The 122,930-nt window shown below is 39.8% G+C and overlaps 8 protein-coding genes across 19 annotated transcripts in view; 4 read left to right on the forward strand and 4 right to left on the reverse strand.

Moving 5' to 3' along the window:
* The window catches only part of LOC143421400 (uncharacterized), a 5,890-nt gene extending 4,695 nt beyond the window's left edge, over window positions 1–1,195 (reverse strand). Inside the window, exons 1-2 of the mRNA XM_076890508.1 lie at window positions 1,134–1,195; window positions 302–589 (exon numbers count right to left, since the gene is read on the reverse strand). Of these exons, the coding sequence (XP_076746623.1) occupies window positions 302–589; window positions 1,134–1,170 (325 nt within the window). The 5' untranslated portion in view covers window positions 1,171–1,195. The remainder of the gene's footprint in view (window positions 1–301; window positions 590–1,133) is intronic.
* A 585-nt stretch (window positions 1,196–1,780) lies between these two features.
* Window positions 1,781–10,753, forward strand: imp4 (IMP U3 small nucleolar ribonucleoprotein 4). The gene is made up of 9 exons (XM_004574213.2): window positions 1,781–1,896; window positions 3,486–3,594; window positions 3,707–3,790; window positions 3,885–3,994; window positions 8,341–8,473; window positions 8,957–9,111; window positions 9,198–9,292; window positions 9,375–9,448; window positions 10,378–10,753. Exons 1-9 carry the CDS (start codon window positions 1,894–1,896, stop codon window positions 10,488–10,490), a joined length of 876 nt encoding a protein of 291 aa, XP_004574270.1. The 5' UTR covers window positions 1,781–1,893; the 3' UTR covers window positions 10,491–10,753.
* Window positions 10,754–11,587: 834 nt separating this feature from the next.
* Window positions 11,588–37,112, forward strand: araf (A-Raf proto-oncogene, serine/threonine kinase). The gene is made up of 16 exons (XM_004574211.2): window positions 11,588–11,681; window positions 13,177–13,414; window positions 24,190–24,293; window positions 25,063–25,165; window positions 25,334–25,488; window positions 27,786–27,884; window positions 27,985–28,135; window positions 28,228–28,255; window positions 28,350–28,480; window positions 28,604–28,806; window positions 29,058–29,234; window positions 29,402–29,448; window positions 29,994–30,112; window positions 31,667–31,798; window positions 32,139–32,273; window positions 32,838–37,112. Exons 2-16 carry the CDS (start codon window positions 13,304–13,306, stop codon window positions 32,976–32,978), a joined length of 1,836 nt encoding a protein of 611 aa, XP_004574268.1. The 5' UTR covers window positions 11,588–11,681; window positions 13,177–13,303; the 3' UTR covers window positions 32,979–37,112.
* A 596-nt stretch (window positions 37,113–37,708) lies between these two features.
* zgc:64051 (leukocyte surface antigen CD53) lies at window positions 37,709–46,604 on the reverse strand. The gene is made up of 9 exons (XM_004574210.4): window positions 46,530–46,604; window positions 43,057–43,214; window positions 42,234–42,318; window positions 41,296–41,484; window positions 40,718–40,792; window positions 40,524–40,625; window positions 40,324–40,431; window positions 40,126–40,209; window positions 37,709–38,133 (listed from the first exon to the last, which is right to left on the reverse strand). Exons 3-9 carry the CDS (start codon window positions 42,294–42,296, stop codon window positions 38,062–38,064), a joined length of 693 nt encoding a protein of 230 aa, XP_004574267.1. The 5' UTR covers window positions 42,297–42,318; window positions 43,057–43,214; window positions 46,530–46,604; the 3' UTR covers window positions 37,709–38,061.
* A 1,502-nt stretch (window positions 46,605–48,106) lies between these two features.
* On the reverse strand, window positions 48,107–72,386 carry pnpla7b (patatin-like phospholipase domain containing 7b). Of its 9 annotated transcripts, none has more exons than XM_004574204.4 (35): window positions 72,275–72,378; window positions 71,623–71,672; window positions 68,446–68,514; window positions 67,011–67,098; window positions 66,355–66,434; window positions 64,864–64,958; window positions 64,636–64,776; window positions 64,139–64,298; window positions 63,636–63,716; window positions 63,355–63,483; window positions 63,089–63,169; window positions 62,123–62,243; window positions 61,947–62,027; window positions 61,376–61,452; window positions 61,050–61,199; window positions 60,803–60,880; window positions 60,095–60,300; window positions 59,871–60,002; window positions 59,316–59,439; window positions 59,012–59,201; window positions 58,373–58,522; window positions 58,111–58,174; window positions 57,832–58,000; window positions 57,319–57,501; window positions 57,114–57,232; window positions 55,186–55,342; window positions 54,890–55,006; window positions 54,691–54,760; window positions 54,358–54,474; window positions 53,088–53,236; window positions 52,824–52,976; window positions 52,619–52,735; window positions 51,566–51,650; window positions 51,268–51,407; window positions 48,107–51,153 (listed from the first exon to the last, which is right to left on the reverse strand). In XM_004574204.4, the coding sequence occupies exons 2-35, from the start codon at window positions 71,668–71,670 to the stop codon at window positions 51,088–51,090; spliced, it is 3,987 nt and encodes a 1,328-aa protein (XP_004574261.1). In that variant the 5' UTR covers window positions 71,671–71,672; window positions 72,275–72,378; the 3' UTR covers window positions 48,107–51,087. The 9 variants fall into 9 exon arrangements, 8 of the variants coding, with proteins under 8 accessions (XP_004574261.1, XP_004574262.1, XP_076746804.1 ...); XM_004574205.3 differs by having other exon boundaries at window positions 72,315–72,377; XM_076890689.1 differs by lacking the exon at window positions 72,275–72,378 and adding an exon at window positions 71,974–72,221.
* Window positions 72,387–72,698: 312 nt separating this feature from the next.
* mrpl41 (mitochondrial ribosomal protein L41) lies at window positions 72,699–73,878 on the forward strand. The gene is made up of 2 exons (XM_004574201.5): window positions 72,699–72,816; window positions 73,275–73,878. The coding sequence occupies exon 2, from the start codon at window positions 73,290–73,292 to the stop codon at window positions 73,695–73,697; it is 408 nt and encodes a 135-aa protein (XP_004574258.1). The 5' UTR covers window positions 72,699–72,816; window positions 73,275–73,289; the 3' UTR covers window positions 73,698–73,878.
* An 887-nt stretch (window positions 73,879–74,765) lies between these two features.
* On the reverse strand, window positions 74,766–82,338 carry dph7 (diphthamide biosynthesis 7). The gene is made up of 10 exons (XM_004574200.4): window positions 82,267–82,338; window positions 81,786–81,953; window positions 79,752–79,885; window positions 79,594–79,681; window positions 78,906–79,000; window positions 78,649–78,806; window positions 76,630–76,702; window positions 76,479–76,544; window positions 76,227–76,399; window positions 74,766–75,439 (listed from the first exon to the last, which is right to left on the reverse strand). The coding sequence occupies exons 2-10, from the start codon at window positions 81,915–81,917 to the stop codon at window positions 75,039–75,041; spliced, it is 1,320 nt and encodes a 439-aa protein (XP_004574257.3). The 5' UTR covers window positions 81,918–81,953; window positions 82,267–82,338; the 3' UTR covers window positions 74,766–75,038.
* A 560-nt stretch (window positions 82,339–82,898) lies between these two features.
* Window positions 82,899–110,713, forward strand: LOC101468191 (endophilin-B2). 4 transcript variants are annotated; one of them, XM_004574195.2, is made up of 13 exons: window positions 82,899–83,049; window positions 83,625–83,766; window positions 84,945–84,956; window positions 89,587–89,715; window positions 94,757–94,890; window positions 96,208–96,300; window positions 96,419–96,430; window positions 98,438–98,500; window positions 99,703–99,726; window positions 101,247–101,336; window positions 104,724–104,824; window positions 105,795–105,996; window positions 109,050–110,713. In XM_004574195.2, the coding sequence occupies exons 1-13, from the start codon at window positions 82,987–82,989 to the stop codon at window positions 109,155–109,157; spliced, it is 1,173 nt and encodes a 390-aa protein (XP_004574252.1). In that variant the 5' UTR covers window positions 82,899–82,986; the 3' UTR covers window positions 109,158–110,713. The 4 variants fall into 4 exon arrangements, with proteins under 4 accessions (XP_004574252.1, XP_004574253.1, XP_004574254.1 ...); XM_004574196.2 differs by lacking the exon at window positions 96,419–96,430; XM_004574197.2 differs by lacking the exon at window positions 84,945–84,956.
* The last annotated feature ends 12,217 nt before the right edge of the window (window positions 110,714–122,930 follow it).

Here is a 122,930-nt window from a genome sequence, read left to right on the forward strand (position 1 = left end):
CCACTTTGGTCTCCACCATCTCCAGAGATTAATATATGGCTAGTTATGTTTACCACCTGGCCTATTATTAATTTATGCTAATCTAACCAAACAAAATTTGTGGTGTGCAAAATTAGGAACTAATCCCAGAAATCCTAGTTAACACAAAGTGCTGAGCAACAGTCCCAAATCTTAACTGGGCTTACAATCATAGAAAACTATGACTCCCATAAATACTCATATTAGAACATCACCTTTTGTAATTTTTTAAATTATGAAAGCTTAACATGCACATAACATTGAAATATCATCTTATGCTTACAGTTGTGGATGTAGCCTTCAGCCAGCTTGATGATGGTGCCATTCCTGCTCAGCAAACCACACCAGTACACTCCTTGTTTGTGGTTTGGCTCCAACACTTCCACAGTGAAGGAGCTCACATCCTGGGTCACCTTCAGTTTCCCTCCATCCACCAAGCGTTCACTGTGACTGAAGGTGAGGCCGGTGCAGCACTCGGCAGAGTTCTGCTGACACCAAACCCTCAGAAGGCTCTTGTACTTCACTTCATAAGGACATGTCAGCTTCTGCCAAAACAATGCCTCACAGGTACCTGCACAGTGACATTGTTTAGGTGTGGAAATAATTTTTAAATTTTTTCTGGGGCTCCACTAAAGTTTTCCTCTTGATGTTGGTTGTTTTTCACTCAGTTTCATTCCAGTACTTGTAGATATTCATTTGAATAGGAATGGGTTTTTTTTTTTTGTTTTGTTAAGCCATACTGTTTCATACTGACCTGTTAATACTCATGTACTAAGATATATTAGTAATAGCCAGTACTAAGTAATACAATAACAATACTCTAAAAGCCCACATAAACAGATTACAAGATAAAGTACAAGTTGATAGTTTATGTTTATTCTTTCTCACAGTTTTAAATAATAATAATATCACTAAATGTAATTATGCAAAAGAAATTGTGTACCTCTAAATGATAGAAGATAATTTTCCTTCATCATATACCGAATGGCACTGATGCATAGTTTAATCTACTTCCGTTAGTGGCTCAGACAGGCACTATAATAATCTACAAAAACAAATATTTAAGCTCTAAGATATGATTTCAAGTTCTCTGTAATGATGATGTGTACGCTTACCTGTTGCCAAAAGAAATACTGAAATCAGAATATGCATGATCCAAACACCGAATCTGATTATACTCAAGTCTAATTTATTAAACAGGAAGAGGTGCTTTTAATGGCAACTGACAGGAAATATTTGGCCACAGAGATGTTGCCTGCCTTTCATGGTGAGGGGATGATTTACTTGATACTTGAAATGTGCAATTCACTTGTATTTTTATTTTTATTCCTATTTATTCTATTTATCCCCTTCGTATATTTTATTTATATATATGTGTGTGTGTGTGTGTGTATATATATATATATATATATATATATATATATATATATATATATATATATATATATATATATATATATATATATAAATATTATATTCTGTAACTCTGTAACTTCTGTCGGTGCTGTGCTTTTGGAAACCGAATTTCCCAGAGGAACCCACCCGAGGGATTAATAAAGTTTTATCTTATCTTATCTTTAATCCTCAAGAGAAAAACTTCGTTCTAACTACAACCTGGTGGATTTATGTGTCTGTTTATTCACAAGTTTGTCGGTAAAAAAAAGAAAAAAAAAGAAAGAAAGACAAAAAAGAGAAAGAAGAAAAATAATTATTTGGCTTTTAATTTGAAAAATGAGTCAGTACAGTACAGTACAAGTCAGTATCGACGTTTGCCATTGGTCCTTCTTTCAGCCAATGGCGCAAACTTTTGTAGGCTCGTCTCTCTCTCCGTGTCCACGTGAGTAGCGTGGGTTAGCTACTAGCAATAAACACATCATGGTAAGTTAAAAAATTGTAAGGTTTGTGCGAGCGTTAATTTGTGTTTTAGTTTGATACCAAAAGGAGATTGTAGAGGTCGAAGCTGACACAGAAGCCAGGCTCAAGGCGGATGTACCGAGCGCATTTCCCCATCCGAGTGTTAGCACGCATTCACATAGAGCCATAGAGCACAGCAGTAAAGTTCTGTAACTGGTAATGTTGAAATACTAGAGTACTGTTTAAACGCTTTATTTCGTTCCAACTGCGTTTTCTGTATCGTCACAGGCTGGTGTATAACTGGGAAAAAATAAACCCACGAAGCCTATGTAATGAGTGAAAAAAAAAATTGCTCGTTGGTCAAGAAGCGTGAGTTTTCTAATCAAAACAAAGATAGCAGCTCTCAGAAATATGACATTTTGTGCTCACTTTAGGAGTGTCAGAAAGAAATAATTGAGAATTACGTGTAACCTTTAGTGAATTCTCACAAATGTGTCATTAAAATGTGACTGATGAAGATACAATCTTGATTGCCAGACACAGAACAGTGAAGGGAGAACCCCTGTAGGTTATTAAATGTGAATTAACGGGACACTGTATGTGCTTTTTTTTTTTTTTGTAACTGAACTTTTATGTCTGTGTACCTTGAAAATAGAACATAGATAAAGTGGGGTTTATGTTCAAATGCCAGGGTTTTTGAGAATTGTTTAATCATTTATGTCACAGAGTTTAATGAAATAAATCCACAGACTCTTCTGTTCTTCTCAGTTTAAGGAGTCTGTTCATCAGTGTCATTTGAAGTCATTTGTATAAATAAATTACTGGGTAAGTCTACGGAGAAAGGGACTGGATTGAATGTTAAAATTAGAACAGTAACAATCACAATGCACTTTTAGTCGTTGTAAAATCAGCATCTGTTTTTGTTTTGTTTTTTAATTCCAAAAAGAGTGTCTTGGGTTTAACTCCCAACTCCAGGGGGTTATATGAAGTTGCTGCTATTATTGCGCTACTTTTCATTCCTTTTAATCCAGGTTAATGAGCTGAGTGAATTGTTAGTGGCTTCCTCATTTTAAAATTTCTCCAAGTTAGAGTAACTGCTTTTAGATCCTTAATTATATGGGGTGGCTGTGGCTCAGGAAGTAGAGCAGGTCTTCTACAAATCAGAAGGTTGCCGGTTTGATCCCTGGCTCCAGTCCAGACAACGTATCCTTGGGCAAGATGCTGAAGCTCGAGTTATGAAACACTTTAAGTGCTCAAGTTAACTAGTGTTATATAAGAACCAGTCCAAAGTGACCTTAATTCAATTTAAATTATCTTTTTTTTACTTAAGTAAAATTTTTACTGTAGGAAGATTTAAGCATAGACCTGTTCAGATATGTTCAGTCTTTCTACTTATGTGTCTGCCATTATGTATTAAGTTTTTACGATTATAAGTTATTTCTAATTTCGTCTTGTTTTCTCACTAACTTTCGACAAAGTCCCTTACCCATTTTTCCTAAGTTGTGTGAGATGTGTAGACATGTTCAGATATTGTGGCAAATGTCATTTTGCAAGGTAATGTCATTATGTTAAGAGGCCTGTCTTTGGAGTAATTTGGTGTAATGTTTGCGTAGCTGCGTCGAGAGGTGAGACTGAGGCGGGAGTACCTGTACAGGAAGGCACAGGAGGACAGGCTCCGAACAATAGAGGAGAAAAAGCAGAAGCTGAAGGGTGCCCTCGACGGTAGGTTGGCGTGATCATTAAGATCCTTTTTCCAACTACATTTTGCTTGACCAGAGTTGGCACCAAAATGCTCTGACCACACAGAAGTAAAACATCTTTTACTTCTCTGCAGAAAATCATCTCCTTCCCACTGAGATACGCAAAGAAGCTCTTGAGCTACAGAAACTAGTGGAGTATGACGACGAAGGGGCAGAAGGCAAGTGTCGTGAATTCTTACTATCAGCAGCATTTTGTCAGTTTTCCTCACATTTTGTTCACTCATAAATTTTGGTGTTTTCTTGTGCGCGCAGGTGTCAGCTCTCATGTGGATGATGAGTATAAATGGGCTGGAGTAGAAGATCCTAAAGTCATGGTCACTACATCCAGAGACCCAAGCTCCAGGCTCAAAATGTTTGCCAAGGTTAGATCACTTTCTGAGCACAAGCACGTAGAGGCATCTAAAACCTCAATGACAGAATTAACACAAAACATTTACTACAGCACATATTTAATGGCATGTGCAGTTATTTCAACCCTGGTTCTTCATAGTTTTCAGAGATGTTTCTGTATATTACAGATGAAAAATGGAAACGCATGAAAAATTGAAAGAGATGTTTTATAATTTCCAAATATAGAACAACGTCTACAGGGCTCGCAAAATCGCTAGCCCGACGTCCCGGGGCTAGCGATCTTGCCAGTCGGGCTACCAAAATCTATCTCTGCCCTGCCCGTCGGGCTATCATAGAAAGGAAAAATATATGTCAATGCCTTTGCATTCTTTCGGAAATGTAGCTGGGTAATTATGTCATTGGCATCGGTGAGCCACTGTCAATATGTGACATATTGAAATCGCGTTTGAATTTGCGCTTGTTTTTTGCTTTCACTTTGCAATCGCGCGAACTGTGTATAGAGAGCGACAGCACTGATCTGTGAGTGATGATAATTTGTGCACCAATTCCTCTGACATCGTCTTATCAATCGTTAGCTTACTATGCAAACATGACAAGTGAACTCTCCCGCAGCAAGCTCAAACATGTGAGAGGTTGATCGCGCAGAGAATCGCTGAGCGTTATGTGAGTGCCTGTGTAAAAGCAGCAGGATATATATTTTAGTTCTGCTGAGCCAAATAAGACAGGTCAGGGTGAAGAAGTGACAGCCAAAGAAAAGCTTACTGCAAAACGGAGAAGTTATGACAAATCAGACTATAAGGCAAAAATAAAGTGCAGCTTTATGGTTTCATGGACAAAGAATTTCTGTGGCTGCAATATGACGAGCTAAATAACCAGGGGTGCACATAAGTGGTCCGCAGGTGCGCATTCGCTGTCAAAATAAAAAACGCGCACAAGATAAGAAGTTGCAACGCGTGTTTGCGTACATAAGATTTTCTGGAGGAGGACAGACATTTGTTTAGAACTCTTAAAGATGTCGAAGAAGCAAGCTCCTTTAAGCAATTACTTTGGTGTTCCTCCACCTCCAAACAAATGTCAGAAGGAGTCCGAACCACAAAAGAAGCACGTATTCTCGGAAAAGTAGTTGCAGGAGGTGAGCTGGCTTCAAACAAATGATGAACGCACAGAGATGTGGAGCAGAATGTGCCGTGAAAATCCCACTCTAGCGGACAAAAACAGTGCTTTTATATGGACGCAAACACGCGTTGCAACTTCTAATCTGGTGCGCGTCTTTTATTTTGACAGCGAATGCGCACATGCGGACCACATATGTGCACCCGTGTAAATAACATAATGTTCTGCCGGGTGTGTCGTTGGTTTTCCCTCGATTTCTGAGTCGACAAGTGCCTTTGTCACTGGGACCAGTTTTTCAGTGGAAATTTCAAATTCAGGATCTGACACAGACTGATTCATGTCCTACACAGTTCTTACAAGTTCATAGAAAGTTCTGTTCAATTAGAACCAAGTATTTAAGCTGATGTTTGTAATTTTTATACAATGTTGTAATTTGTGTTTCAACAATTTTTTGATTAATGTTTTGTTTCCGTTACAATATTATACTTTAATGTATAATTGTAATATTGTAACAGAACAAAACAGGAAACAAAACATCAATCAAAAAATTGCTCTCTTTTTTATTCGGGCTACTTAAATTTATTTTGGGCTACCAAAAACTGAAGCGTCCCTGCCCGAAGGGCTACCGGGGATTTGAAATTTTGCGAGCCCTGGTCTAAAACCAAGGGAGGTCCAGTATTAAAGAATTTAAATGGAGTTCTGTGAATGAAAAGATAAATAGCACAGATAGTGCTAACTTAGAAATATGGTGTTACATGGTGCTTTTGTTGACATTTGCATTAAAATGTAAAAAATACTGATATGCAGGCTTATTGACAGGCTTCAAAACTCTTTGAAGGATACAACTAATTTTTAATCCAACAATTCTCTAGCCCCTCCTTGAGCCTGGTCCTGCCACAGGTTTCTTCTTGTATAAAGGAAGTTTTTCCTTCCCACTTTCGCCAAGTTTTTGCTCATAAGGGATTATTTGATTGTTTTGGATTTCTCTGTATTATTGTAGGAGCTATATTTACCTTACAGTAATATATATAAAAATTGATTGAAATTAAATTGAATATCTGCCCCCTTCTGAAATGATTGTCTGTGTAGGGAGCAGCTACACTCAAAAAGAGAAAAAAGGATGAAGGGTGCTTCTGTCTGTCGGCTTGATTTGAACGTGTGTGTGTGTTTCCATTAGTCTGTTGTTTGTTTGAGTGAAAAGGAGAGACAAGTGAGCCATTTAACATGTGAAAACGCGTAGTAAAGCTAGGCCTTAACCTCCTAGGACCTGGCGTCCACATATGTGGACATCACATTTTGGGTTAGACCACAATACAAAATTTTGCTCTTTCAAATTAGCCATACAGTGGCACAGTTGTTGTTTCTCATTTTGTTTTTGTACTCAAGAAAAATGCTGCTGTGTTCAGACACCAAATAAAGAGTTTTGCACATCATTACTTAATTGTGACTCACAATAGCAAAGAGAAAAAATGCATGCCATGAAAGAGTTCGGGTCTTAGGAGGTTAAGGAAAAAAGGTGGATTGTTCAGATTAATAGGTTCTTGTTGACCACAGTATCATATGCAGATATTGTAGAAATAGCAAAAACATATTGTAATAAAAAGTAATAGATGGCATGAAACAGCAAGTGTGATATATTAATAAAATTGAAATGACAGCTGCCTCCTGTAAGTGGCTACATGGTGCTAGTTGGACTCATAAGCCCCGTTCCCATTAGCACCTACTCGGATCGACTCGCCACGACTCGACTCGGATTGACTGGTTTTCCATTACATTCGGATAGTACCTGTTATGCATGGCTGTCGTCATAGCAAAGCATCCAAGCGTCCCACAAAGTAATTACTATGTGACACGGACGCTACAGCAAAGGTGTACACCGAGGCAAGAACATACCCACTGCTCGGTCTGTGACTTTTCGCCAGTCTCAGGGGACCACAGTGTTGTTTTTTGTAGTTATTTCCCTTGTTACTGGGATTCCAAAGTGGCGGTTCTGATGTTCGTGAATGAGATACTGTCATGACTCATCAAGTGACACTACTGACCAGCCAATCGGTGGCATGCAGCCTGACGACATCACATTTTAGTACCTGCTCAGATCGTTTGGAACCCAGGGCAAGCAGATACTAAAAAAGTACCTGCTGCCAGGTACTGTGACCTAAATGGAAAACCTTGAAAACTGTGGCGAGCCATGCTAAGTAGATACTAATGGAAAAGGGGCTTTAGTTCTGACAGATTTGGGTAGTTTGTCAGACCCCATAGTGATTTGTATTATGTGCTTTAGGCCATGTCCGCACTAATACGTTTTCGTTTGAAAACGCATCTTTTTCTCTCCATTTTGGCCGTCCGTCCACAGATGGCATTTTTGGTCAAGGAAAACTGAGCTTTTTGAAAATGCTCTCCAAAGCGACACACTTTAGTCATATGATGACCAATTAAACTAAAATAGTGGTGGCCTATCTTAATTATACAGCAGTTGTTTTGTTTGCTCTCAATTTTGACAGCCCTATTAAAGATTAATATCAGTTTGTACATGCTTCAGATAGCTTTTCTTCAAATTCTTTAATTCTCACTCGCTTTTGCAACTTTGTACTCTCGTGTTACTCACAGCAACAACTCCACCTCATTGTCAGTCCATTTAAAAAAACTTGGTGCTTTTCCTCGACATTTTGCCACAATGTTTCAAAGGGCTGGAAAGTAAATAAATGGCAGACAGAAATGACACAGGTCGAATCATCTTACTTTACACACATGCGCAGTACTGGAATGTAAGCATTTTAGGTTGTTTCAGTGTGGATAAACAACTCTGTGAAAACCATAGTGTGGATGCGGAGCGTTTTTAGACGAAAACACAGTTTTCAAATTCATCCGGTGTAGATGTAGCCTTAGTGAGTTTGTGATCTGTGCAGATGTGTGACTTTTTACACTTTGTCACTGCTCCCTGACATGCACACACCTCTTCTGCGCTGCTTTTCCTAATTTGGCCACATATTGCATGCCTTGCTGTAGTTCTGAGTTTTTCTTGAGGCTTGTGGTCGGTGGTAAACTCTTCTGTCTTCTGAAGTTTTTGCTCTCTTTTAGCTGCACAAATACAGACAGTGATGCTGTATAAGGCGCTGCCCCAGCTATTGATAACAACCTGGGGTTCGGGTTTTATATATTTAAAAAAAAAAAAGCAGTGTAGACCATGACCATTAAAAATTGAGTTGACAATAATACACGAATCCCATCTTGTATGTGATTCCAGGAGGTAAAGTTGATGTTCCCTGGGGCCCAGCGAATGAACAGAGGAAATCATGAGATCCCTGCATTGGTACAAGCCTGCAAAGCTAACAGTGTTACCGACCTCGTCATCGTGCATGAGACAAGAGGACAGCCAGGTATACTTGCTTTATTCACTTATTCATTTTGCTGCAAAGTCCACCCTCATTAACCCCACACTCAGTCATTTTGCTCTACAGGCAGGCTCAAATATGACAGAAACATTCAGTTCAGAAGAGCTTTAATGGTTACTCCCACTCAGCTTTCATGGGGTATAAAGGACTATGTAGTTTTGTGTTCTGTATGCACAACATCCACCAACAGTGCTAAAACTGGTTGGTGGTTTCAGACCACATTGTACAGCTTGTTCATACATCCATTGCACATGTGCATTGCTGTTTTTTTTTTTTTCTTCATTCTAGCTGCCCTATAGTCTTCACGTTAGGTCAACACTAGAGAAACAAACACAGTTTCTTTACCAATATGAAAACTCTGCACTTTTAAAATTTATAATGGAGTGTTTTGGGTTTTTGTTTAACTCTCAGTATTGACCATAATATTTGTTATTTTGCTTAGTTTTGTTTGTTCTTATATATTTACAGATGGCCTGGTGGTGTGCCATTTGCCATTTGGCCCAACAGCTTATTTCACTCTTTACAACGTGGTAATGAGGCACGATGTTCCCGACATAGGCACCATGTCTGAGGCCTACCCCCACCTCATTTTTCACAACTTCACCTCACGGCTCGGCAAGAGGGTGAGTGAGTGCTGGACAGCACATGCCTTGGATATTCTTTCTCACCGCTTGTTTGTGTGTACAACTAATTAATTCTACTCACGCAGGTATCCAATATCCTCAAGTATCTTTTTCCAGTGCCAAAGGAGGACAGCAGGCGTGTGATCACATTCGCCAACCAAGAAGACTTCATCTCTTTCAGGTGAGCATCAAAAGTGAAAATTCATATAAACAAAATGCTATTTGGGTTAAAGAGTAAGATATGATGCATTTATTTTTAACAGACATCACACCTATAAGAAAACAGACCACAAGAACATACAGCTGACGGAAGTAGGGCCCAGGTTTGAAATGAAATGTAAGTATGGAAAGTTACCACTCTTCAGAGACTGAATTAACCATTGTTGACGTGGTTATATCTTCTCTGGAAATTCTTTGTTTTTCCATCTGTCACTACTTGATCTATAGCAGAAATCTGATTTGTTTTATACATAGGAGAAAGACTTTTTTTCCTGTCTTTACCTTTCACAATAAAAACCCTAGACAATGCATGGCTGCTGTCCTTACAGTAGTAGAGGGATTTCTTGTGATCAATGAAAGGTTTACAAAATTACATCAAAGCAATTTACACCTGATTTAAGGATTAAAACAACATGGTGTGTTTTAGTCCAATTTAGTCTGGTGGAAATTGTTTCAAATTGTGATTAGTTTGACTATGATTTCTGAAAGCATTGCCGAGCATGTGCAGTCATATTCATGAGAATCATGCTGCATAATGCAGTGCAGCCTCCGGGCCCGAACATCACAGCCATCCATGGCAGACACAGAGTTGTTCTGATTGGTTAACCTCTGCCCATTTGTACTTTTGAGAAACTCTTTTTATACCCATTCATATTACTGAGCTGTTGCCAATTCATACGGTTACCACTTTCTTTCCACCTCCCAAGTTTTTGAGGTATGTTGGTGCCATTGCTGCTTTAGTATTTTTCATGAAATTTACATTCTACAGTTTTTATGTACATGTAGTCTAAACTTTTTTGGAAGTTTAAAAATGTATAGTAAAAATATGTAGCTTCAATTTTTAATATAAATCAGTGTATTGTGTGTTGTGTAATGTATTGGATACTAATGTGCAACACCAGGAAGAAAAAAGATATTTTGATCTGATTGGAAGTAAGAGCATCAGGGGAAACTCCAGTTGTAGAAAAAATGGATTACTATCCTCTGCTCTGTACAAATTTTCTTTGGGCTCGTTAAATATTAACACCACGTCCTCTTTCTATTTAGTGTATATGATCAAACTGGGAACCCTGGAGAACGAGGTCACCGCAGATGTGGAGTGGCGTCACCACGCATATACACACACAGCGAAGAAAAGAAGATTCCTTAGCATTGAATAGGAACTGAGTCATCATCTGGAATTATAAAATAATATGTGATTTTTGTTAAAGGAGCATAACGAGGGATGACAAGTCCAAGTGTAGTCAACAGCTATGGATGTCTACAGTGATGAATAGGACAGCTGAGCTCAAGTAGATTGAGCCCTGTTTTTTATGACAACCCTATTTGTAGGGTTATATATACAGTATAAAGCATTGCATTCTATATGGTTATTCTAACTTTTTTATGCTGTTTTATAATAAAGAGTTTACTTGATCTGCAATGAGTCTCTTTTTAAAAAAAAAAAAAAAATATATATATATATATATATATATACACCAATCTGCCTTCGGGTCTTTGCCTTCTGCTCCTGGCTGACATTTGTCCAACATATCTGCCGTCACTCTGTAAATGTCCAAACCATCTCAGCCTTGCTTCTCTAACTTGGTCTTCCAACCGCTCAGCCTGAGCTGCCCCTCTGATGTACTCCTTTCTAATCCTATCCACTCTGATCATTCCAGTGAAAACCTTCGCATCCTCGACTTCGCATCTGCCACCTCCAGCTGGACCTGCTGTGTCTTGCCTCTGCCTTTGCTCACTTCCTCTTTTTGATGTCTGAAGTCGTTCTGCAGACTGCTACCTTAACTACATTCTCCCCTGCCACTACAGTCTCCTGTCTCTTTCAGATTAAACCATAACATGTATTCCGCCTGTGTGTGCTTTTTTCCTCTCTTTTCTCACCCTTTGTCTCTCTCTCCTTAAAGTTATATTTCACCACAGAGATTTTCATCCTTTTTTCAGTACCAATTTGCCAAAATGACACATCCGCAAATATGTGTCAAGTGTCTGAACAGTGCACTAGTATGCATTTATACTTGTGTCAGTAACCCTAGTACAATCTTGTAACAGTTTTTTAAATTAATTAATTTACTCGTGATCAAAATATAATTAAAAAACAGATTAACATTTGTCATTTCCACCGGTTTTAACGCTGAACAATAATCACAGGTGTCTATACTCTTGCTGTAGTATACATGTGTGTCGTTACACAGCAGCTCCCACCGTTTGGATTGCAGCTTCTGTCCAATGAAAGAACGCGCCTACAGAAGTTGACCAATGAGCACAGAGCATTTATGGAGTTTTTCCGCTTTCCCCTGAAGTTCTTGACAGATTCGCCTCCAGATTGCGAGAATTCAAGATGGCCGTTACAGGTACGAGTTTAACTTTTTATTTATCCCAACTGTTTCAGAGCACTGAGACGAAAGGAGATTTTGCTGTCACCGTAAGCACTGCATAGCACAATCTGGACCGTCCTGTGTTGAGCATGTCAAGGAAATTATTCGCTGCATATCTGAAAAGAGACTCTTAAGTAGGCACCAGCCTGACGCCGTGGTAAAACCCCTAAGTTTGCTAACCTTAGCAGGCTGGGACTCGCGTTAAAGCTTTTAACTGTAAACTGCGCTAGTGACTGAAGCAGCCACATAATCTCTCCCGTTCCAACTAATGCTAATGCTTAGCTATGCTAGTTTGCTAGCTGGTTGAGCGAAGAGGAATTTCCGAAAACTCTGATTACTTTGCTTTGTAGGAATTATGTTTTTATTATATCGCTTCGCACCTCCTTACTACAAATTACCTTGAAAGGCAGTCAGCTAGTTAGCCGGAGACAATTAACTCGCGCTCCAAGAGGAACATGGCTTCCCCAAACTCGAAATGTCATTTTACAAGGCAGTCGAATCCCATGCTAGGCTACCGGGCTAATATGAGCTAGCGTTAGCATCTTTCGGCTGTTAACCAAATGTGCAACTTTGTTTGTCAGCGGTTTGTTTCAATGTTAATTCCAAGCTCGCCCGGTCTCAAATATGAGCTACAACGTTTAGAAAAAGTTAGTTCTTGCTCCTGTAGGCCACTTTGCGAACACCTTAGTTGTTGGTGCCACTGGATTACAAGCTAACCGGTATATGGGACAATTCAAAACTCAGGAAAAAGCTTTCGCGAGGTTTCAGTGTTTGGGTTAATCAAACAACTGTTATTTTCAACAACACTTTAAAGTATGTGATTTTTAAACTTTAAAGTTTTTACTAGCGTGTTGTACAGTAGTTGAGACAGAAAATAGCACTCCCTCTTACTAATTTAATTGATTTTTATCCAAAAGAAATGGTAAAAGAGGGGGAAGACGAGTGCCAGGGGAGATTCGTGACAGAAGGACAGGAGCAAGATTGAAAGGTGTTTACAAGATGGTAGTGAGAGCTGCTATGATGTATAGTTTGGAGACGTTAACATTTTCATTAGGAGTGACTATGATGGACAAAATTAGAAATGAGTGCATCCAAGAGACACCTCAGGTTGAGCGGTTTGAAGACAAAGTTGGCCAAGGCTGAGTTGATTTGGATATGTGCAGAGGAGTGATGGTGAACACAGGATGTTGAAGACTGATCTTCTAGACAAGGAGGAAAAGAGGAAGGTTTGGGGATGTTGTGAAGGAGAGGGGTACAGAGGGTTCGTGTGATAGATGAGGATGCTAGGGAAGGGTTATCGGAGGTAGATTTTCTGCTGTACAACCCCTAAAGAGAGCGACCAAAAACGTATTTGTAGTATTCTTCTAACATTAATTACCTATTAATGTTTATAAAAGTAGTTAAAGTCTGTGTGTTATCAATTTTATCATACCTATGTGCACTTTTTCATATTCTTTTTGTGTTTGTGTAGGTTCTAGGTAAAGGGCAAAACTCCTCTGGACCCCACTGTGCATGAAGCTCTCCTGAGGCTTTGGTGTCCAAGTACTGTGTCTTCCCTTCCCCCCCTGCCCTCCCCCAATTCCCTCCTGCCTCTCACCATGTCCTCCACCTCCTCCTCCTACTCCTCCTCAGGGGAGACCAGTCCAGAGGATCCACCCCGAGGTGGAGGAACCATCCGAGTCTACCTCCCCAACAAACAGAGGACAGTGGTGAGATACTTTTCTCCATGTTTGTCTTGACCAGTGACATTTTTTATATTAAACATTGTAACTATAAAAAGTGCCTTGTTTGATAGAAAACAATTGACATTTAACACTTCTGTAGGAGGGAGAAAAAATCTTCCATCACTGTTGGTTGTAACTGTAATTGCAGTTTGACATCTTTCAGAATGTGCTAATGAGTAAGCTAGTTGGACAGTTGGTATCAGGTTTCTCAGATGGTGCCTGCCACCATCGTCCTTTAATTTGACTTGTAATTCCTGTTAGATGTCAAGTTTTCATACACTGAAGCGTAGCTGTTGCATAGTCCTGTCACTATGTCAGTGTTAAATTTAGTGATATGAGTGGCAGTGTAGAGGACACTGTGTTCATGGCATTATCCAACATGAATCTCTGGGATTCATGTAGGAGCATTCTCCTTTTAAATCCTCAGTGTTTACAGGTGAGTTTTACTAGCTGTACAGATCCTTCCAAAGCACATCAAACTGAGCTTTTCCCTTCTCTGCTGGACCTTTTTTGTACAAATAATGAGCACATGTGCTAAATCTGTGTAGTATTAGCAGTAGGTAGGTAGGGCTGCCACAAACGATTATTTTGATAGTCGACTAGTCACCGATTATTTTTGCGATTAGTCGACTAATCAGATCATGCATCCATTGGATGTAAAATGTACAGCTCATTGCACCAGCATGCATCTGCTCTTATCTAACTATCATTAGATTACAGCTTTAAGTGTTTAAGTTATGTGCTAACTAAAAATAAAGACAAGATGTTAGTTTATAAAATTTTAATTAAATTTGCAGATTGTTTCGGTGGAGTTTAATAAACTCAGCCGTCTGCTCCTTGCTATCTAAAATATAACAGGACACCGGAGTATATTCTCGAGCATCTCACACTTCTGATAAGCAGTTGTCTGCTTGATGTTTATTCTGCTGTGTAAAAACTAACTTTAATCTCAGCCAAACCAATTTACTCAGGAACAAATAAAATACTGAAAAAAGCCAAACACAGTGGGTTTGAAAACGATTTTCTGGGAGTTTGGTGTTCTCACCGGCTCTAGTGAGCCTTGAACCCCGGCTAGCTATCGAGCTGGTGGGTAACAGACATATCCGAAAACTAAGGGTGCAACGATACACAAAATTCGCCCAAAATAAATTTAAGTAGCCAGAATAAAAAAAAGAGCAATTTTTTTGATTGATGTTTTGTTTCCTTTACAATATTATACATTAAAGTATAATATTGTAAAGGAAACAAAACATTAATCAAAAAATTGTTGAAACACAAATTACAACATTGTATAAAAATTACAAACATCAACTCAAATACTTGGTTCTAATTGAACAGAAATTTCTATGAACTTGTAAGAACTGTGTAGGACATGAATCAGTCTGTCAGATCCTGAATTTGAAATTTCCACTGAAGTCACGGGTAAGAGGCAAGTGGAACCAAGATCTAGGCCATTTGCTTTTTGAAGTTTGCAAAGACTGCTAAATTTTGCCAGTGGTAGTTCACTCTTTGCAACATAGTACGCTGTTCTAAACAGATTTTTCAGGTTTATTTTTAGTTTGCAATTGGTGTTTTGTTCTGGGAAAGATATTGCAGACTAAGCAGTAATTCATTTCTTTCATTTCTCATGGGTTCTAATGGGGGCCTTTCTTAAAATGACTGGTGCCAGTAACAAAGGCGCTTGTCGACTCAGAAATCGAGGGAAAACCAACGACACACCCGGCAGAACATTGTTATTTACACGGGTGCACATAAGTGGTCCGCATGTGCGCATTCGCTGTCAAAATAAAAGATGCGCACCAGATTAGAAGTTGCAACGCGCGTTTGCGTCCATATAAAAGGCACTGTTTTTGTCCGCTAGAGTGGGATTTTCACGGCACATTCTGCTCCACATCTCTGTGCGTTCATCATTTGTTTGAAGCCAGCTCACCTCCTGCAACCACTTTTCCGAGAATACGCGCACTCCTTCTGACATTTGTTTGGAGGTGGAGGAACACCAAAGTAATTGCTTAAAGGATTTTGTTTCTTCGACATCTTTAAGAGTTCTAAACAAATGTCTGTCCTCCTCCAGAAAATCTTATGTACGCAAACACGCGTTGCAACTTCTTATCTTGTGCGCGTTTTTTATTTTGACAGCGAATGCGCACCTGCGGACCACTTATGTGCACCCCTGGTTATTTAGCTCGTCATATTGCAGCCACAGAAATTCTTTGTCCATGAAACCATAAAGCTGCACTTTATTTTTGCCTTATAGTCTGATTTGTCATAACTTTTCAGTTTTGCGGTAAGCTTTTCTTTGGCTGTCACTTCTTCACCCTGACCTGTCTTATTTGGCTCAGCAGAACTAAAATATATATCCTGCTGCTTTTACACACGCACTCACATAACGCTCAGCGATTCTCTGCGCGATCAACCTCTCACATGTTTAAGCTTGCTGCGGGAGATTTCACTTGTCATGTTTGCATAGTAAGCTAACAAATGATAAGACGATGTCAGAGGACATACAGTGGGGCAAAAAAGTATTTAGTCAGCCACCGATTGTGCAAGTTCCCCCACCTAAAATGATGACAGAGGCCAGTAATTTGCACCAGAGGTACACTTCAACTGTGAGAGACAGAATGTGAAAAAAAATCCATGAATCCACATGGTAGGATTTGTAAAGAATTTATTCGTAAATCAGGGTGGAAAATAAGTATTTGGTCAATAACAAAAATACAACTCAATACTTTGTAACATAACCTTTGTTGGCAATAACAGAGGTCAAACGTTTACTATAGGTCTTTACCAGGTTTGCACACACAGTAGCTGGTATTTTGGCCCATTCCTCCATGCAGATCTTCTCGAGAGTAGTGATGTTTTGGGGCTGTCGCCGAGCAACACGGACTTTCAACTCCCGCCACAGATTTTCTATGGGGTTGAGGTCTGGAGACTGGCTAGGCCACTCCAGGACTTTCAAATGCTTCTTACGGAGCCACTCCTTTGTTGCCCGGGCAGTGTGTTTTGGATCATTGTCATGTTGGAAGACCCAGCCTCGTTTCATCTTCAAAGTTCTCACTGATGGAAGGAGGTTTTGGCTCAAAATCTCACGATACATGGCCCCATTCATTCTGTCCTTAACACGGATCAGTCGTCCTGTCCCCTTGGCAGAAAAACAGCCCTATAGCATGATGTTTCCACCCCCATGCTTCACAGTAGGTATGGTGTTCTTGGGATGCAACTCAGTATTCTTCTTCCTCCAAACACGACGAGTTGAGTTTATACCAAAAAGTTCTACTTTGGTTTCATCTGACCACATGACATTCTCCCAATCCTCTGCTGTATCATCCATGTGCTCTCTGACAAACTTCAGACGGGCCTGGACATGCACTGGCTTCAGCAGCGGAACACGTCTGGCACTGCGGGATTTGATTCCCTGCCGTTGTAGTGTGTTACTGATGGTGACCTTTGTTACTTTGGTCCCAGCTCTCTGCAGGTCATTCACCAGGTCCCCCCGTGTGGTTCTGGGATTTTTGCTCACCGTTCTCATGATCATTTTGACCCCACGGGATGAGATCTTGCGTGGAGCCCCAGATCGAGGGAGATTATCAGTGGTCTTGTATGTCTTCCATTTTCTGATGATTGCTCCCACAGTTGATTTTTTTCACACCAAGCTGCTTGCCTATTGTAGATTCACTCTTCCCAGTCTGGTGCAGGTCTACAATACTTTTCCTGGTGTCCTTCGAAAGCTCTTTGGTCTTGGCCATGGCGGAGTTTGGAGTCTGACTGTTTGAGGCTGTGGACAGGTGTTTTATATACAGATGATGAGTTCAAACAGGTGCCATTCATACAGGTAACGAGTGGGGGACAGAAAAGCTTCTTACAGAAGACGTTACAGGTCTGTGAGAGCCAGAGATTTTCCTTGTTTGAGGTGACCAAATACTTATTTTCCACCCTAATTTACGAATAAATTCTTTACAAATCCTACCATGTGGATTCATGGATTTTTTTTTTTTCACATTCTGTCTCTCACAGTTGAAGTGTACCTCTGGTGCAAATTACTGACCTCTGTCATCATTTTAAGTGGGGGAACTTGCACAATCAGTGGCTGACTAAATACTTTTTTGCCCCACTGTAGTTGGTGCGCAAATTATTATCACTCACCAATCAGTGCTGTCGCTCTCTATACACAGTTCGCGCGATTGCAAAGTGAAAGCAAAAAAACAAGCGCAAATTCAAACGCGATTTCAATAGGTCACATATTGACAGTGGCTCACCGATGCCAATGACATAATTACCCAGCTACATTTCCGAAAGAATGCAAAAGCATTGACATATATTTTTCCTTCCTATGATAGGCCGACGGGCAGGGCAGAGATAGATTTTGGTAGCCCGACTGGAAAAATCGCTAGCCCCAGGACGTCGGGCTAGTGATTTTGCGAGCCCTGTATCTGATTGAGGAATCACTCATCTTTGGAAAAGAGAGTTTATTACAGAGAAATGGCTCTTTCCAAAATAAAAGCTATACTATACGCTTCTTCTGGACTATATTCTCTGCAGCATATTAAACATATCAGGTCCCCATAAGGAGAATCATGTGCATTGTATTAAAGTATATTCTTGAATGCTAAATGTACAACCCAAATTGCGTCCCCAAAAAGCTGTGTAAAATGTAATAGAGTGCAATGTTTACTCTGGTAAAGTTTGTAGCATGCGTGCTTGTTGTTTTTTGTCTGCTTCCACTTGATTTTGCACTAGGATTATGTCGGCGTAAATGTGCAGTCATATTCGTTGTGTTCCCACTAGTGCTGTCAGCGTTAATCTCGTTGAAATGACGTTAACACCACAACACGGCAAATCTCCGTTAACGAGCTACCGCCGATCGCCCCGTGCGTGGGGCTGGACTGCCAACACGTTAACGAGCTAACTGCGCTAACACACTAGTTCCCACCCATGTAATTGAGCATTGTGTGGCACATCCAACATACTGTTTTACTTTAGTCCATGACGCTCTTACCTTCAGGGTCATACTTCACATGAAAACCAAAATATTTCCAAACGCCAGATCTGAATGAGGGTGGGGGAGGTTCAGTTTGCCATGTTGCAAGGAGAGCTTAACTTCTGTCTGGCTAGCTTGCCCTGCGCTCAGTGAATCTGCGTTCGACTACTCCGCCTAGGCTGCACTGTCGAGCGCAGATCCACTGAGCGCTCAACACAGACAGCATCGTCAGAAGGAAAGTTGATAAAATAAATTAAAAAATGTTTATTGTTCGATACATATGCGTACCGAACCGAAAGCACTGTATCGAACAGTTCAATATCGATACGAGTATCGTTGCACCCCTACCGAAAACGTCAGAGCGCTTTTGAAAATATGTGGTGTCTTGATAAACTGAGCAGATATTTGAAGTTTACACAGCTACATTCTTGCCTGGAAAATATGTTAAACGTTTATTTTGTGCCCCAGAAAGAATAATAAGAGTAATATTAAAACTAACTAGCTGCCGCTATTGTTGGAAACTGAGCAGGGCCGTGCTATGAATTCTGGGATGGGTTGGGCCACAAAGTATACACCCGACCCATCCTTCAAATTTGGGGAAATGAAGGGCGTATTTGTCAGCTGCATTTGTCGGAGTCTTCGAATTTGGACAGTCTTCGTCGTGTCACTGTAACGTAATCGGCCTACAAATGCGGGCACAGGAGGATGCGGTTTCTGAATTTGGACGCAGCTGCTATAACGGACACTGCTTCTTCTTTGAGGTTTAACGGCAGCTGGCATCCTTGTACATGCAGTGCTGCCATCTTCCTTTTCGGTCCATTATTACACTCTTAAATCCTACTACTTATTCCTGCGTCTTTTGGGATCTTACAAAGCTTCAAATGACACGTCGACTATTAAATTAGTCGTCGGCGTAATCGTGACTAGTCAACATTATAAGGGAGAGACATGACACTCAGTCCCGAATAGAAATGTAGGGAAGAACTGAGTAACTGTGAAGAGGTTGGTTATTGAGTCCCTGCCTCCAAACCAGCCACAAAATGAGAGAACCTATTGGCCAATTGTGATGTGCTAACATAAGCACACAGCTGACGTTTGACAGTTCCACATGTGTGGTGGCAAGGGTATGTCACTACATATTATTGTAGCAGACAAGTAGGAAGGTGCTTTCTTACTTTTTGAGATAATATGAAGTGCTGTGTTGTTGTTATTTTTTTAAAAATGTAATTGGTTTTTCTTCATTGGGATAACCAAAGGTGTTGATTGTGTTGGCTCTGTCAACCAAGCAATTAATGCCATAATTAGGGCTGCTCGATTATGGCAAAAATGATAATCACGATTATTTTCACTGAAATTGAGATCTCGATTATTTGACGATATTTATTTAACCCTTACGACCTACTATAGAACCAAGTCCGCCAGAGCTTATATTATTTTTTTACATGTTGTAGTGCCATTTGTGGGAGCATTTCAAGTTTCTATACAACTGTTATAGCCCATATTTTAATAATATGTATGCATTAAGTCCATAGTAACTACATTAATTGCAAAAAAGTGCAATAAACTACAAAAAAATTGAAAATAGTTTTTGTTTTGTTTTTTACATATATTTCTACTTGGAGAAATTTAAGAGGTTTATCCCTCAAAACTTTAAATACAAAAAAGTTGCAAAAAATAGTTTACAACAACAGGAAATCTATTTTGAGTGTCTTCATAGTTTTATTTTGGAGATACACTGCAGGAAAAACGAAAAAAACAATCCTATGATGCAAATTTGCAAAGAAAACAGCATGTGCATCAAAATAAACTATTTCCAGCAGTGCAATTCGAGTTCTAAGCATCCCAGAAACTATTCAGAAAAGTCAAACATGACTTATAAAAACACCAGTATAGGCTTTTAAAGCCTACAAGTAAAAAACTACATTTTCCGCGAAAATTATGTCACTTCCGGTTTCGGGCAGGAAATGGCGGACATGCGATAGTTCGCGCTGACGTCTGTTTCAATGTGGGAAGTGTTACGAACAGCTGATCGGATCGGCAAAGCGTGTTTCTGGAATATTATGTTTTTGTTCCTGCAAGCCCTTTTTATGCAACTTTTGCAAAGCTATATGTGGAAGGAAACCGTGACCGAGGACAAGCTGATGGCATAAGATGCAAGTACAACTCCTCTGGTTTCATATGCAAAAAAAAAAAAAATATTGCGCTAGCTTACACGGTTCAGGTTCTACAGGGATTTAAAAATAGTTACACAAAACGGAGCATGCTGCTCTGACCGGCTTTAAAGGGTTAACAATAACAATGTATTGAATAATGACTTTAAATAATAATATAAAATAGTGTACAACACCACTGAAGTTTTTTTTTTTTTTTTTTTTTTTTTTTTTTTTTTTTTAACCTCTCTTTTCAACCAACGGCAGTCACTCTCCTCTCCAAATAACTTCTGCTTAGCTTTTCGAGCTTCCCTCGGGTCCTCTTAATCAGCGGTCTCCAACCTTTTTTGCGCCAAGGGCCGGTTTATGCCTGACAATATTTTCACGGACCGGCCTTTAAGGTGTCGCGGATAAATGAGGGAGGGGCTAATAATCGGCTCAGTCATTTTTAATGATCGTTGAAAGCCCAGATCGTAATCGTGATTAAAATTCGATTACCGTATTTCCCGGACTACAGAGCGCACCTGAATATTAGCCGCACAAGCTAAAATCAGGGGAAAATCCTGTTTTGTACATACATTAGCCACACCTGACTAAAAGCTGCAGGTGTTTCAATGTTGACTCATCATATGTAAGAGAATATGCACAAAGCGAATTGTCAGGAAAGAGACGGCTGTTTGGAGACATCACTTTTATTAATATTTTGAAAAACAAGTTATGGGTGCATATTTGCATAACTTTTTAGGTATATTTACAAGTAGCGGTAATTACAAGTACGAAACATGTACTGTGCTTCATAAATGAGTAACAAATGTAGTACATAATAACCTACAGCACACCAGAAAAATAGATTCGGACTACCTTTTAGGCTCAGGTGCAGTGACACTGTTTTAACAAGAAGAAAAGTCAGTCATTCACCACCATCTTTCTCTTCTTCCTGCGCACTAAAACCACCAAAGTCCTCTTCTCCAGTGTCGGATACAAACAGGCTCAGGATGGCTTCGTCATCCACTCTCCGCTTCTCTCCTTCGTTGTCACTTTCAAAACCAACCAAACAAATCCTCTTTGTCAGTTTCAGAGTCGAACACCCTCAGAAGGGCCGTGGCGGTGTCCTCCTCTCCATCATGTAACAGTCCAGCCCTTCGAAATCCGTTGGTGATCGTGGATGTTTTCACACTTTTCCACGCTGTCAGAATCCAATGGTGGAGTTGAGCATAACTTGCTTTTCGCAAGTTTATCGCCGCTCGTCATCCACACCTCCCGCTGAACGCGTAGCGCTACTTTGAAGTTTGCTTTTCGCGCTACTTCGTACGGCACTACGTTGCCTGGCGGATGGACATGTGACCAACATACCACTCTTGAACCCCGATCCTTCCGCCAGGCAACGTAGTGCCGTACAACAGCGGAACAAACAAAACAAATCCGCTCACGGACAATCCATAGAAAAGCCGCACCTGACTAAAAGCCGCAGGGTTCAAAGCTTGTGCAAAAAGTAGCGGCTTATAGCCCGACAATTACGGTAATTGAGCAGCCCTAGCCATAATGATGTGCAAATTGAAGTTATATTTATTTTTTAAAATGACATTTGGCTGGTGATTCAGTAGATATTTTTTTTTTATTTTCAGGTGACTATTGAAATAAAAGGTTTTATGGAGAGGTTCATTTAGATGGGGTCTCAGCCTAAGTTAGCGCCCAGATGTGTAAGCGGTAGTCGGGATGTAGTTCAGTTCGTTTCATTTTGAAAAAGGTTAGTTCAGAATCGTGTTTATTGGCCAAGTATATGTGCAGACACATACAGGGAATTTGGTTCTGGTAGATGGTGGCTCTCAAGCACAGCAATGTAAATCTCACACACACACACATCTATATACACACATTACACATACATACACAAAGCTGTGTAAACAACTATAAATAACGAATCTAAACTTGTATACATAAAATACAAAAATGAAATGAGGTGGAATGAATACTACAGAATAGGGCTGCCACAAACGATTATTTTGATAGTCGACTAATCAGATCATCATCCATTGGACGTAAAACGTACAGCATATTGCACCAGCAGCATCTGCTCATATATAACTATCATTAGCTTACAGCTTTAAGTGTTTAAGGTATGTGCTAACTAAAAATAAAGACAGGATGATAGTTTATTACATTTTAATGAATTTTACAGATTGTTTCGGTGAAGTTTAATAAACTCCTTGCTATCTAAAATATAACAGGACACCGGAGTAAATTCTCGAGCATCTCACACTTCTGATAATCAGCTGTCTGCTTGACGTTTATTCAGCTGTGTAAAAACTATAACTTTAATCTCAGCCAAACCGATTTACTCAGGAACAAATAAAATACAAAAAAAAGCCAAACAATAACATGTTTAAGTTATCTAAGTGACTTGTGTATGTTTAACCTGAGTAGCGAAAGAAGGCGGTGGGTTTGAAAACGATTTGCCGGGAATCCGGTGTTCTCACGGGCTCTAGTGAGCCTAGCTAGCTATCGAGCTAGTGGGTAACAGACGTCTCCGAAAACGTCGGCGCGCTTTTGAAAATATGTGGCGTCTTGATAAACTGAGCAAATATTTGAGGTTTACACAGCTACGTTTATTTTGTGACCCAGAAAAGAATAATAAGAGTAATTTTAAAACTAACTAACTAGCTGCCGCCGTTGTTGGAAATTGAGCTGGGCTGCGCTATGAATTCTGGGACACAGCTTCTTCTTCTTCAGGGTTTAACGGCAGCTGGCATCCATGCAGTGCTGCCCTCTTCTGTTTCAGTCCGTTATTACACTCTTAAATCCTACTACTCATTCCTGCGTCTTTTGTGATCTTACAAAGCTTCAAACGACGCGTCGACTATTACATCAGTCGTCGACGATTTTGATAGTCGACGTAATCGTGACTAGTCGACTAATCGTGGCAGCCCTACTACAGAATGTACATAAGGTGCAGTTGCAGTCTGGCAGTGGGAGCAGTGTGACAGGTCAACTGTTAAGAAGGGAGATGACGAGGGGAAAGAAACTGTTCCTATGTTGGGTGGTCCTGGTCTGCAGGCTTCTGTACCGTCTGCCAGAGGGCAGCAGATCAAAAAGTCTGTGTCCAGGGTGTGAGGGGTCTGTGATGATTTTCCCTGCCCGTTTCCTGATTCTTGAGAGGTACAGATCCTTCTAGTTCTGCTCAATCCACCCACTATTACTCTAAACCTTTAGGTGTGTGGTACAGAAAGAACGGTTGATTTGCTCATGGTATTTCCTCCCATCTGCAGCTCTTCAGACAAGAGACATGATGCCCCTTTTTGTCTTTCTTGTTTGTTCTCCTGTGTGCACCTCTAACTAGGGAAGGGGAGATGAGAGAGATGGCGACAGAGACTGAGGAATTTATTTCCCACTTACAGCATGAAGAAAAAGCTGGAAAGCAAAGAATCATATTCAGCCACATTTACATGTAGCTTTACATTCCACATTCCTAAACACATAATGGGAACAGTAACCTGCATCATCTAATGTAATGTTTGTTTCTTGTATGGTCAAAATTGATGCTCTTTGTTACTGCCATTTTACCCAAGTGTTACCTGTGTGATCAGAGAATGTCATGTCAAAGTCGCACTTATTCAAATATGGCATTCTGTTTTCAGGTGAATGTCCGCCAAGGACAGACTGTGCATGAGATTCTAGATAAAGCGCTCAAAGTGAGAGGCCTGAGCCAAGAGTGCTGTGCTGTATTTCGCCTTCTAGGAGGGTAAGATTGCACTGCTGTTTGTGCCACGTCCTCTCACATCATATTGGAAAATGACTTTGCATTCCTTTTAGCCCACATGAAACTCTGAGAGGCAACAGTGAACAGCTGTCACAAGACTACATGTTAGACAAACACATGTATATAACAGAGGCTGAAGATGTAATGTGAAGTTGATTCAAAGGCTGAAACGGTAGAAAAGTCAATATGCATTGATAAACAACTAATATACAATTAATTATTCATTGTGTATTTTTTTTTTTTTTTTGTTACCATAATGCATTTGAAGGGTTTCCTGTGTAACGATGGGTAACATTCCTATGCTTCATTAAATATTAAAACAGTCTTAACAAAGGGAAAGAATCACTGACCTTCTGTTCAAACTTTAGCTACGCTACTAGAATCTCAGGATAAAAGTTGGAAATGACCATGAAAGATCCACTTTAAAGAGAAAAATGAATGAAAGTAAAAATTTTACTCTAGCTGTCTGTGAACATTCAACAGCTTAAAGGTAGAATTTGTAATTTAGCAGTTTTGATGCTTCAACATAGTTGTAAACTGTTTTCTCGCACCATAAACAGTTGTTGACATTTCTGAGAAACTCATTGATATACAAATTAAGTGCATTGGTCAATTAGGATAATGAAGACCTCTCCGTTGTTGTTTTTTTGTTATCTTAGCCATTTTAAACCTTGAAAGGGGTTTCAATATTGGTGATATGTACAAAGAGTGTTTAAATTGCTTCTAAATGTTCCTTTTTTTGCCCCTCTAGTCGAAAAAGACTGACGGACTGGGACACAGACATAACTCCTCTAGTTGGAGAGGAGCTTTTAGTTGAGGTCCTGGATGATATTCCCCTGACCATGCACAACTTTGTAAGTATCTCACATACCTGTGTATAAAATGTTCATAGCTTATGTGAAATACCTTTTGTTCATATGTTTTTGGCCTGTGATACTCTAATTGAATTGCTGCTGTTTTTAGCCTTGATGGTCTTAAATGTTATTACTGCAAAGTAAATTTCATGAACTCTATCTGTATAGGTACGCAAAACTTTCTTCAAGCTGGCTTACTGTGATTTTTGCCACAAGTTCCTTTTCAATGGCTTCAGATGTCAGACATGTGGCTACAAGTTTCACCAACACTGCAGTAGCAAGGTCCCCACCGTGTGTGTGGACATGGATACTATAAGAGAGCGGTGAGTTGGAGTAGTGTTTATCGTTGGCTGTACCAGATGCTTTGCTGGTAATATTTCACCAAGAGAAGGTGGCTAGTTGGAAAATAAGTCCTATTTTTAAGGAGGGCCACAATTCTATGGATTCAGACGATATTTTCCAGACTTTGCAACATGATGTCGACATACAGGCCATACAGTTTTTTGTTGTTTTTTTAATTTGTTAGTTGTTGTGTTTTTTATAGCTGCCATGTTGCCCTGTAATTTTGATTACAGTGGCTGAGATGAACATTGTATTCTGGTTAATCATGTTTTATGTAGAGACATACATAGTAAGCCTTTTGTGATCTTTAAAGGCTTACTATGTAAGCCTTTAAAGATCACAAAAGGCTTTTAAATGCTCTTTCCTCATTTCCACCTCATCCTCTTCACCTCAAGCCTCATCTCCTGAACTGCAGTCAAGGCTCTAGCACACAAAAACATGCAAAAACATGCTTCTTTATTCCCAATATTATTGCAATTACTTATTGTAATTAGACTCCAGACAGCTGACTGCCAACTAAACGGCTGGTTATAAGAGTTGGCCAGCTAACGTTAGACTGCAGTGTCCTAAAAATCACACTTTCCTTCTGATAAACAGTTTGAGTGTATTCTCCTTGTGTATAGGAGTTTGTCCGCTAAATGTTTAAGTTCAACAATGTTGGATCCACTTCAAAGAGAGTTTCTCTAAATGCTAACAGCAGCGTTTACAAAAGAAAAGGTCAGGATATGTGTGTGAAGGTTCTTGGTCATCCTGGTCATTGTCGTCTAAGGAGCTGTGAATTGAAGAAGCTTCTCGGATCAGAGGTGAAACGTCTTCCAAGAAACTCAAAGTTCGGACGTTTTTCTTTCCGAGCTCCTTAGTTCAGGATATCCTCAACAACTCACTCAACTCATATTGGCCTCTTTCACTGTCTTAGCTGACTAACACGTTTCTCCTAGAACAGCCAACGTAGCTAGGATTATGAACTTGAATTGGGAGGGTTAAAAAAACCAAAAAAAACCCCAACAACAACATTTAGTTGACTGCAATCTGCCATCTACTAAAATCTAATGATTTTTACACACTGTAATTTTCCTTCTGCACTCTTAAAATAGTCTTTTACTTTAGTCTTTGTAAATAACTTTATTGGGACTGATTGATTAGAGCAGGGCGATATGACCAAAAATATTTATCACAATATACATTTGATAACGATATAATTGACACTAGACAAAATACTTTACAACTCCACAACTTTGATGGGGTTTTTTTTTTTGCTCTAATAATTTATTTTCACTTAAAAAAAAAAAAAAAAAAACAGCTGCCTGTTTATGTGCGTTCTCTAGTTAAAGTTAAAGGCAGTGGAAATTGGCTGACATATAACCATGTATAATATCCACAAAACTTAGAAAGAGGTTATACACACACAATACGGTAATATTATGTTGACGCACAGTACGTATCACTCCGAGGCTCCTACCTACGATAGCCATAATGCTCCAACAATCCATCAAGCGGTGCGGGTTCGTAGCTTAGCAAAGTCGTACTAAAACATTTGACAGATTTTTCCAGCGCCGTGTACCACATAAAATCGTTTCGAGGTCAGTAAACACAACCAGAATTCATAAAGCACAAGGGATTATAAGGGGCACTGTTGATTTTCAGAAAAATCAAAGGATTGATTTTAAGTGCCGTATTTTCCAAAAAACACGGTAATAACGACGGTCCGCTAGCATGCGCTACCAAAAATAGTGCTTTGTCGTGTATCTGACAGACAAAAGCTAAACCAGTGCCACACCACTGAAGTTGCAGCATTTTTACAAACCAATTCTGGTTCATCCGTTTTATTCAACGATCCGCTTTCGCCCTTCTCATTCTCCGTCGCCGCCCTGCTTTTTCCACCATGTGCGTATGAAAACAAAGGCACAAACAAACAAAAAACAAAGTTTTACCCATATTCTATCGCGGTATTTCATTTTCTTATCGTTGCCGAACGTTATACCAGTGTTAACGTGAACGGTATGATATGGCCCAGCCCTAATGATGTTGAAAAACAATTAAAACACCTGAAGTTCTTAAAATTCAGAACAGTTTCAGGGAAAAATGGAGATATACGGACCATCTTTTTGTGATGTGCCTAGATGATCAGATTCAGACTTGACATTAAAAAAACGGTGCAAATATGCACTTACTAAATTATTTAGTACTAAATAACAGAAATTTTGCACATAATTGGAGCCTGAATAGTATGAAACTTCTGTGATATTGTTTAATTGTTTTCTTTCAATCCTATGTCCAGTTCTGATCCCAGTCCTTGCCCAGATGGATACCCACAGATAATACTGCCAGAAAATTCCCCCACGCAGAGCAACCCAGCCTTAACCCCAGAGCCTTCTGGGTAAGCTGGGCAGATGGCGTTCTATCAAAATTGCAGCATTGCTTTATTTTGTGAAATGTATATTTTAATCAAAATTTTGGCCTTCTTTCTTTTTGCTCAGAATGGGCCACCTGTCCCCATCCCCGTCCTCAACCTTTCACTTCCCCATGTCAGGCGGAGATGGTCAGTCTCTACAGAGGCATCGCTCCACATCTACTCCCAATGTTCATATGGTCAGCACATTGGACCCTGCTTCTGCCATGATTATAGAGGTCGGTGTTGGCTGCTTGTTTGCTTTTGCTTGAAGGATTGTCACCTCCACTGTGTATTCATCAAAATAACTTTGTTGCATATCTCCTCTTAGGAAGCACTAAAGTTCAACAACACAATAGGTATGCTTTCCATTTTTCCCCCTCTCTTCTGTTTTAGAATACATTTGTTATTCTATGTATGACACTTATGTTGTGCTGTCTCTTGTTGCTGCAGGTCCTGAACCCTCACCTAAGCCCTCCACCAGCCCGCCCTCTTCTTTTGGCTCTCCAGGGAAGAAGCCACCAAAGTCCCCTTCGGAACCCAGGGAGCGCAAGCCCTCGTCCTCTGATGACAAAAAGAAAGTGGTAGGGTGTCTTTAACATTGTTCACAGGCCACTGGTCACTTTACATATTCACAAGGGCAACCTTTGAATGCATTGAACTGCTATCTCTTTTTAACAAATTTAACAGTCAATCTGTTGTTTCAGCACCGAGGAGGCAACAGAGATTCAAGTTACTACTGGGAGGTCCACTCTCGAGAAGTCAACATCCAGAAGAGAATAGGTTCTGGCTCCTTTGGAACTGTCTTCAAGGGAAAGTGGCATGGAGATGTGGCAATCAAGATCCTCAAAGTCAAAGAGCCAACGCCTGAGCAGTTACAAGCCTTTAAAAATGAAATGCAGGTGTTGCGGTGAGCAGTGGTTTACATGACTTTAACTTGGTTTTATTTGCACAAATCTTTCCACAACTGCTGCTGGTGGTGGAGTTATTAATAATGATAATGATATTAGTATTATTAACGCTGCATAAACTGGTTTTATTAACACCAGTTCACATTGTTATAGCACTTTAATTTAACTCTTAACAATGTGGTGACTATAACTTTCTGACTGCGGATGAGGTAATGGAATTTCTAAGTTTCACTATTTCTGTTCTCTACAGGAAGACCCGCCACGTCAACATCCTGCTGTTCATGGGCTTCATGACTAAGCCCAACTTTGCCATCATCACACAATGGTGTGAAGGCAGCAGCCTGTACCGCCATCTGCATGTCTTAGAGAGCAAGTTTGATACTGTGCGTCGCATTGATGTGGCCAGACAGACAGCACAGGGCATGGAGTAAGACTTGCTGCAATATTCCATTTCACCATCATCACTTAGTCAGGCCAAGTAGCAGACATAAAGTCTTTTTGTAGTGCAAGAAGCTCATTCTGTATACAAATGTTTGGCACCCATGAATTTAATTTACTAGTTTTCAAATTGGGTTTTTTTGCTTTTTCTTTCAGTTATCTTCATGCAAAGAACATAATTCATCGAGATCTAAAATCAAACAGTATCCTTCTCTTGTGCATGGTGTACATAAGTGCAGTCATTGTGTGTTTCTGAGTTTAGATAGCTGTACCTTTTTAACCCGTAATCACACGTGCTAATTTGAGCCTCATGCTCTGCAGTTATTAAAGGTTTAACAACACACAAAAAGCATTTCCTTTTAATAGACAGTGATATACAGAGCAGCCAAACCATTAAAACTGTGATGTGTCAGTACTCTTAACACAAGAAACAAACTCTATGCTGACTCTTACCTTGAAGACACCTCTCCCTTGTTTTCATGAAGAGGCCAATTTTAAGATGATACGGTGCATCGCTGCTGTCAGGGACAAACATTTGAATTTGAAACTGAGGTATTAAATTTGAGTTTGTCGAGTCATTCCACACTGTCAGGTGGACATTTCTTTGTTTCCCATTGTTTACTTTGGGTAGTTTCCTCTGTCAGTCTCACTTTTTATAACTTCTTTCTTGTGAAATGTTTATGCAGTAACTGATACCATGAAAACGTCCAGCAGCTGTCTGTTGTATTTTTCTGAGATTTGCTGCCAGATATTTTTCTCCATGAGGGCTGGACTGTTAAAATCGGTGACTTTGGCTTGGCTACAGTGAAGGCTCGATGGACTGGCTCTCAGCAGGTAGAACAACCCAGCGGATCCATTCTCTGGATGGTAAGGATACTTAACATGTTTATTGTAGAGCTCAGAGTCTATATGACATTTTAAGGCCAGTAGGGGGAGCAGTTTTTGAAAAGATTTTGGGTTTTATAGAACACTAGAGCAAAATGAGCCTCTGCTCCTTTGTATGAGTACTCAATTCTGTTTCAGATGAGTTCTTGGGCTAAATTGCTAGTTTCAAGTCCTATTAAATTTGAAAATTTCAGTTTAAGTTCAGCATACAGAATCTCTTGTTTTGCCAGTCGGATCCACCTGTCCTCGTGACATTGATTTTAAAAATCCAACATGGCAGCAGCTAGAACATTTAACTTGACTCTTGATTACATGGTAAATGGACTGATTCTTATATAGCGCTTTTCTACTCTCCGGAGTACTCAAAGCGCTGTATACAACATGCCTCATTCACCCGTTCACATAAGCACTTCTAAACAAGTGCAAACTAATCTACATTCACACTCCGATGAACGCATCCGAGGGCAACTTGGGTTTAGTATCTTGGCCCAAGGATATTTGACATATAGATTGGGGAAGCCAAGGATCGAAGCACCAACCTTCCAATCAGTTGCTGATCTGCTCTACCACCTGAGCCACAGCCACCCGTACATGAACTGTGGCTGTGTCTTCTTTCACCTTCAGTCTGACATTGCCCTTACTTAAATTGTTTTCTACGAGGGAGCTTTTTTTCCCTCCTAACTAGTTACTAAAGACCAATGGCTCTGTCTGAAATCTAATGTGTTTAAGTCCCCACTGATACGTCGCTATGCCGACAGACATAACAAACTGCAGTGTCGGTCATTAGTGTTATTACTCCTCGGTTCTAGCTTGGCAACAGTGTTGATCCTGCCCGTGGCCACAATTGGCTGATTATCCAGCTTCCCACAGCACTCATTGGGCAGGTTCCTTTTTCTATTGGGACTGTTGTGTCATGTCACAGTGCCACATGTCAGTCAAGTTGGTGGAGTTGACTGAAATCATGCACCAAAGAGATGTCAGGTTCTGACTGTGCTGGGTGCCACACACCACAAAAAAACAGTTTTGGTAAAGAAATTGTTGATCTTTAGTAATACTTTTACATCATGTCATTCTTCAGCTGCTGATACTTGCAAAATGAGCGGTTGATGCATACTATTACCGATGCATGTTAATGTTGTCCTTTATAACCTGTGTACATCTTGAGTCTTGACAGGTTAAGTTATATTGTTCGTTTGACGACTTTTCTTGAAAAGTGATTACTGTAAATAACATCAAGTCACATCTGTATCATTAACTGTAAAGCAGAATAATAGAAATATGATGGTTTTTCATTGTATATTGGAACCCTGGAAGTTTTCCATCCACTTGTTTAAACACTGTAAAGGTCACACGCACATTATTTGATAGACCCTATATCCATACATGCAGTTTTTATGTACAAGGGTTTGTAGTGTATTTGCTTCTAATCTGGTTAAGTCACAACATCTTTACAAAAAGCTAAATTAGTGTAATCGGTAGTGTTAAAGTACCTCTTTGTCAGTTTTTAATTCATTTTTTCCTCTCTCCTCTCATTAGGCTCCTGAGGTGATCCGCATGCAGGACACAAACCCATACACGTTCCAGTCAGACGTATATGGCTACGGAGTAGTTCTGTTTGAGCTGATGTCAGGAACCCTGCCTTACTCCAATATCAACAACAGAGACCAGGTTCCATTACCCAGTTTATTCTAGTTTATGTTAACACACAACACTGAGTCAGTCTAAAATATCTGACTGACTCTTTCTGAAGATTTTGTTAATTACTATTAACATTAAAAATATAGCCATAGAGTAAGTCACAGTTCCAAAAAACTAACAAATATTAGTAGAGTTCAGTAGATAAACTGTTAAATGTAACTCTGAATTAAATAATTCATCTGGAACACATGAAGCAAATTTTGTGTGACTTGACTTGTGGCCCAGTTTCTTAAGCTGTCTTCAGACCTTTGATGTAATACTTACGTTTGTTCTGTAGCTCACCTTGTTCGGTCCTCTTTTTCTTTGTCAGATAATCTTCATGGTTGGACGTGGTTACCTGTCTCCAGACCTCAGTAAGCTGTATAGTACCTCACCCAAAGCAATGAAGAGGCTGATCGTCGACTGCCTGAAGTTTAAACGTGATGAAAGGCCCCTTTTTCCACAGGTCAGTCTTGTATGGTTTATCGTTTATCACTTTAATAAAAAATATCCTGCAATGTTAAAATGTCCTGTGACTCGACATTCTAAGGGCTTTCTTTAAATTTAACTTGAAACTTTTACTTTATCCAAAACTTTTGGCGACAACTGGGTTCTGTCAGAAAGATGATCATTTATTGTAGGGATCGAACCACCAACCTTCCGATTAGTAGTTGACCTACTGTACTGCCTGAGCCACAGCCACTCCTCTGTATCAATCTAAAGAGGATTTGTTTTTGGAAGAATTTAGGTGAACATAAAGACCTGGAGAAATTTTTGATGTAAAGCAAGATACAGCAGGACTGTAGGCCACCAGTGAGGAATCTTGCACAGGATGCTTTAATGAAAGTTCTGGAAAAGCAAATCGGAGTGCTCAATACAAATAATTTGCAAGACATGGACGTGTCATTGTAGTTGCCTGTAAATTCATACTATCCTTTAAATCAGGTGACTGCCAAACCATATGCAATGTAGTTGCGTAATGTTGACAAAACTAGTCTGTAATTTTCCTAATATTTCTGTCCTTCCTCAGATTCTGGTGTCCATTGAGCAGGTGCAAGATTTGCTGCCGAAAATCGAGCGGAGTCGCTCCGAGCCGTCGCTCCATCGAGCTGTCCATGCTGAGGACCTGAACCCCCTCCTGTTCCACACCACCAGGCTCATGCCCCTCTAAGCTCTCCACAGCACACAGCAAAGAGGCCGCCAACCTGTCAAGGACCACAGCATTCCAGTGCCTCAAAGAGGCCACAGCTGGCTGCTCTCCACCATTGTGGAGCTGCAGCTCTCAGCAGCAAAACTCAGTAACAGACTGTAGAAGTAACCTTAGTCTGACAGTGAATTTTTTTTTTTTTTTTTTTTTTTTTTTTTTTTTTTTTTTTTTCCTTCAACAAATGACACGCACATGCCCATCAGGTGAAAGAAAGACCTTCTGTTTGTAGACATGTGTAAAATGTCTGCTCTTGCCAGCTGAGAAAGTCAATCGACATCTCGACTTGTATTTGGCTCTTAGACCTGCTTTGGAGTTTCAGTTGTTCTAAAGAAACTCACATGGTTGCACATACAGTGCAAAAGAGTCTAATTCAGATCTTTGAGGACTTAAATCAGTCATGGAGCTGGAGCCACTGGTTCAAGTCACATGATCCACTTACATACTCCATGCTCAGCGGGCATGTGCCCCTTTCACTGTAACACAGCATAAATGGAATGGGGACCTGAGATGTAACGCCACTCATTTGAAAGCAACTCTTTTTGAATACGTGCCTGACGTGATATGTTTTGTAAAAGGTTAGATGTTTGCCCCCAGTGTGGACTTTCAGCATTTACTGGTCTTGCAAATATCTATACAAGACCTGGCAACTTAGAACACTGAACTATGCAAAGAAGTTTATGGGAAAAAAATGTATACCAGTTGCTCATTTAACCTGTTATAGTCTTTTGCTGTACATGAAGCAAAGCAGTGAAAGGCCTGGAGGTAGATATTTTCTTTCACTAACATAAAACATAAATGTATCTTGTCAGGTAGATATTCTTCAAATAGGAACTTTGAAATTCACTAAATTCATCTGAGGATCAAGTTTCCATTGATGCTGTTTGTGGGGGGATGGAAAGTCAGTGAGAAGGGCCTGGCAGAACTGGCTGCATGTCCAAATTTAAACATTACAAATTACAGTTTGAGGGTTTGAAAGTTATCCCATTCCTTAAATCCTGTATTTAGTCTTAAGAATGTGCTGTTTCAAACAAACTTTTAGTAAAAGCAGTTGCCCACCCCTCTACCCTTTTCAAGTCCTGAAACATCACCTAACTTGTGTCACTTACCAGGCAACACTGTGATACTTTTAATGTTCCAAGTCCACTGAACACGGGGACTAAATGGTTAGGATCAATACTTCAGCAGTGGATGTTATTCATTTCTAAACCAAAATGTTTTCCAAAGTGAGATGTTAGTCAGGTCATCAGAGGACATTGTTGTTAGAAATGTACAGATGTAGTTTCAAGGGCTCAACAGATGGCTCATTTCAATTCCAGGTGTAAACTGAGGTTTCCATGTTGAGGCACGCACCTTACAGCTCTCACACTGCAGGAACAGCAGAGTGCCAGCCTCTGCACCACATGGGCTTAAGTGGTTTGTTGTATTGCTGCTACATATTGTGAGTGTTTTGTACACCTTAAAGATTGAATTGCTTGGTACACAGCTTCAGCAGTGTTGGCTAGTTTTTCCACACTCCAGGGGTCCATTCTCCAATGCTGCAGTCCCTCGTCCATAGTTCACTCACACATGTCCGCATATTCTCAAAATATTTCTATAGGTGTGGGGCATGCCTTAAAACTGTGAGAACCTTGGTTGATTAGTTGTTCTAATTTAGGCTTGAAGAGGTGTGTACATTTTTCACAAAAGTGAGATCACATCTAAAGGCAAATGTGCAAACTCTGTTGTGATGGCCACAAATCTACTCTGAAGAAATAGCTGAATTATTAAAATCTGTAGTATTCAGAGAACAGAACAAATGTCAGGGTTGTCTAGTTTGCTCGTCCAGCCGTTTGTATGTTACCCACCAGGAGATTGCTTTAAGCTTGTATCCAGTTGATTTTTCTTTGGTGGGATGCTCACTTGTTATGAATGAAAGCCCTGCATTTTATTTTCCTGAGATTGAATTAGTTGCCGCACAGCAAGAAGGTCCTGAGTTCAATTCCACCATCAGGCCGTGTGGAGTTTGCATGTTCTCCCCATGTTTGCGTGGGTTCACTCCGGGTACTCCGGCTTCCTCCCACCGTCCAAAGACATGCAGCTTGTGGGGATGGGTTAATTGGATAATCTAAATTGCCACTAGGTTTGAATGTGAGTGCGAATGGTTGTCTGTCCCTGTGTGTTGGCCCTGTGACAGACTGGTAACCTGTCCAGGGTGTACCCCGCCTCTCGCCCTATGACAGCTGGGATAGGCTCCAGTGCCCCCCGTGACCCTGAAAATGATAAGCGGAAGTGAATGGATGGATGAATTAGTTGAATATTTACTCGCCTCTGTGCTTGTAACACACCGAGGCGGCTCGGTCCTGCTTCATGATGTCTTTCAAAGAAATACGCATGTGCTCAGGGTTCAGCTGGGCTGGTTTAAAAGCTAGTAGCCTTAGCTGGTGATCAGTGATAGTGTGTGGCCTTGTTTTGGGGGTTTGTGGAGAGAGAGAGAGAGAGAGAGATATATCTAGATAGATATCTAATTTGTTTTTTTTATTTTTGCCCCTCTTTCAGCCCCTCATTTTTGCTCATTGTAATACTGGTGGGAAATATTGTCTTAAAAAGCCTTTACTCATCTTTACTTAAAGCTTATCAGCCACAACAATTTCATTGCCATCAACAAAAAGCAGGATACTGAAGATCAGCCACTGCTCTTCTTCAGTGTAATCCTTTGTAGATTTGTAGTACTGACTAATGAAAGAAATGGAAGCGATAGTCATATCTACAGAACCTTTAGTTTCTCCTTCAGCTGGACTGTTAGCATCTTCGGGCTAGTGCTCACAGGTTGACCTGACAATGCAGTCACTCAAAGCAGATTTAATCCATAGTAAATTAAGGGCACAGACGCAACCCTCTCTGTGGTGATTTTGGTGACTTAACAGTAGGGGATCAGGAGCCATGCCTCCTGGTCTGTCCTAACAGTGCTGTATTCTGAGGCATTGACTCTTGCTGGTCGGGTCTCGCCCAAGTGAAGGCAGTAGGTGTGAGGTGATGTTTCAGGCTTCTGTGAATCCTGCAGGTGATGTGACAGACATGAAGCAAAACTCCTGTTGATGCAGATGTCTGTCACTAATGAACTGCTAATTTAATATTCTCATGTTAATCTAGGGGCTGGGTACCCTGACTGATGCTCATTCCAGTTATGTGGTGGGTGTGGGAGAGGTTTTGTGGTGGGCTTTTTTTGTTTTGCTTTCTTATTTATTGATGTTATCGCAGATGTTAATCTGCAAGTACAGCACTCTGAAATGGATCAGATGTTTACTGGGAATGTTTATCTTTGAAATGTTCATCAGCACCAGGCGCTCTCTCGCTTTCTTGTTTTTCTCTCAAACATTCTCAACATGAATGTATGTTTCGGCGCGGTACTGTTGGCTCCTCTGTTCACTCGGACTCTGTCAAATGCAGGGGCATTTCTAGCAACTTTGCTTTCACACATCCTGAGCACAAATGGGTGTCAACATTTTTTTTTTTTCTTTTTTTTCTTCTTCTCTAAGCAAGATGTTGTCCATGGGGTTTCACTACAATAGCAACACTTAGGGAACTGTAACTAACGGGTATTTGAATGGCCTGAAGCTGCTGAATGAAATCTTTGTTTTTCTTTTTTTCTAAATGAGCTGCTTTTTATAAACATTCAGAAAAAGCAAAACTTTTTTTTAAACCACAATATAAGATCAGGAGTGCTTTGGTATAACGTCAGCAGACCAGGTTTTCTGTGCATCTGTAAAAAGTAGAGTGGGTTTGGAGAGCTTATTGAACCATTTTGTGCTCAGTTTCACATTGAGGGGATGCCTCCCGAACGTCTTCATCTGGAGGATGAGGGAACAGGTGCCACATCTCTGTTCAAGTGGACCTGAACAGCTTCAGGAAACACGAGATTCTCATCTGGAGACTCAAAGGGGCACCATAATATGGGGGAAGAGAGGCACTGCGACTGTTTCAGAGGATGAGAGCTGTGTCAGAGTAGTTTCTTATTTTATTTTATTGTCTTTTCATATCTGTAGGTGAGTTGGAGTACTTGTCTATAGTTTCTGAGGTGTCAGGGGTGTTAATTTGCAATAAATAGTGTTTTCTGCTGTGTACAGTCTGTTTCTTTTTTGTTTTCTTGTTACTGTTTTTGTGATTTCAAAGAGAACAATTATTTTAACATGTAAATCATTTTTTTTCTTAAGGGTTGTGTGTGTGTGTGTTGTGATCAGTAATGATGCAGGATTTATTCTTGAAATAAATGAATTCATCTGTAACTTGTTGTTTTTAGCTTTCAGTACAATCAGTGGAATCTTGTTTGTCTGTTTTGGGACACAGTTCGTTTCATCAGCTTACCAAGTGAAACATTTAACTGGTTTTTAAACGACGACCTCTCGACCCGCTTAAGCTTAAAACGAAATCTTGTTCAGGGAAACTCGCTGAACAGGGTCAAAAGAGGAAGTGGTTATTTTTAAGGCTCCACCACAGATCAGTAAACGGCAAGCTATAAACAGGAAGTCATCTGACAGCAAGATTGTTCAGAAGTCTACAGAACACTGTTTATGCTCTTTATTTTTATAAAGTTAATTGATCTCCAAACGTTGAATGTGTTCATCTGGACGTAGCGTTTTGTGGGAGAAACGTTTTGTCACTCATCCAAGTGACTTCTTCAGTCTCAGCTGACTGCAGGTTAATTGGATGTTTCCAAATTTGTTGTCAGTAAGTAGTTTATTAAAGACTAGTACAAAGGTAATATTTTACAGAAACTGTTTTAAAAAGTTGACAGACCTTAAGATAAACTTGGCACCAAGCAAGTTCTGTACAAAACTGAACTCAGCACACAGCTTCACCTGAAATGGAGTAGTGCACTAAAGGTCAAAGGTGCCAGAATTTACAGTTATACTTTATATTCAGGTACATAAACAGGTTTAAGCTTTAAGCAAGAGTTTAGAAAAATAGTTTTGTCATTTTAAGGAAGTTTTTCCAGAAACTTTCCCTCTAGTTCCTAAAGAACTTTACAGTGATATTTACTGTAAAATGGGAAGATCATGTTTGAAGGTATTCAGAACTTGTAGCCCAGTCCAGATCTGCTAATGTGGCAGAACAGTGTCATGGCAAAGCACATTCCCAAAACCTGTAAACAGAAATATAGAAATTAAACTGGAAAAGGACATAAAATGCAATGTTGTACTGTTTTAAAAAAAAAAAAAGTTATTCTGAGCTTCTCAAGCTGACTGAAATTTCATTGGGTTTATGCTTGTTTATATGAAGTATTTTTATTCCTTTTGCAATCTAAAGAGTGGTCTTTTCTTCCCCGATCCATTCTAGAGCTGTGTTTTTGGGTGTGGCAGTGGACATTGTCCAGCTGGAGGCCCACTTTGGTAAGTGGGAGGGGAGCAGATCTTGGTCTGTATCCCAATTCAGGGTCTGCAGCCTTAAAGTACGCAGCCTCAACGATCCTCAAGGGCCGCGCACTTAAAGACTGCTAAGGCCGGAAGTGCGAGGCTTGTGAAATGGGACGGTCTAGCCTCCGTTGCGCTGCCCAGGTTGCCTAGCAACCATGATACTAACAGCTAGAAACGTTTCATACAGCTTTGTTTGACAGAAATGAAGGAGAAAATCGTTTGTTCATTTGTTTGTTTGTTTCTACATGAGCTTTGATCATTCTCTGTAAGATTAAGGTCAGCTATTGAATGGCGTAAATTTTAAAGTAAAGGGTTTAAAACCAAGTTAGTACAAACGTCACTAATGTCACATAACTTTGCCGACATGTGGCCAACAGTAATGTTTTAATGTTCTTCGTTATTAAACATTTGCACATAAATAAGTGACATAATATTCAGCACTTAGTTTACTAAGATACTCTTCGGGCGCCCCTCATCCGCCGTTTTTTTTTTTCCGCCAAAATTATCCACACCCACCACCGCGCTATGCATTCTGGGATATGTTGGGCCACGAAGTCTACACCGCCACGTCCTTAAAATTCAGGGAAATGAAGGACTCATTTGAGGGCCGCATTTCGAGCAGCCTTTGAATTGGGACAGTCTTCGTCGCGTCGCTGTGACGTAATCGGCCTTAAAATGCGGCCTTTAAGGCTGCAGACCCTGAATTGGGATACAGCCTTGGTCTGCGGCAATCATAGACTGTATATGAAGGATGGCTGTAGCGGCTTTAACGTCACACATTATTTTGCCATTGCCAGATAGCGAATGTGACTGATATACAGGGATGCTGGACAGTCATTGGTTAAAGACATGTAAACCACTTTTATAACTTTAGTGGGGACTAGTCTTAACAGTAAGATGTGAAACTGGCAAAGTATAAAGTCATCAGGAAAATGTTTAGCATGAAGTGAACTGAAAGTTAATTTTTCTTACATTTCTGTACATCCTAACTTCTATTCCAAAGCAGGAGTTGGCCATTAGGACAGAAGAATGTAGGTTAAAAGTACTTGACCATTAGCTTTTTATTATTTTATTTTCAAGAGCTGCAAGCTACATTCATCTTTTATTTCCTTTTTTCTCTTCACTCCCAACCAGTTTTACCAGATGGCTCTCTGCCACTGTCACTGGCTCTTCTGGCTCTAGTAGATGTAACATGGGCTGCAAGATGGTTTCCACCAATGTGGAATTACCAAAAATAGAGAGGGCATAGCCTAACATATGAAACAGGAAAAGACCGCTGTGTAATCCATTTATTTCAACAAAGTAACTGTATTCGGAATACCATGTATTCAGTTACTCCCGCACACTGTCTGGAGATCTCTTCCTGTCAAAAAGTTCTTTCTCCCCACCATTGCCTGGTACTTGCTCATAATGGGTTATCTGATCATCAGAGTTCTCTCCATCTAATATTGAAGGATCTTTATAGTATAAAACACACTGAGGCCATGGTTGTTAACTGCTATAAATGAAACCATACAGTCAAAGGCAACAAAGTTTAGGTATATTTTAACAGGAAGATGCCACGTTTCTGAGCAGAACATTGTATTAACCAATTCATTCACTTTATAATCCAGTTGTCTTTTATACAGAAGTGAAGATGGTAATTTCTGAGACATGGTACATCTGCAGGTTCATAGATTAACTTTGCAACACCTGCGTAAAATAGTATGTTAACAGCTTACCTCAATCATACAGAGGACAATGACAGAGACCCCAATGGTTAGGAAATTCTTCTCAAAAAAATTTGTCACCTTTGACAAACAACCCTGCACACAAAACATTTTGAAATTACCTGCAGCAGTAACAATGTGACCTTTGACCTCTATGGTACATTAAAGCAAGTATGAATCTGAAAGGATCAGTGATTAGTATGAGCCTACCGTTTGCCTGTATTTATGACTTTTACAAGAGGGGTCCTCAGGAATACAGCAGGATTCTGGCACGTTGTTTCCCCAATCTGTTACATTATGGATTCCACAGCAGTCAAGCTAAAACAAATGAATTTGACAGACAAAAAAAATAAACACATTTCTAAAGTCATTTGTGTCACAACATGACATCTCCACTCTGACACACTTACGTTTTTTTGAATATTATCCCAGTCACTTTGTTTTGAATGTGTTGAATTTCCTTTTGCATCATTCAAGCCCTTTGTCAGATCGGTCTTCACTCTTTCAGTAATCTGAACAGTAACGGAGGATTTGGTGATTACATACAATGTATACATTTGCTTTAAAAACAGAACATATTGTGTATAGCATATGTGTCACACACTTCTCCCTCGTATACAAGTAGCAGACATGCTGCTGTCAGTTCCAAGAGCATCATGAGGAAGAGCATCAGGAAAAACTGTAAAAAATAAATATAAAGGTTTATGTGAATGTTACTCTGAAACACTTTACATAAACATATGAAACGGTACTGTATAGTGAAGTTATTTTCGGCTGCTAGTTCACAGCATGTAGCTCAACATGTCTGATTTCGAGAACGTTTTAAACTTGAATGCGCATAAATGCCCATCTTTGTGTTTCCTCCTAGAAAACTAGAAAAACTAGTCCCGATTAACATCTAAATTACCTTTTTTCCCAGAGAACTGACTCTTTAGATATTTCCGTTTGTTACATAAATGCTATTTTTGTAGCATTCAAAAATTGGAGTACACAACAGTGAAGAGGCAGTGTTAGAGAGCCCACCCCCCTTATCAAAATTATACAGGCTTAAAAAAACAAACAAATTATACCCTTTGGGGGTACCAAAACTAGAGTGTTAATTACCTAAAAATATGAAGTAATCAGAGGGAGCAGAAAACCACATAATCTGTGCTCTGCTTTGAGTATTTGTGTGTGTGTTACCGATAGGAGGAGACAGCGGTTCTCCTTGAGTGCGCCGAGAAATCCCAGGAAGGACACGCAGGTGATGATGATGCCGGTGATCAGGAGGATGTTGGCTATGTTGAAGCTGGGCAGTGAGGGGGTGAGAGCAGCATAATTTGAACTCACCATCACGATGACGCCGAAGGCCAAAACGGCCACACCGCAGATCTGACAGAAGAGAAGACAGACTGAAGCCAAGTCCACAATACACACTACACAGAGTACAGTGAGCTGCACCGGGCCCTGGTCTGCTTCAGAGCTTGCCTACAGGCAGCAGTGTCAGGCAGTACATTTTCTCAAGTGCTTCTGCTTTTTATTTATTTGTTATGCAACAGACTTCTGGCAAATGTTGACTTTTCCTTTTCTTTTGTATCCACCAAGTCTGTGGAACAAAATTAATGAAATGAAATTGAATTAAAAAATATATAATATAAATATATTAACACTTTCTCTTCATGGCCCCTGTGAGTCAGGCATATCTATCTATCTATCTATCTATCTATCTATCTATCTATCTATCTATCTATCTATCTATCTATCTATCTATCTACTCACATATTAGCAGACATTGGCTTTCTAAAATTAACTGCCTCCACTCTAATTGGCTCACGTAATCGTCATAGTAATAATACAATTACACAGAGTAAACAAAACTGTCAGAGCCTTTTTTGTGTTTTTTGTTTGTGTGAACTTTTGGTAAATCCTTTTAACTGATTAATTTTTAAGAATCTGACCATCTGGTAGAATATTTGAAACCCAAAGTAGACACCTGAAGCATTTATAAATACTAACTAATTTTCACACACTCATACGTCTGTCACACCTGACAGTTTAGGTTTGAAAAGTGAGTGGATGAATGTGACAGGATGTTTCACAGTGATGTGTGATGTATTGCTGGATGACTGAGACATACGTACAAAGCAAAGCAAGTTGGCAACACACATGGTGTACTTTAAACACTTGAGGCAGCTGTGAGCCATCTTGCAACTCCTCTGATCAGACCTGCAACAAGAAAAGGCCGTTATTTTTTTATTGAATATAAATATCGGAAGCAGGGCTGGATGTGGTCAAGGTTTAATGCAGCATCTCTTATTTATGTCTTGCGTTTGCGTGTGGGTGTGTAAGTGCTAAAACAGACAAAACGTCACGGTCACAAAGCGGGGAAGTGATGCTCACACATCTCACTTCCTGTGTTTCCTCTCAGTTTACAAGCAAAACCAAAATTCTTCTTCTGTACAACACGATATGAGTGCATTATACTTTGGGAGGGTTTAAAATTACATCATGAGAGGGCAGGCAGTTTAATTGTGGAAATACCAAAACTTCCTCAAAATACAAGGTGACCCGTTCTAAGTAAAAATCTCCTGTATTTGTGTTATAAATATGTGTAAAACATCAAAATTTTGCCCTCTTTCTAACTGATCTTTGTTCTGAGAATAGAAAAGAGACTTCTTCTTCTTCTTCTTCGGCCATTTAAAACTACTAAAGTACAGCCCTTATATTTTGTTTTCCACTTAAGTCAGTATGTACACATGACAGAGACTTTCAGTTAGATGACTGCCTATTTTGGTCTAAATTTGAAAGATTTTTGTTCACTTTTTCATCTTCGTGGGGTTTTCCTTTCTCACAAGTATTTTTTAGAGATTTGACATCAACACGTTTCTGACCGATAAAGAAACATCTTCACAATATTCTGAAGATTTAACGAGATCTCAAGACAAAATAAAGTTTAACTCTTACCTATTTGGAGAAAATGATATCTGCTATCGTCTCTGTTTTCAGGCGTGTGCTTGTCGAGCTCGTCTGCTGTTCGTACTTCCCCTTCTCATAGCTCTGTGAAGCTTGCAGAGTACATCATGGGGCTTTCAGCAGCCCTTCTCACTTCCTCTTCCTAAAGTCTAGCAACATGGAAAGAAACTGATGACTGAGAAAGTGCAGTAGGGACAGCCAATAGCGCTGCAGAGACGTCAGGTGCATGTCTGTGACACACTGCTTATATTTAGATACAAGCTGAAACTGTGGTCAGCAGCTGCAGAGGTCAAAACCCCTCACTGATGTGAAATCAATTGTTAATATTCTTATTGCACAACTAGAGATAATAAAGCCCGTATGTTCGTCACAGAGGAACACAAACTGGTTAAAACATCTAACTGGTGTCATTTCTCACCTTCTCAATGTGTCACGTGCCAAGGTAGTTGTCGGCATATGCAGTCCTGGTTTCATTTAGTCGTGTTGCAGAGTGTTACTTTCTTTATCAAAGGCCGCTACTCTGCATTTAATCATTAGCTACTATTTCTCAGATGGCTGCCCTTCCCTGAGCCTGTTTCTGATGGCCATTTCTTCCTGTTTAAAAGGAGTTTTTCTTTGCCACAGTTGCCAAAGTGCTTGCCTACATGGAGTTGTCTGATTATTGAGGTTTTCTCTTTCTTCCCCACCTTCCAAACATTTACCATTTATAATAAATGCCTGCCCTCTCCTGAGCCTGATTTTGTTGGAAAATCCCTCCATGTTTAAAGGAACCCCTGCCTCCCTACCAAAGTTTTGCTCGTAGGGAATATTTACATTCATGGGTATTTCCAAGTAAAAACAATCAAATGTGAAACAGTTCTCACCTGATCCCTCAGAATCAGTTCATTCTGTTGTTATTTTATATACTCAAAATTTCATTTAAACAGTCTCCTGATACCAGGCTCCTCTTCTAGCCTTTGTTTCATTCCTAATGTTATATATAACCTGACAACTAGCCTCCCCTGACATTACGCCCTGAACCCGCTGTTCCACCCCTCCCCTGCAGCTGCGCCACAGACCACACCCTGCCACACAGTCACTTTTAACACCTGAGATTGTTGCTTGTTATGGCAACAACAGGAATGGAGAAAGAACAAAGAACATTTTCTGTATAATAGACACAAAAACACTGAAAATGTTTTTAAAATTCTTAAAATCTGAGCCCACGGCAGGATGTCCAGATGTTCTCAGGACTGCTGTCAGCCAATGAAAAACCTCGACACATCAGAGGCAAGCATTCAGTTTCTTCAACACTTGTTTTAGTAGTATCGTCATTTCCTGACTCACAATCAGATCATCCATTTTTATTTCATCTTATTACCAGTGTGCCAGGGTTGAAATAAAGACAGTTTTAATCTCTATTTCTGCTGCACATACAGCCAGTGTGCCACAGATCAATACGCACGAGCAAACTGAAGCATAGTACAAACAGAGTAAGGCTGACTGAGCACTGGTTCACTTTCAGGGTGAAACTAAACCACACCTTCCCGGTGGCCTACTGGACAAATCCCTCAACCAGGGCAGCTGTAGACTAAAATACAGCGATGCATTAATGATATAGGCCAAAGTATATGACCGCTTAGTCATTCAAAGTTTACCTTATCATTACTTGGAAGCCTGTGATGAACTTCACAGCATTGTTGTGTGGGAGCAGGAACAGTGACATTCAGGAGGGGGAGCTTAGCCATCACCATTAAGAGGAACTGTGCAACCACAAATGGGGATTTAAGAGTAAAACAACTAATGTACTTTAAAAAAGGGCCTCTTAATGCACCTGGTTTGCAGTTTTTAGCTATAGTAAAACCAAGACACCGTTTTTGTTTAGGCTGAAATGCCTTTGATCCTTTTGCTTCTCTTCAGGCACCAGCGAGGGTCTCTTCAGTAGTGCTTAGTTTTTCATTTTGAACTCTGTTGGATGAATTGTCATTCAGGTTCAGACCCCCTTTGTTCACTTCAAAATGAATTTTTCTCCACTTCTAGCAGCAGTTACTTTTGGAATAAGACTACTAATTCAATTCAGTTCAGTTTTTATATCACCAAATCACAACAGCATTCAGCTCAAAGCATTTAATATTGTAAAGTAAAGACCAACACCCTACCAAACAAGTATTTGGCGACCTTCAGTGGAAAGGGACAGTTTTAGACCACCAGATTTCATGTTCCAGTTACCTTCTTACTCAGATAAATAACATTTTCACCTTTGTTAAAATTTGTTTAGAGTGGGCTGGAGTGGGAATTAACGCCCTCATAAAAATCCAATTATAGCTATAACAATAGTGAGCATTCCTTTAGCATTAGTAAACAAAAACCAAATACTGTATTTAACTCGATCAACTGTTTAGGAATTATTTACATTGAGTCATCCCTCAGACAAAATAACAGAATTTTAAATATAAAAACTCTTTTTAATTCTTGAAAATTGCACCCAGTGTCTGCCTGAAGTCTAGGACTGCACATCACCAAATGCTTCATTTCCTCCGACGAGGAAATGAAGCATTTACTGCAGCTGCTTTCAGTTGTTTCTTGTTTGTGGGTTTGTGGGTCTATTTTCACTTACTGAAAAGCGGCTCTGCCGAGTTGAGATGACAACTGACTTGGCCAATAAAGAATAAACTGAGAAATTAAGAATTGTTTTTGCAGCATGCTTCGGGACGTTGTCGACTTGCACTCTGTTATAATGTGGTTTGTTTTGGATTATAAGCTGCTTCTTTCTGTCGCCACACTTTTCCCTGGGCAAGTTCAAGTTGCACTTTGTTTAAACTCTCTGTACCTCCATTCATCAATGCATCTCTTGATTGTATACATGAAAGTCTGAAAGTATTTTTGATTTGGTTAAATATTGTGAAGCTATTTTTCTGAACCATGGACATAATCCTGTTTTCATGCATGTATCAGATTGTTGCTGATAGATGTATTTTAGTTGTTCAACTTAACAACAGCCTCCTTCACTTCCACTGCATCTCTTTTATTCTTATATTTAAGATTACAGTGAAAAGCTATAACATACAAATCCAACACTTTGAATCAGCTGCAGATATTAGATAGCAGATATGTGACAGACGCTTCATTGGTAATGAAGTAACAAGGGAACAGGCCTCACCTGGCCATGAAACATCTCGTCACTCAATTGTCTAATTACTTTGGAGCCTCTGAGGTTCTAAATCATTTCCAGCTAAAATCGCTTTGTAAAATCACTTGAATTAAAGCTGAAGTCTGCAGTTCTATCATATCTTGATGGTTTGTTGGTGGTACGTTCAACAAATTATGGATTCAGCTGTAGCTAGCTGCTTTCAGCACTTTAATCTAAACCACATTAACCTTTGATTCCTGTTCACTCTTTTCCAAGTTTCTAATGAGGTATATTAGTATTCTTTCACAAAACAGTTTCACTTCTGAGTTTGCAAGCTGCTTGTTTTATTACTTACATCACTGCTTCCACAGGAATTTTCATGTTTACCGTTCTCAGTTCCGCTGACTTATCATCTTAGATCCAAACACAGCATGCAGCCTACTCATCATTCTGTGCAGGATGAAATGTTCTGGCTGGTGTCCTGTGTGTCCATTTATACTGTATTGTGTTGGAGAAGTCTAACTTCTCAAACTCATAAAATCAAGATAAAATGAGCTTAAAACAACATTTTTGCTCATGGATGATATCTTCATAACACCTTTGGATACACTCAAGAGAAACATATTAAAATCAAATAACAGAAAACAAGCGAGGCACTCAGTCTCTGATAAAAGTTGAAGTTAGCATTAAAAAAAGACAACTGTGTATCAACTCTGTCTTCATCAGGGTTAGGCAGAATGAAATATCAGCCGTGGGCCTTCTACCAGCACCCGAGTCAAGGTATACAACCCATAAGGAGACCTAAAATAAAACATAATCCTCAAATATGTCAAAAAGTCATAATGCACTACATAACACGAAGCTAAATTTTACATTTTCTACCTGCCTCAGTGAAGAGCATCAGAGCCATGCAGTGCTTCCATCTGTTTTTGTGACATTATTCAGATTATTAGGAAGAAATTGCCTGACATTTGTATGTTTCTCTGTGGTTGTGTTTTGCTTAGATTCCAACACAACAAACAAGTTTTGTTTTCTGATGATTTTTCTTCCTTTTGTTTTGTAGTTGAGTTCATGACTGAAAACAATGGTCAGTGCAAGCACCAGGAAGTGAGCCACTTTGTCACATCTACAAACAAGTTTAGAGCTGTTGGTGAGGCATCTTCTGCTGAAGATGCAAATCATTCACACTCCCACTTCCCTTCCCCTCTAAAGCTGAATAATCACATGGTAACTTTAGGATTTCTATATACCCCCGTCAGCAGATTTATAGATGAGAATCTTTTCTTGCTCTTGCCAATCTTGTTGCAACTCCCATTTCTCAGTCACACTCCCCAGGCATGGAAACTTTGGCATCTATTTATAGCTTCCCCTTATCTGCAGACATTAGTTAGATCCTCAGTTTGGTGCATAAAGTGTGCTCAAAGCCTACTACAAAGTTTGAAGAGTTTGTGACTTTACATGATAATATCCACTTACATTCATCTATTAAGCTATATGATGACTTTAGGATATAGGTGGATGATCTTTTTCTTCTTCTTCAATGGCTAAATTTGGGCTAAACTGAGTTTTTGTAGTTGGCCCAAAAAGTCTAATTAAATTGGCGTGTAAGAGGATACTTACTCTAATCCAAAACGCCACTGTGAGAATAGCAACAGAGACTAGAGATAAAAATGTCTCTCTCATATTGGCTTCTCTTCATAGGTTCCCTGTTGAATCCAGAAATGCTTTTAAAAGCCTGTTCCTCACAAAAAAGGTTTTGAATAATCAGGCCCCATCATATCCTATACAATATCTGAGATAAATAAAAAACTGAACTGAGTTGAAACAAATTTTTCAGCTCTCTGATATGATGAAACTCTGCAAGTTGAAGGCCTACACAATTCTATAGTTTATAAGTTTGTCGTGTGAACCAATAACCATCTGAAAAAAGCATATATTTCCAGTTTTATTTTGGAGATAGTAACAACATTTTATCTGCAGACTTATGCAGCATCGCATCATTTTGGCGTTCAGACAGGCCACGGATTAAAGAAATAAACACACACAGTGTATTGATGATTTAACATTCAAAATCACTCTCCATAATTCTGTTTAAGGATGAAACATCACAACAAATGGAAAACAAAGATTTCAGTTATTCACATGCAATGTCATGGTAACTATTCCCTCTATGGAACTTTAACTTTTGTTTTCTTGTAAAACTTGGACAGTCAGTTGATATGAAATATTAATACACCACATAATAAACCACAGTGATTAAAAAACTTGGCTTTAAACGGCATAATGATCCATTATAGTGCAGAGCTAATGTTAGGTACTCATTTCCCAGACAGGGCAGGTAGTGCTGCTTGCAACTGCATGACAAATTACATAGTAAAACTCATTTACTCCAGACCTTAAAATTGAAGTTTGGTTAGTGTAAAGACAGGAGGCATAAAAAAGGTAAGGCCCTTTAATGGCACAGTTGCATTGACCTGCACAGTCATACTGAAGAACACCTGTTCTGAATAGCATCAATGTTCTCTTCATCCCATTTAACTCGGCTGTCTCATGGCCACTGTTAGTGATATTAGCTACATCTGTGTTTTCTCTGCCACAACAAGGTAAATGGTGTGCTGTATACTTGGTTAGAAAAATTAGATTCTTGTTTTTAAAATTTAGATCATTTTACCATTAGTATTTTAGTAATATTTATGTATTATGAAGCATGCAGCAGTTAGCTTGTCAGTGATGGTCAAGCTGAAATGGTCATTTCTGATAGGTGCACAATGCGCTACTTTCAATTTGAGACAATGTTAATTCTTAAAAAAAAAGAAAAAAAAAATCACACACTATGCAAATAAAAACACAGTATGTATCAGCACGCATAATAAAATGTTCTCCAATGAATTGTACTAACAGAATATGAGACATAGTGCTTCTTTAAGACACCATTCTGAAATGGAAAGCACAGGAGGAATAATAATGATCCATTAGGCATGGTTGGTGCTAGACTGGATCAGCCATGGGCATGTTCTCTTCTGCTGTGATTCAGGAACTGATGACACTCTGCAGTTACAAATGTTGCACCATAATTACCCAACATAAACGTGGGTGAGTTTCATACTGTCAAAATGGCTGATGTTCATATTAGGCATGTCCAAAGTTCAAATGGTTTACTGTATGTACAAGTAATTCCTAAGCCAAAAGCTCAGGATTCAGACTGCTCCAAATGCAAGCGAGAGGGGCAGCCAATCAGAAGAAAGGTGCCTAAAAGCAGGAGGAAGTAAACCAAGTTGTTTCACAGAACCAGTGCTTTCACAGCACTGATTGAACAAACAAATCTCAGTGTCTGTGCCCATTAAAAAAGAGATGGATTAATAAAACTCTGAATATAGTCTCAGAGCTCACAGTCACCACCCTCAATATATTTGCTTTTTCTAACAGATACCCGAAAGCTTTCAAAACTGCAACAGTTTTTATAAAAATAAGAAAGAATGAAAGTAATGACCTTATGCTGTCAGATAAATATCAAAAATATAGTTTTGTTACAAAAAAGTTTTTTTAAGTAATTAAAAAGTGCAGTGTTTCTCTGAAATGTGGTGGGATGGCTTTAAAAAAAAAACTGGAATAGTCAAACACGTTTGGTTGGCACACTAAGGGGGTTCTTTTTGAAAACTGGAACTGATAATAAACTTGATGAGAGACACACTATGTGAGAGAGAGTATAAAAAAATTCCATGTGCATATACAGTGGGAAGTTGTGATGTGAGGATTTTTCTCAATAGGATTTTACAAGCAGTGACAGTGTTACTTTGTAATCTGTCGTACACCCGTGTCACACCAGGGCTTTCTCAAGACAGCCACTCCTCCAATTTGTGCCCTCCATGTTAACTCGCATGGAGCGTGACACAAGTACATTTGTCTATCAGTCCTTGGGCATGTCTATGGGCGACACGTGTGTAGTGTAAATGTAATCAACAACGTACTTTATCAGTGATGGCAGAGCAGAGCAGCCCACAGCCTTATCCCACCTAGCACCAACCAGGGGATTCCTGTGACAGTGAATCTGTGAAAGCACCTCCCTTAAGTAGAATACAGTCATCACTAATACTTCCAACTTTAATGCCATGACATGTGAGGATATTGTTGATCAGAACCATCTATAGCTACATTAATGATATATTCAATCATCAGCTACTTTGAATTATGCATTCAAGTTAGACAGAAACTGGAACACAAGCTGAAAGGAGACATACACGTTTGTAATCCTTCATGTAAAAAAACATACATTCAACATGTGAATGATGCACACACTGTCTGAAAGAGCTTATTACAGCCACTGTTAAGAGTGCATTTGGCACATGTGTGTGTGTGCGGACTGTTCTTAAAGAGGAGAAATCCCTTTATTATTGGATGGAAACGAGGGTAACACTGTACTTGAAGTGTTCTGTAACGACATAACAGTTTTTAACTTGAATGTGTATAAAACAGAATACTGTATAGGACTGTATGGATCAGAACATCACGGCCGGAAGCAGCAAGGCGAAAGAGAACTGTCCCAGAAAGGGCTCGGTGTTTATCAAGTATTAGGTTTTGAAGACTGGTGGTGCAATTACACTGTCAGAGGCTGTGACGATAAAACAAGCTAAAACAAAACACACTGTTTCTTGTTTTTTTAAGATGTATTCATTTCATTATTAAAACTTCTATTCTGCCAAACTGCCTAACTTTACAGGTGCTCCGACAGTAGGAGAGCATCGCATCAGCCCGAAGGAGACCACGACAGCAACTTGTGACTGTCTGAAGGCAGCATCGACTGTACCTTACTGAAGTGTTCAGTAAGCGTGTTATGTCGCTGCTCACTGGACCACAGCCAACACTGCACTGGAGAGTGAGCACTGTGCTCCAGTCATAGCACACCTGACAAGAAATCACAGAGGAGCACTTTGCAGGGGGTTCTTCAATCGGCGCCGAACTCTGACTGGAACGTCTTCATCCTGTTAAAAGATTTTTTACATGTAACTTTTTATTTTTCTAATTTTTGAGTGTTTTGGAGGTCCAAACAAGCCAAATATTGACAAAGTTCATGTAAAGCTTGATTTAATACACACAGTTTCAGCAGTATCTGCCGTCTCTTCCTCCTCCTCCTCCTCTGTGTGCTCACTACCGGGGGTGAACGCCTCATAGTCAGACAGTGCACTTTCCACCGCCTCTTCATCGTAGTCTGTCTGGTACTCATCGGAGAGTTCCTCTAGGCGGACAAAATCAGAGACGGCAGGAGAACCTTTCATTGATCAGGCTTTTAAATGAAGAGCAGATAAAAAGAAGCTAAAATAATAAAATATAGTATGGATTGTAATATGCGTTGTTCATGTAAGAAATCAGATTTCTAGTTTAGATTTTACTAACCCTCGATTAAAGCATTCTTGACGGGTTCAATTCTCGACACAATCTCTGCCAGGTCAGTGAAGGAGGCATTTGGACATGTGACCACCTGAAAGACAGAGCTCATCATTCCAGCGAAGACTTTAAGACCACCTTCACTGGATTCATACTGTCTGTGACTGAAGACTGTAGTACTCGACAGCCAAACACCAAAACAAATAATATAAGCAAATAAACATTCACTTTAGTCTATAGATACACTAAAATGTAATTATGAGCAATTTAAAAATAAATGCACATGTAAATAAATATTCACAAATAGAAAATTAAATAATAATGCTGAATAAAACACTACATAATTAATGAGCTATGAACAGTGAATAAAATAATGCAGTAGAACAATATAACAACTCAGATCCAGAGTTTTAATGATGACACGCAGCTCAGGGCTTAAAGGATTAAAGACCTTTAAAGTTTTTTTATTTTGTCCCTCTGCTGGAGCCAAACAACAAAGTGCTTCAAAAAGTGCTCAAACTGAGTTTCTAAAAGTTTCTGAAAGAGAGAAACTGTTTTACTTTAGCCGCATGAGTTGGTGATTAACAAGTAGCTTGAGTGACTGAAGGTTTGAATGTCAACATGAATGGTTGCCTCTCTCCAACGATGGACTATTGACCTGTTAGTCCAACGCAGGCTTTTTACCCTGTGACAGCTGTGACAGGCTCCAGCCCCACTCGTGACTATGAATTGGATAAAGAGTTAAAAAAAAAATGGATGGATGAAGGGAAAAGGATCACCATTAAACCTCTGATATCATAGGTAGGGTTTAACCGTGTCTGAAAACATACTATTAAAATTGCTTTACAGGAGAAAACATTTAACGTCTGTAAATCTGTTTGCAGTTAGTTATGATGGACTATTAAACGTTACAGTCATAAATGTGGCGAGCTGCTGTTTTATAGTAGAGGGCCCTGGTTAGGTTACCTGTGTATCTGACACAAACTTATATAACAAGAGTAAGAACAAGAGTCGAACTTGATCGCAGCTGAACAATCTATTTGTATTGTTATTTACACTCACGTGACCAGTTTTGGTCTTATGAAACTCCTCCTGATGTCGGTCCTTAAGCATACTGTCCACCACACCGCTGCGCTGCCACACATCAAACAGTGTCTTCCCATGCTGGTACCCCACCTCCTGCAGATAGTGAACCTCTCAGTGAGTTTGTGGGCCAGCAGATTAAATAGAATTAAATAAAACATGGAGGAAGAGAGGAGAAGCTCACAGCAATCTCATCGAACTTGCCAAACTCCAGTGTGCCGTAGCGGTCGATAGGCGGTCGGATGTACTCGCAGTAGTCGCTGTCTTTGACCAGCTCCAGCTGCCGCACGCAGCAGACGTAAGCAAGCCGTGTTTGGATCTCTGCCATGTTCAGGACCTGGAGGGAAAGTTTGTTCAGTCTGACAGGGCTATGATGGCAGAACAAAGAGTGTTTAGTGGCCGTCATTCTGCCCACAGTTGACGTCAGGCTGTGGTAAAATCAAAGCACCTTGACTTTCTCAGCCAGTGGATTGAACCGCTTCCACAGCAACCACCAGCCATTCAGATAATCACCGTAGTTGGTCAGATTGGTCTCATCTCGACTTCCAACATCGATTGCGATCACAACCTTGGCACCCATGGAGCGAGCCACGTCAGCTAGATATCATGAGAGACACATTCTGATAACCAGTTTCCTCTTTCAGCTAATAAATATAGTCAAAAATGTTTGTTTCTATTCTTCTTTGTGTATCTGCCAATCATATACGCCCACTGATAAGCTAATATTACTTTCTTTGGCTTTGCACATCTCTGCAGTTTGCAGATAAGCATGCTGTCTCACGACACCCCACTTTCGTCTTCTTAATATCTGTTGTTAAACGGTGGTCTGCATCTGCTTGCATCATAGCCATATTTGAATGACTGCTTATATATTCTGAATGACCATCCTCACTATGAAATAAGCACTTTTAGCTCTTCTCTCTCGAAGTCAGCTTTCTTCCAATCAGCTGTTGTTCATAAAAGGAAGACAGAAACATCAAGTGGGAGGGGCTTCTGTGCTCACAAACAGGGCTGTGTGTTTCAGATGTTAAGGCTGTCTGTGCTCAGAGGCATCATACAGAGCTAACAATATGATAAACATGTTTACAGAAATCATATGCGGATCTCATTATTAGAAAGTTTGGTCATGTTTACTATGAATGTAAATTAAGTCATTCAAGATGTTGTTTTTTGGGGAGGGGGGTTTGATAAAGCTCATAGTTAAGGGTAGATCAGGTGACCTTTAATCCTTCCTTATGGATTCAAGGTTATGCTGCAACAGGTTTAGGCTGCTAGGGGCTTCCCATGATGCACAGAGGGCTTCTTCTTCTCTCACTGTTTTTCCCCTCACTATGTGTTTACACACCACTTTTCATTTAATTGTTAGTTATTAATAATCTCTGGCTCTCCCCCACAGAGTGTCTTTTGTCCTGTCTCCCTCCTCTCACCCCCAACTGGTCTGACTGATGCCCGCCCCTCCTTGAGCCTAATGTTCTGATGTGAGGTTTCTTCCTGTTAAAAAGGGAGTTTTTCCTTCCCACTGTCACCAAGTGCTTGCTCATAGAGACTGTCTGACTTTAAGGGTTTTCTCTGTTATTATTAGTGTGGATCCTTTACCTTACAAATACAGAGGACCTTGACATAACTATTCTTGTGAGTCAAACAGCGATCACCTCAGTTTACTTCAACTCGTACACAGCGCGAGTAGAAAAGCTTACTACCCTCTCAGTGTTTCTCACCAGGTAGGTTGTTGATGTAACCTCCATCCATGAGCAGATGTCCATCTTTGGGATCACAAAGCGGTGGCAGGTAACCTGACAGAGACATGCTGGCCCGGACATAACGCCACAACGAACCTAATCATGTAGGACAATCGTACAGTCACAAGTATGAAGTGTGTGAAAACACTGTCCACAAATTAATGATTAGGTTAAATACAAAACATCTCACAATTAAATTAATATTTTCCCTTCTTTTTCCTCAGCTCCTTCTTAAAGAGCTGAGGAAAGAGTGGAGCTCCTTAAATGGTCAGAGTGCTTCTAGTACTAGAGGAAAAACGAGGTTTCCCACACCGTCAGTATGAACTCTCATAGCGGAAGCTGTGATATCTGTTGTAATGTTGAAATACGGTAACCACAGGTCCTGGCAGTGGAGAGGTTGGAAACAGAAAAAAAACATAACACAGAAAGGCACGTGAGCTGTGACTTTGCAAGAAATGTGTTACATGCACATGATGCAAGCTGCTGGTGTTTGAAACGCTACTCTCCTTACCTCTATCTGTTTGTTCTTGAAGACTGAGCTAATGCTGGAGTTGAAGGAGGCTCCAGAAAACATGGAGGTAACTGGGTATGTCAGATCCAAGATCTTCTTAAAGTATGAAGTCATACCCTGAAGAAGAAAGTTTTAAAAAAGGGAAGTGAAGAAAAACACACCATGGTTGATAAAGAACAATTCAGCTTTTCACTTGGGTCTAAAGAAATCTGGAAGTGAAACTAGTGAAATTTCAGGGAGGTGAAACTCTTTAAAAATATCAGTGCAGGTGTCAGCAGAGTGTGTCATGCACACACCATGGCCCACTCGTGTGCCCGGACCCTCATTCGACTGATGCTCTTCTCCTCAGCATACAGTGCTCCCATGAACGAGCCAATGGAGGTGCCACCCACCATGTCCACAGGGATCCCCGCCTCGTTGAGTGCCCGCAGGATGCCCACCTGAGAGCAGCCTCTGAAACACATTCATTTAGACGATTTCTTTTCCTTTTCAGACATATACCAATATGTGCACAAGGAGTTCTACCCAAGTCCTGCACGCAGTGACTGAATGTAAAGTCCAAGGAGACAGTGCAGCCTTAAACAATCACGTTGCATTTAATAAAATTTATATTTAATTGGTGATGATGGGAGACTTGAGGCAGGATGTATTATGTGTCACTGCACAATTACATTATCATGTGGATGTTTTTTTACTTACTGGTTTAAATGTATCTGCAAATACAGCTTTATTATAAAAAATATTAATGAAACATTAATTGTTAGCTTCTTCTTGGCTAAAGCTAGAATAAAGAAAGTGCTAGGAAACACAATCTACTAATAAAATGTACCATAAATATTCATAATATCTTGCTCAAATAGATATTTTATTTAGTTTCATATTTAGACTTTATATAAAAATATTTACACTAATAGGCACAAAATATCGAGTTTTAGCTAATAAAGCAGAAACTGCCTATTCATGTTGGTGAAGCTACCAAAATAGGACACAGCTGGCAATTTACTGGGCATGTTTAAGTGCTGATATAAAAATATTTCAGATGATTTTAAATAGAGCCAGAAAGATAGCAGTGCTCATCAGTTTTGGCAGGAAGCAACTTGGATAGCTCATTTTTAAGTAAGCAAATGGGTTACTTTCATGCCTTTTACTTTCATCTCGCATCAGCATCAAGACCGTGTGATTATATATCACAAATGCTTGTTGGTTGTGTCCTACAAATGCTGTTCTCACAACAACTGCTATGCTTATGTTGAATTAATTTCAATATACAACATATTTGTCAGGGTGTTAGCAATACACCGGTGCAAGAATTTGCAAATCATTTCGGAAGAAAAAATAGTTCCCAGGGTTCAGTTGAACTGCCAGTACTGATGCAGTAAAAGTACTAAATGTAACCACAAGTGCTTACATAGATGACACACAGCAAATACCTATGGCTAAGACTGAATCTACAGATTCAATAATAGGTCACATGTAAAAGCATTACTGCTGTAGTCATGTGATCATCGGGTGTCTTAGGTCCCTACCTTGCCAGAGCTCCAGGATAAGCCAGAGCGGTGAAAAAAGAAACAGTCATTACACAACAAGAAAAACACACAAAAAAAGAACTGTTCTGCTGATCTAATATTTCAGTAAGAATAACTCAGGCGTCAGATGTATTCAAATCCTAATGTAGCAGTAACAGTAAGGTGTACCCAAAACTCTGGCGCAGATATTCCCAACCTGAGGAAGGCTCATATGGTAATCAACAAAATATCAATATGGTCTTATGTCCACCTGTAAAAACGTATCAGCACCTTGCTAACCAAATGTCTATATTTTCATTTACTTATCAGATGAGTTAGGGCAAAAACAATCAAACTAAGAAAGAAAAACTGAGCAAACTAAATAAATAAATCCACACGTTCGGTATACTGTGATTTTTTTTCCTCACTATCTTTCTGTATTCGCCTCTTCTGCTACATCAAACAAACATTTTGGCAGTGTGGACATACGCCATGTGTCCTTCCATGTAGCAGGTGAATTTGTGAGTGAGTGGGGTTTTCTTGTTGAAGTAAGGAGAGTGGGTAGGGGTTGTAAGCAAGAGGTTGAGACCAGCGGCTGGCACTAATTTAGACATTTATATTTTCACGGATCTAAGCGCAAAAGTGCAAAACTTCAGTTAGCTGAACAAAGCCTTTTTAAGTGGTTAATCAATAAATATGTTCCCAAGCAGCAGAACTACCTTGCGCCCCCTCCACCTAGCACCAGGGCGATACTGTTTCCGGTCAAGATCCTGGCCAGGCGGGAGAAGTCAGAATGACGATCTGGACATTTTTCAAACACACGCTGGTATAACTCCCTCTGAAAAAAGCAGTCACAGACACAGAAAAGAGATGTAGGCATTTGCTAACCAGGTCAGTGGTTAGTGAAGACTCTGTAGTCTGTACCAGCTTGGGTAGACTCCTCCTGGAGAACACCCTGCGGGGGCAACACAGATGATGGTGTCTGGAGATCCAGCTTCGCATGTTGAGCCACTCTGCCGTCCCTCTGGGCGGTGGGCCGTCCTCTCTGTGAAGCAGCACGAGTTGCTTCTGGGCTCGGACTGCACTACTCTCCAACATTCGCTCCAACTACACATGCAGAACATGAGCAGAGAGCTTTCACTCAGGTCGTTATGAATGCAATAAACACCTTTAACGCAGACTTGTATTTAAGTGTCACAAACAGATGTGGTTTCTACAACTTCTATATGGTATCTATGTACCCAGGAGATGTTTCCCAAATAAAGAATTTCCCTCTGATTTCTCTTGAAATTCAACACAAGCATTATCTAAGGAGCTTGGAAAGAAAAGCGAATGAAAAGCTGTTGTAATTGGCTGGCTGTGGAATAGTAACATCTCCTGCAGCTTTAACTCACATTCTTCTCAAACTCTACAAAATAAGGTAATATTTACACTGACCTCGCCCACTGTGGGCTCCTGCTCACCCAGTCCCACAATGATGATGCAGTCAGCCTGGCGGATGCAGCGCTGGGTCCATGGTGTGAGGCTGGGATCAGACTGGTAGAGGACGATGCGATGGATGTCTTCCTGCTGGCCAAGCCAACTGGACAGGCGGTACTCGTGGACACTTGAGGTAGAGATGAGGTAGAAGCATGTCACTGCATTAGAGTTAGATCAACCTATGAAAAACTGCAGAAGTCAATTTCAACTACAGCTGTATTTATTTCCGTGATCTACCTGTCCAGAGCAGCAGAACCCAGGCGCTGTTTTATGTTGTCACTGGTCAGGAGTAAAGTGGGACCTGTAGAAAGACTTGCATTAGGTTGTTTAAACTTAACAGTATGCCCCCCTTTTTAATAGCTAATAGCTAATAGTATCCCATATCAGTAATACTGGAATAATCAGTATTACTCCCTTCATCTGTTTTAATGGTGTGTGTGTGTGTGTGTGTGTGTGTGTGTGTGTGTGTGTGTGTGTGTGTGTGTGTGTGTGTGTGTACCAATGCCACAGAGCGCATGCTGTAGCTCCAGAGTGAATGCAGTGAGTGGAACCTCCTCGGACACAGGCAGGATGGCCACAGTGGACAGGTTGGAGACTGGGTTGCCAGCATCCCACTTGCTGGTAGGCGTGTGGAGACCTAAACTACGAGCTGAAGAGTTTCTGCCATTAGATATTTCACATATGCAATATAATCTTCTGTACATTGTTCATAGTGTTTCCAATATGAATTCCAGGGTTTCAAACGCTCATGCTTCTAGCATGTGACACAGGCTAGCACAATTCTCAGACACACTCACACACTATGCAAACTGATGCCACAGCAAAGAAATTTAATGGTCAAAGCCAATATTCTCCAAAAATTTATCTAAAAATTTATAATCAAGACTTAAAACTCCACCCACGACCACCTACACCACAAATTTCTGATGTTTGATAGTTGAAAGTCAAAGAGGAGAAACTACAGAAACAGTAAAAAGATCGATCAGTTCACCTCAGCACTGATTCCTTTGTAACTCTACTGTTTCACCTCTGTAGAATAAAGGGATCAGTCAGGACAACTTTGTACTGTTTTACAGTGAACCTTGTCTAAGTGGACCTAAACCACAAAACACACAAAGTAAAAACAGTAAAAGATTACCAGCCAGGGGTCCAGTGACCTGTTGCATGTTGCCCAGAATCTTCTGCCCCAGCAGATGAATCAGCCTAGTGACAACCTGGGGATATCTCCTCTTGATCGAGTTCAGAGCTCCTTCAGGGAGCTTGGCCAGCTCTGAGTCCCTAACAGCATGGACTGTGGTGGCTCGGTTCATGTGGGTCAGGGCCTCAACCTGTTCAATCATGAAAGAGATGTTATGGTACAAAATATTGTTTTTCCACGTCTTGCGTTTTTTCTAAAACTTTCTCTCAAACTTAAACAGGAGGTCACAATTCTAACAACTCACCACACCAATTAGATCTCCGCGGCCATACTCCCCGGCAAGCTCTTTTTTCCCATCATCCTTTGCAATGACAGAGCGCAGTCGGCCACTGAGGACGATGAAGGTGCTGTCTGACTTGTCTCCCTGTCTAAAAGCAAACAGGCAATCATGTAAGAAAAAAAGTCCATCAATTTAAATCACACATTTATAAGCTGTGATCATAAAGTTCCCACTTAAAGTTCCCACTTCATAGTCATCTGCTTTTAGTTCTGCTGCTATTTTCGGAGCTGTTATGACACCTTGCATGTGAGAACATCATGGAAATTCATGCTCTATTTCTCAAAATGAAATTCAACTTCATTGGCTGCTTTGTTTACACTGGATGACATTTAGCGCACACTGCAGATGGACAAGTGCAAGTGGACTGAATGGGAATGTGAAGGCAAATTTTTAGGTGTTTTGACTCCATCACAATTAATAATTAAACTTAAAAGTGTTTCCATAGATTAAGGAAGTTTTTTGAATCGAAAGTAATTGCAGTTTATGTTGCCTGCACATTAACAGTTTTAGTAAAAGTACCTGTAGACGGCACGTCCAGCCTCCACAGCCATCCAGTCCAGGGCAAAGTCGATCTGTCTAACAAATGGCGACATCCTCTTCACCACAGTGTGAGCCACATTCAGCACCACCCTGGGCTCCTCGCGCATAATCCTGCAAAGTTTAAAATTAAGATGTATTTGAAGCCTGGCTGTGACACTGAGGCAAGCAAACAGCTGACTGCTTGTGCATGTGCTCGGCCATACTCATAGAAATGGGCCTTGGAAATGGAGAGGTAGGTGCAGTCTCGGTGCGCTCGCACTGTGAAGATGAGGGGTTCCCCTGTGAGGACAGCCAGGTGACCCACCAACTCCCCGGGGTGAGTAACAAAAAGCAGGGTCTCCTCTTCGCGGTCTATCATACGCTGATAGACATGGAGCAGCCCTGAGATGACAAAGGCCACACTCACGTCCTGAAAAACATGTAGAGAAGAAAATGAGGTCTTGTGACTTTTCACCAGTCAGTGGCATGAAACCAAAAAGGTGATAGTGCTGGATTTTCCTGCAGTTTCAGCAGCCTGATGCTCATTTGTTTCTGCTGACTCTCCCATGGTTTAAAACATATCCTCTTTAAAACTGAGCAACACATTCTTAAATCAGTATCAGCTGATGTGTTTGATCAGCCCAGTTTTTAATATCCACAAGTACCCTGATTAAACGAGGAACAGTAAATGTCAAGAAAAGAAAGAAAACAGATGTGACAGAGAACCTTTAAGACCTGCATTTGTTTTATTAAACTGAGCTACTGAGACTAATAGCCAGTTAAATGTAAGAATATTACTTTGCTCCAATTACAATAATCATTGGTAATCCAAAGCAAGCAGAAGAAGAAGAAACCGAAGGAGACGAAGGAGAAGAAGCACAAGGAGGAGCAAGAGGAGGATGAGGATTCTTGTCCGTTGTCATTAAACTGACCTGGTCTCCCTGGTGGCCTACAACAGATCCAGCTTTGACCTGGCGAAGATTCACCCTCCCATCCAGCAGACTGGGGTCCTGACATGTGCAAAAAAACCACACAGAGGACAGTCTCAGAAGTAGCCAGGACTCAAATATACAACCACTGTGGGATTAATAAAGTTTATATTTTTGAATTTTACTGTTGCTAAAAACACGATCTCCTCATTTGTTTTCAGTTGACCTTTGGTTTTTCATTGTAAGCTACCTTTAATTGGATGACCTGCAGCAAATCCTTTTTAGCAGCTTGGAAAATGGCATTGACTTTATTATGGTAGACACTTCCTCCTCCTGCATCACTGTAATGGTACACAGCAGATGGAGTTTGCTGCACTGTCACACTCTTCTTTAGAATAGACTGAGGAGGTAAAGACAAAAAAAACACAATGTGTGTGAGATCCACACTCATTCTAGTAACTGTGTATGTGCATATATGGTGTGATGGGTGCACAGTTAGATGCCCTGTATGCCCAATGTTCAACATAAACCAGCAATTCCCTGAAAGTGTAACAAAGATAGTTTCTATGCAGAGACCTTGACAGGACTATGAGGCACCGTCTCCTCTTTGGCACCTGGAACGTATGTACTGTTGAAGTCAGGTGACATTTCCCCTGCAAAACACAAATTGTTTAAAATTTCGATAGAACAGTAGCAGTATAATGTCTTCGTAAGTGGATATCAGGCCCTTGTAGAGCAAGAGTATTTTAGTCTAAATAACCCAAAATCTGATGTCCACATATGTGAAGGTCCTACGAGGTTACGCCACAAGTTTGAACAGAGACTGGTTTAAACCCAAACTGACCGAAACCCAAATTAAGGAGAGCCTTAAAGTATTCTCCTGACTGTATCCTCAGTTAAAGTCAGCAGCACTGTATACAGTATATGATCATTTTGTATTTACCTGTATTTGTATTATCTATCTATCGATCAATCGATAGATATGTCTAATATTAACATTTGTTTGATGACCTGAAATGTTTAAATTTGACAAATATGCAAAACAATAAACGCTTATCATGGCACTGTCAAAAAAGCCAACAATTCCCTAACTTTTTTAGAAGTATACATATATGTGTGTGTACAGTGACACTGCATGTATGTATACCTGTAACAGTAATCGGGTTGGAGAGGGAGCGGGATCTCTTGGTTTTTGATGTGGACATGGAAGAGAGGCTGGACTTTTCTGCTACATCAAAAAACAGATAACATGAGCAGTTTTACTTGATGCACATCGCTTACGTCTCATAGTGAACATATTGAGAAAATGCTGTTATTTCTGACCCGTGTCAGCTTTTTCAGAGCCCAGATCATCAGAGTGAGACTGCTGCCTGCGGAAACCTTTGTGTGGATGAGTCTCACACAGAACGTTTGCCACAGACACCAAGGAGATCGCTTGGCTCTCCTGATAAACACAAGTTAATCAAAAAAGTCACCTTTTAATGCAAGAATTTTCTTAAATGATCTGAAATCTTAAATCAATATTAGTAAGAATCAAACTTAAACTCTGACTTTGAGAAAAAACTTTTCAAAAGCCCAAAACCATGTTTCTAATACTACAGATTAGGCTACCTCTAGGAGTCTGCAGCTGACCAACCAACCTTAAAACCACCCCTATGTTTTGGATGAAGACATAGGTCTTGGGTAAAAAATTTTTTTTTAAAAAGAGTCAAAATTCAGATATTCTGATAGTATTCCCAAAATCTAAACTCTAGGTCGGTAACTTAGCAACCTCGAAGAAAAATCAGGGGTCTCTTGAGATTATGGAGAACAATTGTTATATGCTGATATCATTAGGGTACTTGTCACTATCAATGATAACTCACACCTTGCAGGACAACTAAATATGTGCTCTGAAGAAAACACTTTGAAAAAACAAACATAAAAAGCTTTTGCAACAGAAAAGAATGGCAGAAACAAAGATAAGGCTCACATGACAAGAGCAGAAAGCACAAAGTACTTCTGTTAGCAAGATTACTTGGTTAAATGTGTCCTGTGGACTTTTGTCTTTACCAATGGTAGTACTGTACAGTACCAGTCCTACCAAACGACCTGTTTGCGGATCACCAGACAGAATTTACTCAGTGTCTTTATATGTAAGCACTACTCTCTGTTTTGAGACAGTGTTTCATAACTGGAAAAAATGATGAGTTAATAAAAGAAGGCAACAACACAAGAGTGCGAGGAGAAATTATCCAATCAAAAACAGTTTTGCACTATTCATGTCACAGGTAAATGAAAGAGCACTACCGGGTTGAAGAGCTCAGTGGTAAGGCCAAGGTAGTTGTGTAAGGCAAGAAATGTCACTCTCTGAAGCCGCACCATTATGATCTACAGGACAAGAAGGAAAGGTGACAAAGAAAATGTGTTTGTTCTTTTTAGCTGTACAGGGTGGATTCAGTTTAATCATCGCCCTGTGCTTTGCTGAATGCTATTTACTCGTGGAGAGCATACATACAGTATTTGCAGCCCAGCTAATAAATAATATGATTCATTTTTTTCTGTGGACACTTTACCTGGATGACACGAACCAGAGTTTCTGGATACTTCTCAAACACTGACTGAAAAGCTGCAGCTGGAAGACGCAGGACAGCTGAGGGAACTGCAGCTCTCGCAGATACTGTTTTATAAGGTGCTGGGTAACCCTGAAAATTAAATGATGCAGATCAGAGGAGATGTTTCGCAGTAAAATGCTTTATGAAACCAAGAAATCGCTAATACAGAAAATGCAAAAAGAATTCCTCAATTAGCAGTGCAGTGAGAGATATATGAAGAGAGAGAGGGACCGCACACATACAGTGATGATGTCCAGGATGCTGAGCAAACTGTGAACACTGTCTCCAGGTAACACCTCCTTCACTACGGCATCGGTGCCATCCTGCAGTAATAAACACAGTGAGAACAGAACATCAGAACAGAAAAACAGCACACAAGAACCGAGCCAGTCAAGACATCCTGGTGAAGCTGAGCAACAGAATGGGGAGGGAAGGTGATTTAAATAACTTTGAACATGGCATGGTTGTTGGTGATAGATGGGCTGGTCTGACGATTTCAGAAACTGCTGATCTACTGGTAGTTTCCAGCACAACCATCTCTAGGCTTTACAAAGAGAGAAAGAAAATATTCCATTCAATTGAATTCCTTTTTTTCAAGCTGGCGTGATCAATCATTTTGACCTAACAGAAAGAAGCACTGGTACTCATCTGGAGTGTTAATAATCAAAAAGAATGTGCCCCCCGAATCAATACTAGCCCTTTATATTCAGCTCATTTAACTGTATGAAGCTGCACGGGTGCTTACATTCTCGTGGACGCACAGCTCCAGGCGGCCATCTTGAACCACGTAAATGCTGTCATCAGTGTCACCGGGTCGGAAGAGTCCCTCTCCTTGGTGCAGCTGGATCAGCACCATGTGACGACACAGCTCCAAAAACAGAGGTTTCTCGAAGTGCCCGAGCACCCTGTGTGCGCACGGCATAGTTCTGTTACTGCTAGCTGGAATAATCATGCTACATATCAAAGAATGAATATGCCTAATACTGATTGCGAAACCACAGATGAATCCTTACAATGACCTAGTCATTCTTTTCTGGTTTACAGATAACACTAAGTTGCATTTGAAGGTCCCCAAGACGGAATTGCATGGACACCAGGCTCACTCATTGAAATATAAATATAAAAATTGAGTGAATTATTCAAATTATTAATTTGACATTAACACTCATTAGCACTCTGTGAATCACTTTACTTTCTGAGTTTGGTGCTGAATGAGGCCCATTATGTATCAAGAGTACTGACCTGACATTTTTCAGCATGTACAGCACTTCAGAGGGTAAATGGGAGTTCTGCACGTCAAACTCAGTGAGGTCAGCCTCCAGCAGGCAGGGAGGAGGCTCCTTGGGCTGCAGGGTCGGGGGCTCCCTACGAATGCGCAGGATCCTAAAACAGACACACTTATCACACTTTGTTGCTGTTTTGCTTTTTTTTTTACACTATGTTTCTTCTTCTGTTTATACAGGGGCTCACTTGCGAGCTATAGAAAGAACTTTAGTCCTCTTCCTCACTCGCTGCCGCACGGCTGAGTTTGAGTTGGAAGCAGGCACCGAGGAAAGTGTCTGAACCTGCAACAGCAAGAAAGAGAAACATGATGCTACACAGAAGGCATTCTGATGATAATACACGTGCCAGTATAGATAGATATAGATACTGTAAGGTATATGATTCTCTCTAGCAGCCATGCCTAATGACAAGGCTGTTAGCACCAGCTAAATTCCAGCACACTAATTTTTTCAGCATTTATAAGCCATTATTGCTTGTCAAAAAAGTTACACAAAATAGTTTCCCATCACAGGAAATTTATTTTGAGTGTCTTCATAGTTCTATTTTTGAGATACACCAATTTTTATATACTGTAAAGTATATTTTACAAAAGCTATATGTGGAAGGAAACCGTGACCTAGGGCAAGCTGATGGCATAAGATGTAAGTACAACTACTACAGTTTCATATGCCAAAAAAAAAATCATTGTGCTAACTTACGTGGTTCCGGTTCTATGTGGATTTAAAAATAGTTACGCAAAACGATGCGGACACGCTCTGACCGGTTTTAAAGGGTTAAATTTCAAGACAGCAAGATGGTGACAGCAAAAACTCTTACTCCCAGGATTCAAAACTGAATATGACAAACCAATGGATGACTGGTTGACTATACTGTCTGTTCTCCTGTCTATGACTATTCCCCATAAACCCTTGTGTTAAAATGCTTTAGTAACTAGCAGAGCCTGAGTCACTAAACTGAACATCTTGACTCTGTTTGTCCTGTTGGTGCCTACAGACGACTCAGCAAGTTTGTGCTTCAGTTTTAGTGGGTGAACTTCGGGTATTTTTGGAATACACATGTTAGCTGATAAGTTAGTGCTCCACACTCTTGTACAATTACAGTCACTTTTAGCTCTGAAAAGCCTCACACTATGGTGGCCAAAACACTAATGGTGAGGCCTTGAAATGCAGAGTCCTGAATTGGGTAAGTAACATAATGGTGGCTATGTCCATCTTTTATATACAGTGTATGGTTTTGCCCAAGGTCTCTTCTGTTTCACTAAATGATTGCTTATAAGAGATTGAGGTTCTCTGTAACTTGTACAGCATATACATGACGTTGCAGACCTGCATTGAGGTTTTGTTTTTCTCTGTAAAATTTTCAGTTTTTTTAAGTATCATCAATTACTCAAAAAATGGTCAGTGCAACCTCAGCTAACATTTGTCACTCAGTAAAGACTTCTGCAAACTATTAGTGATCATGCAGTGAAGTATACAAAAATAGCATTCAAATGAGTCATCAAGATTCCTGAATAAGTTTGTTTCTTGCCATCATCTTTAGCTTGATTAATAAAAGAAAAACAAAATATGATAACAGACAACAAAGACTGTGGACACATGATTTATAAAACACACACAACAGAAGGGCGCCTGCTGGGGGTGATGGTGCCCTCAAAGTGTGCATCAAGAAATAACTTACCTTTCTCATGATCTTTCGGCCGTAGAACATCACTTTGTCTCGCTTCCTAAAACGGTAGTGGGGGACCCCAGCCTCCTCCTCTAAAAGAACCACAAAACCTCTGTAAGATCTGTCTGTGCTCAGCACAGAGCAGGAAATCTAACTCTGCAATGTAACTGTTGATTTATAAAACACTGCTCCTTCAATAAGCACTGTCCAATAGTCTCAGGCTATCTGCTAAAGGTCACCTTACTGTCACATTTTTACTGCAACTCTGTTTAATTAAGTTATTTATGTATTTTAAATCAGGGCTGAAGACATACCATCATTGACTTGAATTACATTAACTTATGGACAGTTTGTCCACCTCTTTGTTTCAGTTGCACCTGTTTAATGTAACTAACCAAGACAGAAATAGTAGTACAAATAGTATTTAGTATCTAATAGTTTACATTCAAAACGTTTTATAAGCTATTTTTGCATTTAAACCTCACCCTGCAGTAATACTTTAACAACAAACATCAGCTAAAACAGTCATATCAATGTTAGACTAGAAAACTCTTATACTTAAACTATAAGGTTTATGACTCTGAGCTCTGCAACTTGTTCATCACTGAATATTTTTAGATACACTGAAACAGCATGGGTTTGGGGTGTGCAGCCTGCAGAGAACTGACTTGATAGTTTGTATCGTCTGTAAAGGAGGAACACAACAACTCCAACGACAGACATCACCATCACTGCTCCGATCAGTACAGCTGTCCACTGGAAGAAATAAAAAAAAAAAAACAGCATACCCAACATCAAAACACTTTCACTTGCACATTTGTGTACCTAAAAAAGTAAAAGCTAAAACACATTTTAAAAGTACTCCTTGTATATTCAAACCTTCAACTAAGGCTGTCAACAGAGTATTTAAAAAGCTTGCCTGTGTTGTAATGAGAAAATAAACAGCTTAAGTTAAAATAGGACCAAACCATACTTTCATGCAAGACCAACTTTTACCACAAGATGGTGCTGCTCCTTGTCAAACCCCACTGTGCCAGCGCCTGCTAGTCTGTCCTGAACTGGAAGTCCCACAGGACCTTAGCTCCACTGTTCTCAACCACCTTTAGTGGTGTCTCCCATCTGGACTTGGGGACTTCTTGTCCATATGTGGTACAGATGTTCCAGATTCTAGCCAACTGGTTGTGCCTTGGTGTTTGCGGTCTCAGCTTGCACCTTGCATCCTGCTGCTCTGTGTTGATCAGTTCCATGGCACCTTTGCAGTCTAGAACCTGTCAGCTGTAATAGAGTCCTGCCTCTATTGATCTGATGCTTAGTGCCTGTTCTTGTGCTGCCATGATAAAAAACCTCTATCCTTTTCTTTAGTCCGCCCATTTCTGGCCACTGGTAGGATTTCTTGATGTCTGCCACTTCCTCTCTCTGTCAATGGAACATCCCATTCAGAGGGATGTATTCGCAGATGCTCCGTGTTTCATCTTGGATTGTGGCTCTGACACTCCTTAACCCTCACCCTCCCTCTTTCTGTTGCTCATAGAGCCTTAGGGTGCTAGAATACATGTGAAGACCTCGGTGGCATCTATCTCCTCCTGTGACCAGCTTATTATTCCAGCTGGGTATCTCTAATGACCGACAGGGTGAATGCATTGGCTTGGATCTTTTTCTACCATTCAGCTGGCTTCTTATCACCTGATAGTTATAGATCTCTCTATCAACAGATCATTACATCAATCTACAGATGTATATATCTATGTATTGAAGGATCAATAGGTTGTAGCTTTTGTCTGTTAAACAGAATATGTGTCAGGCTAAATACTGCCTTTTCTTATTACATGGGTGGACAATTTCCACTAGCAGGAGTGGTCTTTTACCAGAAAGTAAAACACCACCCCTGCTGGTGGAAATTCTTCTAAATTTAACTTATTCTGAATACAATGAGTACCTTTAAAGGAATATAAATAATATTTAAACATACAGTAATAACAGCAAGCATTCACACTTAGTCACTATTTGCATGAATTTACTTAATTCTTTCTTTTGTTTCCTTTCAGTTTTTTGTTATATATCGTTTAGTATATAAAGGCACACAAGCCAACTTCCACTGTTTACCATATTGGCTTCTGTCCGTTCCTCCACAAAAAGTTCCATCGTGGCCTTAAGCCTATCCAGCGGAACCAGCTTATGAAACATCAGAGACAACACAAAGGAAATGAAATGACTCACAGCTGAAGGTGAGCCAGGCTGTGCATTCAGAAAAGAATCAGGTTTGGGAACAGTCAAGACAAGATTAAAATACAGTCTGTTTTCACACAAAAGATCTAACAGTCTGATAAAGCATTGCACAATATTCTATAATATATTAGTTGTAATTGAGAGCCACAGTGGAAAATATCTGTTAATTTCCAGCTCCGTGTTTTTATTCCTGGGGTCTATTAGACTTATTTTATGTACTCAAAGTTATAATTACCTCCCTGTTCATATTCGTACTGCCGAGTCTATTCAGTCTTTTAAATCACGTCTTAAAACTTATCTTTTTACTTTGGCCTTTGATTCTAACTAGTTGGCTGTTCTAGCTTATTGTGTTGTTACCTATTGTTTGTCGTCCTGTTTTATTGTTTGTTTTAATTGTCTCATGTTTTTACTGACTGTGAAGCACTATGGTCAACACTGTTGTTTTAATATGTGCTATATAAATAAATATTGATTTGAATTCTTAATTACTCTATGCTGATCCTTTGTACAGCCCTACAGTTCAACCTCTAAAACAAATTGTTTTAAGTCATCCCCCATTAACTTTCTTCAGACTGAAATTATTTTTTTATTTGCTTTCTTGTTTCCATGTAACAACCCCTTAACTTCTTCTTACTCAATGAAAGCAGACTAGGAGTAAGCCTTGAAGCTCTTTTCTGTCATATTTCAGGCCTTCTTATAGAACAAAATGACTTGGTGTGCATCAGATGTTAGTGAGGGTGATCTTTGACTATGTAGTTGCCCTTGGAAAAACTCATAAACTAACATACTGGTAGTCATCAAACCAGAACTTTATTTATATATACTGAGGTGTCAAAACTCTGTCATTAATGTTGTCTTTATGGAGGGAAAGACATAAACGGTTTCTTTTACTGATTACATGTTCTACTACTAGAGCATGTTTGCATGAATCACGGCTCAAAATCATCCTCACCTTATGGTACATCTAATATTTTCTCTTATCTTATGCCCCTTAGTTCTTTTTATCTTCTGACTCAAGTAAGCCATTTGAACACGATGCACCACAGAATGCCAAATCATTCCTACCTGTGGAAATTAAACTCTTTATGGGTCTATCTGTGGGTTTAATCTTTACAACTCCTCCGGGATTATAGTCACTTGTAATATCTTGTTTACAATATCTTGTTTACTTCTTTCTTGTACATGCATCACTTACTTTGTAATATTTTATTCAACATTACTCTTTGAGGGCCTTATTATTTATATAGAAGATTTACATGCTCCATCTTTCATACTTGTATTTTAATTGAGCATCTACAACAAAACTATTTTCTCCTGGGGTTAATAAAATATTCTGATCTGACTGAGGTGAACAGCTACACTAAGTCTTTATACAGGGAGTGCAGAATTATTAGGCAAATGAGTATTTTGTCCACATCATCCTCTTCATGCATGTTGTTTTACTCCAAGCTGTATAGGCTCGAAAGCCTACTACCAATTAAGCATATTAGGTGATGTGCATCTTTGTAATGAGAAGGGGTGTGGTCTAATGACATCAACACCCTATATCAGGTGTGCATAATTATTAGGCAACGCCCTTTCCTTTGGCAAAATGGGTCAAAAGAAGGACTTGACGGGCTCAGAAAAGTCAAAAATAGTGAGATATCTTGCAGAGGGATGCAGCAGTCTCAAAATTGCAAAGCTTCTGAAGCGTGATCATCGAACAATCAAACGTTTCATTCAAAATAGTCAACAGGGTCGCAAGAAGCGTGTGGAAAAACCAAGGCGCAAAATAACTGCCCATGAACTGAGAAAAGTCAAGCGTGCAGCTGCCAAAATGCCACTTGCCACCAGTTTGGCCATATTTCAGAGCTGCAACATCACTGGAGTGCCCAAAAGCACAAGGTGTGCAATACGCAGAGACATAGCCAAGGTAAGAAAGGCTGAAAGACGACCACCACTGAACAAGACACACAAGCTGAAACGTCAAGACTGGGCCAAGAAATATCTCAAGACTGGTTTTTCTAAGGTTTTATGGACTGATGAAATGAGAGTGAGTCTTGATGGGCCAGATGGATGGGCCCGTGGCTGGATTGGTAAAGGGCAGAGAGCTCCAGTCCGACTCAGACGCCAGCAAGGTGGAGGTGGAGTACTGGTTTGGGCTGGTATCATCAAAGATGAGCTTGTGGGGCCTTTTCGGGTTGAGGATGGAGTCAAGCTGAACTCCCAGTCCTACTGCCAGTTTCTGGAAGACACCTTCTTCAAGCAGTGGTACAGGAAGAAGTCTGCATCCTTCAAGAAAAATATGATTTTCATGCAGGACAATGCTCCATCACACGCGTCCAAGTACTCCACAGCGTGGCTGGCAAGAAAGGGTATAAAAGAAGAAAAACTAATGACATGGCCACCTTGTTCACCTGATCTGAACCCCATTGAGAACCTGTGGTCCATCATCAACTGTGAGATTTACAAGGAAGGAAAACAGTACACCTCTCTGAACAGTGTCTAGGAGGCTGTGGTTGCTGCTGCACGCAATGTTGATGGTGAACAGATCAAAACACTGACAGAATCCATGGATGGCAGGCTTTTGAGTGTCCTTGCAAAGAAAGGTGGCTATATTGGTCGCTGATTTGTTTTTGTTTTGTTTTTGAATGTCAGAAATGTATATTTGTGAATGTGGAGATGTTATATTGGTTTCACTGGTAAAAATAAATAATTGAAATGGGTATATATTTGTTTTTTGTTAAGTTGCCTAATAATTATGCACAGTAATAGTCACCTGCACACACAGATATCCCCCTAAAATAGCTAAAACTAAAAACAAACTAAAAACTACTTCCAAAAACATTCAGCTTTCATATTAATGAGTTATTTGGGTTCATTGAGAACATGGTTGTTGTTCAATAATAAAATTATTCCTTAAAAATACAACTTGCCTAATAATTCTGCACTCCCTGTAATGAGGTGCTGCAACTCTGCAGTGTAAATGATCATTCAATTAGCAGAGGGATTTTTTTTTTTTACGTAGCTTTAAGGACATAAGACTTAGACACTGAAGTTTAACAAATGACTTACTGGATTACTGGACTTATTGCAGAGCTCCTCTTCATCATTGTCTTCCATGCCTATTTTCAAAAGAAAGAAAGAAAATGCCACCCTAAAACAATGTTTGAAAACTTTGCAAAGCCCAACCTTTCATGTGACTCTTTACTCATTAAATCTTTGTTCTCTCCAGCTGATCGAAACGAGGTCACAGAGCAGAAATCTGGGTTAAAGATCACCTCCAGCTCTCACTGACTGTTGGTAACCAGACACTCCCTCCCGCGCTGACACACTGCAACCCTGCCGCATGCGTATCTATATCTGAATTAGTACAAAGCTCGACATGGGGAAAGACAACGTTTTCACTTTGTTTACTAAACTTACTTCTCGCTTATTTGCTTGTCATCATATAAAAGATCCAAATACAACACGGATCATAACGAGGCTGATCCTGGTTGACGGGATTCCAACGTAATATGGAAACAGCGTCTACCTACAGTTCCAACCTTACCTTTAATATCACATTTAACTTTAACTGTAAAGTTGTAATTCTCATTTTTGCATGTGTGTGTAGCTCTGTTCCGTTACCCAAGAGGACAATGGAGTGGAAAAGAAACACTAAACTAGTAGGTCTGCGGTGACAGAGTCCCTAGTGAGAAACCGCAAGATACAATCTCTAGCTTACCTTTTTAGACTAAAGTCAAGCAAAGAATGTTGCCATGTACCTTTCTTATGCCAAAGTTTTTACGTTTACGTGCTTTCCAGTTCTTTGGAAAAAGCAATCTAAATGTCCTGTCATACCTATCAAAATAAAACCTCTCTTAACAAAAGGCTACAGCAACACCGAATAGAATATACGATTTTTTTTTAAAGATGTCGAATGAAAAACAATAGCTTTTATAATAGAAATTATACCCATAGTTCATTTGAACACGGACAATTTTTTTAAAATCTTTTTATATGCTAACATGTTTATGAAATATTTAGCTGTGTGGGTTGCATCCTTCGAAGCATGCAGCCCTTGAGCACACAGCTTTTATTTTGAAGGGCTGTTTCTCCACTCATGGGCTCTGCGTAGTTGTCTTAAATGACGTACCTCCAATCACTGGCAGCGAAACAAGCATCTCGTATTTTGATTGGTAGATGGTGCCTAATGTCGTCCAATCACCAAACAGTTTGTTAGATAGTGAAGCAGCTCGATAGCGTTGGGCTGACGGTGTGGTGAAGGTGAGTGAAGTCGAATATTTTATAGATATATAAATATGAATGTAACAATTTCTGAATCTGCAGTTCATCGAAAATTCAAATAATATCCAGAATTTTATCTGAAATTAATTATGAGCTCGAAAGCAGCATTACATTTAGCTATCATTTAAGTTGTTTGCTAGTTAGCAAGCTAACCAGTGAACAAGTTACAGAAATCAGCACTTAAGGTTTCTTACTAAACTGTAATGTAACGCATGTTGACCCTAATCCTAACCCAGAGTGCAGTCTGAACAGTAAAGCATCACTGTTACCTGACTACCAAGTGAAAAATGAAAGTAATTTTTGTGTATTGATCGTCAATATTCTAACAGGATTTTGTCCATCTTCCCTGGCAGTGTATTTGGCTATTTCATGAGGTGGTGTATACCCACTCTTTATTAAAATCAACGCTTTTGTTTTTACTCTCTTCTGTCCTGTAGGAAGGCTGTGCCAGCATGGGTGTGTTATCCACGCTGATGAGGGGGCTGGTGCGAGGTGCTGACAGGATGTCTGAGTTCACGAGCAAGCGTGGATCAAGGACTCATAATAAAGGCAGGGGCGCCAGGCCCGCTGGACGGAATCTCCCCAGCTCCAAGTTTCTAGCCATTCGGGCCATGATTCCGGAGTTTGTGGTGCCTCCTTTGGAGGGATTCAAACTCAGACCATATGTCTCATACCGTGCCCCGAAAGGAACAGAACCTCCACTCACAGCACAGAGTCTGTTCGATGAAGTTGTGGCTCCTCAGATCAAACAGGACTTGGAAGCAGGCACTTTCAGCAAAGACCAGCTAGTGAAGTATGGATTTGAGCCCACACAGGAGGGGAAGCTCTTCAAGCTCTATCCAAAGAATTATGTACGTTAATGATGGATTTCCAAAGACTCGCTGATTCACTGGGGACTGAAAGCTGCAGATCAACTGATGAGGGCCCCTTCTAGAAAATCAACTACTACATAAACTGTTCAGGAAAAAGGCCTTGTCTTACAGGTTTTGTTATTTGATGACCTGGAAAAATAAAACAAAAAGCATGATTAATACTGCACAACTGTCAGATATTCATTATAATGGTTTGAGCTCCTGTTTTTTTTAAGTTATGAGTCTTCACTGAGGGACTGGTGATCTTGTTCAAGGGTATATGCAGACTAGCTACATGTGACATATTTCAAAGTTAAACACAGTGGTAATTATTCAGTTACCACATAATAGTTTGCTTTATTTTTCAGGCCATTAAGTACCTAAAATTGCACTTACCTGTACTCTAATGTCCACTTGAGACCGGCTAAAAGTGAATCAATCCTCAGACTCATATTACAATAAACAACATTAAAAAGCATAATTATAGTCTGGTACAAATAGTTTTGTTCTGTAGGTAGGTTCATTATATCTCTACATTGAGACGAGTAACTTCTAAGGGTGGCCGCTTTAGTTCAGATGAAGGCAGCTGTAGCCGATTGCAGTGGGTTAGGGCTCACATGTGCTAACTGGAGTCACTAAACTGAACCGAACCTCTTGAACAGGTTTGTGCAGTATTATATTTGTGTTCTCACTTAATATAAAATTATTACTGATTGTCGCATGTGGTGTGATCTTAACCTGAATATCACCAAAATTAAATCAACTTGATTTAAACCACCAAAATAATATCTTGAAAACTGGATGCTACACTGCTAAGTGCTAACAAACAGAATTCTCCCTTCAAGGGGAGAGTCACCTGACAAACAACATGGCCTGTTATAATTTTTATGGGTGCATTTCTGATATTTTGTCCTGCTCCTTAACATTAACAATTAGCTGCTATGTTTTTTGATTCAACTTTAGGGATGCAGCTTGCCAAGTGGGCATCTTGACCCTATTTTAGCCCCACAACAACCACCTCACACGACCCTGCAGCTGGTCTGGGCTAAAGAAGAAAAAAACCAAACAAAGAACATGTGTAGGTGAATGGTTGTATTGCGCTTGTAGCTACAGTACACACGAGTATGAGGATTATAAACTTCTTTTTTTTTTTTGCTTAAATACAAGTTTATATTAAAAAAAAAAATCAGTGTCACTATGAAAATAGAGGGTCTTGCTAATTGCATATAATGTGATAAGTCATTCCAAAGTATAGGAATCTTCATGATAAAAACAGTGACTGGAATAACAGCATGACATGCTCTTGCTGTAGTCAGGCTATACATTTAGATTTCAATAGTGTCAACATTGCTATGACTCCTGTAAAGCCTGGTCTGGCATCCAGTCCCAGCGCCACACGTGGAGCATGTGGTCATAGAATGAGCAGCTGGCCAGCAGGCAGGACAGTGAGGGAGCATCCTCATCAGGGTTGAGGGTGGGAACTGGAGCAGGGGAGGTCTGAGGTGCTGCAATTCCCTCTGGGATGTATCGACCAGCATCGTCCTCCAGGGAAGTGTCAAAGCTGGCAGTGGGAGATTCATATTGAATCCTTAAGTGTCCTCGGTTCTCTGCAGGGCTTTCCTTTGGTTCTGTGGCAGGCGGGGAACAGGCAGTATGGTCCTCCAGGGACAGCCTGGACCAGTCTGCTCCATATGCCAAGGAACTGTGGAGGATGTATGAGGTTACAATGGGGCATGCTCCTGCACTGCCCTCTGTAAGTAAACAAACAGTAAGTTATTAAAACCCCCCACAGATTTCTCCTGGTAAAAACAACCATTTGTACAATATGTGAGGTCTACTGATGTTTCAGGTAGAGAAGGAAGCCTTTCACCATTCAAAGCTATTTACACTGCCAGCACCATTCACAGAATCTTTCCTATCAAACACAAACACCATTTTGGCGTGTTTGGCATCCATCTGTTTCAGACAGTTTTTTTTTTGTGTGTGTTACACACCCCTTGGCAAACATGGACATGTGTCCATGTTTGATTTGAGAAATTGAGGACACAGAGAATGTCATCAGGAAAGCATTTCGTGAGGCAACAGATTTATAGAGCAGTATGCTCATTTTCCCATACATTTTTATAGAGTCAGACTTCTTTTCACGACAAGGAGTGGCTCCCTGCTGGCCATTAGAAAGAATGCAGGTTTAAAATGCTACATGGTTTGCCTTTTCAGGCCTGGACTCTAGTCCATCGTTTTTAAAGAGCCTATAAAAAAAGCAAAAAGGTATATGCTCTGTTGCTTAATTTCTTCAAATTGTGCAGTATCTATAAATAGTAATGATGAGTTCATTAAGCTACCTTTCCGCTCTGAGAAGCTAAAAAGACGGCTAAGATCAATTATAATTAGACAATTGTCAAACAATTCTCATATTTAAGAAGCTGAAACTAGACCGGTCTCTGGAGTCCAAACCAGCTAAACTAGGCAAGAGCCCACGCAGGCTGTCAGTCCAATGGGAGAGACAGAATCACCACAAAGTGTGAGGTTCAAACACACCTAGAGCCTGCTGACAGTGAAGGATGTGGAAGTCATTATGCATGCAGGCTGCCAGCAGCAGGTGCTGATGGCTGGGATGCCACTTCAGTCTCCACACTCCACCACCCAATGGAGTCTCACTCAGGGGCTGCCGCATGTTTCGGCCATCCCACAGCAAAACCTGCTCATCGTAACTGTGGAAGGAGAAGTGCGTGAGAGGAGCAACAAGTATACAACTCTTACACAACAACAGCTCAACATCAGGATATTTACCTGCCTGTAGCCAGAATGTGCTCCCGATGAGGGTTGCTGTGAATACTGCACACACCCATCGAGTGCCTTTGAAAGAAAACAACATAAATTTGTGTCTGCACACTGTCAAAATGGAATATATACATGAAAACTGATACACTATCAACCTCACCTTTTACTTATGAAAGTGGGGCTGGAGGGACCGATCCTTAAATCCCAACCTTTCAGTTTACAGTCATCACCACCTGGTGAGAAAACAACACATGACACAGCACAGGAGAATATTTAGATGGCCGATTTAGAGGCAGCATCAATGTGAGCTCACAAACTACCCGTGTAAGGCACACAAATTGGTGGCACATATGTATGATTTAAAGTCATGATAAAAAAAATAAAGTACACCATATCGGAAATCTAAGGTTTTATATACAAGGACAAAAAATATCATCTGCTTCTTAGGAGAGGTTACAATAGGTAAGTACAACATCAGATAAACAACACATGGCATATTACACTGTGTCATTTATTTAACAATAAACCAAAATGCAGAAGGGATGTGTGAAAAACCAAGGACAATATGCTTCCACGGGAATTAATTGGCTGCTACTCAGGCTGTTAATTATCAGCAATCATCAGCCAGGAGCCGATAATCAAATACTGATTATCGGCTTGACAGTTTTCTGGTACGGAGCACTCGTGTGTTAGCACAAGGCCCAGCAGGAAAGCCGTAAACAATGAACTTAGAGGAGCAATTGTTGCTATTGATTAAACTTGGAAGGGTTATAAGGCCATTTCCAAACAATTTCAAATCCATCACTCTACAGTGAGAATAATTAGTCACAAGTGGAAAACACTGAAGACAAATACGAATCTTCCAAACAGTGGCGATCCCAGCAAATTGACCCCAAAGTCAGACTGTGCAATGCCGAGTGAAACTCCGAAAATCGCTACATTTCAGAATATGTAGGCTTCACTTAGCATGTTAAATGTTAAACTTCTTGACAGTACAATCAGACTGAACAACATTGTCTCATTTGAAAGGGCAAAGAAAACCAAAAACAAATACACACCGCAATATAGCTTAGGTTTATGAAGTTGCATCTGAGGAAACCACAACACTTCAGGAACAATGACCTTTGGACATACAAGACCAAATTGGAGAGATTTTGCTATAATGCACAGTGCCATATTTGGTGAAGACCAAACATTGCATAGTAGTACAAATACCATCTCATACTGAAGCAGCTTAATAGCATTTGGTCAAGGTGAAACACCAACTCATACCATCTGTCGTGGAGCTGTGGTGGTGGAGGGATGATGATTTGAGATTATTTTGCAGGCACAGAACCTGGGAACCTTGACCATGAACTCCTCTGTATACCAAAGAACACAGAGGAGTCAAACAGCTAAAACTCTGGACCAAATGCTGTCATACAACAGACGTTGCAATTGCGCAAAGAACCTCAACCCAAAGAAACCTGGACTTTAAGACAGCTGTACCCACAAACGTCAATAAACTGCAGTAAAGCTGTAAAGCAGAATGAGGGCAAGATGCATCCACAATAATGTCAGAGACTAATGAAGTCACACAGAAAATTATTACTTCAAGCTACAGTTGCTAAAATTGGTTCTACAATCTTCTGAATCATGAGGTGCACTTAAGGTTTTACTCACTGCTTCTGGATTTTGGCTTAGTTTCAAATACATAAATAATGGCATGTGTTGCTCATCTGAGGTAATAATTTTATCATATTAGAAGCTGAAAAGGATTCATATGTGAAACCTCAGAACTGAAATAGGATGTACTTACTTTATTTTTCACATGACAGTTGTATATCAGTTTTACTGACTGATTTCAGCAAATAAGATGCCACTCACCAATTATTAATTAAATCCTAATTAGTATTTAACCGTTATTTTGTTTGCAGAAAAAGATGGACTAAACAAAAAATGTTTTAGATCAAAGAATATTTTATTTTTAAATCACAGAGCCAATCCAAGTAAATACAAAACAGAGTTTTTAAAACAAAAAAAGCTATTCAAACCTACCTGCTATGATGGGTTTCCTGTTCTTACTGAAAAATACAGTTATTTGGATTTATGCAAATGATACGTAAGATTCTAGAATACGCTTTTCTTTGTTTGCAACAATTAACACATTAATTTTTAAGAGTGACAGGATATATGTTACCAGAGTACACAAGCTGTGTGTCCCAATAAGAGAAGGCAGAGATCCAGGCCTCAAAGTCATGGGCTTTCCACTGAGACAGTGTTGTTAAAGCACCTTCAGCCAGAGAGAGCACGCTGATGCAGCCTGCAGAGTCACTGCACACAATCCGCACGTCACTGCTGCTGACACGACAGGGTGAGGTATTAACATGAATGATATTTGCACAACATGTGACATTGGCTCTTTTATGGAGGTAGTAGCGTCTCCAATAAGCTGACCTGTCCAGTCTTCCAGTGGACCAGTCTAATGACAGAGCCAGCCGCTCTGCTCCAACCTCCAGACTACTGAGAGACTGCAGACTGTGGCTACCCTCCTACTGGATACACACATTCATGAGTGCACACCACAACATCAACACAAAACAACAAATGAATGCACAGTTAGAGGTGAGGCATAAAAACAGCAGCCTTCCTGTAGCCTGAATCTAAAATAGCTGCTGCGCTCATGCACTGCAGCTCAAGCTGTCTGTGGCCGTTACACGGCAATCAAGGCCTTAATGCGTATTTTAGTGTGCTAAACTTAGTAACTGTTAAATACAGGCAAAATTAATGAAACACCAAAATCATAAACTCGACTGATCTTGGGGCCAATAAATCAGCTGATATTAACCATAAATAATGCCATATCTACATTTATAAAAGTCAATAAATATGTAAAAAATAAAGAAAAGTTATACTGTGATTGGACAGATTTTGCTGCCCCTTTCATGTTTCTGTCGTTAGATCAGGAAAGCCTCGGTTACTTTAGTGAGCTGACAACCAGTTTTGTGTAACTTTTTATCCTGACTACCAATGATGGGGTTAAGTGAATCCAGATAATGGAAAAATGTTCTGGGTATGCTGAGATGTCTTCATAATACAGGCCCCACATGCCACTGTCTAAATCTTTTGATGCCACATTTCTCACCTGACTGCGAGACAGTGTGTACAGCTGCAGCTCCCCGGTAGCTGTTGCCATCCCCAGCACTGCTCTGTCTGACACAGGCACGTGGCACCTATGAACACGCATAACAATGAATATGAGGGAAATAACCGAAGCTACACTGACCAAATCTGCTTTCTTACCATTTCAAATCTAAAATGGCTGCGGTGTCCATGCGCTGCAGCTCTGTGAGAGGGGGGCACATCGGTCCCTCGTGCCGAAATTCAAAAAGGTAGAGACGACCAATCCTGCTCGGGGTGGCATCTTCTTCCCCTCCCTGCAACATGAGAGCAGAGTGACACAGAGCAGACATCAAAGTGGGTCCTCATTAACTCCACTGGTTGCTTCATTCGGCTACCAAGTCTTTATTAATAAAATGTATGCAGCACTCTGGGGCAGCAGTGTAATTTTTTTTTAAGTTAGATGACATAAATGTAATCAAAAATGATTTCCAGGGAGAGTTTAAATTAGCTGCTGTGATCTGGGCCAGTGTGCCTGTATAACAAAGTTAAGTCCGTGTGCTGGTAATGCCATACGCCTATACAGCATTTGTAAGCAAACCGAGCGGCTTCTGAGTGAGTCTGCTTTAATTACCAGCTAGCACTAGAGCAAGAGGAGGAAACCAACTTTAAAAAAAAAAAAAAAAGAGTTAGCAGGCAATAGAGGAATACCTTGCATTACAATCCTTCTCCTTACATACTAACTAATAAGGCCCTGGTCATATTTAAATACGACCCCGCCCCTCACCTTTGGAACCAGTTCCCAGTTTGGATTCAGGAGACAGACACCCTCTGCTCTAAAAACTGAACATAAAACTTTCCGTTTTGATAAAGCATATCAGGTAGGGCTGGATCGGGGGGAGCTTCCTGTGATACTCTGAGGATTTCTTCTCAACTCACTTCTTTTCAACCCGCACACGTTTTATATGCCACTGCCACATGTCATTAAATTGTATCTTCTCTCTCCCACAGTCTGCCCTCATCTTTCCTTTTTCTCTTCTGCTTCCTTTCACAGCTGCCTCTCCCTGAGGCTGCTTCTGTCAGAGGTTTCTTCCTGTTAAAAAGGTTTTTTTCTTTGCCACCATCATATAGTGCTTACTTATAGGGGATTGTTCTAGGGGTTTTTCTCTCCAATACTGTAGGGTTTTTACCTAAATTGAATAGATGTGATGTCACATGAAAACTATGAAAAAGTTGTCTGACGTAATATGAAAGCGTTTTAATTTCTTAGAGAACATGCTTAAGGTAATTAGGAAAGACTGCAACAAACATTTTATTTAAGGGGAGCAAGGGCCAATCTATTAATACCGGATTTTTTTTTAAATATCAATATCTCCTAGTTTGGAGTAAGGTTTACTGTTAGCATGTACTAACCCTTTATTCTGCTCATATTTATCTTATGGTGCAGTTTAGCCCTAGTCTGAAATAAGTTCCTTAACGCCTCTGCCTTTAAAACCATCCTGTTTTTAAGCTTACTTTCACACAATTCTTCTGCACTCACAGTCAGAGCTATAGCTTACAGAGCCATGACTGGAAAAAGAAAACTGACTCAAACCAAGTCCCAGTCTGAAGACTAGGATTACTTGTACATACACTGACCTCATTATTTAAAATGTTGTCCATGTTTAATATGAGAACCAAATACTGGAACTGTATACATATACAAAAAATGTAAAGATTTTAGGTCCATGTAAGTGAACAACTGGAACTTCTGCCCAGACACTGGGTAAATCTATAACCCCACCATTTAAAAAATAAATAAATCACAGCCCACATTAATATCTATTCCTGACTTGACTTAAATGGTAAAATATACTAACTACTAATGATTCAAAGTAAAACACTGAAGCTTTATATATTATACTTGTCAGCTGACATCAATTGTACAAGCCATCACTTTTTTTTGTTGTTTTTTTAACAAACCAATTAACATAGTGGTCAGAGTTCTCTGGCTTCTTTACTTATTACTAATCTGGTCTAAATGCTTACAGCCAGCGCTGGAGATAAGCATTTTAGCCACAAACCTCTTTTAGCAATCCAATCCGGTGATCCAAACACCGCCAAAACAGGTGGACAATGTACACGGGACCAAATTCTCATAATTTTAAGCGAAGGAAGGGTATAAAGACATTTGTATACAATTCTATTCCCATGACAGGTAATGGGATGTAATCTCACCCCTTTCTGTAGCTGATACGTGCCGCAGGCCAGGATGCTGTGGTTGGGTGAAACAGGACACCACTCCACCGCGTCAGCGCTCAACTCCGTGTCGAACACCTGTAGACTGCGGGTCTTCGACTTCCAAGCCATGAATACCTGATGTGCATACCGTTATCCCACGGGTTGCTACAAATTCCAAAATATATCCTGTTACGACTCAGTTGTTAAAAGACAGTAAACTAGTGCACGACATCTTAAGCATTTTTAGTTAAATTTAATTAACGTAACAAAATGTTTTGGTCGCTAGCTAGCAAGCTATGAATAACTGGCTGCAGCCTCACAAGAGCCAAAATGTCACCAGTCAGAGATTTATAGCATATTCGTATACCGTATTCCTAACGTTCATATACACATTCTTTGTATATGAACATTTAAAGTAACTTTTAGTTTAGTTTAATGCCGAATAACCGCAGAGAAACACGTAACAAACAAAACTCACATGTGTGCCAGCCCTGAGACTCGACGCTTTTAGCGTCCTTACGTCATCTCTGAGCGTCACGGTGTATTTAGGTGCCAAAGTGGGGAATTGCTATTTAAGAACAAAAGATAGTTTATTTATCCTGTATTTGGATACATTCTTTTGTTAAAGGAGTTCAATCAATAATAAAGGTATTGTAAAGAGTTAATTTTTTTTTTTTTTTAAAGTATAAGACAGAGTTATTTCATGTGGTATGAAAACTGTATATGTCCTTTACACCAAAATGTGGAACAGAGGCAAGTAAATTAATGCCAGAGTCAGAGGAATGCAGACACATGCCGAGGCATTTTTCTTTCTTAATTTTGTTGTGAGGTTTTAGCCTTCGTTTAGAAGACTGTTGGTTCAGCGTCATTTTTGCGGCATTGTCAACAATAAAAATGGCGACATCTGCTGGTATGAAAGCTTATACCACCGGCTATGTTCAATTTCTATATCGCAGTCGTACTGAAATTTAAGATCTGATTACGATCAGATTTCAAGTTACTGTTGCTGTCTTGCCATGTTGTATTGTTGTTAAATTATAAAAATATCATACTGCTATAATTTAATGCTTTTCCTATTTCCGTAAAATGATGCGTCTGACGTAAGGTAAGGTCACGTGACTTTGGCGTGTGCCACAACATCTAGTGGATAGTGTTAAGAGAGCTCTCCCTCGAGTGTTTTAAATCATAAATAAACGAAATGGATTTCAGCGTGAAGAAATTAGCCTCGGGTGCTGGACTGTTTTTGACACGGGCTGTCCAGGTAATAAAGCGCTCGTGAGTGCCGCGAGCGGAAAAGTGTTGTGGCTTTTGCTGTCGCATCCTTTCACTTTGGCAGTCAGTTGTTACTAGCGTTAATAACAATTTGGTACAGTCGTATATGACTTTGCGGTATATCGCTATGTCTAACGTGACGCTGCATATCAGCATCTAAAGCAGGTGAAATTGATAAGATATTCAGCTGTGCCTTGCTCGTAGTTTGGGCCAGCGGCGCAGTTCAACATAGGACTGACTAAGTGCTATCTCTGGCAAGCTAGCGTAGCTAATATTAATTATTTCTCAAGTTAAAAGAGGCACAAATATAGTACAAATATAAACGGGTTTTTTTTCCCATTTGGATTAAGGGTGACAGGGAAGTGACAACGATTAAGCACGAGCAGATCATTAACCGGACTCCTTCGTGACGTCACTTTTCTTAATATTACTGCTTTGTTTTATTTTTTTATTCGCATGTATGTGTGTAAAAACTGATTCCATCTCAGAGCAGACAGACGCAGATGTGTTCGAGTACCGTCGTTCACCTGTGAGATGTGTGTTGTTTGCGCTATGACGCCTCAGTTCACAGAGGAGAAGTTGGGCCAAGCAGAGAAGACCGAGTTGGACGCTCAGTTTGAGAACCTGATCAGCCGGGCAGACTGCACCAAACACTGGACCGAGAAAATCTACAGACAGACTGAGGTCCTGCTACAGCCCAACCCAAGTATGACATCAACATAGAAGTCTCGTTATTATAGGTATTATAGGTGGAAAGAATAATCAATAATCATATTACTTACTAAAGAAATTTAATTATACACTCACTGTCAATTTTATTAGGCACACATACTCCTTTTAAAGCAGTTAAACATGACAAATCTTGTCAATAATAATAATAATAATAATATACGTATATGTAAGGAACCATATTAATTGATGTGTTATGTAAAGCATGGTGGCACAGTGGTTAGCACTGCTGCTTCACAGTGAGATGGTAGATTTGACCCCCACCTGGCTGGGGCCTTTCTGTATGGAGTTTGCATTGGTGATTCTAAATTGTCTATATGTGTGAATATGAATGTGAATGGTTCTATAAGTGTTGTTGGCCCTGTGACAGACTAGCAACCTGTCCAGGGTGTACCTCGCCTCCCATCCTGTAACAGCGGGGTATCTCGACCCCCCCATCTCTAGTGTTGTTAACGGAGGCACCCAAAGCCACCCAAAAGGTACTTGCAGTGTGTCAAATGCACTGTAAGTAATGTTTATTTATATAGCACTTTTCAAGTTGGTGCCACTCACCAGAACAAAGTCATGTGTTTCTGCATGTGAATTTTAATGTGTAGACATTAAATGAGTGCCCACATTGGGATGGCTTTCTGCTTGGAAGTGTTAGCTGCCTGATAATATTGATGAATTGCACTTATCTAGCAAAACAGTATGTGATATAGATTACATCAGTTTAGACATCCAAACTCCCAAGACTGGTTTGACTGAGAAATGTCTAGCTTCATGTTAATTAATGTTAAGAAATAACCAACACCAGGTTTTATACAGTGTACCCAACTTACAACTAACTAGCTAGCCTTACCTTGCTAACTTGATTTATGTCCTCTGAGAGCATATATTGCTTGGGAGAACAATGTTTTGTGGATGCTTTTTGACCATGCATGAATGTGCTTTAAGCGGATTGTGTTATAATGTTCATATTGCCATATTTAGTAAGTATTTCATAAGAACAATAGCCCACCCCAGGCTAGTGGTATGCTATGATTATATTAAACGTAAGGGGACTGTCTAAGCCAAGAATCTTAACTGTGATCTAATTACAACATCCTGAGCTATTGATTAAATATATGAAAACAGGGGCTCTAACTTGTCACTGTTTTATTCTGCATGCCACAGTTGATCATACTGGTGAGTATTTCGCCTGCCTACTCTAGTGACCTGCTTTAGAAACCTATCATGTCTCTGAATTATTAGTAGAAAACGAATAATTCCTTAACAGGAATCAGTGTGAAACACAACTTTTAAATGCAAAATTTGAGGCATTTATGAGATTTGTATTGATCACTAGGTTTTACAGATTGTATTCAATTATATTGAGCCATCCACTGGATGTAGATGTATGTATGTATGTACCCTAACAAGAATTAATGTATCACAAACCATCAAAACCCTGTTAGAGGCAGAGAGATAAATGCTAAAAGTATTTCTTCTGTTAAATTAGTTCTCTAATAGAATAGTTTGTACTTCAGACAGAACATCACATCTGTGATGAGAATGATAATGACTTTAAGCTCTTAAGAGAGAATGACAAAAGAAACTCCACAGAAGATGACACTGGCGGTTGAGAGCTAGTGGAGATAATGCTAAATTTAGAGATGGCAGGGACATTTTAGATTTTAGAAAACATTTGGCTACCCTTTTTCACTGACACCCAGTTCTCCCTCATAGTAGCTATCCATACACTGGACTCCTCTAGTAACTTTTTAGCAGTTTACAATTACCTTCATTTCTACAGCTTATTTTACATTCTTTCATAGTGTGTAGTGGTGTGTGTATTTAAGGAAGATGTAAAGTCAAATTTGTGTACATACATTACCAGTCAAAAGTTTGGACACACCTTCTCATTTAATGTTTTTCTTTATTTTCATGACTACGTACATTGTAGATTCTCACTCAAGGCATCAAAACTATGAGTGAACCCATATGGAATTATCTGGGAATGCTTTGCACACTCTTGGCATTCTGTCGACGATCTTCATGTGGTAGTCACCTGAAATGGTTTTCCAACAGACCTAAACAAATCTCTTCTGCTTGCTACTTTTCCTTAGTAGTGGTTTCTTAGCAGCTATTTGACCATAAAGATTGATTCACACAGTCTCCTCTGAACAGTCGACGTAGAGATGTATCTGCTGCTGGAGCTCTGTGTGGCATTTATCTGGACTCTGATCTGAGGTGCTGTTAAGTTGTGATTTCTGAGGCTGGTGACTCAGATGTACTTATCCTCCGCAGCAGAGGTGACTGTTGGTCGTCCTTTCCTGGGGCGTTCCTCATATGAACCAGTTTCATCTGAGTTTCCGATGGTTTTTGTGACTGCACTTGGGCACACGTTTAAAGTTTTAGCAATTTTCCAGACTGACTGACCTTCAGTTCTTAAAGTAATGATGGACTGTCATTTCTCTTTAATTGCTGATTGGTTATTGCCATAGTATGAATTCTAACAGTTGTCAAATAGGGCTGTACCAGCCTGACTTCTGCACAACATAAACTGATGGTCCCAACCCCACAAAGAGGGCAAGAAATTCCACAACTGAACCCTGACTAGGCACAAATGTGAAGTGAAAACCATTTAAGGTGACTACATGATGAAGCTCATTGAGAGAAGGCAAAGGGTTTGCAGCACTGTCAACAAAGCAAAGGGTGGTTATGTTCAGAAATCTAAAATATAAGACATATTTAGAGTTAATTATCCGTATCTGTATTCTTTTTTTGCTACGTAATTCCATATATCGTGCTTCATATATTTACTGTCTTCAGTATGTATCTACAATGTAGAAAGTAGTAAAAATAAAGAAAAACCATCCTTCAACAGTTCAAACTGTTGACTGATGGTTCAGATAGACGTTTTCTTTATTTGATTTACAGTTTTCCACAAGTAATAAAAAATACACGAAAAAAACTGAGCTAATAAGCAATGTGCTATTCAAGAAAGCTATGATCACTAACAAATGAATGAAAAAACCCACACACAACATCAATAGGAGCAAGCTACAATTTTTTTGGTCATGTTTTTCTCTCTGAGAGCTTCAGTACTTTTTCTTATTTGTACTTGTGGAAAACATGTTTACTTTAGGTATGGCCAAGTCATCCACTGGGCTTTATTTTTCCATAATATTCTATGTAACATTAGACTTTTAATAATTGTTACTGTTAATTCAAACACTGTATTTTCAGTATTTGAATTGAATTTGTTCTAAAACTGCGATTCATTTAATTTATGTTTCTGTTTGAAGCAAGCCAAAGGAGCCAGAACACACATTTGGTCCCTGCTGTGCGTAGATCACAACCTGCTGTTCTGACTTTTAATTCAATTTAATTCAAGTCACTTTTATTCACATATTCACCAATTTACAAGAGTCGCCTCAGTTTACTTTAGATACCTGGCTTCGGGAGGATCAGAAATACGCTGCGAATGGTTGGGTTTAAGGGGAACAAAGAGAGACAGGACAAAAGACAAACTATAGAAGTTACGAAGAGCTGAATAACTCTTCGTCTGAAGTTAGTTTGAAGCCTTAAACTTAAGTAGTGAGCGTGCTAAGTCCAAACTGGTAGCTAGTTCAATAGTAGAGCGGCCCGGGGGACTACAGTGGGACTTCAAGCTTTCAATTAGAAAGTATCTAGTGCCGTTAACTCTTTGTTAATGTTATGGTGACGTGCTAGTGTAAGTGATGCACTGCTAATGCTGCTAATGTTTTTTTCAGGTGTACATGCTATAGTGCAACAGTAGACTTTGACTCACTTGTAAATGTTGTGCTTCATGTAGCAAACCAAAGAGGAAATGACAAATGAAGACGAATGGCTTTTTAAGTTCTGTATTTATGTCAAAAGAATGAGTCAGCATTCAGTAGTGTGCAAAACAGTTGAGCCAACCCTACTTTATTTCTATTTTGCTAGAAAAATGGGGAACGTGTATCACAGTTTATTATAACATATGCAAACATGTATGGAGTTACAGTATATAAGGCAAAAACAAAGCTTGAAACTCAGTATTTGGCATGACCACTTTAATTCTACAACACAACCTAAACTGCTTAGCCAAACCTTTCCCATCCTTTTTGACAAGATTCCCAACACCCCAGGATGCAATGCAGTTCCTTAAAAACCAAAATGGCACACTCTGAGAATGATAAGTTATGAGGATGGGACTGAAAATGAGTGAAAAAGCAGTGAATTTCTAAAGAAAAACTCTAAAATACCCAGAGAAAAGCTGGAAAAAAGCCAATAAAAAAACCAATAAAAGTGTCCTAAATCACTCAGTCACTAGTTTCAGGTCTAACTGAATAAAACAAATTATTTGAGTGAAAAAGGAGGATAAAGCCGGTTTTGCTTTGCCGTGTCATTCACAAGCCACCTGGTTTTTCAGTCGGATCCAGATTGTTTGATTCCAAAGCACCATAATGGTGAGGGCTAAAGTCCTCAGCTTGAGGCTTCATAGCGAGACCTCACTTTCTAATGGGTGATGCTGCTATGTCCTACTGCTATGTCCATCTTTTATATTTAGTTTGTGTGCACAACAGTCTGTTGGTAAAGGTTGTTAGTTTCTCTTTGGCTTTGGTTATGTAGAGCTGAGCAGCAGAATTTTAGTTTGTATGAAATGGCTGTGTGCAGGAGTTTATGAGAATCAGTGACTCAAACATATCATCGTACTGTAAGAAGAAAACAACATTTTGCTTTGGGTCATCACAGTGTCTGAGCTTTTGTACATTAATTCAGCAGTTTGGCTCCATATTTAGAGTTTCAAGCATAATAGACTACATTCAGGTAATTAAAGGCTTACATGACGTAAAATGTTTGTTCTGAGGAGCTTCTGATGTTGGGCTTGTGTCAAACAATTTCATTCTACACTATAAGGCTGCAGTAAGTGGGTTTTATGTACTGACTACATTGCGGTGGACAAAATAACAGAAAACTTAGAATTCATTGTCAATTCAATCTGGTATGTTTTGGAGGTTATTTTGTTTTTTTACCATAGTGAAAATGTGAGTAGCATCCATTCAACCTTTTCCTGTTGCAAAGTATTCATTCTATTTTGTCTCCCTGCGTTTTCCATGTGTTTCTTTTCATTTACAGTTGCTGCAGCCAGACATAGAAACATCTCATATAGAAATTAAATGAAATTAAATGAAGACTACACCCAGAAATGCTTTGTATTGTCTTGCCACACTGTGTCTGCAGTGCCTCATAGGGGAAACTTTCCCTGCATGCCAAGTGATGCACATTTGCACCAAAGTTTGAAGGGTTTTTCCTTCACCTATGCACCACCTCGCTACCAGATTCCATGATATTCAGAGATGTAGTTTCGCATGATTTTGAACAACAGCAGCACTTGCTTTGACAAACGAAATTTATTTTATATATATGGCTGAATACATCTTACTTAAGTACTGTTCTAAAATGAAATTATCACTATTATCACTATTATCACTCTTTGCATTTCATGCAACTTTGAAATTTTACCCTACTATGTTTCAAATAGAATTTGTTTTTAGCCACAAGGAGGCTGAGAAGTGTCAAAATGGATATTTACCAATGAGGTTACAGGTTATTAAACAGTAATAGTGGTAGCTGTTTATTTTGCTGAAAGCTGTCCACCCTGTAATTCGGTCTGTCTGTTGTGCTGAGCAGTCTGAAGGGTTTGACCACACAGGGTCATTATTTCTGAATATAGTTTTCATTTAATCAGCATGTGGGTAAGAATTTCAACTGGTTCTTTATTTCTCAGTTGTGCCATGAATAAACTCTTCTTTATTTTTCACTGCAGGTGCCAGAATCGAGGAGTTTCTTTTTGAAAAACTGGACTGGAAGGTGCCGTCCAGGGTTACTAATGCAGAGCTGCTGGGTCAGTATATGCAGGATGCAGCAAAAGAGTTTGATCTTGGAATGCCATATGGTGAGTATAAAAACTCCCAACAAACAAAGTCCTAGGAGTTAATAAAAAAAATTCTAATTAATTCTGTATCAGGAAAAACAACTGGAGGAGGCCCAGAGTTCTAATGATAAAGAAATCTATTTGTCATATTTCTCCCATACTGGATTTTCTTTATTGGCTTCCTGTTAAATCCAGAATTAAATTTGAAATTCTTCTACTCGCGAACAAAGTCTTGAATAAGCAGGTCCAGTCATATGTGAAAGACATTATAATACCGATAGAGCATGTTAGAGCTCTATTTGTACAAGCTACAGACTTGTGGTTGCTAGAGTTTTTAAAAGTGGAATGGGAGGCAGAACTTTGAGGTATGAAAAACCTGGCTTTCCTGTGGAACCAGGCCAGGTCTCCGTGTTTTGGAGACAAACACCCTCTCTAATTTTGAGATTAGACTTTAAACTTTACCTTTTGATAACTCCAAAAAGGTTGATTCTGTTCACTAGTAACATAGTGTTTTCAGTGGGAGAAAGGTTTCTTCACTCATCCAATTGACTTCTACAGTCTCAGCTGACTGCAGGTTTCCCCAACCTTATAAACAGTACATTTGCACAATGACTGAAACTAGCAGCACTGAATGAACAATGGGCTGTGAGGTCAGTTTGATCATTAATATGCAAATTCTCATGACCATAGCCCACTGATCAATGGCCATGAGTACCATTCACAGAGAGTTGGCACACAGCATTGTGAGAGCATTGCATTGTGAGATGGCGATAGATGTACCCTTGGGCCCCCTCCTTGATTCAGAGATGGTCTTTCCCTTTTCACATAAATAGCCTCCATGACTCCTTGACTTGTGTACATCCTCATCAGTGAAAGAGTGTCAACTGGCCTGTAGGTGTAAATAGGCTGCAGAGTCCTGGCCTGACAAGGTGAATCTTGTGTGTTGTGCCATCCGCTTTACCAGAGGTTGTTTGGTTTCCCCACTGTATAAATCCTAGCAATCCTCCTGGCACTTAACAGCATACACTACATAGCTCTGTTTGTGTCGGGGGAACAGATCCTTGGGGTGGACCAATTTTTGGCGCAGCAATTTTTAAAGTTTAAAAGCCACAGAGACGCGGTGTTAAGAAAAAGTGCGTCCCAACTGTTCCGATACTCCTGACACATACGGGATCACTACGGGTTTTCATTTAGGCAGCAGTTGTCCTTCTCTCCTTGATTGGCTGGAGCTTTCTTTAGGCGCCTGCCCAGCTTTCACAGCCCATTGTTCATTCAGTGGGCTAGTTTCAGTCATTATGCAAATGTTCTCTTTATAAGGTTGGGGAAACCTGCAGTCAGCTGAGACTGAAGAAGTCACTCGGATGAGTGATGGAACCTTTCCCCCCTTTAAAACGCTACGTCGAGATGAACAGAATCAACCTTTTGGGATTTCCTTACCTGGATGATTGAGCATGAAGACACCTTTTGATAACATTTATCAAGATGTTGGTTCAGGTGACTCTGAACCTTCTGTTATCTATGACACTGTAAACTCAAGCTGTCCCCATGATGCACTGTATGTTTTCTTCTGCTTGTTTTACATTTTGTCTTGCCTCTCCCATAGTGTGTGTTCTATCCTGTCTCATTATGCTCTCTTATTGGTTTTCTCTTTCCCCTCACCCCCAACCTGTCGGGGCAGATGGCTGCCCTGCAAACCTGGTTCTGCCTTCCTGTTAAAAGCGAGTTATAACTTTCTTCTCCTGCAAAGTGCTTACTGATACTATTTCATTTGGTTCACGTTTTCAGAATACTGTAGAGTCTTTACCTTACAAGTGCCTTGAAGCGACTTTTGTTATTTGTATATGTTGGTATTAGCTTACATGGATATAGCCAACATTCTGCCAAAATGGCAAATATGCATCGGGAAGAGTTGAAGCAAGTAATTCTTGCAAGCATGATGTAACTAGAATAATTCAATACTGAGAGAGTAAGAATATAGTGCTCTGAAAAAAGTGAAACCAATAAGGAGATTGCTTTATCCGTTCTCTTGCTAACAAAAATTTGTTAATTTCCAGAAGTTTCTGTTCCGCTGGAGGTAGTTTTTTCTGAATTGTCTTTCTATGTATAGAAAGACATAGAAAGAAAATACATATTTGTCTTGCATAACTCTCTGTTCTGTCACCATGTAGGTCACTCTACTGCATAATACAGGCATATGTTTCAGATCATGATCCCTGTGATCATGTCCCTGTGTGGAAATCTAAGAATCAATACTGCTTTGAATGAGCTAGTCTGTGCACCTCATTCTGTTGCTGCATCAATAGTCAGGGCCAAATGTGACCAGTGTCACAGAGGAGGAATTCCAGGTCTCAAAAAAATCAATAGGAGAATGAGATTTATGCAGGAGCACTTAACTTATCATTTAGATCTCCTTCCCAGACATTTTGAGTGAAACTCCCAAGAAGTTATTTGTTGTATCCCCTGGACAGAGCAAAGAAGACAAGGGACTTGGTATTGGAATGAAGAAGTACAGGACAGTATTAAAAGGAAGAAGTCAGCAAACAAGTGGCATGAAAATAGACAGGAATATTTGGAGGCTAGGTGTAAAGCAAAAAAAGGGCTTATAGTAAACTGTATGTGACAAAGGACTTGTATCGATTGGATAGCCAGAGAGATAAAGCACAGAGATGGAAATGTATCAAGGAGTAAAGCGTGTGTTGAGAAGATGGAACATGGAAAATGAGAGAAGGAAAGTTTGTGAATCAGGAAGCGTAAAGAATTAGTAAGAAGGGCAAGGCAGCTATTTAAATGTTGAAGCGTGGAAAGGCGATTGGTCCAGTGACATACATGTGGGGGTATGGAGATGTCTAGGAGAGAAGACAGTGGGCACCCTAAGAAATAGAAGTGTACCGATTTTCAAAAACAAGGGTGATGTGAAGAGCTATTGTAATGTCAAAGGGATAAAGCTGGTCATCTATATAATTGGGGTATGGGGAAGAGTTGTTGAAGCTAGATTAAGAAGAGAGGTGATGATCAGTGAGCAGCAGTATGGCTTCATGCCAAGAAAGAGCGCTACAGATGCAATGTTGCCTTTGAGAGTTTTGATGGAGAACTACAGAGAAGGTCAGAAGGAGTTGCACTGTGTCTATATGCAGATCAGGCAGGAGTCTCTGTGAACTATTATGTTTGCAGGACTATGACGTCTGTTTGTGATCTGTAGTGAGAGTTGGAGCAGGTGGAGGTATGAGGACAATCAGTAGAATCAGTACAGAATACATGTGTATGAATGAGAGGGAGGCAGGGGTAACAGTGAAGCTGCAAGAAGCACATAATGAATGTAGATGAGTTTAAATGCTGTCCGAAGCAATGGACAGTGTACATGAAAGGTGAAGAAGAGAGTGCAGGTAGAGTGGATGGACATACGTGTCAGGGCTGATCCGTGACAGAAAGATGGCAAGAGTGAAAAAGAAGGTTTAGAAGATGGTTTGATTGGATTTCCGGATTTCATGAGCTTTAACATGAAAAGTTTCCAAAATGTATACTGTAGGTAGAACAGCACAACATGTTTTTCACATTGTGTGATGTGTCATATATATGTGTTAAGGGAAAATTGTACTTAGTAGTCAGTATAAGCTTTTAATGATATAAGTTTACATGTGATAGAATACTGCATGATGACCTTTTCCCTGCTTAGAACTGATTGTCCTTTATGAAACGTGTTCTGATATTTGTATCTGAATCTTCCCACAGCGACAGTAAGAAGTCAAACAAGCAGTTCTGACCTCGCACACACACACACACACACACACACACACACACACACACACACACACACACACACACACACACACACACACACACACACAGTGGCTTGCAAAAGTATTCGCCCCCTTGAACTTTCCCACATTTTGTCACATTACAGCCACAAACATGAATCAATTTTATTGGAATTCCACGTAAAAGACCAATATCACATACGCACATGCTCACGTCACTAAACAAATGTATTCATTTTTCTTGTGTATAAATAAAGACAATTGCAAGAACAGAGCGCACATTTCACAGGGCCCCCACTCTGATTTGAGCGCTCTGCGAAACGCCCTTGCAAGTTAAAACTGCAGCGTCTGTGTGTGTTTTCTCCTCTTAGACTCTCAGCTGAAGAAGTGTCATTTAGAATAAATCTCTTGACAATATGAAATGGATTCTTGTATATAATATTTTTTCTGCTAAAGTTGTTAAATCAACAGATACCTTGATATATCACATAAATCTATAAAATAAATACATAAAAAACAACTACAAAATTATGCCAAGCTAAATGAAGGATGCTACTTCCGAACTCATGTAACTGCATAATGGAATATCTGATTGGTCCCAAATTGGATATGACAGTTGACACTGGCTTTAGCTGTGTGTCTGAAAAAACTTATATATATATATAATCATCACTACCCATTTGAGCATTACAGTGTAGGTAGGTCTGGCTGTGGTTTGTCCACGTGGTGTTGCTGCAGCACAGAAAAAGCTGCTGCTGCTGCGAGGGCATAATCAATGCCAAACACCATGCTGCCTCATTAATTTCAAATGGATTAAAGCAGACAAACAGAACAGAAGTATAGTAGTTAGGATTCATGAATGTTTTCCTTGAGCTGTTAACAGCACACTTATAAAATCATCGCAATAATACACACTGAAGGAAAGGCATGAAAAGGTAACATAAATGCCATCACCTCATTTTTTACTGGAACTGTAATTGTGGAAACAATAATTTCTTTGTTCTAAACTTAAATTTTATAGTTTAATCCATTTTATTACCATACCATACCATACCAACTTTATTTCTAAAGCACTTTAACATAAAACCAAAGTTTCACAAAGTGCTGTACATGTTAATAGCATACGTTTTATTTTATTCTGCTGCAACCAGATGCAAGTGTGCAAAGGCTACACTAGCATGTGCACATGGGCATGCCATGACATTCATTCAAAAAAGTTTCAATTCTCTCTTCTTTACCAATGCTATGGTGTGCTTACAGCATGGTGGGAGTCTTTTTGGTGAGTAGATCTAATGTGTTTCTTCCAGGGAACACTTTGGAGAAGGTGGGGGAGTGTGAGAAAAGATTAGGAGAAGCAGAGAAAGAGTTCCTCCAGACGTCAGCCATCAGCTTTCTTACGCCTCTCAGGAACTTTCTGGAAGGAGACTGGAGAACTATTTCAGTGAGTCTGGAATATCACATCTATTCCAATGTTGTTTGAGTCATACTTCCAATATATACAATATACCACACACTGTATCACGACAAAGTGATTCTGTGATACTCAGTATGTTGCAAGACAATAATGTACAATACATCTTGATATCAGTATAACTGAAAAAAGAAAAATCTCTATGAACATATCAAAAAACATTATGTATGCCATTGGTGTGTGTATCTGTGTATTAACTTTATTATTCAATTTATTAGCTCTTCAATGTACTTTACTTACTGTCTGCTGTGTCAGCTATGTTCACATCTGCGAGTTCTTTATTTTTCTTGTTAGTGAGCTTTTGTTCATTTGTCCCCTCACTGAGTAAGAAGGAATCATGAAGAAATTATATTTATCCAGTGAATCACTAACCTATTGCAAAAGAGAGCAAAATGATATAGACCGTATATAAAAGATGGACGAACTTCCTGAAGCCAACATGGAAGTTCCAGAAGGGATGAACTCCTCTGTATGCACTGGGGGGAAAAGACATTTCATCTCACCTGATGGGATTATGGTCTCAATCGCAAGTTTCAAGTCTTATTGAAAACATCAGTGTTTGGTTTTTTTTGGTAAATTGTGGTACTAATTCCTGTGGCGAATTTCCGTAAAGAAATGTTATGTTTTCAGAATGAGTTGGTGAAAGCTGAGTCATTAAGCAGACCTCATGTCCACTAGTTCAGAAGTGCTGCTGCACACCTGAGCTGTGGGTTAGAGAGATATCAGGAGAATCTGCAAACTGAGGCCACTTGCATCACAGAATATTGCACAATCATCATGACCTTGGAACGTTACTTCATTCAAAATGCAAGCTTTCTTGCCACTGTCTGTAAATGAATATGACCTTGAATGTGACTTAAAAGATACTTTTAAACATACATCAGCCAGTATGTTTAAATACTGTTTTTCACTGTTTACAAACCGCCAGTGAGCGTGAGTGTTTTCCTTGTAACATATGAGCAAACCAGCAGAGGTCAGCATTGTTGTTGTTTCTATGTTGTCTGACACCACAGCATGTATTAAATGTTACATGTCCCAGTAAGTTAGTAGCCTTATAACCTGCTTGAACTATAAACGTTGCTTTTTTTTGTTAACTTTTGTGATTAGGACTAAATCAGATGAATCCCTTAGCTTTGCTGCTACAGGCTGCTGGAAGACTTCCCATGATGCATTCAGCATTTCTCATTCACTCCCTGCTTTTACTATGCATGTATTTAAATGCTACTTCTGCATGTCATTAATGTTTGCCTGCTGCTTAGTTTGTGTTTTGTCCTTTTTACGGTATAGAAAGAACGTCGCCTTCTGGAGAATCTTCGCCTGGACCTTGATGCCTGTAAAACACGAGTGAAGAAGGCAAAGGTGGCTGAAGCAAAGGCCGCGGTGAGTTCATAAGCGGCTCACAATCAAATTCCCACATGCATTACCTCAATAATTCAGATGATTAATCTTTGGCGATGCTTGGATTAACCATAACTAACTGTTTATGCATTCTTTGCAGTGCGAAGGGGAAGTGAGTATTGAGGACATGTCTTTTAAACTCTTGGATGCATGTCTTGGGTTGTTTTTCTTGTCATACTTGCTTTGGCTCGATTTAATTTTCTGCTGTTACTTCAGGTTTTACTGTTAATAAGTGAAGTTTTCACAGACAAGGCTTGACTATTACATTACGACGGAATGTGGCGATTAGTCAAATTTGGCAAACTGTGTTAATTAAAAAGCAACTCACACAGTGTCATTTACCATTTAGTATCTCACCTGGGGGCCCCTCTGCATGGATTCTATATGTGTAGTTTTTATGATTTGGTCGTTGATATTTTGGTTTTTCACAGCAGATATGTGATTGGCTGTCAAGGGAAGCTACTTGGGAGCAGATTTATTTAACATAAACAAGACTTAATGACTGTCTTATTAAACTCACTGTTGACCATGACACAATTCAGGAACTGAGAACATTGCACAGTCCCTCTTTAGCATTCCCTGACTCAGTTATTGCAACCTATTAGGCAGGAAATACAGAAGGTACACCACAAGACCACAAAAACAGTGGGAATGTTCAATGAGCTGACTTTGCCGGAAATAAAGTCAGCTCTCCTGCTTCCTGGCAGCGTGGAAGGAATGCTCGCTTCCGCGATGAACAATGTATTCAGTTCATAAAGGGTAAATGTGAGGGGGTTTTTTTTTTCAATTCAGCCTGCATCCCTTTTTCTTTAAAAGAACATTAGTTGCCCTCTTTTGTATAAACTAACAAATCAGCTAAATAAATAAATAACATACCTGAATTTCTTTGTATTTTCCTTTAGTTGTTGTTCTAATGTCCTTAGTGTGCTGCTACTTTGATCATTAAGTGAATCAGTATTATCAGGATTACACGATCCTGGATCATCAAGGGACCTTGGATTTCTTAAGCAGAGTATGGAGAATGCATCCCTGTTTAATATTGCAGTGACTTTTCTTTACAAATATCTTTAACTTAGTGCTCATTTTCACTGAAGATTGAGAATATTTTCATGGATACACAGATAGATACTATGTATTGATGGAGATCTCTATTTTGTCCCTACGGCCTCTAGGGCTGTGTTCAATTTCCTAGCCAAGCATCCATACAGTACATATATATATATATATATATATATATATATATATATATATATATATATATATATATATATATATATATATATATATATATATATATATATATATATAGATATATATATAGATAGATAGATATATGTACAGGGAGATGTAGGATCTGTCACTGCCACCTTTTTCAGCACTGGGGTCTGAGCCCTATTTATGTGCCTGTGTGTATAGACCTCTGATGCCACAAACACATGCCTTAGGATGCCCAGCACTTGCTGAACAATATGGCAGCCGCAGTGATTCATAGTTCAAATGAACAACAGTAACCGTACAGCATCTGTGCATATGTCTGTCAATAGGCATCAGAAAATGTACTTGGATATTCATGAAGTCCTTAGGAGCTGATTATATATTACTGCAAATATAGGCATGTTCTTGCTGTAAAACTGTAACCTTTGTGGCACACAGAGCCACTCTGCAAAAGGAATCAGGCTGCATCCAGATGCCTCACTAAATGCCACTACTGCTCTCAGTTAAACCTAATGAATGATATGAAACAAGTACAAAAACATCTTCTGCTACTTTCCCCTTCATAGTTAGTGGCAGACCCTTGTAGTTGATAACCTCTCTTGAAGCTTGTTTTTGTTTTTCACTGTTAAACAGGACTTTTGTTGCACTTTTATCCTTCATTTTCAGTAACTTTTGCAACCAGAATGCATGTTAGCATGCGTATGAATAAATAAAAAATATGTCAGTGTTCCGTTTAAAGAAATGTTGACAGATGTTAATCACCAGCAAACTGTCACACTTCTGCAATTATTATGAGTGCTGTGCTTTTCTGATTGTAATTTGGAGGAATTCTTTTTAGTAGCAGTGCCTTGTTTACACTGAGTAAGCAACAACAACAAAAAAAATAACTGTACTGTTTCTGTAGACAGCTCCAGATTTTCAGGAAACCAGACCTCGCAACTATGTGCTTTCTGCCAGTGCCTCTGCGGTAAGAAGACAATCTTGCTTTATTAAATACTGATGAGAAAAATAACACAAACCTATGTCATTATGCGATACTTTTTCATCTTCTGTTTGTCAAGTTGATCTTTCACTCTTATGACCAATGCATAGTTCACTGACTTTTTATGATTCATAATTAAACTTGAGGCAATTCAGAAATCGATATACTTTGTCATGCTGGCAAGTAGTTCAGGTAGCTGTGAAGCTATGCTTCATTAATGTTTGACTGGAGGTGTGTCAGTCCGGTAAGAATGTTTATTACCCGTAATCATTACTGGTGGCAGTTTGCATAGCATCCTTATGTGTCATATCACTGTATTATGTATTGTGAATGATTGTTGTCATACCATTGATAACAAACGTCCCACATCCTAGAGTGATGTTGTTCATTGGTTTAAATCTAGCAGTCTGTCACTTACTTTTGAGCAATGCCAAACCACACCTGCTGGGTGTGACTAAAAGTGTGTGTATGTGTGTGTGTGTGTGTGTGTGTGTGTGTGTGTGTGTACTGGGTTGAAGGCAAGGCATTTTTCAAGCTCAAAATGTGGTTGTGTCAGGGTTGCAATTGGGTTATCGTTAGGTTTAGGGTAAGGGTCAGGGGTACACATTGATTTTTGATGATAGGGTTAGGCTAAGCGGCTAGGGAAAGCATGTCAATGAGATGTCCCGACGAGGATAGCAACACCAGACGTGTGTGTGTGTGTGTGTGTGTTTGTTATATCAGTTTCAAAATTCATAAATATGAATATTTATTCAGTGTCAAGATTTCAGAGTTTAAAAACATCTAATACAGATAATTCAGGTAACATTTTGACAATATGCACAGAATTAAATGTCTTTTTTAATATTAAAATATTTAAACTAAGATCATAGATGCGTTTTTAGTATCAGAGTGAGAATGAGTATCAGAATTTAGAATGAGATTTAGTTCTAAAAAAGCAATAACTAGAAATATTGTTTCAACATTTCTTGTTATTCTTTTTTTACTACTTTTCAATTAAATGTAGAGTTAACATTGTGTAGTTTACATTTTAAACAGTGTGTTAACCTTTGTGAAAACAGGGTGGTAGGTTTTATTTAGTAACGACCTCAGGTGCTGGTTCTAGGTGACCATGGTGAAGTTATTCTAGGATTTTCATGTTATAACTAAATTTTCTCTTCTTATGCCGCATGTTTTTGGCCCATCAGCTCTGGACCGAGGAAGTGGAGAAAGTAAGTATGATTGTGTGTGAGTTGTGTACTTTGTCAATTGTCTGTCTGGTCATTAGATTGAGATACCAGTGTGCCTTAAACAAACATGTGCTTGTTTTCAACGGGCCACGATTTAAGGTGACTCTTAAACTTAATTACCATAGACCTCCTACCAGCTTTTACTCTTTTCGGAGCACATAGTGTCAAATGCTGTACATCCCAGCAATGCAAAAGAATTAACGTCATCTGGGTGAATGAAGCTGGAGCTTTTGTCTTCTGAGGACTGTAGGATATGAAAAGTAGGGGTGGATTTTGATTATTGATTTATCAATTAAAATCGATTCTAGCTTGGATAATGTGATATCAACTCATTAAAATCCTGAATCGATTTTTTTAATGTAAATTTGTTTTGCCCGAAACGCTAGAATCTCAGGTTAAACCTCTCAAAAACAACCACCAAACAGCTAAAACAGTAAATGAGAGCAGGTACACGGATTCTGCACAAAGACGCAAACACAAAGCGCGGATCCGCCGACGGATCAGAATCAGTGAGACGTCGCCTTTCTCACCTGACGGCATGGACACGGTCGGGGCTGAAAGCCAACAGCTCACTGATTCTGATGTTTCGCCGGGTCCGTGCTTTGTGTTTACTCCCTTTTTGCGCTAGATTCTGAGCTGTAGGTTTTTATCTCTCTCCAAACAATATTGACTGAACCAGCAGCAAAAGAAGATCCAAACTATGCTTCACATAAACATTGTCATGGATTCCCTCTGACTTTTGCTGTTTTGCTTCCACCACGATAAAATCACACTTCATGCACAGCTCTCCCTCTCTCTCTCTCAGTATACTTCAAGAACAGTCTCCCATCTAAAAATCTGTTTTCTGCATTATTCACTTGCGCACAAGTCTACCGTTGTTTACAGCGCTGTCGGACGCTGTTTTTTTTCCCTTTTACTTACTTCTGAAAAGAAAACCTCATTTCTGCTGTTGAATAGTCTACTGAACAAATTTAAACTTTTTAAAATTATGCAAAATTGCAAAACGTTTAGCCTGGTCTCTAATAAAACTTCTGTAAATTTGCTCTGCTTCACTTCAGCAGCATCAGGTAATGTTCATATGTTGATTAATTGTTTTCTTATGTTTTTGAGCTACTGCAAAATATTTTTATAAAATCTCTGCCGAGGAAAATCACCTTCATGTTTTTCTGTGTTTCTCAGCTACTTTGACACAAAGGCATCTGTTGTGATGCTTACACCTTTGATAAAGTCTCACAAGTGTCAGCTTTCTTTTTATAGATATAAATATATGGAAATGTACTGATGCATGATCTGAATTATAATATTTCTGACTGTCTGAGGCAAAAATTTCCCCGATTCGAATCGAATCGTGGATCGAATCGATTCAGAACCTTGTGAATCGGAATCGAATCGATTCTAGAAATCGGTGACGATACCCAGCCCTAATGAAAAGGTTTAAGACTCTTGACTTACTTAATAATTATAGAATAATCACTGTATAACTATTGTTTTTATTATTTCAGGCTGAACATGAGCTCCGAATAGCCCAAACAGAGTTTGATCGCCAAGCAGAGGTCACACGATTGCTTTTGGAGGGCATCAGTAGTACGCATGTATGTGAGTCACACCCACAGCCTCGACTTCTGTCAGCTCCAGCCACACACAACCTTGACATTGAACTTTCAAAAGAAAAAGTAACTTTGTGTAACCATAGATGGCAATAGTCAAACACTTCACTGAGCTCTTCTCTGTAAACATTAAATATTAATTACAAAGTAAATACAGTACAGGTTTTTTTTCTCTCGCCTAAGATTAGAGAATAGCTTTGCTCAGACTACATATAGATATATAGTACACACACTACCAGTCAAAAGTTTGGACACACCATCTCAATTAATGGTTTTTAGATTTTAGATTTTAGATTCTTCCAAATAGCCACCCTTTGCCTTGATTGCTGCTTTGCAAACTCTTGGCATTGTCTTAATGAGCTTCATAAGGTAGTCATCTGAAATGGTTTTCCAACGGTTCCCAGACATGCTGAGCACTTGTTGGCCCTTCACTGTGCCTTCACTCTGCGGTCTATCTCATACCAAACCATCTTGACTGGGTTTAGGTCAGGTGACTGTGGAGGCCATCTGGTGCAGCACTCCATCACTCTCCTTCTTGGTCAGATAGCCCTTACACAGCCTGGAGGTGTGTTTGGGGTTATTGTGCTGTTGAAAAATAAATGATAATCTAACGAAACGCAAACAGGATGGGGTGGCTCTCATCCTCTCAGTCCTGCAGGAAGTGCAGCGGAGGCGCCGCCCAGAGGGGAGCCATTGAAATGCGGGGTGAAGAATATGAGAGGGGTCATTGATGATTTTGGCTGCCTGTCTTATGGGCCTGTTGGCTGAAAACCTGTGCAAGAGTTCTGACTTGCAGGCCAATGATTTTAGAGCACACTGATACAGTGTGCTGCGTTCTGTTCCTGTTCTGAAAGCTGACGGAGTGGAACCAGCAGGTAATGGAGAAGATCATGATGCTTTGCAGGAAGGCATAGTAAAACGTCATCATGATGGGTGTGCTGACTCCAACGGAGTTGAGTTTCCTAAGGAGGTATAACCGTTGGTGGCACCTCCTGAGAATCTCCTCTTTGTTGGCAGAGAATTTCAGGAGGTTGTCAAAGATGGTTACCAGGTATTTGTACTCCTCAACTTCCTCCACTGGCTTCCCATGGATGGTGGTGGTGACTGAAGCAGCCAGATCCCTCTGCCTACTGGAGAAGGTCACCACCATCTCTTTGGTTTTGCTCACGTTCAGTTCAAGTTTGAAGCTGTCACACCACTCTAAAAACTCCCGAAGAGCGGGCCCATGGTGTTGTGAGGGGCCGGATGGGATGGCACGTCGCTGCAGGATGCTGTGGTAGCCATGCTGGTTCAGTGTACCTTCGGTTTTGAATAAATCCCCAATAGTGTCACCAGCAAAGCACCCCCACACCATCACACCTCCTCCTTCATGCTTCAAGGTGGGAACCATGCTTGTGGAGTCCATCCGTTCACTTTTTCTGCGTCGCACAACGACACAGCGGGTGGAACCAAAATCTTAAATTTAGACTCATCAGACCAAAGCACAGATTTCCACTGGTCTGTTGTCCATTCCTTGTGTTTCTTGGTTCAAACAAATCTCTTTTGTTTGTTGCTTTTCCTTAGTAGTGGTTTCTTAGCAGCTATTTGACCATAAAGGCTGATTCACACAGTCTCCTCTGAACAGTTGATGTAGAGATGTGTCTGCTTCTGGAACTCTGTGTGGCATTTATCTATTCTCTAATCTGAGGTGCTGTTAACTTGCGAATTCTGAGGCTGGATGAATTTAGACTCAGCAGCAGAGGTGACTGTTGGTCGTCCTTTTCTGGGGCGTTCCTCGTGTGAACCAGTTTCATCATAGCACTTGATGGTTTTTGTAACTGTACTTGGAGACACATCCAAAGTTTTAGAAATTTTCCAGACTGACTGACCTTCAGTTCTTAAAGTAATGATGGACTGTCATTTCCCTTTGGTTAGCTGATTGGTTCATGCCATAATATCAGAATCAGAATCAGAAAGACTTTATTTATCCCCAAGGGACAATTAAGATACAACAGAGCAGCATGACGCTGAAGATAAGCACAGGCAATAAAAATTGAGATAATAAATACACAGTATATACAGTATATACACATGTATAAAATTACACAGTTTTAAAATTAAAGTCACTGAATAGGTATATAAATGACTGTAAGTGACTAAAAGTGAATTAAGTGTCAGCAGTATAAAAGAGTGTAGAGTAGTTTATGTTTCTGGAAATGGTCTTATCGGCTGGAGTTAAAAAGCAGGGTGGCTTTGGGGACAAAGGTGGCTCTCATCCTCTCAGTGCTGCACGAAATTCCACGGAGGCGCTGCCCAGAGGGGAGCCATTGAAATGTGGGGTGAAGAATGTGAGAGGGGTCATTGATGATAGGGGCGATCGTGGCTCAAGAGTTGGCAGTTCGTCCTGTAATCGGAAGTTCGAGCCCCGGCTGCGACAGTCTCGGTCGTTGTGTCCTTGGGCAACCAAGCTTGGAGCTGTCACACCACTCTACAAACTCCTGAAGAGCGGGACCGTGGTGTTGTGAGGGGCCTGACAGCAGTGACAGGAGAACTGTATCGTCAGCATATTTCATCAGGTGACAGTTAGGCTGTTTGGATCTGCAGTCATCGGTGTAGAGGATGAAGAGCAGGGGGGAGAGCACACAGCCCTAGGGGGAGCCAGTGGAGGTGGAACGGAGACCGGAAAGAGAGTTGCTGACCCAAACTTTCTGAGAACTTTCTGAATTTGAATTCTAACAGTTGTCAAATATGGCTGTACCAACCTGATTTCTCCACAACATAAACTGATGGTCCAAACCCCAATAAGAAAGCAAGAAATTCCACAACTGAACCCTGACAAGGCACAAATGTGAAGTGAAAACCATTTCTACTCATAACTGATTAAAAACTGATAACAATATAGTTCTTAAAATATGAAGCTCATTGAGAGAACCCATATGGAAAAGAAATAGTAAAAACTTATATGTGATTACTCATGAAAGTGGCCACTTTCATGAGTAAATCATATAAGGCTTACATGATTTACTCATGAAAGTGGCCACTTTCTCATTACTTTCATACATTGTTTTAGTAAGTATCCAAAACATACAAGTTTCATTATATAATTTTTCAAGGGATCTTATATCTGTTTTCACTCTTATATGCTTTTCATACAAGTTTCACACAAGACAGAAACAAACTTTATAAGATTTATATATATCTTTTCCATATGGGAAGGCCAAGGGTTTGAAGCACTGTCACCAAAGAGAAGGGTGGCTCAGGAACCATAGATAGATGGATAATTGTATATTAAATATTGTTTTCACACATTGTGGTAGAGGTTTTATCAGTGTAAAAAAAATCCAATCACATCGTTGTGATCCTTTAAGAATGACTGCTGATTCTTATTTTCAGGTGAATCATTTGCGCTGCCTGCATGAATTTGTGGAGGCCCAAGCAGCTTATTACAAGCAGTGTCACCTCCACATGCAGGAGCTACAGAAAGAGCTGGGAAGGTGAGAGTAAAATGGGGGGTGATGTGGGTGGATGGTTTGATTCATTCAGCTTCGTGCTTGGTGAGAATTGATAGCCTGTATCCTTTATACCCCAAGCCTGAAGTTGTAATGCCAAACACTTCGGTTAACACAATGACACAACGATCTACTCATAACTGATTAAAAACAGATAACAATATAGTTCTTAAAATATATAAACTAATAACTAATATAATTACACTGTAGCAGTTTCTACGAACCATGTCCAACATAGGACAACTAGGCAACTGGTATAACCCTTATCAAGCCTTATCATGCTTTTTCCCGTGGCATTGGAGAAGCACTTTTTATTTAACTTCACTAGTATGCTAAGAACCTTTATCCTGCTGCTCTTCACATAACCACCGGACTGCAGCAACTCTTTATCTTGTCATTCTTCCCTGCAATATTCTGTGTTACTCAAAATGGTAAAGATTGGCATCCTCTATGTAACATTTTATGATCCACATTTTATGATTTACAACAATGGATAAAGTAAAATTAAGAATAAAAAGTCTAAATACAATCATAGAATGGCATCATTAATCATATTTTTTTTCACCTTTCACCCTTTTGTTGCTTTGTGTTCATGTTAGACGACTCTGCAACACCACGATGATTTCTCTTGAAGTAGTTTCTGCATTCCATTGTGCATTTCTATTTTGGCTGAAAATCTACAAAAAGCTACTTATTTGGCACTGCTGAGTGCCAAAAGCCATAATTAAAAAATATTATACATTTTTCAACATGCATACAAATATTGTATTTTTTTTTTCACTTTGCAGCATATAATATATTGTATGCATTGCTTCAAGTTATAACAGTGTAGATGCAGAAAAAGCTGTTTATTTAGTTTTTTAAACAAAGTTTTGCCCATTTTTTATTATTTTAGTTTATTAGTGTTCTACATGTTCTGGATATTCAGACCATCACATCTACCTCTCCCCCCCAGGCTTCCTAATGCTTTCGCACTGAACTCCACAAACGCCATTGCTACTCCCAGTATGGTGACAGAAGGCAGCAGCAGCCCAGTGGAAACTGACACCCTTAAGATCGAAGAAGTTCAAGCACCAGCTACAGGAACCCGCAAAGCCAGAGTCCTTTATGATTACGATGCAGCGGATTCCAGTGAGCTCTCCCTTCTGGCTGACGAGGTGAGGTTTCATCATCAGCCTGGAACTAGGCAGCCAGTATATGGCTGTTGGTCTCTGGCCAGAAATCTCTTCAGGGCTTGGTCTAAACAATAGGCTCGGTCATGTGGCATTTGCTGCTTGTAATTATGTAATGCACTTACACTTTCCCGGATCTTTAATCTTTTGTTTGTGTGTATTTTCTTTTCTGATGATGGAAACAAGTACAACAATCTTGCTGTTCACATGCAGAGACGTATACAAATGTACACCCGTTAAAAGTATAAAGATTAAAAAGAAAATCAGCATTCCACTGTAACATTAGTCATGGACATGCCCTATGTGTAAAAGTAATTCCCACCACTCTCCCACGATGCTTTTTTTGAAAGCTGAGTTCAGTTTCACTAGACACAATCAGGCCTGATTACTGCTGGACCTTAAGAGTCAAGTAATCTGTTACATGGAACCTGTGTGACAGTGTGAAGTTACAAAACCCTAAGGCTCTTGGACTCCAACGAACCACAGTGCGAGCCATCACTCACAACTGAAGAAACCTTGAATCTTCCTGAGAGTGACTGGCCACCAAAATTACTCCAATGTGGCAAAAGCTGTGCAGTCCACATAGAGTGTACTAATGAGTACGGGTAACTGGAAAAACAGGCAGCTGATACAGCCTAAGCAGTTGTATGTAATAAAATAAATTCAAGTAAAAAATAAATTGTGGGGTCTTTTATAGCCAACAACAGAAATATTCATGATTTATAGAACTTTGCATCACAACCTCTGTTGTCCCCTGATGAAAAGCTTTTCTAATAATTGTTTGAAAATTAAATTTAAAGGATGGGAAACATGTATTGGACCTTAATAAGGTACAGCTTATCAGTGATGTTAAGTGATCCATGTAAAAACCACATATTTTAGGTTCCTGTTTTAATTTTGATTTCAAAAACAGATAAAATATGTTCGCAGATATTGTGTTTCAAATGTAGTTCCAAGCTTCATGCAAATTAAAAAGGAGCTAGTGACAAAATCAACAAGAGATGACTTTGATCAACATTGGATAGTTTGTAGATTAATTGTAAACAAATTAGGAGTTCAGTTAAAGATGCAGAAAATTTTAACTGAACTCCTGGCATGATGTTGCTATGCTTTTATCCAGATACACTTTGTTCTTTGGAAAGACTGTGCATGACCTTTTTAGTAAACGTTTGCTGAGTTACTAGCATATTTTCATTTCTCAATATCATCATGTCATTCACAGATGATTTAAAAAATAATCTGAGAAAGCATCCATGTGTTCATTCCAACTCTACAGTGTCAGCAGACACGTAGATACACACAGCATTTAGATTTCAGTCATAACTCTGAGTCAGACAGAGCTGCGCTTTTTAATCACACTCACATATTGAAAGTTTGATCATCTAAAAAAACTGAAACAATTTATGAACACCACAAAGGGGTTTGAGAAATCTCGCCCTGCTGTGGTTTGTATGTCAGCTGTGTCCAGTGTCTCTTTTATATGCTGAATTTAAAACACTTCCTCAAATGATACGCTTGTGCGTCATCAGTTGGTTTCTCCAGTAAGGTTCCTTTTTTCCTCTTCCTTCCTGCTTCTTTCCCCTTGATAAATTTTAGGAACTGAGACATTCATTATATTGTGAGCAGATCTGGATGACCTGTGTAACAGGAATCAGAATCAGAAAGACTTTATTTATCCCCAAGGGGCAATTAACATACAACAGAGCAGCATGACGTTGAAGCTAAGGACAGGGCATAAACAGGCAATAAGAGATAGTAAATACACAGAGTATACAGTATATACACAAATAACACAAATATACACAAATGACACAGTTTTGAAATTAAAGTTGGTGAAAGGTGAATAAATGACTGTAAGTGAAAAGAGTGTAGTTTATGTTTATGGGTTTGGGAAATGGTCTTATTGGCTGAAGTTGAAAAGCAGGGTGGCTTTGGGGACATAGGTGACAAAAGAGACAAAGTAGACAAATTAGAAAAGCTTAACATACCCTGGGTTTGAGTTTCGGAGTAATTATATGAAAGAAATGAAGCCAGGAGAGCATCATGAGTAACTCTGCCTTTGTCCTCACCGGTGGGCAATTAGGAGTTAAGCCCCTTGTGAATAACAAGGGAACTGAAATGGTGTGACTTTTGTTCAATTCAGTTCAATTAAATTTTATTCATATAGAGCCAATAATAATAACCGCCACCGCAAGGCGCTTTATATTGTGAACTTGCATGTGAACAAGCATTTGGTGACCGTGGGAAGGAAAAACTCCCTTTGAACAGGAAGAAGCCTCTGGCAGAACCAGGCTCAGAGAGTAGCAGCCAGCTGCCGCAACCAGTTGGTGGGGGGTGAGCAGATTGTCATTGTCCCTGGATCTGGGACCCAGGATTTTGAGTTTTAGGGAAGTTTTTTTTTAGTTTCGCTCATCACTTCATGGCTCTATATTCTTTGTTGGTGTTTAGCTTTCTGTTATTTCTCAGGGTAGGCTTGATACAACATTTCCTGCCTTTAGTTCTGAGGTTGTCTTTCAACAATCTTTATGTTTATTCTGTGTTTATGCAGGTTTATGGTCCCCTTTTGGTTTTAAGATGGAATTTATATTCAAGTGCAATAGCCTTCTGTTTATGATGTTGTGTTTTATATTCCAGATGAACTCCGAGTCCACAATCATGTGTTGTAGATTGATGGAACGGTCCTTCTTATTGACTCTTGCTAGACTAGGAGAAGCCTCTTCATTACTTGCAGATCTAAACAGTGAAGTTAGGGTTCACCTGCAACACCTGAGCATGAATAAGATCCTGGAAAGCAGCTAAATAATTTCAAGGATTGAAATACAAGCATGTGTGAGAAACATTGCTACTCAGTTACATGTGTAGAGTTACAGAAGAATGTAATCCCCATATGATGACACCATTTACCCCCAGTGTTTTCCTGTTTTCTGTTGAATAAAATATGGATAATATGGTTAATATACTATACTATAAAATGCTGATTATTTACATTTGCCTCTGTTTTGCACATTTTGAATGCTCGCCTTCTTTCTGCGTTACAGCTCATCACAGTTTACACAGTGCCTGGAATGGACTCTGACTGGCTGATTGGAGAGAAAGGAAACCATAAAGGAAAAGTGCCAGTCACATACCTGGAGCTTCTCAGTTAGACAGCGCACACACGTATGCATGTGCATGTGTGTGATTGGACACATAGTGAAGCCACAAAGAATTTCTCATTCTTACACTAACCTCTAATCCTCAATAACACCTCTCCCAAATACACAAAATGCTTCTCAGACAGCAGTGAAAATAGAAACACTCTTATAGTGACTCAAGGAAATTCCTCATTGGGGATGGTTAACATTCCTTTCAGTTTTCTGTTTGTGATGTTTTTGTGTTATGTGCATCCCAAAGTCCCAATACGTCCCAATGCTTGAATGAAATTATATTGGTGCGTTTGATGTCTTTGCTATATTTTAAAACTGCTTTCTTTGCTAAACTCTGATGAAGAATTTAATTGTAAAAGTCTAAATTATTCTCTCACAGAGATTAGAAGTGTAAGCTTTCACTGAACTGGGTCTAAACGACGAAATTTCTCAGTTTTTCTTCAAAAGGCAGCGGGGCGCGTGAAACAATTTCCTGTTCTCAATTCTTTGGGTTAAAGTGGTGATATTAGGCAACTAAAGAAGAAGTGAAAACAAACGGGACTTCTTTATGTTGTATTATTTTCCAGTCCCACTTCATATGTGAGGAGCAGGGAAACCATATAGGCCACTTTTGGTTTGTTTGAAAGATGTGACAGTTTCCTTCTTTTACTGCAAATGTGTTTGCCCCTTTCCTTTTTTTTCTCACAGTGACTCTTGTGATTACGTTAACTTATTGGTGATGAAACTGTCATATATGATGATTTCCATAGTTTACAGTTTACACTGTAGAATTGTAAACCACGGAAACTGTTTGTGAGGATTGTTTGGGGGAAAATATTTGCCTTAAGTGCTAGCTGAAGCGAATGCAATACCTATGTTATTTAAAGCAAGAATAGTCATTTGGACTTATTCTTTTTTTGTTTTTTGCTTCTCGCATTTTTCCACACCAATGCAGCTGCTCCTACGAACAATATGAACACTCTACACCTCTTTTCTAACTGCCTTAAGAGGACGGGTGGGGACTGCTGACAATGTGCTCTTCAAATATTGTACAAATGTCTGATTTAAAGTTCACCACAGCCAGCATGCAACACTGACACTCCCCTGCAATTACACAACTGCCTGTGTGCTTTAGCCGTGAGTGTTGTTTTTTTGGTTTTTTTTGTATTTCCAGTGTTTTTCATTAAATTAAAGGATTTTCAGTCTTAGTGCTGCATGTGCTACAGCCGGTAGCCCGTCCTGTTGGACACTTATGTGTGTGTACATGAATGTAGACAAGTCTGTTTGTGTGAGATCTAAATCTATTGTGCTCCCTAATGTCCTGCATGTGTACATGCATGCACTGCCTTTATTTATTTATTTATTTTTTAAGACAGCCTGCTGATACGTTCACGTGAAATGAGCGTATGTTACCTGCAGGTCGTGTCACATGATAAGAATTCTTGGTACTCATGTGCGTTTTTGTCCTGCTCTCTTCTCTTCTGCTCATTTCACAAATTTGAAGTAACTTTCTGTTATCTGTCTGTTCCTTGCTGAATGAATGAAATGTGTCCATTAATAAAACTGATTGATTTGAATTCCTCGTTTTCAGCTATTTTTCAGTTTGACTCATAAGAACCCCAACTACACTTTTTGGGGTTTGTTTTTAAAAAAATTTTGCCTCTGATTTAAAATGCACAATCGCCCAGGTTGTGATGTGAAGTGCAGATTTTCACCTTTAATTCAAGGTATGTAACGGTCACGGTGCCTGGGTCATTGACCCTCAGTTAAGCATTTTGGGCTTTTCAAGTTCTCTTTATTAGTTATTGTCGGTCTGTTTCTTAGTTGGCATTGTGTTTTTCTGTGTTGTGCTTTTTTCCAGTTACTGTTATGCTTATGATATTCCTTCTTTCAGTTTACCTTGCCTTACTAGTGTTCCCTGTGTATTGTCTCCATCTATGATGTTCCCGTTTAGTTATTTCCTCTTTCATTTTTGTAACCTTCGTCTTGTGCGTTTAGAGTTTTTCACTTTCCCTGGTCTCATTTCCCCATGTAGTTCTAGCTGTGTTCCTTTGCATTTCACATCTCACTAATAACCTTACATCATCCCGTCAACCTTACAAGCATGCTGCCTGTTCCCTGCCTACATGCATCCTAGCCATTAAGTTTATTTGTAGTTTCTTAGCTGCCAGTCTGAGGAGCTTGGAAAGAAAAGCATCTGGACTTCTTTAAGTTGCTTGAAGATGTTTCACCTCTCATCTGAGAAGCTTTTTCAGTTGGTGGAAAGTCTCAGATTTTATGCCCTATGGGAGTGTCCCACCAAGAAGGTCATGGACCCCCTAATGATCCTCTACCTAATCACATGAGCCAAGGTTTAAAAATGAGTGTGGGTCACAATCAGCCAAGGTTTCAGGTGAAGGGTTACTTTGGGGATGTCATGGTCCTGGGCCATGTGGGCCCAGTATTCTTAGTTTCTTGTATTTTTGTATTTCGTTCCTTATTTAGGCCATGTTTCCTAAGTTGTCCTGTTGTGGTGTTCCTTATTTGACTTCCCCTTGTGACTTTTATCCCCTGTGTGCCCCTCTATGTATCTGTGAGCCCTCATCTCCCCTCCTTGTTTCATTCCATGTTTCCCCAGCCCACTATGCCCGTGCTCTCTCTCTCCTCCTGTTTGCACCTGTGTACTTCCTGTTTTACTTTGACAGTCTCCCGTCAGTGTTGTTTACTCCTGCCATGTCTTGTTATGTTTATCTGTGTCAGCTGTGTTCCCATGTGTGGCCACTTCCCCTGATCATCCCTCTTGTGTATTTAGTCTCTGTGTTTCATGTAGTCTGTGTCGCGTCGTCTGTGTTACCACCCCCTGTGTTCCGTATCTCCAGCCATAGCTTTTTCTTAGTTTATGTCCAGTTTAGGTTTTCTGTTTGAACTATTACCCTTATACTGCCCTCGCTCTGGTTTGTTCCGTTATCAGCCATAATAAAAGGCTCGCTTTTGTTTAATCCACTCCTGCATCTTCCCTTGTGTTCGCGTCTGGGTCCAACACACACATTCCCACACGGTCTATCTCCACGGACCGTGACAGGGGCAGATTGGTGGAGTAGGTAGAGGATCAATAGAGGGTCCATGACTCTCTTGGGGGACACCCCCATAGGGCTTGCTTAAAATATGGGTCGCTTTCAATAAAGAGCTGTTTCCATTTAATCCCTGCCTGCCTATGAGCCTGCACCTGAGATCTTCACTCTACAAACTTTACAACATTGCCAAAAGTATTTTCTTAACTGTTTGGGGATTACAACAATTTTTGTACTTTTTCGGGGTCTCAAAAGCAGAGAATATGAGTAGATGTTATGAAGATGTTTGTATTAACCAAGGAACAAAGTATGCAATCATACAGTGGCTGTCTATGCTCTTCCAGGCCTTTGGAAGTTGGTGAGCTGGGCAGTGCATTCCTTTCCTTCGATTTCATCTTGAATGATCAAATGATAAGCTATCAAATGCTTGAAAATCACTCCAGCTCTTGTATTTCCTTAATTTGTTGTGGAATAGTTGACCCCACCTAGTTATGAACTGGGTATCAGTCAATTAGCTAGTTATGTTTGAGTCTCTAGAAAGGCACTCTGCAAATAGTTGTGGCAAAATGATGCAAGGAATGCTCAGACCTTTACATTGGAGAGACCAAATAGCCACTTTATAAACGCATGGCACAACACAGAAGAGCCACCTCGACAGGACGAGACTCAGCAGTCCATCTGCATCTAAAGGAAAAAGGTCACTCCTTCGAGGATGCCAATGTTCATATTTTGAACAGAGAAGACAGATGGTTTGAAAGAGGAGTGAAAGAAGCCATCTATGTCCACTGTGAATGACCATCTTTGAACAGAGGCGGTGGTTTACGACACCAACTGTCTGCCATCCAGTCATGAGATCCCTTTCCAGATGCCTTAACGCCTACTCACATCCTGGGCCATTTGACCTCAGGAAATCACATTTCCTGTGTGTGTGTGTGTGTGTGTGTGTGTGTGTGTGTGTGTGTGTGTGTGTGTGTGTGTGTGTGTGTGTGTGGGGCTAGATTTCACAATGAGTTCAATTCAATTCAGTTTTATTTATATAGCGCCAAATCACAACATAAGTCGCCTCAAGGCGCTTCATAGATACAGAGAAAAACCCAACAATCATATGACCCCCTATGAGCAAGCACTTTAGCGACAGTGGGAAGGAAAAACTCCCTTTTAACAGGAAGAAACCTCTGAGAACCAGGCTTAGTGAGTGCAGCCATCTATCATCACCAGTTGAGTGTGAGGGGAGGAAGACCCGAACCCAGATTTTAAGCAAGCCCTATGGGAGTGTCCCCCAAGAGGGTCATGGACCCCCTATTGATCCTCCACCTAATCCACTAATCTGCCCCAAAGTAACCTTTCACTCGAAACCTTGGCTGATTGTGACCGTAGAACTGAAAAAGCTTCTCAGATGAGACGTGAAACGTCTTCAAGCAACTTAAAGAAGTCTAGATCCTTTGCTTTCCAAGCTCCTTAGATGTGTGAAAGAATTGTTACTCCTAAATGTGGGTGTTGTACTGTAATAAGATGCTGTCAATGCAAAAAGTTTGTTTATGAAATGTATTCCTTCCTAGACATCGTCCTATCAACTAAAAGTGGAAGTAGTTTGGAACAACAACAGTGTTCCTGAGTCAGGTCTCTTCTGACTCAGGCATTTGGAACCAAAAGCTCAAATTGATATTTTCTAGACTTCTTAAAAAAATATTAATTATTTATTTTAACCAGGAAGATCCCATTGAGATTAAAAACCTCTTTTTCAGGGGAGACCTGGCCAAGATAGGCAGCAGCAAGTATAAGATAAGATAAGCCTTTATTATTCCCACATGTGGGAAATTTGTTGTGTCACAGCAGAAAGTGGACAGTGCAAAGTTAAGCAGCAAAAATGAAGAAAAACAGTGGAATAGGATAAGATAAAAAATAATAAAATACAATATACAATAGAATAAAATACTTTATGCAAAAGGATAAAATACTGCATTGTCAGAAAAAAAAAGTATCTCACAGTTTGACTGTATTGTGGAGTCCTACAACTCTTCAAAAATGGTTCTCTTATCTGCTTGGCTTGATAATAATCAAACTCCCTGTGATCACTCTTCCAAGTTAAAATAAACACTTTAGATATTTTGCTCTCCTTTGTTGGTTCTCCTTTTTCTGCTCTTAAAATCTAATTATATTTGAGGGTGTTTAGCGAACATTATACAAAATTCTATTCTTTTGTGGTTCATGTAGACTTTGGATTGTTCCAAGTTGGACAGACAATTGTATGTCTGTGAAAAGAGAGTCAGAACTCTGGTTTTCCCTATTCAATTCTAATATGTTCTATTCTGCTCTATCTATATAGTTCCAAATCACTACAGAATCAGAATCAGAAAGGGTTTTATTGCCAAATGTTGAGCAGGTTTACAACATTAGGACAACGCCTCAAGTTGCTTTATATTTTAAGGTATAGACCCTAAAATTATAGAGGAAACGAAGAAAACCCCGTCAATTAGATGACCCCTTTGAGAAAGCACTTTGGCAACAGTAGGAAGGAAAAATTCTCTTTTAACACGAATGAACCTCCAGCAGAACCAGGCTGAGCAAGTGCAGCCATCTATCATGACCAGTTGAGGGTGAGGGGAGGAAAACGGGACAAAAGGCGCACTGTAATTAGAAGACAATAAATTCATGGATCTACAATAACTTTATACCACACTGGAGTGAATGTAGTTAAATCTTTAAATCTACATTTATGAGTAAAACATTAAAAGATTAGTGTTAGCAAGGCTTAACTGGCTTCTGGAAATATTTTAGGCTTGTATTACCATACTCAAGCATTCTCCTGTTGTTTAATAATTTTTTGTGTTTTAGGTGTGTTTTTTAAAACATTGTTTGCCAATGAGTAATCAGTAGCAATCAGTACTTATTGTTATATTTTGATGTGTCAGTTTGGCCAGCAGTAGCTTCAGACAAACAAATATTTGGACTCTATCTTACTAGCTCAGCAATCAATAATTCTACAGCTGTTTCACTTTCTGTTTTGTAACTTCACTTTAATCAATCAGAATTGTGATGTAGTGGTGTCCTTTTTACAAAGGTTAGTGATTTTGCGAGACAGATGAGGTCATACGGACAATGTATGACTTGTTTTTCATGAAAATATCAAGGATGATGGGATTTACTCATTTTTCCACAGGATTCCATAGAGAACAACTTTTTCACAAGTAATTTCTTCACTTTCTTTTCTTTACAAAATGAACAACAGTTGGTAGTGCAATTCATGTGGCTTTGCTGGCTGTGGTGTGCTGTGCACCCATCTTTTCCTACTGTTTAATTACACTATAGTCATTTTATTTCGCGATATGTCAGCACACACAAGAACCTTGGGGGGCAGGGCTACTGAGAGCTGTGTAAATGGTAAATGGACCGATTCTTATATCACGCTTTTCTACTCTACCGGAGTACTCAAAGCGCTCTATACATTCACTGTAATGTGACAAAATGTGGGAAAGTTCAAGGGGGCGAATACTTTTGCAAGCCACTGTGTGTGTGTGTGTGTGTGTGTGTGTGTGTGTGTGTGTGTGTGTGTGTGTGTGTGTGTGTGTGTGTGTGTGTGTGTGTGTACATGCACGCTTCCATGAAATTGCATCCATGACAATTTAACAAATCACAAATGGCATAGCTAATTTTGAACTCTCTAAGCATTAGCCAATTTATAAGGGAGTAGGAGGGTTTGGTTCCCATTACCCTTTTAGCTTGCACTGCACTATGTTAAAATAAACTTCTCTCAACGAGATGACATACAGGCAGCTTGTGCAATCATGTCTATGCACAAGCCCTACTGGTGGTTTGCCCTTTAATATGTCAAACTTGCATAATTCACAGCATTTAGCACCTACTCAAATTAACAGAAGTCTTCTAACAGACTTTTATAGGGAATACATACTCATCTAATTCTATAAAAATAAACAATCATAAAAAAAAATTGTAAGTGGATAACTGGTAGCTGTATCTGCTGCACAAAGTTACATTTGCTGAAAAATCTGCACAAACAGCCTTACCCTTTCCAAACTGTCTGTTAGATCAAGTCCAGGCAATGTGTAAGTAGCAGGGAAAGTAACAAGAGACAGAAGACTCATCACTATATTATCCAATGAGGATTTCCAAAGAACATTTAACAGGTAATAGAAACTCAGGCACAGGTTTGGTGTCTACAGTGCCTTGAAAAAGTATTCATACCCCTTGAACTTTTACGTATTTTGTCACCTTACAACTGCAAACTTAAATGTTTTTTATTGAGATTTTCTGTGATAGACCAACACAAAGTAGCACATAATTGTGAAGTGGTATGAAAATAATACATGGTTTTCAAAATCTTAAGCAAATAAAAATTTGAAAAGCAAGGCATGCATTTGTATTCAGCCCCCCTGCTACCATTTGCTGCAATTACAGCTGCAAATCTTTTGGGGTATGTTTCTACCAGATTTGCACATTTAGAGACTGAAATTTTTGCCCATTCCTCATTGCAAAAAAACCCAGATTGGATGGAGAGAGTCTGTGAACAGCAATTTGTAAACCTTGCCACATATATCCAATGGGATTTAGGTCTGGACTTTGACTGGGCCATTCTAACACATGAATACTCTTTGATTTAAACCATTCCATTGCAGCTTTTGCTGTAGGTTTAGGATCATTTTCTTGCTGGAAGGTGAATCTCCTTCCCAGTCCTTTGTAGCCTCCAACAGGTTTTCTTCCAGGCCTGCCCTGTATTTGCCTCTATCCATCTTCCCATCAACTCTGACCAGCTTCTCTGTCCCTGCTAAAGAAAAGCACCCCAAGAGCATGATGCTGCCACCACCACCACCAATTGCTTTGCATTTATGCCCAAAGGTTTAACTTTTGTGCCCATTTTTGCCATGTCCCCTACATGGCAAACGTCAACCTTTACGTCATTCTATACAAATGCTCGCATGTAAAAAACAAAAAGCAAAAAACAAAACAAAAAAAAAAACATGTATTCTTTTCTTACCACTGTGTTGGTCTTTTAAGTTTGTGGTTGTAAGGTGACAAAATGTATAAAGGTTCAAGGAATACATTTGTTAATGTAAACAGGGTATTCATCCTGTACTTAAGAATAACCCTGGAATGACTCATGTCAGGACACTTTGTTCTTCATAGGACACAATAAGTTATGAAAGACAAAGTGCTCATAAACAGACAGATTAATGGAAGATTGCATCATGGTGTAACCTTTCGGTCACATAAATGCCACAGATCTGGCGTAGGTGGCAGTGAAAGTAATAATAGAAATCAGAAGAGCCTCAGGATTACATCATCAAAGACGACCATGGCATGCTTTCAGAGTAGATAGAAACTCACAGACACATTTCAGGTTTTGTTTTTTGGGGGGTTTTTTTGCTTCTCTTCCAGTTTGACGTTTGATGACATAAGCAGGCTGCTGAACCTGTATTTATGCTTTGTCAGGGCATTGTAAGGAATTTTTTAATCACCTAAATGTATTTCTTGCAATACAAGCTTCTGCAAATTAACAGGCCTTTATTGTTAAAATTGAACTTAACCATTACAAATGTGTATTGGAAAGCAAGCATCTGAGAGTGGATTTTCAGTTCAGACTAACAATTTTAGAACACGTATGTGATGGCCAATTCAGCCTCAAAATCCCTTTGGTTTAAAACAAGAAAATAAGAGCACGTTTTTCTTATTAACTTTCATTGAACTTAAACTTCGTAAAGTATGTGTACTGTACACAGTGCATGCCTTTGTGTGGATGCCTCAGCCCACACACAAAGGCATGCACTGTACATATTTGAAATTACACAGCCAGACTAACAAGATAAAATGTGCCAAGTGAAACCTATTCATCAGGCTCAGGAATAGGATTTGTTTTGTCTATGACAGTGGTTCTTGTAGAATAAAAAGGGGATGTTTTTTCCTCTTCTAGTTTCATTATTTTAATATGGCACTATTAGTTCATTAGAATCATATAACCAGCTTTGCATTAAATATATACTGAAGTTTTTGACCTTACATTAGCCTTTGTATTACAGTGATTGTTATAACTCTAGTTTGATCTTTTACTTATAAGTACCAGAATAATAATATGATCTTTCATTGCAGATGTGACCATGATCAACTTATACATATTGCAGTTTGTTGCTTATTCTAGAGTTGTGCTCAAGTTAATTAAGGGTTAAAAGCTACAGTCAGCGTGAATGTCTGACTGATCTATGGAGGGGAAAGGCTTCGAGCATAGAGGGCAGCACGCGCTTACATACCACTGATATCATATTATTCTTTGTGGTCTTTTATTCAATTATGTTTTTTGCTAAGTTTAAAGTGGTAGTTAATTAAACGACATTGATTAAAATATTAAATACCTGAGTCAGTTTCCGGGCTTTTTAGAGAATTAGTGAAAAGCATAAATCATCACTTTCATGTTTAATCATTAATGATTGAAATGAACTGAATAGCGTTTAGAAGATTTGTTAATTTGTTTGTCTTTTGTTCAAAAGAGTGGTTTCAATAATTTCAGACACACCTTGCAATTGTGCTTATGATGAGTTGGCACTTGGTCTTTTGAAGGTCATAAGCTTCGTTCGGCGTGATGGTCCGGACTGATATATTGCAGGTTTTGACTTTGAGTGCAGAGGGCTAAATGCAAACATGCTTACACAGCACTTATACGATGTTATTCTTGGTGATCTTGTGCTCAGTTATGCTTTTTGTTATGTTTTAAGTAGTGGTAGCTGACCAAGCATTATTCATTTAGTATTATACACTTGTTTTAGAGCAATACACACTGATCGTCTTAATCAATGTGGAAGTCCTTGTAGTTGCAATGTTGTGTCTCAGCAGGGGACGGATGGCTCCAGGAGACGGGGGCAGTCAGCGTCTGCTCTCGGGAAGGCGACAATGTTATTTTTCTGTGTTAAATAAAACTGTCAACATTGATTGTATAACACCTGTCATTACGCATGAAAGGGCGTTCTAATACCCTGATTTTTTACAAAACTATGGAGATGTGTTTTTTGTGATGAGATCTGAGGCTGTCTGCATTCAGTTTCCATCTCCCACGTGTGTGACCATTAAAATCATCGTTTGACTTGACCCGGCCGGACCAGTGTTGTTATTGTGGTTTTTCTCTTGTCTCCATCCCCAATATTTTGAACCATAACATCCTTAACCTTGTTGGAGGTACCGAACCCCACCAGTTTCATATGTGCAGTCACTGAACCCCTCTTTAGTGAAAAATAAAATATGTTTTTCAAATTCAAGACATAGATATGTTTTTTACTGGTGCACAAAATGAGCCATGCATGTCACGGCGGAGGCTCTGCCGAACCCCTGAGATCGACTCACCGAACCCCTAGGGTTCGATCGAACCTAGGTTAAGAACCACTGGTCTATGAAAAGGTGATCTTGCCCATACAATGCTAAGTCTTTTTTTTTAGATGTGCCAGCTGGTTTATCCAAGTTCAATATTTACTGTTAAAGTAAAACTGGTACCGTGATGTAATATTTCAACTCCAGAATGTTGTCAAGTGAGTTTCATTCTCTACATACTCCACTTTTATTTATTTATTCATGCAATTTATTTAAACAAAACAAAAATAATGATGAATAAAGCTATTCGCTATTAACTTTGAGGTATAAGGTGAATAATAGTTTAAGAGTTCATTCCTGCTCGAGGAACAAACCCGTACGTAGTGACTAATGTTGTGATCTTGTCTTTGTTTTTCTGCTGACATTCGGGGGCTGGGCCCTCAACAGCCAGAAACTGATTTGATTTGACAAGTTGTTGCAGTGGACCACATCGTAGGTCTGCCAAAACTCACCTGAAAGTAAAATAATGGTTTAGTCCTTAACAGCTGAGAGTATTTAAGGCTGCCAGTGGTCATTAGACAGGAGAGTGATTTTTTTGTGCTGTGAGAAGGCTCAGCAATCATGCCAGTGATTGTCTGCCATAGCCAATTGTTGGCATCATCACTGATGGGGACTACAGGGAGTACAGAGAGCTGACCCAAGGCTTTGTGGACTGGTGGTAACAGAACTACCTCCTGATTAACACTAGAAAAACCAAGGAGCTGGACTTCTGCAGGCACAAACATCCTCCACTGCAACCACTGAACATCCAAGGTATGGACCTTGAGGCTGTGGATAGCTACAGGTACCTTGGTGTTCATCTAAACAATAAACTGTACTGCACTCACAATCCAGATGGCTTCTACAGAAAAGGACAGAGCAGGCTGTACCTGCTGCAGAGGCTCAGGCCTTTTGGAGTGAAGGACCCACTCGGAAGACCTTGTATGACTCTGCGGTGGCCTCAGCCATCTTTTATGGTGTGGTCTGCTGGGGACAGGAAGAGACTGAACAGGCTGACCCGGAGGGCCACCTCTGTTCTAGGATGCCCTCTGGATCCAGTGGAGGTAGTAAGTGACAGGAGAAAGGTGGCTAAGCCGTCATCCTTGCTGGACAACATTTCCCACCATGCAGGAGACTCTGACAGCACTGAGCAGCTCCTTCAGTGGCAGGCCCACGGTGTGGGCCGGAGAGATTTCGCAGGTCTTTCCTTCCAACTGCTGTCAGACTCTACAACATGATCTCTGCAGATCACCACACACGTGCAGACACGCACACACACACACACACACACACACACACACACACACACACACACACACACACACACACACACACACACATCCAATAAACAATGGTAACCCACTTTCGCCCTATCTCCCTGATATGCAATATTATCTAGTGCAATTTTCCTAATATAACAAAGTATTTTATTCTATTTTGTATAGTACTTTATTCTATTGTATATAGTATTTTATTCTATTTTATCTTATCCTGTTCTATTGCTTAATTTTCTTAATTTTTTACTGCTCTTAACTTGTACTTTCTGCCATGAACAAAAACATTCCCACATGTGGGACTAATAAAGGTTTATTTTATCTTATCTTATGTTATCGTATTGGCAGGGCAAATAAACACCTCTTGCTTCCACCATACTGTGTCTCAGTCTTCCTCACTGTAAATCGAGCTGCAAAACGCTGCCTTGTCACAGTGCACATACACTAGATGGCCATTTGGTTTCACACACATATGAACTTGAGTAATAGCCCATTCTTAATCCGTAAAGTTTAACATGATGTCAAACCACCCTTTGCAACTATAACAGCTTTGACTCTTCTGTGAAGGCTTTCCACAAGGTTTAGGAATGTGTTTCTGGAAAGTTTTGATGAGAAGAACTTTTCCTGGTTTTCAAAGATATATTAAAGACATATTTACAGTGGGGCAAAAAAGTATTTAGTCAGCCACCGATTGTGCAAGTTCCCCCACCTAAAATGATGACAGAGGTCAGTAATTTGCACCAGAGGTACACTACAACTGTGAGAGACAGAATGTGAAAAAAAAAAATCCATGAATCCACATGGTAGGATTTGTAAAGAATTTATTCGTAAATCAGGGTGGAAAATAAGTATTTGGTCAATAACAAAAATACAACTCAATACTTTGTAACATAACCTTTGTTGGCAATAACAGAGGTCAAACGTTTACTATAGGTCTTTACCAGGTTTGCACACACAGTAGCTGGTATTTTGGCCCATTCCTCCATGCAGATCTTCTCGAGAGCAGTGATGTTTTGGGGCTGTCGCCGAGCAACACGGACTTTCAACTCCCGCCACACATTTTCTATGGGGTTGAGGTCTGGAGACTGGCTAGGCCACTCCAGGACTTTCAAATGCTTCTTACGGAGCCACTCCTTTGTTGCCCGGGCGGTGTGTTTTGGATCATTGTGATGTTGGAAGACCCAGCCTCGTTTCATCTTCAAAGTTCTCACTGATGGAAGGAGGTTTTGGCTCAAAATCTCACGATACATGGCCCCATTCATTCTGTCCTTAACACGGATCAGTCGTCCTGTCCCCTTGGCAGAAAAACAGCCCCATAGCATGATGTTTCCACCCCCATGCTTCACAGTAGGTATGGTGTTCTTGGGATGCAACTCAGTATTCTTCTTCCTCCAAACACGACGAGTTGAGTTTATACCAAAAAGTTCTACTTTGGTTTCATCTGACCACATGACATTCTCCCAATCCTCTGCTGTATCATCCATGTGCTCTCTGGCAAACTTCAGACGGGCCTGGACATGCACTGGCTTCAGCAGCGGAACACGTCTGGCACTGCGGGATTTGATTCCCTGCCGTTGTAGTGTGTTACTGATGGTGACCTTTGTTACTTTGGTCCCAGCTCTCTGCAGGTTATTCACCAGGTCCCCCCGTGTGGTTCTGGGATCTTTGCTCACCGTTCTCATGATCATTTTGACCCCACGGGATGAGATCTTGCGTGGAGCCCCAGATCGAGGGAGATTATCAGTGGTCTTGTATGTCTTCCATTTTCTGATGATTGCTCCCACAGTTGATTTTTCCACACCAAGCTGCTTGCCTATTGTAGATTCACTCTTCCCAGTCTGGTGCAGGTCTACAATACTTTTCCTGGTGTCCTTCGAAAGCTCTTTGGTCTTGGCCATGGCGGAGTTTGGAGTCTGACTGTTTGAGGCTGTGGACAGGTGTCTTTTATACAGATGATGAGTTCAAACAGGTGCCATTCATACAGGTAACGAGTGGGGGACAGAAAAGCTTCTTACAGAAGACGTTACAGGTCTGTGAGAGCCAGAGATTTTCCTTGTTTGAGGTGACCAAATACTTATTTTCCACCCTAATTTACGAATAAATTCTTTACAAATCCTACCATG

The sequence above is a fragment of the Maylandia zebra genome, linkage group LG12, assembly GCF_041146795.1.
Source record: "Maylandia zebra isolate NMK-2024a linkage group LG12, Mzebra_GT3a, whole genome shotgun sequence".
Taxonomy (NCBI): Eukaryota; Metazoa; Chordata; class Actinopteri; order Cichliformes; family Cichlidae; genus Maylandia; species Maylandia zebra.

Coding starts and splice junctions, on each gene's coding strand:
- dph7 (XM_004574200.4), bottom strand. CDS start 81,917: ATGGCTTGGAAGTCGAAGACCCGCAGTCTACAGGTGTTCGACACGGAG. Junction 79,886..81,785: donor CGTATCAGCTACAGAAAGGG/GTGAGATTACAT, acceptor CTCATGTTGCAG/GGAGGGGAAGAAGATGCCAC. Junction 79,001..79,593: donor ACACACTGTCTCGCAGTCAG/GTGAGAAATGTG, acceptor TGTATCCAGTAG/GAGGGTAGCCACAGTCTGCA.
- mrpl41 (XM_004574201.5), top strand. CDS start 73,290: ATGGGTGTGTTATCCACGCTGATGAGGGGGCTGGTGCGAGGTGCTGAC.
- pnpla7b (XM_004574202.5), bottom strand. Junction 57,233..57,318: donor GGAGGAGTCTACCCAAGCTG/GTACAGACTACA, acceptor TGCTTTTTTCAG/AGGGAGTTATACCAGCGTGT. Junction 53,237..54,357: donor TTACATCAACAACCTACCTG/GTGAGAAACACT, acceptor CATGATATCTAG/CTGACGTGGCTCGCTCCATG.
- LOC101468191 (XM_004574195.2), top strand. CDS start 82,987: ATGGATTTCAGCGTGAAGAAATTAGCCTCGGGTGCTGGACTGTTTTTG. Junction 89,716..94,756: donor TGATCTTGGAATGCCATATG/GTGAGTATAAAA, acceptor TGTTTCTTCCAG/GGAACACTTTGGAGAAGGTG. Junction 105,997..109,049: donor TCTCCCTTCTGGCTGACGAG/GTGAGGTTTCAT, acceptor TCTGCGTTACAG/CTCATCACAGTTTACACAGT.
- zgc:64051 (XM_004574210.4), bottom strand. CDS start 42,296: ATGGCTCACAGCTGCCTCAAGTGTTTAAAGTACACCATGTGTGTTGCC. Junction 41,485..42,233: donor TTGCCAACTTGCTTTGCTTT/GTACGTATGTCT, acceptor CTCTTCTGTCAG/ATCTGCGGTGTGGCCGTTTT. Junction 38,134..40,125: donor TTGTCCTCTGTATGATTGAG/GTAAGCTGTTAA, acceptor TTCTGTTTACAG/GTTTTGGGAATGTGCTTTGC.
- araf (XM_004574211.2), top strand. CDS start 13,304: ATGTCCTCCACCTCCTCCTCCTACTCCTCCTCAGGGGAGACCAGTCCA. Junction 28,136..28,227: donor CTTCTGCCATGATTATAGAG/GTCGGTGTTGGC, acceptor ATCTCCTCTTAG/GAAGCACTAAAGTTCAACAA. Junction 29,449..29,993: donor TCGAGATCTAAAATCAAACA/GTATCCTTCTCT, acceptor ATTTGCTGCCAG/ATATTTTTCTCCATGAGGGC.
- imp4 (XM_004574213.2), top strand. Junction 3,791..3,884: donor TGACGACGAAGGGGCAGAAG/GCAAGTGTCGTG, acceptor TTGTGCGCGCAG/GTGTCAGCTCTCATGTGGAT. Junction 9,449..10,377: donor GCCCAGGTTTGAAATGAAAT/GTAAGTATGGAA, acceptor CTTTCTATTTAG/TGTATATGATCAAACTGGGA.